The following is a 144,179-nucleotide window of genomic DNA, read 5'->3' as shown; positions in this document are numbered from 1 at the left end:
ACTTGTGCTGCACATATGCTACAACGCATTGCAGAAAAAGTTAGAGAGTTGTATCCTGACATAAATACATTGGTAAATAACTTGAAAAAAGTATTTTTAAAATCACCATCAAGAGTGGATATCTATAAAGAAATATTACCAAGTGCTCCTTTACCTCCTGAACCCATACTTACTAGATGGGGGACATGGATCGATGCAGCATGCTTTAGTGCAGATTACTTTGAAGAACTTAAAGATATTATGCATAAATTAAAAGACAACTCTGTGATTAGCATTCAAAAATGTACAAGAATGCTTAATAAAGAGTCAGTAAAAAATGAACTTACATTTATTAAAACACACTTTTTCATTCTTGTAAATACTATTAAACAATTAAAAAAAGCAAATTTATCTTTATGTGACTCTTTAAATATTGTGCATAAAGTTATTTTAGCAATGGAAAACATACCTGGAAGAATTGGAGCTGAAATCAAAACAAAAGTATCTCAATTGATTACAAAAAATACTGGCTATCAAAAGCTGAAACAGTTGTCTTCGATTCTGAGTGGTGAATCTGAAGGAGAACTCCCATCCAACTTTACACCTACTATGGCAGCTGACATGAAATATGCTCAAATTACATCAGTAGATGTGGAAAGGTCATTCAGTAAATATAAACTTATATTAACTGAAAGAAGAACCAACATGTCTTCAGAACACATGGAGCAGTATATTGTTATAAATTGTTTGAACACCTAATATTATTCTGTTAATCAACTATATGCAATTATTTTTTATTTTTATTATTTAAAACTTGTAATTATTATTTTTTGAGTTCAAAAGGCTGAATTATTTAAGTTAAAATTGATTTAGTAGGTACATAATATTATTCTGTTATTAAACTATTTAATGCAATATTATTTTATTTTTTAAATTCAAAAGACTGAATTATTTAAGTTCCTTTTAAATTGTTTTGATACATAATATTATTCTGTTATTGAACTATTTTATGCAATATTATTTTATTTTTTAAATTCAAAAAACTGAATTATTTAAGTTCCTTTTAAATTGTTTTGATACATAATATTATTTTGTTATTTAACTATATTATGAAATAAATTTTTATTTTTTGAATTCATAAGCCTGAATTATTTTTTTTTTTTGATTTGTTTTAATACATAATATTATTCTGTTATTCAACAATACACAATACATTTATGTTTTTATTATTTAAAACTTGTAATTATTATTGGTTGTAAACTCACACATCTAAAATACAATTAAACATATAGTTACACTAGTATATCATCATATTATAGGTTAAATTATGACTGTTTGAATATTTTTTAACAATTAGGATTAATTTATCTATCTTATACATTTTGTAAACTATTACTGTTATTTATTTTATCAGTAATCAATACATTTTTACGAAAAAGAATATTTTTGCATATTAAAGAATATTTTGATGAAATTATAGAGCATAGAAACATCTTATTTCTATGGTTTTAAGTGCATATAAATCCGGTCTCTAAATTAATAATTGTCCAAGTGGAACTAAGGGAAGCAATCTATAATAATAATGTTAATATTATTTATATGATAGTACTAAGTTATATAACCAACAGTGCAGAGTTAACAGTACAGTGGTTTTACCTGATACCTATTATGTAACAGGGGATTATAATAATCTAATATTTTATAATATACAACTTTAAATGATAATTGAATGGAAATTTTGTCCTCAGACAGAATTAATAATATAATAATAAAATGAACTACGTTATACGTGACAATGAAATGATATGGAAATTTAATTTAATATAATATATATCGTACAGGCCCTTTGGCGAGTTAAAACCACCTACACTACATCTTCATATTTCAGCATTTTAACAGTCGTCATGGTTAATATAATAATGGGAAAATACTAACAAGGAAATATATAAATAATAAATGGGAGCATATAGTTATGTTACATAAAATAAAGAATATTGTTTTAGTTTGTTTTAAAGACTAACCACGGGGAAACATTTGAATAAAACCAGGGAAAGTATACACCTTAGAGTTGAAAGGTCATAATAAATAGTTACTAATAGCAAAACTCATTGCAAAAAAAAATTGATTTTAAAATTGTTGTTGAGAAAGAGAATAATAATTAAATTTTTATTATAACTGTCATTTCTTGATTGAAAATATAATGAAAATTTAACTTGCGATAAAAGTAAATCCTGAACATGTGGATATAATAATTTTAATCATAGTAACTTTTTTTTTTCGACTACAAAGGTATACAAGGTGTTCTGAAGGAACATAATATAATAATATAGCAATCCGTGGATTGAAGATACAATGGAATAAAATACTAATAATGTAATGTGACCATGTAGTCATGAGAAAAAATATAAGTTAAAATATAATAAATTTGACCATGTGGTCTAGAGAAATCATTGGTTATCGCGCTTTAAGTAAAAAAATGAAACTAACAGTGTTATGCAAGGGAGAGAATAGCAGGTCAGGGAAATATATTAAAAAGGGTGGTCACATTGTAACATCTCGCACGTGGCCATACCCATATTTGGCGTGGAGTGTACATTGACTCGTCAACCCACGTTTAGACCCGGTATAGGCCACCAACCCACAGCCGAGATTCGGAAATCGGAGCATGCAGGATTTTGTATAGAAAATAAGTAAACAAATCGGAAAAGGGGAAAAATTAAAACATTGTTATGGGGATTGATCTGCTTTTTTATTTTGAATGTATATTAGAAACTAAAATTTTAATTTATCGCCAAGAAAAGCCATACGGCATAAAAACTTGGCCGCAACTGAAAGGTCACCGAACAAGCAAATACAACTGATAAATATAAAGAATAAAGATATAACATAATAATATGGCATTGGACTATCTGCCAGTTTCAAACACGGTTCAGAATATCGGTTACCAGCATATAAATAAATAAATAATAATAAATGAATATAGTATATGTATACAAACGATCATATCGTATAATATATCAAAAAAAACACCAAAGGTGTCCCTTTAAAAATCTATTTAATTTCTAATAATATTAATTCACCGGCCAAGGTATGTTGTATGCACAACATTAATAAAATTATATTACCATCTTCTTTGTTTCTGGGCCATTGGGCGTCGTCCTGAAGACGCACTCGGCGATTTTATTCTTCTCTACTCTGCCATGATGTTGCCCGTTGAAGCGAAGAGAATACACTACGTTAAGAAATGGCCGTGGCCGGGCGGGTTTTACACCTGACAGCGTTATATAATTGTTGCATAATTTGGTTAAAAATATGTTTGGCCGGTGTACTTAACACTTTTACATTATTATATAGGTCTTCCGTTAATGAGGTGTTAATATTATAAAGTGTAGGCCGGTCATCCGAACCACGGGTACTAGGCATACGCGACAGTGTGTGTGTGCGTGTTGAACTCGGTGTTGCCTATGAGCTTTGGCAGAGGGGACGGTGGGACGGAGAGCGCTATCGCATAATGGTTTATAATAAATGACAATATTAATTACAATTTCGATCGTTACAACATAGAGGAAATAATTATAATAATACCAATAGGGAAGAAATACGGGTGGTTAACAGTGTCCGGTCGTCCAGTCGCCGTAGCTGTCAGCCCATACCGTCACCGTCAGAACGCCACAGCCGCATCCAAACCAACAAACACTGACAGGAGCATTTCTGTAAATAATTACTGGATTATAAATGTACATAGGGGGGAACATAAAAAAATTTAATATAAAAGAAAATTGGTATTTACCTTGGCAGGCATCACATGGTTTATAGAATAATGACAATATATTTTTTTTATACCATTAAAAATAAAGTTATAATTATGATCACCTCAGGATATTATGAATAAATTGATCGGAAAATGAATATAATAGATTTTTTTTTTTGAGAGAGGTAATAATATTATGGATTAATTATTATGGATACATATTATTAGCCATTTAATTGCCATGAGAGAAAAGTGCACGATTCATTGATTTTATAATTTTTATATTTTTGTTTAGCCAGTTTAAAAGGGAAGAGTTATATTTTGTAGATTTTACCGTTTACATTATTGAAAAGAGAAGAGAAAGGGGGAAAAAATAAAAGTATTGTGAGTTACAAATGGGATTTTGGACATCGCGTCCTGTCTAGGTCCACGGATAGACATACGGTCGAAGCCAAACACCGCTAGCCAATCAAAAACGATTATTGATAAATGACGTCACAATAGACCCGATTTTTCAGCCATATACACCGTACCTATAGTATAATAAAACGTCTTTTCAAATTTCGTAATTCATAATAATTCGCCAAAGATTTTTTCAACATAAATATATATTATTAAGACCCAAGACTAATTAGTAAAACTATTATTATATCGTCCAACTAGCTTATAAACTTAACTGTATGATGAATGTTTTGATTTTTTTCAACAGTTACTTACTATATAATTATATCATAACTATTTAGTACCTTTAAATAATAATTATTTTCCTGAAATGCTTCTTAAACCTTAATAAATATTTTTTTGTTCTCTAAACAATTTATGTATAAAATTAATTACATTTAAATTGTTTGTTTAGTGGAGATAATAATTCTATTAAAATAAAATTTTTATTCTGTCTTTAATTATTAGTTTACAAATGTGTGTACAAATTATTTTCTTTTATAAACAAATTGAGTCACAAATCATAAATATACTAATTTTAATATAGTCATTTCTACAAATATAACTGAAAATTACAAACAGAATAAAAGCCAAAATTAATTTTTTCAGGAATAAAAAAATATTTAAAATTAACATTAGAATACAATTAGGTATATACACAAATATATTCAAATTAATCGTTAACATATAATTTAATAAAAAAAATTAACAAATAGTAAATGCTAGTTTTTTTTTTTTATAAATTATTATCTCATAGAATTTAGGTTATAATTTTTTTTATTTTTTTTTTTATAGATTTTCTATCTGATGTTAAAGATCTTTTACGTTTTAACTGCACTGTCATAAGATCATCATTCTATTGTTTAATTCGAATGTATGTTCTTTGGAGGACAAATGCTTTTATTAAATCTTCTGGCATATTACATTTTTTCATTATTAAATTAGATAATCTTTTAACAATATTTGAGTTTGGGTCGACTTTTTCTTTGTGAAACTTTTTAAAAATGTTTTCAAACTGTTTAGCTTGCATAACCCAATTTTCAGTTGGCTCAGTTAAACCTCCAAATGATAAATGATGAACCCAACTAGGCATGTTATATGAATGTTCAGGTTTATTATCTTTAGTATAGTTTCCCAAATTTGGATATTTGTTTTTAAATTTTCTGGCAAGCCAGCCGCATAAATATATAAAGCCATCTTCTTCATTTGTTGCTTGTAAGTTTTTTTGGGCAGATTCATCTTCTGATGACAAACTGCTATCAGATAATTCTCCATTATTTTCTTCATTATTTAAATCAATTTTAACATCTGCAGTTGCCATAACATTGGCAACTAAATATTCTTCTGAATTAGATTGGTCATTTTGTATTTCAATATTCTGTTTGGCCTGCACTACTCCTGGATTCTTACCAAGCATAATTATTCTGATCCTATACATAGCATTTAAAGGTGTTGGATGATCATTTAGTCCTCTGCGACTCCTAATCAAAGAAAAAAAACTTTCAAGACTATCTTGATTTAGTCTGTGAGTCAGTATGTAAGATATATTATATTTTTTATTCAAATGTTTGAAAAGTTCTTGAGTAGATTTAATTGAAATTAAAATTCTTTTTTGAAATGTTTGCAGTACGTTTTTACCTTGGCATTTCATTGAATATATTAAATTGTATACTTTTTCTAAGCAATCATTCTGCTCCTCTAAATTTAAGCCATATGGCTTTTTAGTGCACAACGTTTCAGATGGCGTGTAAGAATTCATTATATCAAACCAATTACTTATAGTTTCAATAAATTGTCCAGTATTTTCTGATAGTATCTTATCTGGACCAGGTTTATAATGGATTAAAGCTGTGGCAGTAAAGTAAAGTAAAGTAACTGTGCTGCTAAGCCAACATTTTGTCTTTCAGACTTTATACAGTCTAAATGTTTTTGTGTTAGTTTGTGACAAACTGAAATTTCAGTCTGAGTAATTTTTAGTAACTCTTTTAACGGTGCTGAATTTATTCTAGAACCGTCAGACAGAATGAATCCGGTATCTAACGGTTCATAATTTAGTCTGTGGACCATCAGCCAATAAATAGATTTTCTCTTTTGTACTAGGATGAAGAAAAAATGTTTTATCTTTAGTTATATCCAACTTTTTCCATAATCCTACATTACTACCACCACAATCTGATACACAAGCTACTACAGTATATGCATTTTCATACAAAATAGATATAGCTTCCTTCAGAATTTCCGGCGTAACTTGTTGGTCAAAGTTCACATATATTGGTTGCTTCCAGTTTTTAAAAATGCCTCTCACCATGATAACTTGCATTTGACTGTGTGGTCCTATGACTTGATCATTGTTTTTTGTCGTATTCGTAAGCTAATAATATTTCAATTTCGACAAATTGTATAACACACAATTTTTCAATATCATTTAAATTTAACGCTGCTATTTTTATAATTCTTATGACATCAGAAAACCTTGACAAAAACTTAATCGAGATGCCCATTTCACTAAAGTTGAAACATGTGGAAGTGGATACTTCAATGTGTTTCTAAGATAAATATAGCATCTTTTACTAAGATATCTTAACGTAAAAGCTCTTGAAATGTCTTCTGTTCCCCATACAACTTTTTTTTTTTAGTTATTAATTGTAACTGAGTGTTGCTAAATACTATGTTTAAAGATTCCTGTAGGCGTTGAGTGTTTGTAAAACACACTCTCCATATTTTTGGGAGAGTGTATTGACATTTTTGTTCAGTGTGATAACACGGTGTTTTTGAACTCTTTTGAATTGTAATAAATGTTTATACTTTGTTTTTAATTTTGAGTGCTCGTTGAGTAATTTTTGGTACTTTTGTTCAATAGATTCTTCAATGATAGCTGGTGACAGCCCATATAATTTGTCTTGATCTTCTTGTGTTAAATCTTCATCACTTCGTGTATGATCATTATCTTCAGTTGGATGTAATAAGTTTTTAACAATAATTTCATTATGACGTTTATTAGCTCGTACTTGTCTGGATGTCAAGTCAGTTGATATATTTGATAAATAATTCTCTTTTAAGTTCTGAGTTGGAACAGCTAAAAAAAGAATACAATTATTAGGTATACCCAGGTTAATAAAGTAGTTAATTAATTAGGTACCTGACGTTTTCAATTTTTTTTTTTTGTTTTGATGTTCATTAATTTACTTCTTAAATCTACTTCAAACTGATCTTCTAAAAAATGAATACTACAAATGGTGCTGGTCTTAGGATTCTATTCATCCTTTCTGCGGCAAGAATTTATTCAAGCATTACATAATTTTGGATCCTTTGGAAATGTATGGTATGAAACATTTAAATTATTTTTCTTGGTTGCTTGTAAACTATTTTTGCATATTGCGACAGCACATCTAGTTCCAGGCATCTACTTAAAAATATTGGTATTTAATAAATTGTTACCATTTTGGTATATTCAGTATTAATGTCTATTTACATTAGTAGAAATGTTCCGAAATGATATTTAGTTTGAACGACATACTACACAACACCACCTAGAGTAGGTCACAGGGTTACACGTTACACAACTTCCCGAATTTGTGGCCTAATGTAAAACACTAAAACTACTAAAACTGTAAACGTACCTTAAAGTGTGTAGTCAAATGGCAGTCGGCAGCACGGATAATAGACATACGGTCGAAAAAAAATGACAGAAAAACGGGAATTACTACGTATAAAATTAATACGTAGGAAGGTGCACGAGTTTTGGTTTCAAAAACAGTTGCCAACACTGAACAAGATTTTAGTAGCTGTTAACGAAGACCCAGACTTGCACACATACAAAAGGTCCACTCTTCATATGCTTATACGCGACTTAAATTTTGTCTACGTCAAACGCGGTCGCAAAGCGCTCTCATAGAAAGAGAAGATATTGTGTTGTGGCGTACAAAATACATTGAAGACATTCGCAAATACCAATCACAGGGAAGGACGATCTACTACCTGGACAAGACCTGGGTCAACGCAGGTGACTGCATCGATAGAATATGGCAGGACAATACACGTCTCACAGAGAAGCTTTTGTATCCGGTCTATCAACTGGCGCACCAAATCCAACAGCAAAAGGTAAACGACTCATTGTTGTGCATATTGGGTCAGAGGAAGGGTTTTTATACGGCGGCTTATTGGTATTTGAATCAAAAAAGGCTCGGCCGATTACCATGAAGAAATTAATGGCGATGTATTTTTGGACTGGTTGAAAGGCGTCATTCCATTACTCAAAGACAATTCTGTCATAGTAATGGACAATGCGCCTTATCACTCAGTAAAATGTGAAAAATGCCCAACATTAGACTGGAAAAAGGCTGAAATTGAAAATTGGATGGAAGAAAAGGGTGAACAATTCGATAGGCCGATGAACAAGATACGGCTCATGGACATCGTGAAACGCATTAAGCCGAGGTTCAATACATACGTTATGACGGTATTACGGACGCTACTGTATCATTGTGAATGCAACCCCATAAAACTTGCGTGGTCTTCAGTCAAAAGGTACGTGAAGACAAACAATACCACTTTCAAACTTCCGGACATAAAAAAACTTTTGATCGAAGGTGTCAAATCTGAAATGTGGAAGAACTTTGTCCATCACGTCATTAAAGTAGAAAACAGGTTCTGGAAAGTGGACTTGACTATCGATGATGTGATGGATGATGACAATCTCCATGTAATGACGATCGGGGACACATTGGATTCAGACGATCTACGAAAGTGAACCCTTAGAGTATAGTATATTGTGGCAAGGGCGGGAAGTGAGCCATTTCAGTCGCGGGCGTCGTGTGCGGCACGAGCCGTAGGCAAGTGCCGCATTTCGTGCAAGACTGAATGGCCTTCCCGCGCGAGCCACACATACTATTTTTTGTCACGCCCCTGCGTTCATGGAAAAGGTTATGCAGGGATCTATGCAACAATTATAGACTATTCTACAAAAACAATTTCATAGAAAACATTTTATTTTATTTCAAAATTACAATTTTCACTTTGTATATTTTATTATTGTAACTGATAAGATTATTATACTAATATACTATATTATTACTAACGCATCGTTCGACGCACTTATCTAGGAACAGTGCAAATTAAATATGTTTAAATGTTTATGCGTCATGCATAATATTATACTATTATACGATGTTATACTATACATTTATGATGTAACCAAAAGTTTATGTTTTGTAAGAACCATGGTAGGTATACATTTTATTTTCTGGTTGTGCAGGGGATACGCGCCCTGCGGCCGTCACTTTTGGGGATTTCTTCTATTCCGCCTGGCACTTTTGGGGATTTCCTCTTTTCCGCCCGGCATTTTTGGGGATTTCCTCTTGTTCGCCCGGCACTTTGGGGATTTACACTTTACCGCCCGCTGGACGGAAAAAGGACACTTTCGAACGCTTCAACCGTGGTCGAAAACCAAACTTTCGGTGCAGGCGTGACAAAAAATATATTTTGTATTATGTATATTGTATATGAAACTAATTGGTAAACAACAAAAAATTAACTAATAAAAAAGAATTTTATGCTAACTTATATTTTACGCTTATTTTATGTATTATAATAACGTATTTTTTACTAAATTTATCTATCCGAAAATTTAGAAAAAATATTGTTACCATTATATAAAAAAAAAGTATTAAATATTGAAGAAATATGAAACGTATTAAACGTGTTATACGAGCGCGAGTAGCCAACAAATTGCTAATTATAGCAACAGGTTGTTGATTTCCGAGATGGACAGATCGGCTGTCTTCGGCACTCCGAGAGGGGGGGAAATTGGGCCTCGGCGCTCACGCGGTCGTCAGTCTACATGCGCAGAAGTGGCGCGTTCTCTCGCTGGACAGACTATAGAACGGTGTACACCAGCCATTTAAAATTGAGTTGACCTTACTATATAGTGCGCTGTAGTGTATATATCATACGGGGACAAGTATAAGACAATACATGTATATTATACGAGTATTCGACGACGATGGTCAATGACCAAAACTGTAACAATAAACGGCACAAGTCTGAATTTTTTTTTTTTTTTTTAATTTTGTAACGTCACAGAATTTTAGGCCTCTATTAATATTATTATTCATTGAACACACCTTTCCCCACAATAATAGTACTATCACATTATCGGTCTGTGACCATTACTTTAATGGTTTTCTCATTAGTACAATAGCTGAATAGCGCGTTGCGATTAATACGAACAATAGTCATGTTATATAAGCACTGTCCCCCAACCCCTCTTCAACGTATTGTCCGGTGACTTAGCTCGGCAGCTGTGGTTACCTGCGCTGTCAGCGATACGGTCGCGTCCGCTGGTACGAGGTGTGGCAATTAAATAACGAGAATTTGTTTCTATCTCCTATAGTGGTAACACTACCAACCTTGAAAATTTGTTGACCTTAAGTTCACGAGGTAATACACAAGTCTGCCAAATTTGATAGTGATCGGTGTTATATTTTGTGCTCTCCGATTTTTTAATGTTAGTAGTGTAGTGTCGTGACGTACAAAAATGTGTGACGTGAAAAACGAGCAACGAATCGTCACCAAGTTTCTGGTAAAATCTGGTGAAAAAACGGCCAAAATTTTTCGTAAATTACAGCGTGTGTTCGGTAATGACTGCTTATCAAAACCACGTGTGTACGAATGGGCATCAAGTCGAGAATCAGCGCAAGACGATGCAAGGTCAAATCAAAACCATGCTGATCTGTTTCTTCGATATTAGGGGTGTTGTGCACAAAGAATTTGTTCCACAAGGTCAAACAGTGACAAGAGTATTTTATATTGAAGTTCTTAAGCGATTGTGTCATAGAATGTCTCGTGTGAGGCCGGAATTAGCCAAAAATGGTTGGGTCCTTCACCATGACAATGCGTCTGCACACTCATCATTAAAAGTTCAACAGTTTTTGACCAGTAGGAACATAACAACGCTCCCCCCACCAACGGTACAGCCCTGATCTGGCTTCACTGGACTTCTGGCTATTTCCAAAGTTAAAGGAACCAATGAAAGGGCATCGCTATGAGGATTTGGAGGACATTCAACGTGCCGTAACAACGGTTTTGAAGAGTTTAATTTCTGGAGACTTCCAGGAGTGCTTCCAGAAATGGGAAGAACGCTGGACCAAGTGTGTTAGACTTGGAGGAGAGTACTGTGAAGGGATGGGTGTATAAATCATTGTAAATATTAAATAAATGTTATAAAATTAAAAATTCTCGTTATTTAATTGCCACACCTCGTACATGCTGACAAGACATCTGAAGCCAGTAATATTGTAAATCCCCGCAAAAAGCGATACTGCACACGTCCCACTCTATTAACATTTCGACAACTGTGACCTGCAAGCCGAGCCGTCTGCCGACGTCTCGAACTCTCGACACTCTTTTCATGACCACTGACTTTTGAGCACGTCCCATTTGTCACGTCCGTCGACTGCCGAGCCGTCCGTCGACGTCAAAAAGCCACGCGGTTGTCATTTGGTGTTCCTGACGTTCCTGTTTTTTTTTCAATGTTCACCGACGCCACGATGGGCTAAGTCTACTATCTGGGGCCGCCCGGCGGCTAACATCCACAACCGTCTTCAACGTAACCGGTGCAGATGGGCCATGTCGATCACGAGTATAAGGTATCGACGGCCCACTTGGACAGCTCATCGCAGCCACCGGTTACCAACATCTCAAGCCACCAGCAGTCGTCAAGTATTATTTTCCCCCCAACTTCCCCTTGTTTTTTCATTTTGGTTATGTATCACCACTGTTTTTTTTACACTCCGGTTCTCCTCAACGGTGTCCCGAGATAATTAAGTATTATTTTTCCCTTTTTTCATTTTGATTATGTATCACTACAACTTATTTCTACTTATCCTCCATTTCTCCTAATAGGTGCCCCGGTAACCGTCATGCGGAGCCGTGGGTCTTTTCCTTTAATACATATAAGAGTATAATGTGTCATACCGACGTATGATTATCATTCCGTGCTGGTAACCGCTTGTCGGAGCCGTAGCATTATTTCTTGTATTTTTCTCAATTACTTTCCTTATAATTTTGCCATGTGCCAAATTATTATATATTTTTTCCCCTATATTTTATGCACTTTGCCATTAGCCAAATATTATATATTTTCTGAATTGCAATTGCCATGTACCTAATGTTATATTATTTTATTCATGTTGTTTAAAACACAACATTTACTTATAACCGTGTAAAATATAACTATATGATTACCTTATATTCTGTCACATTTTTTAAATTAATATTATTTTTTACTTTTTCCCCTTTTTAAATAAATCTTTGGGATTCATTTCCCACTGCGTGTATAAAATCCTGCAAGTTCCACCGACTTGGCCTTCGGGTCAACACGCGGTGCGGGTAAGGGGTCATGTGTTCGAATGCTGTATGTTCGAACGTTAAGTGTACGAAAAATTGTCTGTTCGAAAGATTATATGTTCGAAAAGTCGTATGTTCGAAATTATCGATAAATGAAACACGAATTTTACCAGAATATTTATAATTCGTTAATTCGATTTTCAGCGTAAAAAATTAAATTTAAAAATAGGTATCAAAAAGTCGTAAAATAAATTAGTGGTTAATAAATGTAAATGCTAAATAAAAAAAATACTAAAAACTTAAATTATACGATATTCCTCTTAGAAACTCAATAATACTTATGTCTAAATTTTTTAGTCTTTTTTTTTTTTTTTTTTTTTTTTTTTTTTTTATAAAAGAAATTTACAATCTATACCTTAGGCACAATAAGTAAATGTGAGACAGAATATATACAAGGTATCAAAACAATTAATATTAATATAAAAACAGTTTACAATAAATTATATACTACATGTTACGTTTGATGAGAGCAGCCACCCATTAATGACACTCGCTCGTTTTTTTTTTTTTTTTTTTTAGTGTACTTAATTATTTAGTACTTGATTTATATAAGCAAGTCACGGCACCATTTACGTTTTAACCTTCTTGGAGGGTTTCCGGGGATAGTTGGGGTAGAGAGATTTCTAACGAGGGGATTGGGGTGAGATAATAAGTGGTGGTGGAAACGTTTATAATAAATTTTTGCTTCATCATGCACTAGAGGCATTTTTAAATCTGAATGAATAGTATGATTAGATACATAGGGAGGGGCATTTAATAATTTACGAAGCGCTAGGTTTTGGAAAGTTTGTATTTTGTTTAGATTGGACTTTTTTGCGTTTCCCCATAATTGCAGTCCATATGTCCACATGGGTTTAAGTAAGGATTTATAAATAAGAAGTTTGGTACTAGTATGAGTGTATCTGTTATTATAAATGAGATTTTTTAAAAGACGTAAACGTTGGTTTAAATTTATCCTTTTTGATTTAATATGTTGGGCCCATGTCAGCCTTTTATCGAGGGTTAGGCCAAGATATTTAGTGTTCTGAGCACTTGGAATTTGGGTCCCGTAAATGAAAACATCATTGCAAGGGGTAAGTCTTAGGGTGAACGTCGTATGGATAGATTTCGCTTGATTAATTTTAAACCTCCAATTGGTGTACCAATCTTCCATAAGAGAAAGGTGAGATTGGAGATTTTGAACTGCTATTACAGGGTTAGAGTGAGTTGAGAGTATAGCTTTGTCATCCGCATAATCTGCAACCATTGTGTTAGGGGAGGTTGGTTGATCCGAGGCATATATATTATAAAGGAGGGGAGAGAGAATACCACCTTGGGGGACACCCGCTGAAATATTGGCTATAGAAGAGTAGGCATTACCAACACGAACTTGAAAATTACACTCAGAGAGATATGATTTAATAACAAGAAAGTAGGTAGGATGAAGAAATTTTTTTAATTTATAGAGAAGGCCGTCATGCCATACCCTATCGAACGCCTGAGAGATATCGAGAAATGCACTAGTGCAGAAAAGTTTTTTTTCTAAGGCGTAGGATATGGCATCAACTACTCTATGGACCTGCTGTATAGTTGAGTGGGCAGTACGAAATCCAAATTGAGAATTGGGAATGATATTGTTTACTGCTATACACGGGAGCAAACGTTTGAGTAAAAGTTTTTCCAGAATTTTGGCAAAAAATGGAAGTAGGCTTATGGGACGAAAAGAGGAAATAGAATCAGGTGGTTTATTAGGTTTAGGGACTAAGATAATTGTAGAGAATTTCCATAAAATTGGGAAGTGAGACGTAAGACAGAGTTAAAAATATGGGAAAGATGTACAATTGCTTTTTTAGGTAGGCATCTAGCTACTTCAGCTGTTATTAGGTCGAATCCTGGAGATTTCCTAAGGGAGAACTGACTTATTGCGAATTTAATATCATTTGGTGTGAAATGTTTAACAGGACTAATCGCAGGGGGGAATGGAGAATTAAGATAATCATTAACAGTATTAACAATGGAATGGGAGAAAATATCAAGGTGAGGTTGGAAAATACCAGAAAGATGCACTTTGAAAAGTTCAGCTTTGTCCGGGTCAGAAATTACATAACTGCCATCTGGGTTTTTGATTGGAAGGTTAGCAGATTTATATTTACAGATTTTTTTAGTCTCTCTCCAGAGACTACCATCTTTAGTAGAAAGATTTGAAAGAGAATTAGCAAGGGATTCGGATTTATATTTCACCAAGACTTTTTTAAGGTGGTTGGCCAGTTTATTATATTTTTGTTTATCGGACGGAAGACGCGTTCGTTGATACAAAGCTCTAGCTCTACGTTTATCAACAATGATACTGCGTATATATTCTGGAATTAGGGGGTGATGAGTTGCAGGTTGAAGTTTTCTTGTTGAAGACCAAGCCGCAGACTGTATAAGTTTTGTAAGGTTATTTACAGCAAGATCAATATCCGCAGGTGTTTTAAGTTTTACATTGAGACGGATTTGTTGGTCAACAAGATTATGGAATTTAAACTTGTCGGTATAGAAATTGAATAATTTAGGAGACTCTTGTCTAGTCAGTGGGGAAGCACTTACTGTTAACATCACTGAAGAGTGATCGGAATTAGGTTCGAGGAGGTTTTCTGTTTTACAGTATAGGTTATTTGGAATTTTAGCAACAAAAATGTCTAAGATATCAGGGTTTTTGTGTATGGAGGTCGGCCAGTATGTAGGACCAGGTGGAGCAAGAACTTTGAAATATTTGGATGATATAAAATTTTGAAGCACTAACCCACGCGGATTATTTGTACGACAACCCCATGACAAATGTTTAGCATTATAGTCTCCTCCAACTATAAAATTGTGATTTAATGTGAGAAAGTAGTCAGTAAGGATTTGGTTTGTTATCTTGTGTTTCGGGGGGGAGTATAAGGCTGCAATGGTGATTGGGACGTTATTTAAATTGATATTTATAGCACAGGATTGCAAAAAGGGTTGGCAGAGATTTGGAAGCGATTGGAAAATGATCGATGATTTAATTAGAATGGCAACTCCAGCATGCGCAGTGTTGTCAGGATGATTAGTTTTCAATAAATTGTAACCAGGGATATGGATTGAAGAATATTTGGTAAAATGGGTTTCAGTTATAAGATCTATATCTATTCGTTTATCGTGAAGTACAGTTTCGAGTTCATTAATATGGTTTTTTAAGCCATTAGCATTAAATTGGAGTATTAAAAGAGATTTATTTGTGACGTTACTAGACATTTATATTTTATCAAGTAGTTTCGTGATTACTTTATTGAGTAGGGAGATGAGAGGGTTAATAAGTGATTTGAACTCCTCTAGAAAATTAGTAATTGTGTTACTTAGATCTTGAGTTGGAATCGGAAGTGGATTGTCTGATTGACCAGAGGTGGCTTGAGCATAAGTGGGAGAATGATTTGAGGGTTGGTTTGGATGAGCATTTGTTAAGGGGTGGGTGCCTCTTACATTTGAAGTCTTATTTCTAACATTATCAGATAAAAAATTACTTTTTGTAGTTTGTTTTCTGCCACGCTGAAGATCTCTGTAGACTGAACATCCTTTATAACTTGCTGGGTGATCCCCAGAACAGAGTGCACATTTTGGTGGATCTGAGCGCGAGTTTGGACATGAAGAAGATTGATGGTGATCACCACATCTGACACAACGTGAGTGATAGCCACAGTATGATTTTGTGTGTCCATACTCCTGGCAGTTAACACATTGGCTGATCACTTTAGGTTTATAAGGCCCTTCAACTAATATTTTGGTATGAAGAAGAGAGGATAGCTGGTAAATATCATTTGAATGTGCAGTTGGTTCCAAATCGACAAAGAACAGCGGAAGTGGACATTTGGTGGTCTTGTGGAGAACGTTTGTAACCTGTCTAACCTCAAAGAGACGAGCTTCAAGCTCAGATTTTATTAAATCAGTAGGTGTAGTTTGATGGATATGACGAATGACAACACGTAAGGGTTTATCTTCCCGTAATTGAAAGGTGTGGTATTCAGCCTTGCTATCTTTTAGATAGCGAACAAGCATTCTATAAGATTCCGGGTTTGAGGTTTGTATTTTTAGACGGTCGCCGGCGGATTTGCAAAAGAAATGATCGACACCTATTAGCTCTATAAGAGTTGCGCAGAAGTTTGGATAGTCTAAAACACCTTTCGTGAATATCGGGGGAGGAGGTTTGATGTGGATATCGTTATTTGCATCTTCTGCTTCAGAGGTAGCGTCAACATCGATGTCTGGAGATTCATTTTGACTTGGATTTGGATTTAAAACTTCGAAGCGATTTCGAGTTGTAAAAAGTTTTTTGCTCGGCGGAGGGGGGGTTTTTGGACGAAAAACGTCAGAAGAAGAACTAGAAAGAATCCTTTTACTTTTCTGCGAGGAATTCTGCGAGATCCATTCGCCATCTGTAGAGTTGTTCATATTACGACTCTGAGAGCTGTGTTCAGAATTAATTAAGGGACTTTTGTTAGAATTTGTAGGAATTGTTAAACGAGCAGGCTGTATAGTGCTGTTTCTAGTTTTACTTTTACTTTTATCCGTAATAGTTGATTTGGTTGTTTTTCTTTGTACTCTATTTATATCTGGAGTAGACGGCATTACTTACGTGAGCAAGGTCACGGACCGCTGGACGACGGACGCGAAACCGCGATAACGCGGCGCGTTATCTGCGGTTCACGTAACGACTGTTAGATGTTTCACTAGACACTTATATTATGTAGGTAAAAATAAAAATTACATTTAGTAAGCATTACGAGAACGGTATACTTACATTTCAGATTAAGTTACTAATTTGCACAGAGTTTATCGTTAGCAAATTTTTGCTATAAGTTTGAACCAAATCGGTTGCAATGAACGAGAATAGCAACGAAATTATAACGGAGTTGAAATAAGACGTGTGCATCGAACGCAGTGCGAACCGGGACTGAAATTTTTTAGTCTTAGAACTAAATTTTTAATTCTTTGTTCCCGTTCTTCGTTGCATGTTTTTCTTTTTTTACTTGTTCGGCCTTGAATGATTTGCTCTATAGAATTTTCAGTTTCATTCTGAATTTTGTGGAACGGTCTCATCAATTTGTAAACTCCTGGTTGTTTTGATACTAATCTATAAACATTTTTTAATAGTTTAGTTGTAACAATTATGTTATGGTTATTGATATATTGTTCCTATACCTATTAAGTCGACCGTGCCATGATTCAGCAATATTTGTTGTTCTTGGCAAATTGGCATCAATTCTTGAAGCTACTGACCACATGTCAATTGGAAATAAGGGAGGGTGTCGTTGAGGTTTAATACGTCCTCGTAGTCTCATAGCTGGTTTACCATAAATGTAAGTATTTTCGAAGTATTCTAAAAGTGATTGTTCTCTTTCGTTATCACTAAATAATAATTTCACAATTTCCCAACCTTCGATTACCTAAAAAATATATTAATATATTAAAAAAATTGCCAGTTCCCACGAATAATATTATTAAGATTGCATGACTCTGAAATATTAGATAGTAATAAAATAAATAATTAAATTAAAAAAAGGTAAGTGTTATGTATTTTTTTTTAATACGTACTTTATTTACCGGAATGTAATTTTTGAATATGGCGCCAGATATTTTGACAAAAGTGAAAAAAACAAGCAGAATGGGTTACAAATGGAAATACGTCATTGATCGCGTTGATTGAAGCTTTTGCAAAGTCCGTTATTATTTCAAGTTCCTTATTACTTTCGAAATTAATATTATTTTTAATCGCAAAATTATTAAAATCGTTTAGCACTGTTTTATAGTCATCTTCAGTTTGGTTGGTCATCAGTACGTATACCAATGGTACACAAATGTTGTTATTAATACCTCGTGAAATTGATCCATGTATTGTAAATATCTGTTTAAAAATTCCAGGACAAGCTTTGAATGTTCCATCAGCGAGCCAAAAATTTGATTCCCTCAAGTATATACAATTCTTAACGGTTGTAAAAATCATAAATTTATTATTTCTTTCGATTACATTTTTCAAAAGGAAAGGTTGTCCTGAAATTGTATTTTTAAGTTCCAAGGAAGGTATAAAGTTTAATGAAACTGGTTCTAGTTCTTTTCCTTTTCTTTGTCTTTTTACGATTTGCTTGGATGCGTTTTTAGTTATTTGAGATGAAATTATAACGTTGCAATTGGCAATTTCGTTTTGATATATTTGATTTGGCGAATCTTGTGAATTTTGAGCACATTTTTTAATTTAATTTTTTAGAATTTTGCAATGATGTTTAACTGTATCTGGTGCGTGAGAATGATCATTATTAATAAAACAATTGTCTTGTTTATGTTCACCGTGCTCAAATATTGTCCGAAATGTTGCTCCACATCGTTTTGTACATTTCCAATAATATATATTATTTTGATCACGTATTCGTAGTCTTTTCTTATCAAACATGTATTCATAATTATTTACAAGTAACATTTCCTTGTCATGTATACTTTTAAATGTCTGTATACTAGCCATTTAAAAAAAAAAATCACTTACACAAATTGTATAAAATATTATTTAAAAACAACGTTCAAACGAAATTGTGTTCGATACTTTTGTAATGATGTATAAAACTGTACTGTGATAGATGACAGAAAAAAGAACGTTTAATAATATCTATAATGCTTTCCCCACGTAAAATCAATAAAGATAAGATTGTCTGAAATCCAATATAATGAAAACGCGATATTATAGTGTTATTTTTGTTTAGTTTTATTTATCGACAATTTCGCACATACTACCTTTCGGACATATAATCTTTCGAACATATAATCTTTCGAACAGATAATCTTTCGTACAGACAATCTTTCGTACACTAAACGTTCGAACATTTGGCATTCGAACACATGATTTTCGAACACATGACACGCTACCCGCGGTGCGGCCTGCAGGTCACGATGTAAGTGTTCCCCTTACATTGTGGGTGGTATATAGGGCCTTAAAAACTCTATAATCTCACATCAGTATTATCAACAATTTCGTTTTGGATCCAAACAAACTATTTTACTTATACAAAATTATGTACTTTTTTAGTTTAAAAGTTCAAGACGTTCATATTAAATATTTAAAATTATAACAATAACAAGAGGTAAGACCATAAAACATGTTTTATAATTAAATTATTAGTACTACTTACCAGTTCTGTGCCAGCACGGGGCACATTATGGAGCTGCGGTACACGCTTCGTTTCACAATGAAAATCAATTTTAGTAGATACATTTGGCCGTCTTAAATAGTTTTTGATGGTTGGGCTGGTATACAATGCGCATCAGTACTAATTACTACTCAATAGTAATTAGTATTATTAGTAAATACCGCTCTTGCATGAATTTAATTAAAAGCTCAGATACTCATAACATAGATTTTTCTTATTGCTTATTTTGCTTTTGTTGTTTTATTTGAATATAGCTACCTATGTATATTTTAGTAGAATGGTTATGTGCTGGGCTTATGGTTTCAATCACTATAACGATAGGGATGGCTGTAAATTTTTTAGAATTCCTAAAAATGCCAAACTTAAAAAAGCCGGTTAAAGTTGCTCAGGTTTGTTGTAAAAAAACTGCTATGCTTAGCTCTTTCACGAAATTAAATTATAGTATTTTGATTTTATGATCTATGATTAAATAATAGTATGTTTTTTTTATTATTTAGAAGAACTGATGATCCAAAAACATGTGCTAGGATTTGTAGTTGCCATTTTGAGGATAATAAAAAACAGAATGGACCAACCATCTTGCCTCATCGATCTAAACAATTTGCCTCACATCATTTGACCCCAGAAAAAAAATCTAGGAAAAAAATGTCTAAGAAATAAATTCCGATAGAACCCATACCACAAAAGCCAAATGATTCAAACTCAATGGATTATGAGGTAGTTCGAAATGATAATGTAGTTGTTCATGAAGATGTTCTAGATCTGTCAATAAAATGTAAAACAGTTATTAGGTAAATATTAAAATATTCCAAAATAGATACTGTTTAAATTGACATTATAATATATATTTTGTGTTTAATAGTTCACATACGGTTGATATTCCACACATAACATCAATTATTCAAGAATCTGAGAACCATTACCTCAAAAAAGAAAATGAAGCTATGCAATTAAAGTTAAGCCATTTAAGTGTTTCATTTAATTATGAAAACTCGAGTCAAAACAACGAACTTTTACAATCTTATACTGGCTTACCTACTAATGAAATATTTTTGTGTTTCTATAATTTATTGAAAAATTCAGAAATTTACTACCATTTCCAGTGGAAAGTTGAGAGTATAAATAGACAAGATCAACTACTTTTAACTCTTATGAAACTAAGACACAATTTTCCACATTTTGATTTGGCTACAAGATTCAAGTGTAGTAACGGCACTATTACTAACATGTAATAACTTGGATCAATGTTTTACATAATGTGCTGTTTTTACAGTGCATGAATAAAACTCCATCTAGACATAAAAACCAAACATGTTTACCTAATTGTTTTAAGCCTTTTTTGGACTGCCGAATCATAATAGACTGTACAGAAATATACACATCAGTATCAAGGCAAGAAATTGGTAACAAAGAGCAATTACAAACATAGAAATACTTGGAAAATTCTTTTGGGAATTTCATCAAATGGTGTAGTTACTTTTGTTAGCAGCCTATTTCCTGGTTCTACATCTGATAAAATATTAACATTAAAAAGTGGACTTTTAGATCAATTAGTTCCTGGAGATCTTATTTTAGCTGACAAAGGTTTCTTAATAAGAGATATTTTACCCCCTGAAGTATCTTTAAATCTACCTCCCTTTTTAGATACTCCTCAGTTTACCCTGAACAGAACAAGTGTTACAAACTGAAGCGATAGCTAAAGCAAGGATCCATGTTGGCCTAAAAAACTCTATACTCTCACAATTTATCAAATTTTACATTATATATTATGATAATTTATATGAAAAATTACAGCTTGACTAATTTAACCCAATAAGCAAAGCTTGTGGCGGGTTAAATGAGTTAAAGTATACAATGACTAGTAAATAATAAATTAATTGTACATGTTGACATATATCACTAAAAATAAGTTTACACATAACATATTATAATAGTTTTAATTTATAAAAATTCACTTAATAACCAATTTTTAACAATTGTTTTAATTAATTTAATATTATTACATTCTGAATTACAATGATCAAAAATATTTTTTTTAATATTTAAAGGTAAAGAGTTATACATAACTGGACCTTAGTAATCAATAAATCTTTGACTGAATTGTTTATTTGTGTACTTAATACCAACATCATATGCCCTGAATTCTCTTTTGTTTTCAGATTTATGTATACACTGTTTAGAGATATTAACAATTGCAAAAAACTTATACAGCACTTTAACTGGTAACACTCTTAAAGTTTTGTAATTAAGTGAAGATGAACCTTGTCTCTCTTTTTTATCTAAACATATTCTAACCGCTGAGTTCTGTTGTACTATTAGAGGAGGTCTTATTGCATTATCCGTACATCCTCCCCAGATTATTAAACCATATTGCATAATAGACTTATACAGGGCCTCATATACAGTACGCATGACTTCCATAGGTAGAATTTTGTTCAATTTATAGAATTTGAAAATTACAGATCTCAAGCGCATTACTGTATTTTCAATATGTATATTCCATCTCAAATTAGAATCTATAATAACACCCAAATACTTTGTACGAGTTACCCTTATTATTTCTTGACAATTGCAAGTATTAGAGTTAATATTACCACATGTATGTATAAGAACATTATTTATGGGAATTAAGGTGTTATTGATAGAGAAAGCAATTAAATTGGTTTTATTAAATGTTTAAGGTTAGTTTTTTACTGTTTAGCTCTTAGAATATTCTATTTAAACCTATTTTAGTTTCTCCTTTACTGTTTCCCAAGACTTTCCGGCAGTGGCGTATTTACGGGGGGGGGGGGGGATATGGGGGATAGATCCCCCCCTTGACCTTTTTTTTTTTCCTAGGTAGCTAAGTTGTCTCATTTTCTCTAATATTCTTAATATGATATAATTATAAGTGAAATTACTTTCAAGCATGTATGTTTAATAAATGTTCTAGTCGTGGTAATTGTAGTAATTGTACCGCTCTGATAGTCTGATATACTAATCGCCACTAATCGTTGGCGGCATGTACGACTATCAGGCAACAATAACTATACCTATATTATGGTGTACTGTATTTTGTACGTTTCTGCGAATTATTTTTCATGCAAGAGTGTTTATAATAAACCCGATAAGCAATCGGTAAACAAAACAAAATGACCATGAATACCGTGGATTAACCATAGGCCGGGTTTATTTTTAGAAAATTTGTTACTAGTAGATTTATGGCTAATCGCTAATGTATAGCGATTATAGATATTATTATTACATTATATTTTATCGTATGATATCGTGATTTGTGAAAAGTAGATATTTACGGTCGTTGGACGTTGACGGATAGCGAGTAGCAACGCCATTCCGAGTACTGACTTACTGCCGAATTAACTATTGTTCGACTTTTATTTTTTTCGTCTTGTTAGTTGTAACTGTGAAGTTTTAAGACAATAATACAATATGAGTAATACTCAAAAACAAAAAAACACTTTATTTTCTTATTTTAGTACAAATAAAAAAATTTGTTTGGAAAATGATGAGGTAATTATAAAAATTAATAAAATAATTAATTAAAATTATAAATTGTCATTAATTGTCTTTTTTTATTAATTTGTTTATTTGGCTATTTAGGCTGCATCTGAAGAAGAAGAACATGAGTTATTGCAATCCACATCAAAACCTATTACAAATATAAATGATATTGGTAATATCGTTGATAAATCGTTTTTAAAAGATGCCGATACAAAACTTGTAAGTTTCTTTGTTCCTTACTAATTTTACATCGTTTATGATTTAAATACATTTTTATTCAATATAAATTCAGCAAATTGATTTATAATAAAATTTAAAAAAAGTTCTTCTGTTCTATAGGTGCTTACTAATCTGTGGGTCCCAGATACAAAGTATAACTTTCCTATACTTGAATGCAATAAAAAACGTGGACTGAAATTCCAACATAAGTGGCTTCATGAATTTAAATGGCTTTGTTATTCAGAAATTAAAAGTGGTGCTTTCTGTAAACACTGTGTTTTATTTGCAAAGAGTGGTGGTGTTGGAAGTCAATCTTTGGGAAACTTAGTAACTGAATCCTTTACAAACTGGAAAAAGGCTAAAGAGGTTCTAATTTATTTTGTAATTTGTAATCACGTAATTTTTTAACAAATGATAAAATGCTTTCCAGGTTTTTCGATATCATATGAATTGTAAATATCATTTGTCAGCAGTTCTTGATTCTGAGCATTTTTTGAAGGTTTTAAACAAAGAAGAACCATCTATAATCGAACGAATTGATCGAAATAGGTATTATTATTTTTATACCATAAAATAAATTTAAATACATCAAAATAAGTATATATTTATTTTTTTTTTTATTGGTTTTAAGGCTTCAACAACTGAGGTCATTAGCCTGTAGGTTGGTAGGGTTGTTACAGTAGGTGTTACACGTGGGTGCATTTGGCAGAATTTTTAATGGGGCACCTGTAGGTTTCTGCCATGCCCCGGGGTGGGGGATATATTTTATTTTATTATATTATAATATGTATTATATTTTGTGCCAACTACCTAGAATGACTCAAGTTGAAGAAAACCGCAAAAGACTTAGACCGATTATTGAATGTATATTATTATGTGGCAGAGAAGAATTAGCATTACGTGGTCATAAAGATTTTGGTAGCATTTCAGTTGATGGTGAGTTTATATTTATAATGCATTTCTTGAATTATTTGAGATTATTTTGTTCAATTTTTAATTGTATTGTTATTAGAAGATGCTTTGAGACAAGGAAATTTTCGGGCCATACTTAAATATAGAGCAAAAGGTGATGATTTTTTACGAAGTATTCTTGAGGGTCCAGGGAAAAGAAATAAGTACACCAGTCCAACTATCCAAAATGATATAATAGAGTCCTGTAATACAATACTATTGAAAAAAAGTGAACGAGTCTAAATGTTTCTCGGTACTTGCCGATGAAACCACAGATATTTCAACAAAAGAACAGCTTGCTATTTGTGTAAGATATGTCAGTGATGATAACATGTTGCATGAAGATTTTTTACAATTTTTTGAGATTGAAAGTCTGACTGGTGAAGCTTTGGCAAATTCCATATTAAATGGTAATCATGATTTATACTATAGTATTAAATAATAACTGTTATTCGTACATATTTGTATAAACTACTTAGTTATTATCTTTTTTCCAATATTAAGTGTAAATTACAATTTTGTTTTATAGGTTTAAGCAAATGTGGGATTGATTGTAGTTATTTGCATGGACAGGGCTATGATGGGGCCAGTAATATGTCTGGGCAATTTAGAGGTGTACAAAGTATTGTTAGGTTAAAATATCCAAAAGCAGTTTATGTCCATTGTTCAGCACATTCACTGAACTTAGCTGTATCAACAGCTAGTGGTATTAGACCAATTAGGAATTGTTTAGGAATAATTGAAAAGGCCTATCAGTTTTTCAATACTCCAAAAAGAAATTCTATTCTTCTACATGAGATTGAAAATTCAGACCACGAGCCCAGTGTAAAACAATTAAAACGACTATGTGCTACCCGTTGGGTACAACGGTATGATGCAGTGAACGATTTCTCTGAGCTCTATCCATTCGTTCTTAAAGCATTAGACACAATATGTGATTGGAAAGATCCAGCAGACGCCTCTATGCTTAAACATTCTATGGAAGATACCGAATTCTTAATTTCGTTTTATATAGTTTAGGTATTCATAAATGTTTCAATTTTTTACTATACAATTTATAACCTACTTAGTGTTTTAATTAAATTTTTTTTTCAGTTCCTATTTTCTTTTTGTCTTCCTCTATGTAAGCAGTTACAAAAAGTACAAATAGATTTAAAAAAAACTATAGCTATAGTTGAGAATGTAGTAATCACTCTGAAGGCCATTAGAGACAATTACAAAACCGAATTTAGTCAAATCTATATAAATGTTAAAGTAAATAATTAAAAAAAAATAGTTTCATTGTGTTCAAATTTCAAAATGTTTAATATTTATCTTCTAGATGGCTGCAGACAATGTTGGTATTGAATTAAAAAAAAAGAGAGTCATTTCAAAACAAACTTTGAGAGATAATCCAAATCTTCTGGATTGTTCCATTGAACATTATTATTGTGTTACAGTATTTTTACCGTATGTCGATTACTATTTAATGCAATTGACTGAGCGATTTATTAATCATAAAGCTATATTTGAAGGTAAATATATTATATGTATTATATTTAATATTTATACACTTTTTTTTAGAATTTGCAACTTTATAGGTTTTAATTGCATTTTCCAATCAGAATCACTTATGGTAGAAATGGAAGATATTGTTGCTTTTCAAAAGCTTGTTGAGTTTTATTCATCAACAATTGACCAACACTCTAGCATTGCTGAATTAAAGATGTGGAGAGTTAAGTTGGTGAATGAAAAAATTGTATTCACCTCTGGGTTACATGCGTTGGATGTTTGTGATAAAGAGTTTTATCCAAATATTCATGAACTCTTGAAAATTTTTTGTACATTGCCTGTATCGACTGCTACACCTGAACGATGTTTTTCAAGTTTGGAGAGGATTAAGTCTTACCTAAGAAATAGTATGACAGAAGTAAATATTTTATCAATTTTCTTATTTAATACTGAAATATAATTATAAATTAGTAATTATTTTATACTTTGTTTATAAGAACCGACTTAATGGGTTGGCTTTATTGGCATGTCACCGGTCGATACAAATCATGCCTGATGAGGTTATCGATGAACTGAGCATCCAAAAAAACAGAAAATTGGATTTTGTATTGTAACTATATATTATATATATATATATATATTTTATTATTATTATTATTATTATTTTTTTTTTTTTTATCGTATTAAACACGGGATTGGTGCTAGTATGAAATTATAATAAATGCTATTAGGTACTTATATATTATTTGTGTTAATTTTTATTTTGCCTTGATCCACACTAACCTCAATAGGTAACAAGTTAGGGGATTTTAAAAATGTATATTATGTACGGATTTATGGGTGTTAGGATGTATTATTATATATTTCATCCCCCCCCCCTAGCAAAATTCCTAAATACGCCACTGCTTTCCGGAAAATGAAGGTAAGTGTCATCAGCATAGGTAACCACTAATCCTATATTTAAGTCGCAAATAGTATTAATATATAAGATAAATAAAATTGGTCCTAAAACACTGCCCTGTGGGACACCACAATCAATTTTCTTTTTATTACTTAATTCGTTATTTACTGAAACTAACTGTGTTCTATTCTCCAGATAGCTAGAGAACCAGCTTAGACTTTCCTTATTTATTCCAAAACCTGGCAAAACATTAATTAATTCACCATGGTCTACAGTATCGAAAGCTTTAGCCAAGTCCAAAAATATTGCTATAACGTTTTCACTATTTTCTAATTTTTCATAAATAAATTGTGTTGTTGAATATAAAGCATTTATGGTACTCCTGCCCGGTCGAAGTAAGCCAAACTGAAATTGGGATAAAAGTGTATATTTTTCTAAGTAAGAGATTAGTCTAGACTTTACTATTTTTTCAAAAATCTTAGAGAAATTGCAAGCATAGATATTGGTCTGTAATTAGACATGTTATCTTTACTTCCTGATTTATACAATGGTTTAACTATAGCTGTTTTAAATTTGTTGGGGAAGTAGCCATGCTTTATACATAAATTGAGTATGAACAGTAGTGGCTCTGCAAAATGATTTTCAATTTTTTTTTTTTTTTTTTAACTGATATTTTATCAAAGCCAGATGCTGTTTCATCTTTTAGATTTTTTATTATATTTTTTATCTCGTCTTTATCAATGGGTACTAAAAATTGTTTGTTAAAAGAGAAATCACATGTTACATTATTTCTATCTATTAATTTATTTTTAAACTTAGCTGAGTACTCCTTACCAATATTAACAAAAAAAGTTATCAAAAATATTCACCGCAGTCACAGGATCTTTCTGAACATTAATACACTGACCATTATTATTAATATAATTTATATTCCCTGCATTGTTATTGATATTTTTGGCTCCAGTTAATTCATTAATTAAGTTCCACGTTAATTTTGGACTTCCAGCAACCTTAGAAAATGTATCCTTATACAGTTTAGTTTTAGCTGCCTTTATTAGACATGCCAATTTATTCCTGTATATTTTATAATATAAGAGCAAATTTGTGTTTTCTTGGTGCTTTTTTACTTTTTTTTATAGTTCATGCTTTTTTCGTGTGGATTTGAGTAAACCTACAGTCATCCATTCCTTAATTCTTTTGTTTTTTGAATTAACCTTATCTAGACTACTGGCTTTGTAAATTGAATTTAATATTATTTCATAAAAGAAATTTACACATTCATCTATATTAGAATTATTATACACATCGTCCCATTTCTCATCTTTTAAATTGTCACCCAATACTTCATACTTAATTTTTCTATTAGTAGAATGTTCTTTCTTACAATTATTAGTAAGCATTAAAGTATTATTATTATTATTATTATTATTATTGGCATAGTCATTATTAAAGAAAAGTGATCTGTAATTTGTGTTTGTATAACACCTGCTTCAGTTTTATCTAGAATTTCTTGTGGGGCTTTAATGAAAATATGATCTAAACATGAGCATGCGCCATAAGCTGGAATACGTGTAAAAATTTTTACAAAAGATTTAAAACCATACTGAGCCATAGTGTCTAAATACTCGTTATCTACCTTTCCTCTGATATCGATATTCATATTCATATCACCTATTACTATTGTGCATTCGTTTACGGCTTCCCCGTCATTTAATATATTATAACGTAACCTATCAATAAATAGATTACAGTTACTTGAAGGTGAACGGTACACACAATATATAGCTATCGGATTATTCCTAGTAATCACAGACAGTTTTCAAATATTACTCTCTTCGAAATCATATTCATGCAAATCAACAATTAAAAAACTTTTTTTTATAAAAACAACAATCCCATCATTTTGATTGCGTTTGAGTAAAGAGTAATATGTATTATAACCAGTTATAATATAAGAAAAATCTAAAGTGTTGTGCCAAGTTTCTGTTAAAATCAGAATATCTATTTTTTTGTAGTGTGTATATCATTTTTCAGAAACAAAATTAAATCTTCAAAAATAGCATTTAAACTACGTATATTAGTACAAATAATATTTAATTTAAAAGAGTTTTCTATTGTATAATTTATACTATCAACGAATTCAGAAATAGATTCATAGTACTTTGTGTAATAACTATCAAATTTTTCTATTATATTATATACATCTATTATAATTATTAATAATAAAATTAACTTAAAATTAACATATATGGAAAACAAAAATAAACTTATGGACTATATATTATGATATTATTTAATTTTTGAAATAGATGCTTCATCTTCTATATTTATAGTCATCGAGCCCTCGTTTTTTTTTAACAAATATTTTATTATTTTTGAACCAGATAAATTTGTAACCGACCTCTTTTACTATATTCCTTGTCTTGAAAAATAGGTTCCTAAATGTTGATGTCATCTGCTCGTTTACATAAATTGCCGTGTTATACCAATTCTCGTCAATATGTTTTGCTATCATTTTTTTTTTTTTTATATATATAAGATCCATGACCTTATGCTTTTATGCTTTTCTTCAACGGACTTGAAACAAACTGAGATTTTCCTAGGCTTATCCGTGATCTTAGATGGAATGCGAAGAGCATTTTTAACTTTTATATCTAATCCCAATGTTGATGTAATTTTATCCATAGTATCTATACAAATTTCTTTTTGAATTTCAGGCACACCAATAAGTTCTACATGACACTCCAGCGATTTTTGTTCAATAATATTAATTCGTTGTGATAATTTTAAAATTTCTTTCTTAAGTACTATATTTTCTTCTTTTATTTGTTTATTTTCGTCCTTTAATTCATTTATTGTAGACACTAACGATTACAGTTGTTGGCCAAAACCATCAAGTTGCGTACTCATAAATTTCACAGAGTCAATTACACCATTTAAGGTCTCATTAGTAATTTCATTACCTTTTGAAGTTACTAATTTATTTGTTTTACTTAAAAAATTATTTTTATCTTGCTCCTTACTAACTTTACAGGTGTTGCAAGACCATTTATCTTTCGTTTGGTTGTTCAACTTACGAAATTTTTCCTCCCTGAGACCCGCACAGATAAAGTGGGTAAACTCTTTACAAATAGAGCATTGAATTTCATCTCCTTGATGGATACTATTATTGCAAACTACGCACAGAATTATAAAAACTTGAAAACACTTTATATTAATAATATCTAGCGATAATGAAAACGTGATATGATTATCAAGACAACGACGAACGACCGTATCCGACAAAGGTCAAACTGTAATTGAATAAATGGAGACAATCTGAAATATCAATCAGTATTAGAGCGCGTGGTACTCAATCCCAAAAAATATAATTTTATAAATAATAGCTACATAATTACATCAATGAACACCAGCCGTTTAAAATTGGGTTGAAGTATTTGGGTGCGTGTGGACGAAATATAAAAACAGAACTATACAAAACGATGAACAAAATAACGAAAACGATGAAGTCCTGATATCACAAAAAAATATCAAACAGTATGCACTAAAAAAGTAAAAAATATAAGCTGTGTAAATTGACTGAACAGCATACAGAAAAATAATTACACAGTCACACTGAAATACAGAATATTAGAATAACTGTAGTACACGTGAATACCAAGTCGAAAAACAGTTAACATAAATTCATGATTCACGGTCGCCACTCGCTGTTAAGCATCCCCGGTAGCAGGTCACATCCCCGTCACCGTTTTCCCGTCGCGTGTCGGACATTTCCCCGTCAGTCATATTCCCGTTCAATTCAATTTGATTTAGTTATCATAATGTAGATTATATACAATAAGTAATATTTAGTGATACAAAAATAAAAATAATATTTCACATCAGCTCAATAGTAGTGATCACTCGTAGGTTTTAGTTTTAGCTTTTTAATTTTAATATGTTAAATATAAATAAACGGACATAACTTTTTTAAGTTTTATTAGTTTTAACTTTAAGATAACAACAAAAAAGAAATTGTAAACCGCCAATTCATTACATATTAAGTATGAGTTGCCAGTCCCAAGCCTGGGAATACTGTATGAGGTAGCTTACCTTATAGTAATTATATTATAAATTTGATAGTGAAATTAATTGAGGAAAACGAGGATTTACTTTAAAAAAGTGAATTAGACGGGGAAATGTAATACGCCACTGAGACCATAAACCTGCATCCTCACTACACGCCGCCATTTGCTGGATTTTTGAATCAGTCGATAATGCTCGTCCGGCGTCGCTCGTCCAAAAATAGTCTTTAATAGTTGTACTTGTTAACAACTGGAATTAACCATAGATATACTAATCATGATTAAAGATAATATACTGCTTATATACAATATAGTGGTTACGCAGCGATTAAGCACGATAACGAGATATACACTCTAAACCTAAGCCTGTAGCCCGTGACATGATCATGATAGCAATGGAAAATTTCAAATTTATGTCGGCATGCTCCATTGCAGTTGTACTTTGTATTTTAGTGTTTATAACACTATAATATATAAAATGCTTGTAAATGAACCTAGATTTGTTATCTAAAATACTATGTGTTATGTATTATTAATATAAATAATAACATAAACGTATTATACAGACATTTATTGTTAACAGTATAAATCGTAATGACGTACATTATATTTCTACTGGCTTATAACCGATGGACAATCCCCACCGATCGTAATATGATACTTTGGGGGCCTGTTCTCAAATCAATCGATATTGGTTGTCGAAAATATTTATTCGATTGTCAACTATCGATCGATATAATTGATTCGATCTTAAATTTTTGATAAAATTCTCAAACATTTATCGAATCTTGATGAATCGAAAAAATTTCATTCGACAGTATTTCTGATTATCGAAAAAATTTATTTTTTTTCCATGACATTTAAAATTTTTATCTTATTTCATGATATTAAAGTTTATATAATAAAAATTAAAAACGTTATAGGTAGTCTTAAAGTTTAAACCTACATTATACTTTTAGTTGTATACTAGTATCGGATCATAAGCGATTAAGTGACACGCATTATGGCTGATAAAATGCTATGTACTGACGTTCTGCTAAAACCACTAAATCTGCATATACATGTAGATATACATAAGTGTCCCTGGGGCGTATGATTTCGTCCACCAGTCATATTGTGTAGAACCTCAATAACTGTATCGAAGGCCAAACTCCTAGCCTTTCCAAAATATCGTCATAGTTAGAATTAGTTCTACGGAATATTAAATATGAAATCGTAGTATTGACAGGAATATCTAGATAGATGATTAATGTCATCGGGTTATTGAGATTACGTATCGCGAATAACCAGGAATAACCGACCGGTCGCACGAGCGTGGGAAGCTGCGATATCAGAATAATACACGCGTACGCTTTTGCACGACTCGACCATGGACACATACTTATCTTATCGATAGGAGAGGAAACGCAGGGAGTAGGACTATATAGGAGAGCCCCGATTAGACCCAAATTAGCCGTGAGCCACCATCAGTGCAAGCACCTTCACGCCAGACACCATTCTAAATTAATCATTTGGAATTAGAATATTTTGAGTTAAATCATTTTGTGCAGTAAAAGTGTTTTTTTTACACATTAATTTAATAAATTTATAATAATTAATCACAAGTCAAGTTGTTATACTCATTTCACTCAATCCATCTACCTCAACACCAGTCGCTCGTCCTCTTGTATGCTGGGACGCTACAAAAAAAACAAAAGGGAAGTCTGTGACTTATGCACAGAAGGAAGATCTTGTTGAATTCTTAGAGAACAATGTACAATTAAAAACAGGTAAATTCAACTCACAATTCACCCACAAAAATGCTCAACAACTTTGGGAACAAATAACTTCAAATTTAAACTCCATGATTGGTGCAAAGAAAACGGCAGATAAGTAGAGAAAGGTATTAATTAACAACAAGTATTTCATAGTTACTAATTAGTAATAATTGTTTAACATTTTATTTGCTATACAATTAGTGTTGGACTGGCATGAAATGTAATGCAAAAACAAAGAGCGTTGATCTAAAAAAATTTAATAAAAACTGGGGAGGAAGTGGAAAAACAGATGAATTAGATTGTAGTTTAGATGCATTAGAAGAAAAAATTGCTACTTCAATTGGAGATTTCCCCATTTTTGGCCAGCCTAATACAGTCGAACCTTCAATTACTTTTGAGGGATATGAAATTGTAATGGATTCTACTGATAATATTTTGCTGTAAGCAGTGTTGAGTTGTATCTAGAAAAATTTATCTAGATAATTTATCTAGATGAAAATTAAGTACCTTTATCTTATCTAGATGAATAAATTATATAATATCTAATTGGTATCTAAGATTTAAGTTATGGAAATCTACATAAATATCTAGATCTTTTCTTGTGTACAGCTTTGACGTTCTTAAACTCTCCCAAAAAAGAATTCAGTGTTTTAGAAGATTATCGTATAGTTAAACAACTGTTCTTAAAATACAACACAACTATTCCGTCTTCAGCTCCAGTGGAACGACTTTTCAGTGGAGCAATCCAAGTATTAACACACAGGAGAAATCGTCTAGGAGACAAAACGTTTGAGATGCAACTATGTTTCAAGTCAAAGAACTAAACAAGCATGACTTATCATTATAATTTATTTGTTTAACATTAAAATATTATTAGTATTTATATATTAATTTGCAGTTTGAATGTAATATAAAAAATATAAACTAGTTTTTTAAACCAGAAAATATATATATGTTAATTACAATAATTGGTAATTAACCATGATTTTGGTTATTTGATATTTTGTTATACGTATTTAAATATTTTATATGTATATTTTATTCATTAGGTAATATATTTTTGACACGAAACAAGCCTTCCTGGTTTGCCTCCCTTAATCAATTACTCAACCAAGAATTTAATAACATGGCAAGCATTAATACAAATTAACTGTTGTAAGATATAAATCTAGATGAAAAAATTTTATCTACATATTTATCTAGATAAAAATTGAATATTCTATTTCATATTAAGCTAGATATTGATTTGGCTAGTAATCTAATATTTATCAAGATGTTATTTTTGCTATCTGAACTCAACACTGGCTGTAAGTATAAACTGTATTTTTTTTAAATACAACATAAGTATATCTATTAAGCAACAACTAAAACTGAAAATAATCATTACACTATTATTTTATAATATGCATGTATGATGAATATTTTAATGTATTGTTTTCATTATAAAAACGTAAGCTTAAGAGCTCTTGTTAACGGCCACGGACAACGTTATCCGTAGCACAGTGCTGCATAGATTAGTATATTTGTTTGTTTATGCGCCGGAAAACCATCCGTTTGCTGATAAGAACTGGATCGCCGTACGTTGTCCCCTCGGTACACCAGCCGCCGGCACGTTGCAGCGAACCACGTTAGTCTATACGAGTGTGTTGACTCACACTTCACTTGAAAAAAAAAAACTGGATTGTTTGCAATTTTTCAAGCTCCTACTAACAACGATTATACGGAAAGGGTAACTAACAATATTTTATTAATTCATCATAATAATATGTAATATGACTAATATTAATATATTGTATAGCAATATGTATTATACTATTATGTACACTTAATTTATAATGTTTTTTTTTTTATTATTTACGGAAGTTACTGTAACTCAGCAAATTGAAAAGGAGGTTAATTTATACCTAGGTTTTCCAAAATCAAACTTTGAGCAAGACCCTATTCAGTGGTGGTCTAATAAAGATACTTATCCTTCGCCTACTTATTCGCCAAAAAATATATGACTGTACAAGCACCAAGTGTAGCTTCTGAACGGGTTTTTAGTAGAGGAGGATGTGTGTTGACGGACTTAAGATCCTCTTTAACTAATGACCATACAAGTCAACATAAATTTTTAAGTATGAATACAAATTATGTATTAAAACCAACATTTTAAAATGTATTAATTTATTATCAGTTATTATATTTATTTTTCAAAACAGTTAATAAATTAATTTTTCCTCTTTTAAAAGTAAATTCATTAATTTAATAGGTATTACTGATTACTTATTAGTATAATAATATGAATACTCGTATTTTATGTCGAGCGCCCCTATTCTAGCTTCGAATGTGGAAGTGCCACTGGTTGTTGCAGTGTGACCGTCCGCCATTCGGACTTTGTGGGGCTGTGGGGGGTTATTTTGCTGTATTTACGGGCTATTATCGGGTTTACGTAAGACTTTTGCGCCTGCGAATCTAATAGGGCTGTTACGAAGCCTGACGGAAATTCGAGTTCAACCGCGGGGGTCGGAATTTTGTCCGGGCGTGTTCGTGTACCGCTATTAGTCGTATTACAATCGGCAGTGCGGGACAACTGGTTCTGAACCGCGACCGAGACTGTTTGGTAGTCGGTGTTAACCGCCATTACCACACTGTCCCTATCGGTTGCAACTGTGCCTATCCGATGCTCTACGCGCGCAGACTGACCTAATGCGGGTGTATGCGTGGTGTGTATGTTCGCGTCCCCGTCACCTGTGTAGGTGAACACCCGTGTTTCTGTTGCCTTTGTTCCTACACCTGTGGCTGCCCCATGAGCCGGTTGTTGTTGAACACACGTGTCATCGGTGAGGTGAGTGTGTTCGGTGGTGGGGTGGTGTAGGTTGGGGGCCTGTGAACGGGTGTCGATAGGTGTTGGAATGGAAAAAATGTTCGTTTTAGGTTGTTCTGTGTGTCGAACTTCCGTACTACGTGCTTTTCGATTGTGCTTATTTTTCCCATGTGTACTACCGATAGTGTGTGTTGATGGGTGGTGGGGTGGTGATGAGTCGATGGGGAGGACTAGTTCCCGTTGACTCCCCCGCCGTTTCCCGACCTGGTGGGTCTGTGTGGACACCTACTGTGCCAATGGAGTTCCCCACAGAACTGGCACGGCCCCGGTGGCTGGTCATCAGATGAATTGCCAAAATATTTTTTTTTACTGGGGGTGCTGTTTGTGGAGTGTCCGGCCCCTTTTTGGGCTTAGGCGTCCAGTGTTGTGTGGGCGGATTAGTGCTGTCCGTTGCCGGATCCAAAACGCCTGCGATGCGTCTCAGCTCGCCGAACGTTTGTGGTCGGTGCAACCGGAGGTGCGTACGGAACGTGTCGTGTGCTAACCCGGCGATAATACCTACCAATTCCGATTCGGATAGGCCGGTGGTTACGCGGCGTGCTAGCTGATTCTTATTCAACACGAATTCCGCTAGCGACTGTTTGGGCGTTTGTCGTGTTGACACGATGTCGGCGCGCAATCGTGACTGAATTTCGGCGTTATTGAAATTTTCATAAAATTCGTCCCGAAATTCTGCCCAGGATAGATCGAGTGGCCTGATAGAACTATACCATGTACTCGCCGTTCCTTTTAGTTGCGGTTCAACCGTCCTGCACCACCCCGCGGGGTGTATACGAGCTTGTTCCAAAATCGACTCGGTATTTCCTATAAACCGTACGGGGTCCTCGGCCCTTGTCCCACTGAACTCGGGTAACGAAGCTCTTGCTGTACGCAAGTCCTCGTACGGTATTAATACCGAACGTTCATGTGAGCGTGCTTCGTATGGTGTATATTGCGCGCGAAGAAAGGTCGGTCGTTCGCGGCGGGAATGTGGCTGACGTTTGTTTGAGCGTCGCCGTCATTATCCACATACGGTCTGCCCGACTGGTAACTGTCGTGTGCGCGAGTTGTTACTTGTACGGGTGACGGGTGGTTAGGGAACCGCGGAACTGGATTGTTGAGTGGCTGCTGTGCTGCAGCCTGACGTGTTTCCGTAAAGAAACGTGTCATGCTCGCCTCCAGTGCCATTAAACACGCCTCGAAAGATGTTTCCTCTTTCGATTGCGGCAACGTTTGTTTCAACATATGCAGTTGTTCCGCTGCAGTTTGAAATATGTTGTTTACCGGGTTATGTGCGGACTCGCGCTGTTGTTTGACAGTCTGTGGCTCGCTCTGTCCTTGCTGTCCGTCCATGGTTGTTTGCTGTGCTGTAAGGCCCGGAAAGCCTCCCGCGGACGGACGTCTGTCGAACAGGCTTGCCACTGTCCCTATCTTTGTGGACGCCGTGCACGGGTGTTCTTCCGCACTGTTCGTTGATATTGCGATCAGCGGCTGCGCGGAAGAGAATCGTGCGTTCTCAGGGTCTTGCCCGCACTCCCGAAGGTGTTCTTCAAGCCTAATCACTAGATCTGGCTTCGACCCAGATATGCTGATACCTCGGGTCGCACACTCGCTACGTAGTTCGGCCGACGTCAACTGTTGTATCGTTTTACCAGTCATTTCGTATTAAGTACTACCTTTGATAATTGTATTACAAATGTGGTCGAACTGTTGCGTGGTCAAGTAGTGTGTGAGAAGAAAACAACCACTTCGGCGAAGCTACGCGAATTTCTCGTTGTGTTTACGAAAATGCGTGTTATCTATTCGCGAATGTTGATATGGATCAGCCGGCGGCGGCGGCGCGTTTCCAAATATAGTGTTACTAGATCAACGGCCTTAGCGGCGGCGACTGAAACCTGTTTGTCTGGCGGCGCGCGGCGGCTGCTTAAGTAAAGACGGCGACGCACGGCGGCGGTCGACAACAGCGGTGTGCAGCGGCGGCTTACGACGACACACAGTGGTCTGAAATCCAGTTTTAGGCGGAAAAAAGTCCATTTTTAAATTTGACTGAAATAAATATTGTTTTGTATTAATCCAATATATATATCATATGTAATAAGGAATTATTATCTAAAATGATATTGAGCTCGTTAGACTGCTCAGGCGATAAGAAAAGTAGATAATGTTTTCATGAAACTGTTACTTTAGCATTTATTCGCATTCGAGTTTTGTCGATTATTGTATGAGGTATTAAATTGATTCTTTTGTTCAATTTTACTCATTCTCAAATAAGAAATGGACAACGAACACCTAGGTAAGTGTTTAATATACTAAATATATAATTTTATGATGATAAACAAAAAAAATATTTAGAAAAATCGCATAAAAAAAATTATACTTATATTTCAAAGCGTGTAATTAAAAAATAACCAAAAATAATCGTTAACAAATATATAATAAGTATTGTATATATTCTACTGTATAATATCCCAAAAATTGGTTTGCGTCCATTTGCGTCTGTATTTTTAATATTTTTTTTTGTAGCCTGTTCCAGTAGTAACGTTGATATAGACGATATCGACATTAGCGAAAATTTAAATTGCAATAATTCATATTCTCATTTTTATACTTATGATGATTTATATCAACTATTAAGTAATAGAGGTCCATTAAATCCTCACTCTATAAAATCAAGAAAATACTTACTCGACATTTTGAAGGCTAGATACGAAATTGAAGAATGGAATTCGCATTATACAAAATTAGTTGAGCAATTAATTTTGAAGTTTACTTTGGTTTTACAAAGATTTTGGACGAAAAGCTCACGGAACCATATAAGATTTATTCAAGCTAATAGTGAGTGGCTTAAATGTGAACTTGAACTACCTAAACAAGAACAAAACAAAACTATAGGAAGACCAGTCAAAGATTTTGAAAATAGTTGTGAAAGATCGAAACGGAATAAAATTAAAACAATAATAAATACATTTTCTCCTTCTGAAATGATACAAGCTACACAAACTTCACTTCATTCATCTGGAAATAGAACTGCAGCTAATTTATTAAAAGAGTCAATTAAAACACCTACTAGAGCATTAAAAATTAAAAAAGCGTACGATAATTCATTGAATGTAATCATTCCGTACACAAATGACGAAGCTCTAGCTTTTTTCTTGGACAACAATTTAACCAAACAGCAATATATTAATATTCGACTCTCTGCTAAAAATAAAAATGTTAATATTTATCCTACTTATGAACAAATTTTAGAAGCAAAAAGAAAGTGTTATCCTAAAAACATACAAGTTAAGGAAACAGCTTGTGAAATCAACATACAAGATCTTCTTGATCATACGATTGTTCGAATTTTTACAATCCCATCTCTGCCAAAAATAGAAAACCGAATGCATAATTTTGAAATAATATATAAATGGGGTTGTGACGGTAGCAGTGGGCAAGCTCAATACAAGCAAAGATATTTTTTTGAGAATACAACAAACGATGTATGTGATGGTGACTTATTTTTATTTTCTTTAGTTCCATTACAATTGCAGTGTAATGTTGAAAATAATAAAATAGTTTTATGGAAAAATCCTCGGCCCTCATCGACAAGATTTTGTAGGCCAATTAAATATATGTTAAAAAAAGAAACTGCACAAACTACTTATGAAGAGTTAAAAATTGTTGAAGATCAAATCAAAAGTATAGTTCCTACAACTATAAAGATTGATGACAATAACTTAAATGTAAAACATACGTTGGTTTTTACAATGATAATTGGAAAGGTAATACAATTAATTTAATTATAAATTGTAGTATAGGACTAATTTTAATATAATAAAAAAATTAATTTAAGGTTTGCAATTCAGTATCCAACACTTCAAGCCAAACATGTTATATCTGTGGCTGTAGTCCTAAAAATATGAACAATATCGACTCCATCCAAGTAAAATACATTGAAAATACTAAACACTTTGAGTTTGGACTATCCACTCTCCACGCATGGATTAGGTTTTTGGAATGTATTTTACACATATCTTATAGACTGGAAATTAAAGCTTGGCAGGTAGAAACAATAAAATACATTATTAAATATTAAGTTAACCAATTAGTCACGATATTACTTAGGTTAAGACTCCAGAAAATAAAGTGAATTTTAACAATAGAAAAAAAATGATTCAAAATAAATTCAAATCAGAATTAGGATTACTAGTCGACATAGTATTGCAAGGTAAGAAAATAACTAAACAATTTATTATAACTTGTAACTTTTTTTTATGCTGAATATGAAAAGGAACAACGAATGATAGAAATACAGCTCGTAGATTTTTCAAAAATTGTGAAAAATCCTCTGAAATAACAGGTGTCGACTTAAATTTAATTAAACGCTTTGGAACTATTTTGAAATCGATGGCAAGTGGTTACGAAATTAATATAAATGCATTCCAACAGTACACTATGGATACAGCAAAACTATATGTTAAACTATATCCTTGGTATTATATGCCTGCTAGTGTCCATAAAATTTTAATACATGGAGCTACTGTTATTGAATCTGCGTTACTTCCTATAGGTAAAATATACAAAACAAATAACTCAAAATTTAAAATTATTAATAAAAATATTTGTTTAGGACAACTTTTCGAGGAAGCCCAGGAGGCCAGAAATAAGGACTACAAAAATTATCGTGAACATCATTCACGAAAAATTAGTAGATTAGCTCAAAATGAAGACGTTCTGCATTTTTTATTACTTTCTTCAGATCCATACATTTCCTCAATACGCAACACACCAAAGAAAAAAAGATGTTGTTGGATAGTGAATTAAGAGCGTTATTAAACGTCGAGAATATGGAGGATGAAGAAAATTACGAAATTTAAATCCAAATAATCTAATAATATATTTTTTTAAATGTATAATTCATAAAGTAAATTAATAAAATTTGATGTAAAATATACAAATGTTTGCAACACTTTAATAAAAACACAACCTAGCTTCTTATTTAAAGATCCTATTTCAAAACAGATTCAAGATTTGAATTCAGCAGCCACTTAAACATATAAGTTGATGTAAATTACACACATTTCGGATTACTTCAATAAATTCCCCCCCCTAGCCCCCCTTCCTTTGGGCAAACTTCAAAACTGATACCAAAATTGGATTCAGCATACTCAAAACTTGTAATTTTGATATATTAAACAATCATTTAAACTAAAAATTAAGAGGTATTAATTTTTTCCGCCTAAAACTGGATTTCAGACCACTGTGCGACAGCGATACCGGTTTTTATGCTGTACCCGTACGCTGCGCTGTTATCTGCGGTAGTGTCACGGGACGAAGGGCAAGTGTTCGGAGGGGTTGTGTTATATAACGCTATACTGCTCTAATCTTATAACTACTTCCCACAGCCGGTTCACGGTTATTCGCGGTCGCCACGGAATTCCCCTTACGTACCAGAATAGCTCTTACGTAATTCTAACTCGGGAATCCTAGCTAACTGGAAAACACAGACCTGTGAAATTGTCATTAGTTAATACTGAACCTAGATAATTAAAGTGGGACACTTTATTAAAGCTGTGGTTTCCTACTTCCATTATTTCACCTTGTCGATAATTGACCACTCTTCTATTCACTTATTCATTATATATTCTGTTTTTTCATCATTGATTTGTAAACCAACTTTTCCCGCAGTTTCCATGAGTTTCCGGCATGATGATTGACCTACATTGTTCCCTAGAATGGCAATATCATCAGCGTAGGTTAGAAGGCCAACAGTTGTCTGTCCTAGTGAAAAGCCTCCAGTGACTCGGGAACCGCATGATGTCTTCTAGTTTCTCCGGTTGTTTGTCTATGCCGTCGGAGGTGACTAGGTGTCCGAGAAACGATATTTCGGTAGATCCGAAACTGCATTTTTCGGTGTTGCATGTTAACCCGTGTCTCTGTAGACGCTCCAGAACTTTGTCCAAGTGGCACTGGTGTTCGTCCGTAGTGTTTGAAAACACCACTATATCATCAAGATATACGCGGACGAACTCATCCAGGTACCCCCACAATACTTCGTTCATTAAACGTACAAAGGTCATGGGGCTGTTCTTAAGGCCAAAGGGGAGGACTCGGAACTGATACAGACCCCGACGCGTCCGGAATGCCGTGTATTTTCGAGCGTTTTGGTTAAGTGGTACTTACCAGTATCCTGACTTAAGGTCCAAAATGCTAAATATTTTTGCGCCTCGCATTTGACGTATCAACGTATTGAGGTCCGGCATTGGATAAGCGTTGGACTCAGTGACGTCATTGAGTCGTCTGTAGTCGATGCACAGTCGGGGCGATCCGTCTTTCTTTTTTGCTAAGACGACGGGTACGGCCCATGGTGATGTGCTTTGCTCCACAAGTCCCTGTTGTTCCATATCCTGTACCATGGTATCGATTGTAGTCTGTTTTGCCTACGGGTAGGGATATGGTTTGAGCGCTATCGGTGTTTGGTTCATAAAAAGATAAACTGAATGTTCATGGATATCTTTTCCTTCAAAATCAAAACCGTAAAAATAAATTTTATTGGAGATGCGATCAACGTATTTCTCTATTGGTTGTAAAGGAACAGCACAAACATTTTTTGTAAATGGACAACATCATTTATATGGTCAAAATAATAACCACAATCATGCTCCCGAAGCCAGTAAACCGAAAATTGCAAAAATAATAACAACCTTAAAACAGAAAGCTGAGACCTCAAGAGACAAACCAGCCCAGATAATTCAAAGTATTTATGCTTCTATGGACATAAATAATGCCCAATCCATGCCTTCAAAAGATGCAATGCGTCAACAAATAAAAAGAGTGCGTAGACAAAATGTTATGTCAGAACCTACGTCATTGGATTTGCTGGTTATACCCGAAGAATTAAAGCAAACATTAAATAGTGAACTTTTTCTTATCAATGAATCTGAAATTGGAAATGATAAAATACTTTTATTTACAACTTTAGCGAACCTCCGTAAGCTCGAATTGGCAAAATACTGGATAATGGATGGAACGAAACAGTACCAACAATATTCCACCAGTTATATTCAATTCATGCTCCAGTTGGACATTGTACAAATTCGCGAATTTTACCTCTGGTCTTTGCTCTTTTAAGTAGTAAGTCTAAACAATGTGATATTCGTATGTTTCAAGATTTACAAGACTATGCATCGGAAAATAATATAGTTTTACAGCCTGACTATATTTTAACCGATTTTGAACAAGCGGCTATTAGTGCAGTTAAACAAGAGTTCACAAATAGTCAAAGTTGATTATGTCTCTTTCATTTGGGACAGAGTATGTGGCGAAAAGTTCAGTCTGTTGGTCTTTCTATTAAATATGGCGAAGACGAAGAATTCAGTTTGCTAATCCGTCATTTGCTTGCTCTCGCTTTTTTACCATCCGAAGAAATTCCATCAGCATTTGCTGAAGTTAAAAACAGCTAGAAATAGAACCAGGCACGGAATATCTTTTAATGTGGTTTGAGGAAAATTATGTTCCAGGTCGAGTTCGTAAAACACTAAGAAATGGCAACATTGTTAGAGGATTACCATTATTTTCACCAGAATTGTGGTCTGTTTTTAATCAAAAAACAATCAACAAATCAATTTTGAGTCAATCCTTAGCGGAGTACCTCGTCCACGTCCAAATGAGAAAAATGAACAACGAGAGAACAGAATCCAAAACGTCATACAAAATGACGGAAACGTTCCAGTTTTAGAGTTTTTAAGAGGAATTGCTTACAATATGACATTATAATTTTATTTTATTTCATGTTTATACATTTTATTTATATTTATATCTATACCCTAGAATATTTAATTAATTAAATAATTCATATTTCGTATTTAAATAAATTAAAATAATAATAATAAAATTTAATTTAATTTTTCGATATTGTAATTTGTCGACATATTGACCTGTCAACATTGTTTATTTGTCGATATAATGATCCGTCGACATTTTGTACTTGTCGATGTTTCAACCGTCGGTATTTTGATTGTCGACGTTTTAACTGGCTCCCGCTAAAAAGATATTGATGGTGTACACTGCTTTGCACACACTAAGCAATGTAGTATGAACGCTGGTCTACAAATTGATCATATCAAATTAATTTTGGATACATGTAAAAGTATTGTATCGCACTTCAAACATTCAAATGTTGCATATGATGCTTATCGTAATGTTTAAAATACTTCCGATGCTCCAAAACGAAAATTAATATAATTTGTTAAAACGCGGTAGAATTCTGTTTATCGTATGGTTGATAGATTAATCGAGCAACGTTCTTCAATTACAGCAGTGCTAAATAATCAGACTATTACATCATCGCAAATCGCAAAAGGGTTAGACATAGCCGAAAGAGATTGGCGTTTTTTAGAAGAACTACGTGATTGTTTAAAACCTTTTGTATTGGTGACAACAATTATGTCTTCTGAAAGTTCACCTACGGCATTGATCGTATAACCACTTATTCATTTAATAACAGAACATTTTTTAAAGTTAAATTCTAGTGATTCATATTCTCTTCGTGAGTTTAAATTGATTGTCAAAAATGATTTTTTCTCTCGATTTTCCACTACTGGGAGATATGATCAAAGCTTGATGGGTAATTCTCAACCAACATTATTAGACATGTGCACATTTTTTCGACCCTTGGTACAAAAAGTTTGAACGAGAAATGGGCATATCCAATAGAATAAAAGAACATTTAAAAGATTAATTAACATAGATGTTGACAACGAAGCCCCTACTCAAGACATAGATAGAAGAAAAACGTACAGCTTTTAATTTTTTATTTCCATCAGACAATCGAATAGTAAAAAAAAACATGTGAAGTAACAATTTATGCTGAGGAACCCCAGATTGATAAAAATAATAATCCTGTTTTGTGGTGGCAAAAAAATGAAATGAGGTTCTCAAAATTAGTTAAAATGGCAAAAAAATATTTAAGTGTTCCCGGAACTTCAACTGCTGCTGAGAGAGCTTTCTCTAAAGCTGGAAATATTATAAGAGGTAAACGAAACTGTCTTTCTGGGAAAACTGCAGATATGCTGATATTTTTAGCTCATAATACAAAAGTTCAGTAGGTATCTAGGTAATTATAACATTTGAATTTGAATTTCACATTTTAATTGAAAGTATTTTTGTGATTTGTAATTTCTATTCATATTTTATAAATATTTTCTATTATAATATAATTTTTATAGTTTTAAAGTTTTAATTCAAAAATAGGTACATGAAGGAAAGTGACTAAAATCTGCATTTTAAATAATATGTTTTAAGTTATTATACATTTATTGAAATAAAGGCGTAATATAAAATATATATTTTATAGTTCAGTGACTGAACAGTTCAGTGTCTTTATTGCTACTACCTAAATACCTATTTAATGTTTAAGAAAAAATTAAGTTTTATCTTTTTAATATTAGGTACTTAATTATTTTTAGGTACAGTTATATAAGATAAAATATATGAATTTTAAAATATACAATTTTCATAATATTAAATTTTACAATAATCAGCTGTAATCTGTATTCCGTATTGTGGTATTCGATTTCGAAAACTACCAAATCAGTAAGTAACTATTGGTTTTAAAATTAGGTGGTTAAAAATTTAAAACTTCGGAATGTAATATTCCCCAATCTATACAGTTGTAAGTTTTTACATCATGTACATACTACATACTAAATTTAATATAAATGCTAGTATGAAATTCTTTATAGTGAACCGAAATTTGCCAAAACCAAAATAACCGAAATCGGTTAAATTCGGTCAAAACCGAAATAACCGAAATCGGTTAAATTCAGTCGAAACCGAGTTTAAGGTTCGGATTCTATAACTTCCTCGATAACTACAAATGTTGACGAAACTGAAAAATCATATTATGAACCTAATCGAAAATAGTCTAAAAAAATAAAACATATGATATACCAAAATATTGCCTTCCAACTGGACCAGTAGATGAACTTTTTCATGGTAAAACGGTTACATCGGTTTTTCTTGAACTTTTAGACGGCTTTCTCGATCATCCTGTTTTTGAAACAAATTTATATGGTACTCAAAGAGATAAAATACTGAACGTAAAACGACACGAAATGTTGAATTTTATTGGAATTAATTTTTTCATGGGTTACCTTAAATTACCTAGCTGGAAAACTATTGGTCAACTTGTCCAGATCTTGGTGTTAATTTAATTTCTAATACAATGCCACGAAATAGGTTTGATCTAATATTAACAAATTTACATGTACAGGACACTTTAATTCCTCCGAATAATATAGAAAAACTTTTTAAACTTAATCCATTGATTGATTATTGTACTGAAAAATTTTCAAAATCATATTATGGCACGAGGGAATTATCAATAGACAAGTCTATGATAGTTTTTAAGTGAAGAAATAGTATGAAACAATACAATCCTATGAAGCCGATAAAGCGTGGATATAAAATATGGTGTATGTCTGATCAGAATGGTTATATAAAAAATTTTAAAATATACCAAGGTAAAGACGAACAAGACGTGTCTGACGAATTCAAACATTTAGGGCTTGGAGAAAGAATCGTACTTAAACTGTCTAAAATTGAGTGGAATAAAAATAGGTGCTTCATTTTTGACAATTTTTTTACGTCTATTCCTCTTTTAGAAAAACTTAAACTCGAAGGTTGTTTAGCTTATGGCACTATTCGACCAAATCGTAAAGGTTTACCAAAATTGGCTGATGATACAAAATCTAAAAGGGGAACTTATGACTACCGCATATCTGATTTAGGTATTAGCGTCTTTAAGTGGAAAGACACAAAAAAGGTTCATTTTGCATCAAATTATCATGGATCTGAGGTCACAACAGTTTTACGTAAAAACAAAACTGGGGAAAAAATAATATCACATGTCCACAAGTTGTCAAAGACTATAACCGTTTTATGTGTAGCTTAGATCACGCAGATCGATTGCACATGTCGTATGGAGTAGATCGGAAGTCAAAAAAATGGTGGCACAGATTATTTTGGGGTATTCTAGATATAATGCTTATAAATGCATTCGTAATCTATAAGGAACGGCATGGAAAAATACAATTTTCGGTATTTCGGCGTCAAGTTGTACGAAGCCTTTTATCTGAAAATATTTAACGATATTCGTACTCCGTTCTATGATATCGTTTTCTTCCATTTTCGATAGTTCTGCCTCAATTATAGGTAACTGCGCATGCGGTAGCCTATATGGTTTCCGATGAACTGGGGCTTGGTCCAAGATCTATAAAGAAGAGGTTAGCCAGTGTAAGGTGAGGAACTGATAACAACGGTGCGGGGTGGACTAGTGCGTGACGTAGGCAATAGACCTCAAATCACAATCAAATGGTCGTTGCGTTTTGTGTTTTGCGTTGTGCCTTGTGCGTTACTTCGTTTTGAGTGTTCCGTCTTCCGTTCAGACCGTTCGATAATCTTTATTTCTTTTCGTCAAATTGTTGTTTTATTTCACGAATTTACGAATAATCAACAATATATCCGTAAGTTTAATAAAAGTACCAATACACTATCAATATTATTATAGTATTATTATATGCCTGTCTATTTTACAGTATTCGCTGTACCACTCAAAGACAAGATATATATTTTTATATACTTATTAATTGAATACCTAGTTAATTTATTATTGAATCTTTTAATACGCCAACAAATATTTTTAGTTGTTTCAATATGCCTGGAACAATGTGTGCAGTTGCATGTTGCAAAAATAATTTAAAAGTCACAAAAGCTTTATCAAGAGATGTTTCATTCCATACATTCCCAAAAGATAACGAACCTCAACGCTTGAAGACTTGGATTTCAAAAACAAAACGAGCAGATAGTTTTAATCCAAAAACAGCTCATATTTGTTCAGAACATTTTCTTCCAGATGACTTTGAACGAAATTTGCAAGCTGAACTGTTGAATATTAAAGTAAAAAGACAACTTAAAAAATCTGGTAAATTTAAAAAGCCAAAATATTTTATTTTATTTTTATTAAATACACGGGATAAACCCTTTGAACATATAGGTATACACATTATACATCTCTATTAAAATATATTGTTTTTTTTTTTTTTTTTTTTATTAAAAGAAACTTTGTAAACAATTAGCTTCGACAATTATGATTATAAATATTACATATGAAAGCAAGATTAACAACAAAAATAATATTACAGATAAATTAAATTTTTAAACCAGTCTGGTTGAAGAAGGATAAAAGTGAGGTAATAATTGGTACATTTGGTGAAGAGAGAATGGATTGAGTGTCGAGTTTGATATTAAAGGAGTGAATTAGGGTGAAGAGGGTATTGCGTTGGGGAACCAGAGAGGGACAGTGAAAAAGTATGTGTGAGATATCACAAATCATGGGATCGTGAACGTGGAACATACATAAAGGAGAGTCATTGAGAGAAAGTTTATAAGAGTGAGAAGGTAGTAAGGTGTGTCCAAATCTTAGACGTGAAAAAGAGGTAATTATTTTACGATTTAATTTGAGGTTGTGAAACCAAGGATGAGAGGGGATAGATGGTGAGATATTTTTGTACCAATAGGCATAATTGTTGTAATTTAAAAATATTATTCATGGATAGGTATATGAAACTTTTAGAGTAAATTGTTATATTTTATACACACAATGAAATTTTCAAATGTAATTTTTTTGATCAATATATATTGTACTTATAATTATATTTTCATTATTATTATTCAGGTCATGAAGTGCAAAAAAATGGGCAAATTTACGGACTTGTTTTCGTAGAGAATTAAACGCCCAAAAAAACACAAAATCAGGACAAACTGCAACCAAGAGGCGTAAATATGTGTATTTTGAAAAATTATTATTTTTACTTCCTTGTATGGAAAATCGGCGAACAGAAGGTAACCTGGAACCAAATGATTCCCCTACCACTTTGATACCTATTCCTAATCGAAACCAGACGAGTTGGACGAATCATTAATAAAAGTATTAAATCAGCCGGTTGATGAAGATACAAATTTTGCTTTATCTCTTGTCCCATCACTCCAGAAATTAAACGCAGAAGAAAAACTCGATGCTAAAATTGGTATTCTTAACATTTTTAAACAAATAACACTAGCAAAGCGTTTTGAGACAAGTTCTCAATCAACAAGTAGCTACAATGTCTTACAGCGACCGTTGTCTTATCCTGTATATCATCCAGGGAGTAACATCATGCCACCACCACAACTATCTCAGAATTAAAATTATACGTCCAGTTTTACCACACCACACAGTTTGCCTACGTTACAAGATATTCAAAATACTCCATCGCCAGAAAATTCTAATGATACAGTTCGTTCTCATTTTTCTAATTTTTCAGATGATACGGAAATATATGACTTATGAACATTGTAATAATATTATATATATATTATTATATTTTTTTCAATATACTTAGTTTTGCGGTTTTAACTTTAATAAAATAATAAAAGAGAATTAATAATTTTTGTGGTTTATCTTACCGTATCTTAACACTCAATCTTTCTTCCACAGGTATAGAGTCTTAACTGTGTATTCTCCTTCGCTATTGCTGGTCCAATTAATTTGACGAGTTCATTGAAGCTTGTTATGCTCATACGATAGTAAATCACTTCTAGTAAATTGGTAGATCAACCACTACACAAATGCCTTTTATAGTGATTCAGAATAATAGTAATATAAAATGAGGTGATTTAAGTCATGATATATTGAAATAGGTAAGTTGTTTGCCTACATATTACCCTATTGTTTTTAACAATATTCATAATTTATTATATTGTTAAAATAATCTTAAAATAAAATATTATATAAATTTAAATTTAAATTTGAAATATTTAGCTATTCATTGTCTTTCACTTTTAAATAATTTAAGTGGTTTGTAATCAGGCACCTAACATAACCTAACCTAACTCGAAATATATAATATTATCATGTATAATATTATTTGGTGCATACCACCAATACCACCCTTGCCTAATCTTGGTATATACCAAAGAATAAGTAATGAGCAAATTTTGGGGAAAACCTAAACTATCATGAGAACCCACCATTTAAGATAGAACAATCTTATTATCTTAAATCGTGCATAGATCATAGTCACCAGAGAAACGGATGTGAAATAGGCAATAGTACATTTGCAACTTACTTGAGTTACACTAATTATTCTAAATTGTAATTCATATTAAAATAGTAAAATGTAAAATGTAATATTTTATTTTTATTTAACTAAAATACACCATTAATGTTAATTTTTAATATGCTTCTTCGTTATCGGAAATATCAAACAAATCGGTCTTAGAATCCTTGGATGTCTCTGGTGGCTGACCTCCCACACTGTTTGATGTTGACATAGGAGTCCCTCCGAAAGGCTTACTGGCCACCTTTGTCAGTTTTTGGCTAAAAAACTCAGAAAAACACTTCGGAGGAACTGAACTGGGTGCCTATCGACACCAGTTTTGCGGTCCAGGACACAACATCTGATCTAATAAACAGTTGAAAATTCTGCATAATAATATGCAAAGGAGATAAAGGACACTTAGTTCAAGACATAGGTATCTACGTTTTTTTTTTAAATTTATTAGCTAGGTAATTATTTTAATTATTTTAATTTTAATTGAGTTGACAGAAATGTTATGATTTATATCTTACCTTTGATTCAGTGACCCAATACTTCTGCCGTATAACTGCCAGTTGCAACGCCTGCTTCTCCTCCAAAGTAGCTGGAACTAAAAAAGGCAAATCTTGCTTCAAGCTGCTGTGTTTAGGACACCACCTTCAACTGCACGTCTAAAACATAAATTTAATTATGGGAACACATAACGCTTTGTCACACGTTGCACTGATGAATATGAAAGATCCATATTTTCTAAAATAATTATGTTAAATTTTTAACTTTTAGTTCCTAGAAAATTGTATCTTTTATTTTGTTAAATTTTAAAGTTTTTAGTTAAATTTTTGAATTAACAATAATTGTTTGCAATATACAATATTTTTAGAACAATTTGTACGATTTGTAATATTTTAGAATACATTTGTAAGTTGGGTTATTACTTATGAGTAAAAGTTCTACCTAACTTTAGGTATAATGTTATTTTACGCGTAAAATTTTAAAATTCTTTAATATGTATATTATTAAGTAAAACCATTATAATATAATTTTGAATATATGTATTTCAAATGTGTTGTTTTTATTTATTAATTTTAAATTTTCTATTTTTCAAGTAAACAGAGCAGCTGTTTATACGAATTATAGGTAATTTTATAAAGTATAAAATTACAAAATTGTAAATAATTTAAAGAAGTAACTCTCAAAAATAAATTTATTACCAAATATTGATCTCTATGAAGTATAAGGATTCTCATAAAATGAAGCCAATATCAAAAAAGAATTATTTTCGTCTGTGACTGTGTTAGCTCGTTTACGAGGTTTACTAACAAATGTACCATATATTTCAATCTTTTTAAAAAGTTTTCCGAAATAAGTAAAATGAGGCTGTTGGCGATCTTCATAGAGAGTGTTGTACATCCTAAAGAATTAAAATAATTTTTCTGTCAGTTCCGTTGTCATTTGACAATATTTTAAAAAGATAGCTTTGTTTACCTTGCTGCAGCCCTAGCATCTTTTCCCGATTCAATATAACCTCAACATATCAATTTTTTCCTTATTAGTATAAGATATCTTTAAACAAGGTGTAATAATGAAAATAATACACTAGGGTTAAATTATGTATACTAATGTATAAAAATGAATATGACAATTAAGTGTAAGTATGAATATTATAATTTACAAAATAATGTTGTAGAAATAGACAAAGTATACATATAACCTTTCACAGCCTTTGGTATCATATTTATGTCAACAACTAATTAGGTACCTAATAAAGAAAAAATATAAAATTACCTACAAATATTATTAGATTTACTATAGATTTATTTAAAATATAATGATGGTTTACGTAATTCATATTTTTGTTTTGATTATTTAAATTGCAATTAAATATTTATATACCAAATATGTGCCCAAATACATCATAGGTAGTATAGTAATCTAACCTACCTATTTAACACATAATTAAAGATTATATTAAAATAATAAGAATGTGTAAAATTATTTATCCCCAAGAAAATAATTATAGATATTTTATTACATAACAACCTCTTATATCTCTACTGATGAAACCTTTAAAATCGTTAACTGGATAATTACTGTTATTTCTAACCAAAAAAATGTTGAGTAGTACAGTACAGTCAGTTAGTTCATACTGAACTTTGAATAATTTCAAATAAACTTATTAATTTAATAAAATCTGTGATAATGCATCGGTGTTCACGGTCAGAAATTGGGTCAGTATCCGAAAACGACAATAAAGATATAGTGTTTAAAAAGTACCAGAAATATAAACAGATGAGCAAGGATTTGATTACAGAAAATGAAGAACTGAAACAAGTAATTATATTAAAAATATAATAATAATATATTAAAATTTTTATTTTAGTTACATTTAATTACTAGTTATTAGTTAATAATACTAACAAATTTAAAAGCTACAACATGCAATATTAAAAACGTATAATTTTTAATTAATTTCTAGGAAAATACAACTCTAGACCGCTAATTAAAATTGGAGATTCTCAAAGTTAAAGACTTGGAGATAGATAATAATGAGTTGGCAGAGAAGGTTCAAAATCTCGAGCACATAATAGTAACTTAAAAAATTAACTTTAACCCACTATAATTGTTTAATGTACATACCTTAAATACTTTATTAATTTAAAATCATATATAGGAAAACCAGGAAAAAGAATTTAAAACCCAGTTAACGGGTTCACAACAAATGTCAATAACATTAGAAGGAGAAGTTGTGATGTTAAAAGATCGTATAAAAAAGTTAAATGAGGAATTGGTAACTATTTTATAATCTAAATAATATAAAGTTATACTATATTAGTGAACAATTTGTTAAATATATGTTTTTATGTTGAAGATTATAAAACAGCAAGATGCTTTCAAGATACATTGAATAATTTGAATTACAATTATCCAAATAACAACTGGAAGATCATAATTGAGTTTTAATTGTAAAATATACGGTAGGTTACATTAATCCATGTTTATTCTGGACTTCTTGTTAGAAGTTTTGAAATTCTGAAAATTTTAATATTATACAATTAAATATTGTGAAATCAGAATCTAATGAATAAATATAAAATTAAAGAAAGATATATTATATGATAATATGTGTACAACCAAGTGGTTTTCAAATAAGAAACACCCGTCATATATTTATTTATACATAAAATAATATATGTATATTATTTAGGCATTGTATTACTCATATATAATTAATCACGGTAAATAAAAATTCATAAAAGTTAAAATAAATTAATATTCTGTAGTTAAAAATAATGAATTATAAATATTTTCAATAACATGACTAATAAGTGTAAAATAATAAAAATGATGAATAATATATGCTTGGATCTGTAATCTTTTACAAACTGTTAAATAAAATTTTCAGGCTTTTGATAGATATTTCAAAAATTATAACAAATTATTTAATTTCACACATTGTATACTATTGTACTAACCTACTACTTAGGAGCTATCCTCCAAAAGCAATCCTTTGCTATCTACATCCGGGTATAATGGAACAATCATATGTTATATTGATGGTAATGAACCATCTACTAGTATTTACATAGTCACGTTATATAGTCAATAGTCGGTGATCTATGATCTATGATAATTTAATTTTAATTCTTATCATCATTACATTTTCCACTCGGCCACTATAGGTAGGGCTCTAGATAGACAGGTATGCTCGTCCGCCATTTTCTATCCATTGTTGTTGTTGAGCAGTGGCGGTTACGGCTCTAGATAGTAGATAGTAGATATACTTGTGCTAGTTAATACTTGTGTATTACATTTATGGTTTGATGTTTTATAATTTATAGTGCCTAATTAAATATTTATATTAATTTAATATAAAATACATACGAATACTGGGAAATGGGTGGTTGCTCTGCCATAAATTGCAGTCATCACTCATCAAAAGGACATCGTATGTATGTATTTCTTGCCGATAAGACGCGGCGAAAACTATGACTCATTAATTGCAGAAGAGCAAATTGGGTTCCTGGGAGAGGTGCTGCTTTATGTGAGGTAAATTTTATCAAGTTTATTTTGAGAATTTAATAGATATTATTAAAAACTGAAATTTGAACGGTCCCCACAGGCACATTTTGAAGAAAGCGAGTTTGAGCTACACAGAGCAGATGGTCGAGTAAAACTTAAACCAAATGCAGTACCAACTCTGTTTAATGTCCCGCGACCTCCTAAAAAACACAACCCATCACCAAGAAAATCATTATATAAGGTAAATTAATCATTAAGGTATTTTCTTAAGTTTTGTGTAGGAATTAGTTATGTGTAGTACCTAATATGTAATATGTTTCTTTTGTAAATGTTTATTCTCTTTACAATTTTCTGTAGCGCCTTCCAGGGAAGGAAAAAATGAAGAGTGTTTCTTCAGAAACTATTCCTGATAAAAATCTTCAACATGAAGATGCAGCTAATCAGTCTTATGAAAACCAATTTAATCCCGCAGTAAGTACTATTACAGCACCTATGTACAATATACCTACCTTTTTTTAAAGTTCCATAATGTATGATTCAGAGATTATTGACATTCTAATTGAAATGTATTCTACTAATGATTTCTTCTCACTGTATGCTTTTAGTTAAATTGTGTTTTTACTGATACTGGTCTAACTTACTTTTCACAATAAAAGTGCATTTGATCTGATTTCAATTATTAACATATTTTTTGAAATCATTTTCATTTAATTGTAGGTTTCCAGTTTTTTTAAGTTATATACCTTATATATATATTTATATATTTTATTAATTAAATTATTCATACACTTATTTCCTACTGTTGATTTTTTTTAGGAAGCGGAAATGGAAAACATTCATAAATTAATTAACACCATGAAAGAAGAAAATACAAAATTTACAGAAGAACTCAAAACTAAAACAGGTATGCTATTGAGAATTCTAGAAGAAAAAAAACTACTGAAGAACAAGTGAACAAGCTGAAGAATTTCCTAAATGAAGACCAAATAGCAGCATTAAACAATATAAGAACACGAGAATGGTCTCCAGAGGCAATAATAAAAGGATAGAATTTTCTATTGCCATTAATGTTATTTTGATGAGACCATCCAATACATGTAATAATGTAGGCCTATTCAAAATTTGATTACTTAATGTATTGTTGTTTGTATTTGCAGCATTGAAGTTTCGCTTTGCATTAGGGGTTCCTGGATATGAGTTTTTACGAAATACCAATTATCCTTTGCCTGGGTACAGTACACTTACGCGTAGATTACGTGAACTGGAATTCAATTTTGGAATTTTCAAAGAATTGAAAATCCCACTTGTATCCAAAGTAGACAAATTGGATAAATTTTGTATCCTCAGTATTGATGAGATGTATATCAATGACAGCGGAGGTATCAATAAAAATAAAATGAAGTTTAGTGGAGGTGTAACTTTGGGTCCTTCCACAGATAAAGCTGGGGAAAACAATATGAATGACACAAAAGGTAACCAATTGTTAGTAGCATTAATTCGAGGAGCTATGGAACCATGGAAACAAGTAATAGGTTGCCACATAACAAGCAATAAAACCAGTGGAACTGATTTGAAAAAATTTATTTACGAATGCATAGATTTTGCTACAGAACTTGGGCTTACAGTGGTGGCAATCACTTCAGACATGGGAGGTAAAAATCACAACTTATGGAATGAATTAAAAATATCCGTGAACAAAAATGGAGTTCGCTTGAACAAATTTGAGTACAAAGAAAAAGCGATCTATGTTATTGCAGATCAATGTCATTTGTTAAAGAATTTGAAATCAACTTTACTTAATGGTTATATAACAATTCCTGAATACTTTAAACTTGAAGAAAATATACCAACTCAAACGGTATCGGGTTGTTATATTAAGCAATTATGGGATAGAGAAGTAACAGAAAAAAGAGAATTGAGATTACTGCATCATCTTAAGCAAGAAGACATTTTTCCTGACAATTTTCAAAAATAATATGTTTACTATTTTAGATTCTGAGTATAATGAAGAAACCTTCATTCAGAATCATTTTTAGATACTGTGGTGTGATGTTTATCTGGCTTTCTAATTTCCTTTTTGGTAGAGATTTTAGAGATTTTTTCACTTTGAAAACAGTTTAATAAGGCATCTACTTGTGCAAGGCGTATTTTTAAATCAATGTTCTCTTGGAGTACCTTCTGTAGTTCTTCTAATTCTTTGGACAATGTGAAGGACATATTTCTTATTTTTGTTCGTGAGTGCTATAAAAATACATTTTGATTATCAGTCTATATTGTAAAGTTACAATTAATAAATAAGAACATTTTAGAACCAACGTAATATACTACCAATCTAAAGTAAATAGGAATAGGGGTTGATATTGTAGTACAAAATAACTCATGCAGCCATACATCAAATAAATTGTATTATATATCTACAACCTAGGTCATGGACATCAATGCACGTAATATAAATTATATTTTATCGCAAGAACTAAAAAAGAGAACTTCTTCACTTACCTTTAAGTTCAAATAAATAATTTTTTTTTAAATAAATGTGCATGGGCATTTAAAATCCAACGTATTAATATATATTTAAAAAAAAAGATCATTGTAATATATTAATATCTAAATATACCTACACAAATTCGGTCACAATAATTTAATAATTATTACTATATATTTTGTTTGTTACATTCGATACCAGTGGTGCTATAAGAATAACAATTTTATAAATAATTAAAAATATAATAGAATAATAAGTACATTATTTAAAACTAAATTTATTTTCTTTCTAAATTAGTTTAGGACTTTATATAATATTAAAATAATTCATAACGAACCACATATTTTTGTTTGTCAAATTCCCTTCAAAATTTATCAAAATTAAAGATTGGATTTTTTTATGGTTGGGGGGGGGGGGGGTCTAGACACCGTGGACAACCCCCCAAAATATGCCACTGAGTATATTTATATGTTTATGACACTTATTTAATAAATAATATTAACAATTATTTAATTGAATAATCATGATTTTACATCCTGATTTTTACTTATAACTATAATAAAAAACGTATATTATATAATAAATTTATTATTAGGTATAATTCAACATAATGTCTAATCGAGATCGCGATAGATTCAGATCATATAAATCTGGGTGTAAAAAAGAGAAAAGAAACAAATAAAACAAGATTTTTTAAAATCACAACAAGGATCATTTCTTAAATTTTTAAGTAAAGAAAATGATAAATTAGATAGTCAGAGCGATGTAATATTAGCTACTAAAATCTCAACTATTTCCCAAGTTAACTCTGAGGCAGAAAATCTAGAATTAGAATTAGAAAGAGAAAAATCACCTGAATTATCATCCATTTGTTTAAAGTCTCCAAAAGCGTTAAATAAAGATTCTGCGTTACTACAAACTTTAATAAGTCATTTTACAGAATCGAATTTCAAAAAATATCCTGTAAATTAACTACAAATGAATCAAAAATAATATTTACAAACACTGCTATGAATGATTTCAATATGTATGATGACCCTGCCAATTGGCCAATTTCAATTAGCCAAGATTTAAAACAAATTTAGTAAAATTAGGTCCAAAGAGAATAATTAATTTTAATTTCCCTTCTCGTGTAACTATTTCATCTTCGAGTGAAAGAGAAGTTAACAGACGATTTTCAACCAATTTTTACTAGAGAAAGTTGCCCAATGGTGAAATAGTTGATAAAAATTGGCTGGTATATTCAATATCTAAAGATCACGTATTTTGTTTTTGTTGTAAGTTATTTGGTCTTTCTGTATATGGTAGCTTAAGTAGAAATGGCACAAATGATTGGAGTAATTTAGGAACCAAACTTATAGAACATGAACGATCCTTAACACATTTTAAATGCACAGAAAAGTGGTTTGATTTAACAGGTTAACCGCTATGTGTATCATTTTTGGTACATGGTTGATTTGCCATTCTTGCTAATCCAAAAAGTAGCGAACATGCCTTATTTGCCACGGACCTAAAACTTTATGAAAAAGTTTGATATTTTTATTTTAGTTTATTATGTGATTAAATAATGTGTTTTTATATCGAAATTAATTATTTTCAATCGTGTACCAAATATGGTACACGTAGCCCCCTGGGAAAGTCAGAACTAAATATAATTCGATAATTAATCTGTTATTTAATCATTTTTCTGTTCCTTGATAGTTGTTAGTTATCGTATACGCGCGTACGTGATCGTTAGTGTTTTATAATATTGCGTGTGTAATAAAAACAAAATGAAATCGTAATGAAATTTCTAGTTTATTAGATTTATCTTCAGAAAGTTCGTTTGATGATACTGACGAAGATCCCAACTGGAATGATGAAGATGTGTACAGTAGTTCGGAGGATGAGTCTTCTGCTTCTCCTGTGATGCGTGGAGATGGTAATGATTGGAATATTAATGTTATAGACGAACAACCAAATTCTAATGTAATTTATAATCCAAATAATGAATGTGTTGGGATAAATGAGGATATTGTTGAAACAATGATTGACTGTAGCCCTTATGATTTTTTTGCATTATTTTTTGATGACGAAGTTTTAAAACTTATAACCAACAGTTAATAATAGCGGACTAAGATTAGCATTAGTAGCCTTCCGAAGCAGCTAAACACTCAGCATCTAAAACATAGGCGGCGTGTCCTCTCCTACACTGAGAAGAATAGAGGTATCCATTAAAAACATCACTAGACTAGCGAGTCGCAACGGAGTCAAATACAATAACATACACAACGAAATTGTTAAGCTAACGAATCAAAACGTATTCTCCTCAATCAGAATCATACTTCGTGAATTTAACTCAGCTCCCCCTTGGGAAATGAACTATCAAATTAAAACTGAGTTAAACGCCTTATCCAAACAGCTCCTGAGATATTCAAAAGACACGTGCACGGAATTTTCGACGATTTCAAGAACTTTCAATAAATATATACTGATGCCTATAACAGGGTTAGAATCGCAATCATACTTGAAAATCAAAACTTAACATTCAAACTGCCAAATGATTGTTCAATATTTTGTATTGAAGCTCTAGTAATTTTAAAAGCTTTCATTTTAAAAACATTTTACTCGAAATTTTATTCCGTCAAATTAATTTTCTTTATATACAACTATAAAAAGGTCACACTAAAAAAATATTAGGTATTATTAGGTAATATTGATATTAGGTGCCAAATTAAATACAGTCATTACACCGCTTTAAAATTGAACTTATGTATAAAGATACGTAAAATATTTAAATATATAAAATACTAGAAATAGTTATTAATATTCTACTTACGTCGAAAGTAGGTATAAAATAGTATAGTTGTCGAAGTTGTCTATTACAGCTAAAGCCTGATTGTGGAATTAGATTAGAATGACACAGCAACGGTTCTAGGCATAACACATTAATAGTTTTGCCGCCAACGAATCTGTATCCTAGCGGCGAACGTACACACTAAACTTTGACAATTTCCCGCATTCGGGATAATATGTATAAAGTATTTATTGTTGTTTAATTTATATTTATAGCTATGTGTCAATAATTTCCGGCCGTCGATTATCGATCGATATATTATAATATCACATTTTATTATATTATTAGATTGATCCATTCTAGCAATACTCGGTCCCGACGGCCAACGATCTATTATTATTATTATTTAAATAGAATCCGGTTTAATTACATATATTGGTACTCGCCTGTTATATCGACCACCACAATTTAGCTATACAGTTACCACATTCAAGTTATAATTAAAATTCAACTTATTATTGTACAAAATTACATTGTGAAACATTTACAATGATGTCGAACCTGAGCGGTCGATTTTTATACCGTCTTATAGTAAATTTCCCTGGCTTTACGAATATCTATGTTAAGTCCTTCGACTCCCCCGAGAACATTGCCAAAAAAAATAAAAACCACGCGCCGGTACCCATTATGCGATCGTACGAAAAACAGTCACCTGGGTATTGTATTATGAATTTGTATAAAAATTATTACATATAATATAAATATATAATATAAAAACGTATAAAAATGAAAATTTTGGTTGTATAGTAATTTAAAAATGTTATATGTGAGTACTTTAAATTTCTAGAGTATACTTTATATTATAATTGTAACAGTGTAATTGTAATAATAGCCCGGTTTTTCTAACCCATATATCTCTGTTTCTTCTTAAGATAAAGTTTTGAAATTTAAAACACAGATTACCCTCTAGTAGCTTAGGACGTTGTAAGAAAATGCGCCCTTAATATTGTGTAATTTCAAAATGGCACGATTTCAAAATGTGCAATATTGGTACTGACTCAGTGACTGACTGATCATCAATATCATGAGACACTTCCCGTATAGGTAGAAACGTGAAATTTGGCACAAAGGTAGGGTTTACAGTGTAACTAAAGGAAAAAATCTATAAATTGAATTTTTTTCAGAGAGTGTATTTCTAAACGTATGAAGTGGCGGCAGTGTTGCCAGATGTACGAACATTTTAACACTTTCCAATTAATGTACGAACATTTAAAAAAACGAACATTTTAAATATTTTACCATTAAATTCATAAAAATTAAATTTTTTTTTTTTATAAACATGGAAATTATTTATAAATGATTGTATGGCAGGGCTATAATTTTCAATAGTCAAGTCCATAGACAAGTATACTAATAGATAGGCATCTGCCGTGTTATTTTTCCGAACATTGACCGACGCGCTCCCGGTGACCGATGCAAGGCACTACGGTGGCGGTGGCGTCCTGGTTCCAAAAAATATTCCCGCGACTTTTTAAATAATTATTTATTGAGATCATGTTTTTACCCATTTTTTTTTTATGTTATTTTAAAATAATATGATTTACACATGAAAACACATTTTATTAATTAAATGGAAAAAAACAACAATTAATAATGTAAATACAGGTTTTTGTTTTATTTTTATTATAAAGCATACTTTTACAATATATATATATATTGAACATAATATAAACACTTCATTTTTTCGGTAAAACATATTTTACATTTTAAAACAATAAAAACATAATTATTAGACTAAGAACAGATATAAATACAGTTTACAATGAATACAATTGACAAATACAAAAATAAGACGTAACATTAAATAATACAGTAGACATTTGAAATGAAGGAATATATTTTGTTTCATCTTCAGTCATTTTATTTTTATAATTACATATTTTAAGTAGAATAATATAATATATATGTATACAAAAACGACTTTTTAAATATTTTTTTATTTTAGAAAATGTTTTATACCTTAAATAAGCATTGATTTTGATTTGGTCATTTTCATTTTTTGATGGGTGTATAGTCCCAGCAATCAAACGGTTTATTTGGGTACACCAATTGTGTACCGTAAGTTTAACAATGAAATTTGTTAATTTTTTTCCAAAAAGTAATTGGTGATCTGGACACTTGATTACATTTACATTAAAATTTTGATTTATAGCGTTTATTATGTATGCTTTCAAAGTTAAATGATGGCATATCGATGGCAGTATTTTAGCAATTAAATCAATGATCCCCTGAATTAATTTACAGAACATTGCATTGGGATATTTTAAATTATATTTACCACCAAGACAGTAGTCTCTACTTAATGTAAGTTGATGATCATCAGTATGTATTGATTCAGTACAGATTTGGGGCAAACAAAGATGACAATTTTTAAGAAATGTAGTATTGAGCTTTTTTATGATGTAACCAGCGATATAACTTTTAATTTGGTTTTCTAATTGAATTGTTTCGATATTCGAATTATATTTTACCTTCAACGGTCCATCAGACACTCGTTTTTCAATATTGCACTCTTCATCGTCTTGATCAGTTAATCGGTTGTCAGTAAATGTTTTGAACAATGTCTGATACTGGGCTAAAGAACTAGTTCCCAAATCTTCTTCACAGTTGCTTCTTGGTGAATGACTTGACATTAAGTAATTTAATAATAACGTCTTGTATGCTGAAGCAAACATCATACAGTTAGGGTTATTATTCCTATAACCTAAAACACGCAATGCTCCAAATATATTTTCTAACGAATCCTGGTTGAAGTTACGTAATAGCAGAGACCGAATATCATTAATCTGCATAGTGAAACAAATTGTCTGAAATCCTGTTGAATTCAAATAGATTAGTGTCAAATTGAAATAGGTCTAGGAATCGGATTTACAAAATATCTGTATTTTGATACTTTTAAAATTTATCATTGAAGACTGAATAGATTAAAGACCAATAATAATATTATAATATAATACATTTTTACCTTTAATGGTTTTTATCCAGTTCTTAAGAGTGGGTGGTTGGGGTTTTGAACAATCTTTGGTCACAGGATTTACAAAATACATGGTATCAAGTACTTTTAAAGATTCTCTCCAAATCTGATGATGAGGAGAATTCGGTTTGACAGCTGTACGATATGTTTACCATCCACCACCTTATCATAGCTACCATTAACCGAATCAAACAGTTTATCAAAAAATAAACATAATGTAGCAGTATCTTCAGCTTGTAGATTCATTATATTCTTTGCTGAAATAAAAATTAATGAATAAATTAATATAGGATCACAAAAATTAATTTAGTAATAACATTTATATTATATTATTATCAATTGCATGATAAAAATGACAAAATTGATGACACTCGCTGACTAAAAACATGAGAGGCGTTCTTGACTTTCATTTTTTTTATTTCACCAGGAATGACATGTTCCCTTGTAAGACGTGGTAATATTTTGACATCTTGAGCAACACTATCCAGTTCGTACAAATCAATGATGTCCTTCCAACATGCTTCTTTATGATGGCCATTAACAGTGAACTTAAGATTTTTGTTTAAAAGGTTGTTACGAATACCTTTTAAAAGATGTGGAGAATCGTACAAGTTAACGACCTTAATTCGTTCTGTACCGCAATCAATTTAATAAAAAGTGTCATTGTAATCTTTATTTTGCCGCAAATAGAATGCTTTTGTGTCATTAATAAGAATATTAATAGCAGCTGTGTTTGTAGTACCTTGGCCACATATAGTAGCAACAACTTTAAGGCCACTCAAATGTACTGCTTTGAGTGCATTTTTGATTTGATTCGCCAAGTCGTATCGCTTTGTGCTGCTTTCGCAGTAAGTATATGAAATAGGTTGCTTGTATTTCTTTGTTATTCCTTTTATCATGAATACTAAGCTATGATCAGCGAAACGTTGAGTGCGGTGTAACCCATTGTCCTCAAATCCAACAATGCAGCCAACGTTGTCATCATAGTGTAACTGTGGTTCTGGCTCACTTCATCAAACAGCACTACACAATATTTTTCCTTTTCCTTTAAATTTTTCACATTCTCTTTTAAAACTTTTAAAAGAGTTTTATCTAATCCAGTGTTTATAGGAATTTGGGATAGCAAAGTTGATAATGTTTTACGTGCCGGTAATATGAAAAGTTTAGAAAGCAACCGGTAGGACTTTGTACTTTGCTTATAGAGTGACAAACAAAGTAGCTTCTCTTGAAGAGTGAATCTACGACCTTTGGGAGTGTTCTTTGTTTCACGAAGTTGGAGCTTGGTAAATATAGCTGCTGCGGGTGTCATGGCGTGTGTGATTTTGGAATCCAAATACTGATCAGAAAATTTGTCAGCTGCTCTGAGACGGTCCTTAAATGATTAACATTTTTTTTGTTCAGTCCGAAGTAGTTTTTGCAACATTACACCATTGCCGTAAAGAGATTTACATTTTGGTGTTAACATTTTGGAATGACGAATACCAATTTTATTCAACATACTGTGAGATTTCATGATTTTCTAAGTCACAAAAACCACCCACGAGGAAAGGGGAACACTTTCCTTGTGACCTGTGAGCCGCACCGCGTGAGACCCGAGGGTCAAGTCAGTGGAACTCACAGGCTTTGATACACGCAGTGGCGAATGAACGCCAAAGATTTATTTAAAAGGGGGAAAACAAACAAAAAAATTTATATTAATAAAATAATAAGCGTTAAGTCTTAGGATAACTATGGGTATATATTTTACATGGTTGTAATAAATAATATTATATTAGTTAAGTATGATAATAATAGTGGCTCTCGCTCACAGCAGCACAAGGTAGTAGTATATTATACAATTTGGCAGACACGGTTTTGAGAACAGGGTGTGTTTTAAACAACATGAATAAAAAATATATAATATTTGGCACATGGCAAAGTGTCTAAAATACAGGGGGAAATATATAATATAATGCACATGGCAAAGTGCCTAAAATACAGGGAAAAATATATAATATAATGCACATGGCAAAATGCACAAAATACAGGGAAAGATATATAATATAATGCTACGGCTCCGACAAGCGGTTACCGGCACGGAATAATCATCATACGTCGGTATGACACATTATACTATTACATGTGTTAAAGGAAAATACCGACGGCTCCGCATAACGGTTACCGGGGCACCTATGAGGAAAAATGGAGCATAAATAGAAATACGTTGTAGTGATACATAATCAAAATGAAAAAAGGAAAGAAAAAGTTGTGATACATAATCAAAATGAAAAGGAGGGAATGTTGGGGGAAATAGTTTTGTACGTTACACAAATGATGATGATGATGATGACTTGAGTTGTGGCTGGATGACGAAAGTGTGGATGACCGACGGCTGTGATAGGCTGGCCAGTTGGCCGTCGACCCCCAAGACACGTGGTCGACATGGCCCATCGGCGCTGATCACTGGAAAAAAACGGAGGCTTCGCCCGACATCGGGCCCGACGTCGTCGCTTAGCCCATCATCTCGTACATTACGAGTATGGATGACAATACAAAAAACTATAAATCGACTATTGACCACGAGGTTGATCGGACCGCAGACTGAGTGGGCCGGTGGTGTTCGTTACGTCTTGTCGGGAATACGTTGGTTTAAAAAGTGAAGATGGCTGGCGAACGGTGTCCGGTCGCTGGCCGTTGTTGTCGCAATTGATGTCGTAGTAGGGAAGGTCAGGGTAGGCGTATTGCGGGATTTTACAATAATATGGGTAATTAAGATAATTGCACTGCGGCGATCGCACCGACGGACGCGACAGAGGCGCCGACGGCAGCCGATGACGACATGTTACGGTGACATTGGTGAACACTGCTGCAGGCGGGGAGGTCGGGGATCAGTTATTGCATAACATGGTGGTAATCGCGGGCGCGCTATTATATTAATGGGACGGTCACTGACTGACAGGTATGCTGATATTCTAGGTATTAGGTATACACAGTGGTTTAATAATAATGATAAGGCCTGAAATTCTGTGACGTTACAATACCTGAATTCAATAATGTAAAATTAACTAAGCAATGTAAACAGTATTTTAAATAAAATAGTAAAACGATAAATTGAAGTTGAATGAATGAATAAAAAGTGTAAAGGAACAAAAATTACCAAAAAAAACCAGGAACACCTGTACACTATAAATTCATACCACATTTAAGTACCTAAAAAATGAGATTTAGCAAATGCTTTGAATAAATTATACAATTTTAAATTGAAGGCACATCATGCAGGACTGCTAGAATTAAAATAATTAGCTTTAGAACCAAAAAGTCTATGATAGACTGGTACTCATGCATGATAAACTTTTTATTCATCTTATACATTATCTGCAAGCATTAAATGCAGCAAAAGAAGCTCAGAATATACAATTAACCATCAATGTATTATATAATATAAAATACATATAATAATATAATTTATTACTATATATATTATTATTAAAATCAAAAACAATTGGTGATTAAGTGTACATCAGTTCTATAAATTAAAAGCAAATAATAACCATTATTTTGAGACTTTTTCTTTAAATTTGATTTTCTAACTACATCATCATTCTCATGCATAATACTTGTAGCAGCTATAATTAAAAGACAAACACAATTTAAGCTTAAATATGTTATAACATAATGTCATATAATACAGAGAAAAAGCATTTTTAATTGTTAATACATTACATACGTAATATGACATTTTTCTCAACACTTTCCAGTAATTTAAAACCACTTAATCCAAAAAATGTTTGATGATCATTAGTAGTATGAAGATGTGATTCACTACTTGTAGATGTACAAGGTGTATTGTTCAAAACTAAATTAGTATTTAAAGTAAATAAAATAAATTTTCGATGACTTTTTATGAATTATTGCTACCAATTAATTTTTTTTTATTTACCAATAGAATTAACAGGGTGAATAGTTTCATCAATATCTTTAATACTTGGATTTTCGTTAGTAACAGTAGGATAAATGTCATCAATGTCATCAATAACCACTAGAGAAACAAAAATAATATCATAACATCTATTGATTTATTATTATTAATGTGAAAATCTCCGTTAAGAGGTTCCCGAAAATAAGGTCAGAGGCCTGGATAGCTCAGTGGTAGAGCAATCGCCCGGCAACCGAGAGATCTGGGTTTGATTCCCGGTCCGGGCGCCTGATTTTTACATTATTTTCAAGAAGTTAACATTAAATAATAATAGTTACTTAGGTTTAATGAAGGAACCACATTAGATTTAAGATTTTTGTTCCAGGACTATAACAATCACCACTAAAATGGATTGAACATATTCTTTTTTTATAATGAATTTCATTTAATGACAATTGATTAAATTGATCAGATCCAATAAGTTGAATCCACTTTTTCAGTTGATCTGAATGTGTTCTTGGATTAGAGAACCTGTATGAAATACCACCTTATACCCAATACCACTGTTAATATCTTTTTCAGATTTTGAATAGCTTGCAATAACAACAATTAATAACAAAACATACCTTTATTGGTGCATCCATTCACACAAACATGTGTATGCAGCTCTTCCCATAATAAAAAATTGAAAAAGATTTGCGATTGTTTAAGTCAAACAAGCTGTTTGGCTTAGCTAGTTGGTAGTTACCACTTTACCAGTTAGAAGTTAGACATTAAAACAATACTCAAACAGTGAAACTCAATTTTCATTAATCATTGAGACATAGATAAGACGTTTGTATTTTGTATGATATGCGAGATGCGACACCAACGCTCACCGTGACCGATGTGTGTAAACTCAGTGGCCTAACCACGCACATCCAAGTGAACACCCCCTGGTCAAGTCATAGAATAACGCCAAGTCGCCAAGTACGTGATAAACTGATAACTGATAAGACTGATAAAAATTTAAAAAAAAATATTTCTTGTTCCCAATGTGTCTGGTGTTGGTTGTATATAGTATTGTTATATTCTGTGGTTGTACACGGCGTACCTATATTAAATTTTTTACAAATTATTATATGTCTGCGCTGGCGTTTCCATGATAAAATAGTTAATAATATTATCATGATATGACATGACACCTTCCTTGTTCTGCAATCCGAGTTCAGTTGATAGTTCCGTTGTCGATTTTCCAATTTCCATGTAAATCTTGTTTACAGTTTACGTTTACTGTGATTGAGTGTGATTATGTATTTACTATTTATTTGTTTGCTTATATATTATTTTACATACAGTTTTAAAATATGGATCGGTTTTTTATTAAAAAAGATAAGACCAACGAAATGGTGAGTATTTTAATTGTTTTAATTACTTTACCTACTTAGTTAATGTAAATGCATGACAATATTAAAATCCTGTATTTAATGTTTGTAAAGTATAAACAATACTCAAAATATTCATATCGTATATAATATTCTAGAGTTCTGAACCAGTAAATAAAGATATAAGTCAACCTCAACCTAGTACTAGTTCAAAGGGTACAGATTCTGAACAAAAAGTAAGGTTTCCATTTAATTTTGACTCTTTTTCTAATTATTAAAAGAAAATTATTTTATTTTGTGTATACAGAATATATTTAATGCAAGTCAACATACTGGTGTTGAGAGTGATGATTCATCTGATGATGAAGTATTAAAGTTAATGAATGAAAATGTAAGTATATGTATTATCATATTATGCAATATTTATTTTAAAATCTAGACAAATCTTTTTAAGCATATATAATACATATAGTATAATATATTAATATATGTACAATGTGGTAAAATGGTAAATATATTCTCTCATAACCTAGTAAATAGGTAAATTAATACAAATTTTTTGACAATATTAAAATCGAATCTCTAAATACAGAAAAATGTTACTACAGTTACTACTTACAGTTGGTTACTCAATTACATTCATTTTAATAACAATCAAGTACAGCCAAAGAGAGGACAGTCAAATTATGACAAACTTTATGAAATTCGACCAATTCTAAACTATATTGGTGAACACTTTAATAAATTATATAAGCCCCATAGGGAAGTAGCTATTGACGAGGCAATGGTGAAATTTAAAGGCAGAAGTTCATGAAAGACAAACCAATTAAAAGGGGCTATAAAATATGGATGGTATGTGACAAATCTGGATATAACCTAAAATTTCAAGTGTATACAGGGAAATTCTGTTGAATTGGGTCTTGGTGCTAGAGTCGTCCTGATTTGTATGAAGGTCTTGAATATAAAAATCCTGTCGTTTATATGGATTATTTCTTTTTGAGTAACATCCTTTAAGGGGATTCGATACCGACCGTTTTTAAGGAGCTAAGTATAGGCAATTTTAATGCCATTTCCATAGTGCGTGCGTGCGTGGCGTGTATTTGTGTTTGTAGTAAACCATCATTAGTGTTAGTGCCCCCGCCCGCCCACATGACTACTACAGCCCGCAACATTATGATATTTCTTATCTTCGATTATGACGGCGTCCCGTAATTACACTACCTGTCCTGTATAAAAATATAATAAATATACATAGTACATGTACATCAATAATAATTATTATTATAGATACTAGATAGTATATCATTCGCTGCCTGACGTAATTTTAAATTTTTATTTTTTACCCAACGAATATTGATCGCAGGCATTTTCGTAATTAAATATAAAGATAGGTAAAATAAATATATAACTATTGTAACTTGTAAGTTATTAATAATACAATAATAACAAGCGTTTATTTCAAATAATAAAGTAATTTTTATGATTATTTTATTCGCCTTTTAGACTTAATTTTTTTCGTTTATATTTTTATGTAATTACCTATTACCTACCTGTATACTACCTAAATTGTATTTATTTGAGAGTCAAAAAAATACTCATCATTGCAAAAACTTTTTTATTTTATTCAATTTATTGTACTATTATACATTATTATAATAGGTATCTAATTATAATATTATAAGCCTGCAGTTCTAAGTGGAAGTCCTCGGTCAAGTCGCGAATCAATTATTTCCGGAAGTAAACATTCCATGTAAAACTTCTTCAACTTTGGTTCTATATCCATCCAGAACTTGTCATCCCTTTCAATTTTCTCTACTGTAAGTCCTATTAATTGGTATGAGTGTTATTATTATAATTTTATATAACAAATGGCTAATTGTATACATTTTCTTTTAACTTATAAATTTAAGCTTCATTTATAATAATTTTTACCTTTAGGTGTCCATATACAAAAATAACAAAACTTCCTATTAGTTATATGTAGTTGTCCCTGAATTTGATAGAAGTATGCATGTGATGTTTTCAGCTGTAAATTTCCATCATTATACGTCATACATTTTTTTTTCATAAAAGGCCTCTTCCGGCGTATAATCTTTTATGGATGATGGACATTTAATTTCAACAATAGAATCATAACTTATCAAATCATCTGGACTAGCAGCCAAAAAAGGCAAATCATTATCAACAAAGAGCCCACAGGGTAATATTACTGACCCAAGCTTTAACTCCAAATTTTTTTTTGCCAAAGGTTCATTCTGAATTCCATATCTAAAAACATTATTATTATGACTGAGAAAATAGTATAAGTAACCCATATAATAAATATTTTATACATAATATAAAGAATAAAGAAAAAAATGGGTGAGTGTAATGCATAATTGGCCTACTTTGTTGCAGCATTACCACGAAATAAGTCGTATAAAATAAATTTGACTGTATTTTCGCAAGAAGTGGTTGATCTCAATCTGGCAACTTTTCCAAAGTTTGAAGCTGTGAGTCTCATTTTTCTTTGCCTTCGCCATTCATCGCTTTGTGATTGATTAATAGTACTTCTTTCCAATAATTTTATTTCTTCATTTGTGAGTTTTAATTTTTTTAGAAACTCGGTTTTTTTAATTTCATACTCTTCAATTGGCATATCAACTATTTCAGAAGGCTGTTCTACTGCTCCATAGTCTTCGTCAGGTCCGTGTGGAAATATATTCTTTTTAACTTTATATCTTGAAAAAAAATATTAAACAAATATAAAAATTTATAAAAATTACAATAGACAATATTAATTATAGTTATAGTTATATAAACACAAAATGTAATAGATATGCACCCAGGTTGATTTAATTTTCTTCGTTTAATATAATTTTTCTTTTTTTGTATCCTCTTAATATATTTTTTCGTGAACAATCCTGGACTATGAAAAGTAGCTTTTTTATGGAAATGGCTAATATACGAAGGGCCGAGGTTGAACGCATTGACAGCCGTATCGCAACGGGCTTGGTAAGAGCCTATATTTAATATAGTAATAACTAATAATATTAAGTATACATTTACGTTTATATTTTTTTAAACCCATCATTATTTTTAACACTTGCCTCTAAAAGAATAATTAACACGTTTACCACCTACGTATTTAGCAACAACGCTATTATAACTTTCCACGCAGTTGTTGTCAGTGTTGAGACTTATCTAGATAAATTTATCTAGATATTTCATCTAGATAATATTTATTTATATTTTATCTTATCTAGATGAAAATGTGGATAGGTATCTAAGGATTATTTTAAGATAAAAAAATCGTTATCTTTTTAGTAATTATCTAGATAATATAAGTAAATCGAAAAATCCCAACATTTGTATATGTACATGTATATATTATTATTATTATTTTTTTTTTTATTTTAAAGTTGAAAAGTAATAACTGATTATGTATAAAATATAATATTACACTTATTAATTATTTAAAAATATTCATTATTATTATGCATTATGTAAAATTTTAATTTGGAATTTTTATGTTATTAATAAAAAGAGATTTTTGTTTGGAAGAATTATGTTTTGAATTATAATGCTTAAAATTTAAAATGTTTCTTATGCATACATTTTATTTTGTATTGTCATTAAATACAATATAAATGTTTTAAAAATGGTTTATGGAAGTAGTTATTTATTAACAATTTAAACTTCAAAATTGATTAATTTTTATGGTACTATAAGATAGAGTACTTAATTTAATAAGTCTCATTGTTCAACTTTTAATTCATTTTAAAACACAAACTATACTTATATTAATCTTTGAAATTATGTAAGTAAGAATGACAAATGGCCAATGGGTAAACATATATAAAGAAAATTGTGGAATATTGATGGTCATTATTTATGTTATGTTTAAATATCTGTATTCTTAATCTTAAGATTTCAATTATTAGTAGATATATTAATTTTCCACGATAAAATATAAATTTAATTGTTGGTTAAATTAAACTATTTTAAACATTTAAATGTTCATCTTTTTTTTTATCTAGATAAATTTTGTTTGTATTTTATCTTATCTGAGATAATTTAAATATATGCTATCTTATCTTAATCTAGATAATATTAGAGCAATAATCTTTTATCTATATCTAGATAATTTTTACTTATCTGGTCTCAACACTGGTTGTTGTTTACAAAATGAATGAGACTATCAGAATGATGTGCAACTAAATTTCTTGCTCCCAAAATATCTTGCCAAAGTCCACAATTTTCCATTTCGGAGATTATATTTCTTTCCCCGGGTTTAGGTCCATCACTAAAATAACTAAAAAAAATCATTAATTATTATAATAAAGTTTGTCTATAACCTTTTTTTATGTTTAAATAAGCACATTACGAAAAACCCACTTAGCACACTTGTCATGAGAACCAAAAACATGATAAGGCCCATTTTCTATATCTTCCCTTAATAAAATGATCTTGTAATTTAAAGGGACGTCTAATTTCGATCTATATTTAATTGCGTATGTAATTCCGGACCTGTAGTATAATTTGTATTGTGAATATAAAATAAAGACAAGACTAGTAAATAAATACAAGACTGGGAAAAGCAGCATATTATTCTATTTTTTTTTCAATGATTAAAAAAAATTACCTCAGTTTTAAACGTCGTTCCTTTAACATTTTTCGTAGCTCACCAGGGACGACAACGCCGCTTGAACTTTTTCTCCTAGATGCTATATCCACTATGCGATTTAAATAATTTCTTAAAATATGGTTAGTACACTCAATTTTTTGTACTTCCGTATCAAATCCATACGGTTTTGACAACATATTTTTTTTTAGTACACTAGAGTCTCCATCTCCTATGAGTTTATGATAAATTATATTATGTGTAGGAATGCTTTGTCGAAAACCTTCTACAATTATATCTGACTCCATAGAAGTGCTAGTGTTGTTCCAGTTTTTATAGCAAATATGATTTGGAGGATCTTTGTTTATTGCCTTAGCTTTCATACATACCGAACAGTATTTGTTCCGTACTCCAATAAATAATACTTTTTTTGTTCTATAACCGACAATGCAAGCCTAAAAATTAGTAAATATTAAAATATTAAAATTATAGTCTTGCCCGCCTTTTTTAATATTTTATAAAATTATTAAAATAAAAACGTACAACTCCAGATAATGCATTGTAGTTCTGTTTATAGGATCTTTTTGACCACGCGCCATCAGCAACGACAGTTATCAAGGGTATACCATTACTATTTACTTCACCATTTTCAATAGCTAATCGTGCTTCTTCTTTGCCAGCCTCTTCGATCGATTCCCATGTAGTTAATTGTGTTTTATTTGCCACGAATTCATGTTCTTTCTGATATGTTTTATTAGACATACAAGGCATATCTAAAATGGCTGAAAATTGATCCAATTGGGAATGCCCTTGCCCTGTATTTAACATGGCAGTGACAGCTGCAGTGTTTACCGTTAATTTCTCATTTAAAATTGGGGGTTCAGAATAAATAATTTCTTTTTACGACACATAGAACAATCAAAATGAAATTCAGCAAAAAATCCTTTACGAATTTCATGAGAAAAAATTATATTTTTAAATGAACAATCAAATGGTGTATGACATACTGATGAAATTGATTTAAAAATATAACTAATGTCAACTATTCTTCGGCCATTTAATACATCATGTTCAACTCTAAAAACAATTTTAAATTCAAAATACTTATTAATAATACAAATACAGGCTAACGTTTTTATATGTATAGGTATACTAAATAATGTTTAGCTGTTCAAGACGATGTCAGAGCACTATTTATTTTTTCTCTCCGACCCACGCGCAACATATCAAATTTTACGTTCATAATAATGATTATAAATTATAATTTAAATAATCATAACAACTTCCAAAGTTAGACTGAAATTACCTCTTAAAAAATTTGAAGATAAGATTATTATCTAGCTAGGGCATAGCATAGCTTTTTATTATATTTTGATTTTATAAAATACTCATAACTCGCTTTAAAATTAAAATATAATAAAAAGCCTATGAGATGCCCTAGATAATAATATCTTATATTCTTATCTTTAAATTGTATAAGAGGACATTTCACTCTAATTTAAAAAATTCTTATGATTATAATCTATTGTGAACGTAAACTTTGCCATGTTGCGCGTGGGTCAGAGAGAGATAAAACAAAAAAAAAGCGTATTGCATAGTATAATAAATTTCTTACCTTGAGGTCGAATCGTTTTCTGAGATCACGGTACTTAGGCTAAATGTTGGTTCGAATATATTTGTTGAAGTTTCTGGTGACAATGGATAAAAGTCTTGTACCATACTATCATCATTAACCCTTAAATAACCATAACGGCGTTATAAGGGATCAAAATTACTAATAAAATAAATGTTAGAAAAATACAGAAAAAAATCTGTTTTTTCTAAATTATACAATGTTCAATACAATATGAACTGCAATAATGCTTTTAAAACAAAAAAAAATGTGTCTATGTGTCTTTCATATTTTTTTATTGGCATAGGAGTATAGGACAACGATGATTTGGTTAGGTTTGCAATCCGTTGCAAGCAAACAATTTAAATACTTATCAGTTATTGTATTTTTAATAATAAATAAGTAATAAAACCAATTATAAATTCTGAGCGGAGCGAGGGATGTATTGATTTTACAACTATATTATTGACTTGTGTTTTCTTGGTGGGGCTTTGTAAAGGTTATCTTTGGTTGTACTCACTAGCAAATATCAAAATTCACGAATTTTTCACGAACTTCATCAAAATCAAGACAAATTTTGACGAAACTGTAACTTTTAAACGAAAAATAATAGTTTTTTAATTTTTATATTCTGAGCGGAGATTTGAAAATAAGATTTAATAAGATTTCTCATAAGTTGATCTACCTTTATCAAAAAAAAAAAAAAATGTCTACTGGAAAGTCAAATTAAATTTTTATGAGCGTCTGAAGTTCAAATTTTTACAACAGTGAATATTCACTTGATTTCTCATACACCGATTTTCTTATTTTGTTAAAAACTTTTAACCTTGTAGGTACTTGAAATTTTGATGAAATATTCATTTTATCATTTCCTATATATGATAAAATTTCCAAAATGTTTCGTTTCTTTTTAAATTATTTATAGACATTTGGAATTTTTTTATTTTATAAATGTCAATAAAATTGTCTTCGTTAAGTCAAAAAGCTCGAAAAATGTATTCAAGGTTCCTCATAGGTTGATGTTGATATAATAGCAGTTGAAAAATATTAAGAATACATACACACCTTTTTTTTATGACCGTTTAAAGTTCAAATTTTGAACAAATTTATTAAATTGAAAATTTACAAATTATTTAGTTGTTAAAAATGTATAGAATGTTTAACTTTTATAGCTAAGGATTGAAAATTTCAAACAATAATGGTTTCACATAAGTAGTTCATTCTGTAATAAAAACATCTAAAAAATATACAAACATAATATAAAATGTCTTATACTGAAATACCGTCCCCGCTCAGAATCGTTTTTCGAATACAATGATATTATATTGTTGAATTAAAATTTAATACTATCCATGACCCACTTGTTACCTTCTGTACAGCAGAGCGACATCCACTTTCCCGCTTTTTTTGTAATTCAAATGTATTAATCTATACTAGAAACTCATCGCTGTATACTATTATTAAATATACACATTTGAGTTATAAAGAAAACCGGGAAAGTCTTTATGCTGTATATAGTAGGTGTCGAGTACTCGATTGGATCTCGATCATACTATATACAAGCAGTATTAGCAATAACGTAGTTTTTTACAGATTACAAAATGTTGTATAGATGATTTTTTTTATTATTATTCTGTAGGTAGGTACCTATTAATTTATTATATTTATTCCATTTGAGCCCCCTCAATATTCTACAGGAGGTCTGCCTATACAGGTGATGTATTTTAAATACTATAAATCATATAATGTCTAGAAAACAATAATTATAATAAATTGGAGACTGATGTACATTTGGGCATTATCCGGTTCTGTTATAATATCATCGATAGTATTAGGATGGTTCTCCGATGCCGACAAATTATTTATTTCTTCCTATATTATAATAATACGTACAAAATTAAAATCACATGCACATAATAAAATTGTATACATTTATATATGGTGTAAATTATTTTGACTTACCGTGTCACTATCAGTTTTAAGATTTTCTCTCCATTTTTTTAGTTTATCTACATTTCCTTTATGTTTTTTGGATAAATATTTCCTTCTTCGTTTTTTAATTCGTAAAACATTTTCCATCATAAGAAGAATAAGGTAAAACGTTTACGAATTACAATTTATTAAAAGCCAATATAGTAGGCAACTGGCAATAATTACCGTAGCAGATATTATACGTAGCCGCTAGACGATAATAAATAATATTATGTGCAGTGTGCAGGAAATAGAGATACTCCGATAATATCAATTGCATAATATAATATGTTATTTATAAGTTTATGGATATTTTCATTTGTATAGCAGGCGAGACGTCATCGTGCCGGAACTATTATTATATTTGGTTTACTCGGGCGGGCGACGCCGTACAGGTTCATGGAAAAGGACACTTTCGCACGCGCAGTCACATGTCAAATACGCACCGTCGCGCGCTCGACGAACAATATATACTATTTTTTTTTTTCTAAAAGTATCAATCTTTTGCCAATTGTACAGATTTTTCTAGTGATCGGAAACAAATTCTGAAAACATATTTGAATTCGTCATGAAGTTTACTTGAAAACGACTTTCTTAGATTTTTAAATAGATTTTTTTAGCTCAATATTACTATTATTTTAAAATTTTGGATTAAAATTTGATGGGTTTAACCGATTAATTTCAAAAAAGTTGAAAAGTCGTTTTCAAGTAAACTTCATGACGAATTCAAATACGTTTTCGGAATTTGTTTCCGATAATTAGAACAATCAGTACAGTTGGCAAAATATAGGTATATTTTGGTAGAAATCACAGCCGGGTGGAATCCCCTTAAGAACAACTTCTAGAAAAAAAACTATTTATGCTTGTGGAACGGTCAGATTCAACCGAAAATATCTTCCAACTTTAGCAAATGATAATAAGTTACAGCGAAGAGATTTTGTCTGGGCAACTAGTAATAGAGGGTTGACCATGTTCAAATGGAAGGATCGTAAATCAGTACATCTCCTTTCATCTAACCTAACCTCATTCACCTAACCTGATACAATAAGTGTAAACAGAAAAGAAAAAAGTGAAATTTTATTATATTACCTATTTATTTGCACACGATTTAGAAGCATGACAATTGGAATTGCATAATCTATCTGATTTTCTACACTTACATTTATTTGTTTGGCAACCCTGTGTACAAGTACACCGATCATACCCCTGTCCTCCTAAATTAGAAAAGGAGCGGGCTGCTTCTTGCAATGAAATTAAATTTGCCAGTACGTCTTCGATTTGTAAAAAATTTTCTTTACAAATCGTAAATTGGTTTCTGCTGTACAGTTGTTGCAGTTTTCCTTCAGTCGTACCGATTTCGTAAAAGTTATCTTTCACTGAAATATAGGAATTTTATTATTATTTATTTATTACTATCAATAGTAAGATAATATATAGTTTAATATTATTATTACTTGACATAATCACTCCGTTAGCGATTTCAAATATCTGGGAGCTACATTAAGTACAAAGAATGATTGGTCAAAGGAAATAAGTATTCGGATAAACAAAGCTCAGAGAACGTTCTACGCACTGACAAAATTTTTCACGTCCAAAATGTTATCAAGGAAGACGAAAGCAAGATTATACGTAGCCATTATAAGACCGACGCTAACATATGGTTGCGAAGCTTGGACGACAACCAAACAAACGGAGAGAAAACTAAGGACTTTTGAACATAGAATATGGAGGAAAATATGTGGACCTGTCTTTGATGAAACAACGGGGAATTGGCGGAGGAGGTACAACAGAGAGTTGTACGATATGTTGGAACTAACAACAGTAACAAGCTTCATTAAAAGCCAAAGGATACAATGGCTAGGACACATAATGAGAAGGCGAGAGAATGAAATAGTTAGAGTGACATTGGAATGGAAGCCAATAGGTAAAAGACCAAGAGGTAGACCGAGAAAAAGATGGATAGACGTGGTAGAAGATGATTTAAAAATTCTTGGAGTCAAGAATTGGAAGGAGACAGTTCAAGATAGAGACAGGTGGCGAAGTGTAGTAATGGCGGCAAAAACTCTTAGAGAGTAGAAATGCCTTTAGAAGAAGAAGAAGAATCACTCCAATAACACATCTAAGATCACTCCGTGCTCTATCTACATCAAGAATTTTAACTCAAACTGACTCTCCAATACTGCCTTGGCAAAATCGTTTTTTAGAATTTTCGGTAATTTTTTTGGATTGAATTTTCAGATTATTTAATGACTCTTTCATGTTTTGTCTAATTGATGTTTGTATGTTTTTGTTTGTTTTTCAATTTTTTGATCTTCATAATTTTCTTCTATTTCACAAGTCACTTCTTTATTTTCGTTGTCGTTAGAAAGAATCTGTATTGACTCGAAGGCAACCTGAAGTTCTTTTTCGGTTTTTAATTTTGCAATCATGTTTGCAGAAGTAATGTCGACGATAAACCAATTTTAGGCGGTGTACCAAACATCGCTTCATATGGTGAATGTTTTGTACCATGGTGGTAAGCACGATTTTTCATTAACTGTACAAATTAAGCCATTACTCCATTTGTTTGTTTTATTATCTTGGAGCCATGTTGCAAGCATATTTTCGATTATTATCTTGGTTTGTTCTTTCGACTGAACCTTGTCTTTGAGAGAGTCTTGGCTTCCCGTGAACTATTTTTAAATCCTTCCACATAGTGCAAAGTTCAGATATTATTTTATTTACGAATTGACGTCCGTTGTCGCTTTGTAATATAGCAGGTGCTCCAAAAAGGGTAAATATATCCAACAAAACATTAGCAACAGCTTCGGCACTTGTATGTCTTAGAGACCTAAGTATGATAAATTTTGTTGAATGATCATGGTAAACACATATAAATGTATAATCTTCGTCTGGTTGCGCTTGCATATCAATAAGCTCTATTTGACACCTTAAATTCGTTTCCGAGAAAATAATTGGTTTAAACACCAATCATTTTTCGCTGTATTTCCTTTTCTCTCACATGTTTCGTAAAAAATTAAGTTTGACGTTATTGTTTCCCTAATAATATTTTTAATTTTTTTATTTATTTCGTATTCCATGCGATTTCTACCACCACGCCCAATAGATAAATGTACTTTATGTACAATTTTAAATAACTCTTCATTAAAAGCATATAATTTTACACAATTACCTTCTACAGTTATTGGTATAATTAATTTTTCTCCTACTGTACTGTCATTACGTCATATTTCTTCATTAATTTTTAATTTGTTTTCTTTTCTAGCTTCAGTGGTTTTAAATAATTTGTTATTTCATAATATTTAGATTTATTAATAAAAGTATTTGTTAGTTTTTTTCGTTTCGATAACTTTGTTCAAATGTTCATAAAATTTAGATCCCATTTTTAAAACACGTACAAAATAATAAAAATAATAAAGTATAGTGTCGCGTACAGTTCAAAAACTCGACTGGTTAGTCGAAAATATAAATTATTGCTCATAATACGTATATATCGTTGACTGACTTTATCAAGACACCTATTAATTTTATCATTCCGATATGGCCATATCCGTATAGAAGATTTATGATTCTTAAATAGGTTAAATTATTTAACAATTATTATTATTATTATTATTATTGTTTTAAAATATTCATTATATGATAAGATTTAATAAAATTAATAATAGTATTAAACTTTTAAATACTATAAACTATTACAAAAAAAAAAAAACATCGTGGTTTATTCAGTCAATATTATTAGTTTGTAAAAAAATACATCGTGCTTCAATTGCCCGGGCAGGACCACATTGCCCGGTATTCCACATAGCCCGTAACATATATCCCAACAAAAACACTTCGTCGAACTCCGTGTAAAAAATTGCCAAGTAAAAAAAACTAGTCATCTATAACGCCGTGTCCAACGTGAATCCGGCGAGTGCGGCAAACGCATTGCGGTGCGTGCGATGCGGCAACCTAAATAAACAAACCTGTGGTGACATGTCCACGTTTCCAATGTACCGCCGCAGTCGCCGCACATGCCTGCGATCGAATTCGTTCGTACGCACCGGACAATTTGAAAAACAAATCATTTTGTTTTTGTCGCCACACAAAGTTGCGTTCAGTGCGTTCGACGATTGTACTATTTACTTTTTTAACATGGAAAGTTGTGAACTTTTGATATCTGAAGTGCAAAAGCTAAGTGCATTATGGAACAAACGCAACAAAAAGTACAGAGATAGACTATTTTGTGATAAGGAGTGGAGTATAGTGGCTAAAAAAACGAATTTGGATAGTGAGTGTAAAATAAATAAATACATTTTAAGAATGAATATTTAAAATATGAATTATATTCGTATATATATATATATATACATAAATTAGTTTTTATCCGTCTGTCCTTGCATTCCTAAACGGCTGGACCGATTGCAATGAAATGTGGTACAGAGATTATTAATTATAATATATAATTATCATATATTATATACGTAATTATTTAATAAATAGGATTAGGAAGGGTAACTACGTTATTGCAATGTATCTGACAACGGATGCATATATTGTGGCAGAAGTTACTTACAAATGGTATGAAATATTACTCCGAACATGTTTTTATATATGGCAAAACTGTGGTATAAATACTTGATGATGTAGGTTTGATTAAAGAAATTTCGTTTTCGATATCAACTTTTGTGATGTGACATAGTAAACTAAAATGTTCAGTTAGGTATCAAATTTATAGTTTAAACGGGAAATTTCAATTAAGTATTAACTGAAAATAAATTTACTATATGTTTTTGATGCCATTTTGATTGAATACTTTAATTAAATAGTTTGATGACGCACTTAACCCGTACAAAAACCTATACCGGGGTTAGTGTATTACTGAATATCGGGGCAAGTGCGTCAGTACATAGGTACATATGTAAGTACATTCAAAAACATAATGGTTACCTAGATGATAATTATTATGTTGTAATTTATACAATCATAAAATTTAAATAATAACTTTTTGCAGGTGAAAATATTTTTTAATTTTTGTTTTGTTTATTGAATTTGTATTTGTTCGATAAAGTTACATACATTTTTTTTATGTTTATTGTTTATTTTGAGATATAATAAACATTTTATTTCTAAAAAAAACCAAAAAAATTCAGAATTTTTTATATTTTGACGCACATGCCCCATTGTTTTTCATATACATCTACTTATTGTAATATATCCCGATGATGCGTCAATTGAAATTTAAAAAACTAATTTTAAATCAAATGCTTATCTGATACAAAATATGAATATTTTTTCCTATAATTTATGCTTGTAAAAATAAAACAAGTTGAACTTTTTTTTTCGTTAGCTACTTACCGTAAAACCGGGTGAATAGAAACACTTTTTGGTAATAACTTTTAATAATTGGTATTTTGATATGATTTTTATTTATGTGGATTTTTCTTCCATGAAATAATTGGTAATGTTGTTAACAAACGGTACACAGTATTTACTTTTACCTCCAAACCAAAATTATTATCTTTAAAATATTTATTTTGATAAGAATATTTTGGCTCCAAAAATGAAGCGCAAATTCGTTATCACTGAATAGTATCAAAACAATTTTTAAATCCACTCAATCTATTTTACACGGACAAACATACTTGTGTAAATTAATGTAACGTAAGTATAAACTCGTTATAACTATTATACAATTTATAATAAATTGTTGAACTTAGATTTTTTAATTTTAGGGTGAATAGAAACATGCCCAATCAATACAATCCAGAACCTCGGAGCAACCGTTATAAAGTTCCAAATAAATGTGATCTAGCAAATGCTGTTATGTGTATTAAGCAAAAAAAAATGTCGTACCGAGAGGCTGCAAAAGTATATGGTATTCACCATTCTGTTATATACAGACATGTAAAGAATCCACATATGAAAAAACAAGGCGGACAAACTTCACTCACAAAACAGGAAGAGGATTTAATAATTGCAGGTATTTTACTGTGTTCTGAATGGGGATATCCATTTGATAAATTTGATGTTAGACTATTAGTTAAAGGGTATCTAGATCGTAGGGGCAAAAAAATTAATAAGTTTAAAAATGGAAATATGCCAGGACGAGATTGGGTCAATAGTTTTTTGAAAAGGAACAAAGACATTTTAGCTGTAAGAATGTGCCAAAACATAAAACGATCTCGTGCAGGTATATCAAGAATCACAATATCTGACTATTTTGATAAACTTGCAATTTCTTTAGATGGGGTACCTCCTAGTAATATTTTAAACTATGATGAGACAAACCTAACCGACGATCCTGGGCGCAAAAAAATTATTACAAAACGAGGTACTAAATATCCAGAACGTATAATGAACCATAGTAAGACTTCAAATTCAATTATGTTTGCTGGATCAGCTGATGGAACCCTTTTACCACCTTATACAGTTTACAAAGCTAAAACAATATCCAATAGTTGGAGAATGAACGGTCCAAAAGGTTCTAGGTATGCATCTAGTAAGTCAGGATGGTTTGATAGCTATGCGTTTGATGATTGGATAAGAAGTATTGCCATTCCTTATTTGAGAAAATTGCCTGGTAGAAAAATTTTAATAGGAGACAATTTATCAAGCCATATATCCACAGATGCAATTAAATTGTGTCAAGAATATAATATTTCATTTGTGTTTTTACCAGCTAATTCTACACATCTTACGCAACCTCTAGATGTGGCATTCTTTAGACCTTTAAAATGTCACTGGAGGAAGATTCTTGAAACTTGGAAAAAAGGAGAAGGAAGGGATGAATGTAGTGTACCAAAAGACCGCTTTCCTAGGCTTCTTAATATATTAATGAAAACCATTAACGAGAAATCTACTGACAATTTAAAAGCTGGGTTTGAAAAATGTGGCATTTATCCGTTAAATCGAGATAAAGTTTTAAATATGTTGCCTAGTGAGGACAATTATGAAAATACAACTGAAGATGTGAATAGTTCAATTAGAGATTTTCTTAAAACTATGAGGAGTAGCGAAACAAAAGTGATTCGCCAAAAAAGGAAAAAATTGAACGTTCTGCCAGGTCAAAGTGTTGAAGCCACGAATGATTCTGATGAAAACAATGATGATTCAAATTCTGAATCATTAACTATGGACCAATCAGATGAACCTAATGATGAAGTTAATGATGTTACACATGCTGTTGTTTCTGATACAGATGAAGATGATAATGATTCTGAATGTTCTTTAAATTATCAACAATTGGTTAAACATAATAAACAATTTGACCATGTTTTTCCAATAAATGGACCAAATGAAATCAAAAAGGATGATTGGTTACTAGTAAGTTTTGAAACTACGACAAGTAAAGCCTCAAACAGCAATATTGTGTATAAATATTATATTGGTAGAGTTATAAATTGTAACATAAAACAGAAGAACTTTGATGGAACTTTTTTGAGACATATTAATTCTAGAGACCACTATGGATTTATTTATGGTTTTCCAAATGTCAGAGATGAATGTAATTTCCATTTTGACCAAATAATTGGTAAATTGACTAATCCTGAAGTTTATAAGAGAGGTTTGTATAAATTTAAGTTGAATTACAAGTCATTATGATTAAATTATTCCTAATATTTAAAAATTTTAATTGTATGCAACATAAAGACTGTTGATTATTATTTAAAATATTCAGACTAAATTTATTTTTTTTGTTACTTATAAATGTAATTTTATAATTTTTGTTAATTTTATGTAAGTATGAACTAAAAGACTAGTTATTATAAATTTGTATAAGGCAACGAAAAGACTGCTTGGCTTATTATTTGAATATTTATCAGAGAAAAATATAATTTGTTATAATATTTAAAAAGTAAATAATTATTTTGTTTTGTTATGTTATGTAAAAAAAAAAAAAAAATATAATTTGTATTGTAAAAACATTGTTTTTTTTTTTTTAAAACTTCAAAAACTGTTTCTATTCACAATCAAACAGGGTGAATAACAAATCATATTACATTTATATATTTGTTTCTATTCACCCATACATGAGTATGAATAGAAACAGCATACTTAAAAATATATATATAATCGATTTTGAAATTTAGTTCTTTTAATTTTTAATGATTGTATTGTGTGTTTAAAGACCCAAATTTTAAGGTATTAATATGCTGTTTTGTTATTTCCATTCCAAAGTTATTAGCTTTTGAAGTTGAAAAGTGTTTCTATTCACCCGGTTTTACGGTACCCTTCCTAACTATTATATTATGTATATATTATTATTTAATTTTCCTATTATTGTGACAATTAATTACCTATTATTGAACAATTTAAATATAGATCCTTAAATACACACCAAATACACATCAGTTATTTTTTAATTTATTCATTTAAATATACTAAATACAATTTTAAATAAATAGTAGGTGGTATCGGTTGTTACTTATTAGTTATTACCAGCATTATTAATTATAATCAGCTCATAATACAATTACATTTTGCTAAATACTATATTCATAAATTGCTTTTTAAATTGTATTTTCCATAAAAAAATTTACAAAGTTGTTTCTTATTGATATAGCAGTACGTGTAGCACGATTATTAGATCTGCCACCTCTATTTAGTTCCATCATCTGGTTTCCATATGGCGTAATATCAATGTCGTTTGAATTATTATGTTGTGTTGAAGTTATATTTTCTTTTTTTAAATCGATAATTATACTATGTAAAATACAAATTGCCTTGACTATGTGGTCTGCGTTTTCCACTTTGGTTTCAATTGATTTCAAAAGAATTCTAAATTTTGATGAAATAATACCAAATGCACACTCAACTGTCATTCTAGCTCTACTAAGTCTGTAATTACAGTATGCTTTTGCGTTATCTTGAGCCTGTTTGCGTGGAAATGGTCTCATCAAATAATTTCGAAGGGGAAAAGCTTCATCCCCAATGAAAACAAATGGTGCTAAGACATTTGAATTTGGCAATTTGCTTTCTTTTGGTAGTTTCAGAGAACCATTCTCAATATGTTGATAAAATGTTGAATTGGACAGAACACCACCATCACTGTCCTTGCCATACGCTCCAACATCTATCATTACAAATTTGTAGTTCGCATCAACAACTGCCATTAGAACAATCGAAACAAACTGTTTATAATTGTAGTACATGCTTCATGGGTTTGCAACTTTCATTAGGGTCAAAAATCCAATAACGCAACTGGGAAATTTTCTAAAGCAGAGATTGATTGAAAACACTGCTAAGCGTTTTGAAAGCATTGAAAAGCAATGCTTAACACCGCATTTTTCTAGAACCACATTGTTGGACCCAAGGTGCAAAAAAGTTGCATTTAGGGTGAAACAGAACGCTAATGAAACAGTCATGTTTGATTGCTGAAACAGCTGCTTTAATTAGAAATATATCAAACACTGGTAAATAATAAATTTAAATTATTTGTAATAAAATCCATAAGATAAAATTAGATAGAATTATCTAACTCACATTATTTTAGTTACATATTATGAAAAAATAAATAGCTTATAAAATGAAAATATATACCAAATGTGTTTCATCATTAATAACTTTCAATAAAAATATTATAAGTCTAAAATGTGATTAAATCTTTTTATAGAAAAATTGCAATTTAAAAATAGACACTCATATAAAATAATCATATTATACTTATTTACAGTACAAACTGAACAACACGAAGTGGATCAAACTGAAGAAGTCGATAATGTGTGGAATTTTTTGCAATTAAGAGTGACTAATGTTCAGTCACAAACAACAACAACAAGTAGTGCTCATCCTTAATGAGGCAGTACATAAGTATGCCTCATCAAGGTTTGAAGAGCAATGTGGCTATGTTTTGGAATGAACACAAGGTCGTATTAGCGCCACTGAGTGACATTGCGCTTAAGTATTCAATTGTTCCAGCAACCTCAGTGCCAGCAGAACGCATTTTTTCCAAAGTAGGGCAAATTCTAAGCGCTCGGCGCAATAGATTATTGCCTAAAAATGTAGACTAGTTAATTTTTTTAAACAAAAACATGACGTAGGTTTTATCTTTAATTTGTTAAAATTTGTTAACTAAAGGAAGTGATTAGGTATTTAAAAAGGTATAAAAAGAATATAATTTATAATTAAAATTAAAAGAAATATATAATTTTGTTATAGTTTAAAGTTGAAATATATTTATTTTTCTATTTCGCAGAAACAATATTCAACTGGTTTGAAGATTCAACACATTTTACCTCTGGAAGGTCATATAAGGTTAGATCCTTGGTTATAATATTTATGTATAAAAATGTCTGGAACAAGATTTTAAGTATTTATCCAGGCCCATACATTTGCAGTTTTTAACTATTTTATACATATTTATAGCTAAGATAAGGTAAGTATAAAATATGGGGTGGACAATAACAGCCTGCTTGCTGCACCCATTGCATACAAGTATTTCAACATGTACCAACTAAACCTAGTCCTGGTCTCTGAACGGATATTTTTAATTGCTGTAGCATATTGGAACCCTTTGAAATTTTGATTGCATGTCAATAAGAATTTTAAAAAATAAGATAAAGTTTAAAAAAAATAAATATTTAGTTTCTTTTCTTTAATTAAAGCTCTAGCCAACTGATTTGGATTAAATGTGTACTTTTTAGTGATGTAAAAACGATAAAGTTAAAATGTTATATTTTTTAGCATATAAACATTCCAATTACTATACAGTACACAGCAAGCGACAGTGCAGTATTTACACTATTCAATCCTAACTCCTAAGATTTTCCCAATCACTTAGTTACCTAAAATATTATATATAACTACCCTCATTGTAATTCTCTTCTCATAAGTCATAATACGATTCTATACATATTGTATTAGGCGTAACTAGGTGATACTTTGTGGGCTCAGCCCCCCCCCCACCCCCAAGAAAAAATATGTTACCTTGGTAGACGTGGGGCTATAGACAATAATAGCCCCCCCCCCCCTAAGATGTAATGCTATATGCGCTTCTAATACAATACAATAATCGTAAACTATCGATGAATATTAATATCTATTCACTTGAAAAATCACTCGGTAGTTTTTCGATGGTCCATCGATAGTCCAAACTAGTCAGTTGTGCCCATCACTCTTATTATACACCGAAGAAGGTTATATTTTATTTTCATTCTATTTTATACAAAAGAATAATTTTTCATTTGCATATTATACTAATGTATCAAATATTACATTTTTTTTTCTAATTAAGCTTACCAATAAACAAGTAAATAAATTACCTCATTACAACAAGCTATCTTTCTTCTACTGAAATAGGTTCTTGAAAATTTGTTGTTTGAAGATCAAATTGAGGTGTAATTATTTCTAAAATATAATCAAACGTTTTTGATGTCATTCTTGTATATGCTCGAAACAAACCATTGTCACTTCGTAATTGAGGGTACAAATGGTAGAATTCACCAAACGTAAGTCGATCATTGTAAATAAATGTGTTTGCCATTGATCTTTTATTTTTTTTATACTTTTTGTACAATAAGTATTTAAGTACAGTACTTTCACTTTGTACTACTTTTTGTTGTATACTTAAATTCATAGTAGTTATCAATGCAAATATTAATTGTAAAATTATATTAAATGATAGTTTTTAAAACTATCCACGCTTATTTTACTCAAGTATGTATCGCCGTGCACTGTGATGTCGGACTACTCGGACTCACATTTGCCACGAGTGCGGCGTTCGAAAAACGTCCGATGCGTGCGATGCGAATTCGTTCGCATCGGACGCACTCGCCGCACTCGCCGGATTCACGTAGGACACGGCGTAAGACTTCAGCATTATAAAGATGTGATATCATGAATAAATTAATTGATTCTATCTCAATCATTTATTTACTTTGCTAGAATTTTTTTTCTTTATAAATTAATAATGAAGACATTTGTCATTGAAATGTGTTAAATAGTCCAGTTATGAACAGACATGTTTCATTTGTCGAAATAAATAAATTCTAGCAAAGTAAATAAATGATTGAATATAATTGCTCCCGGGGTGTAACTCCCAAAATATAAATGCAATCTATGTAGCAAGATATATAAAACACCAAACGGAGGAGTGGGTAATTTAAGGGTGCATTATGCTACTCATACTCGAATTAATGATGTTAGCGGAAAAAGAAAAAGACAAAAGCTGCGGCCCCACTAGGAGCGATTTGCGTTTTTGCGTTTCGAGCGTTTCTGCGATTTTACACGCGCGATGTCCACTAGCGATTTTGATGGGGACACTTTAGCGATTTTACATGCGTTTCTACATTTCTATCTGGCTCGTGTTCGTTTTATTTTTTATTTGCTCATTCGATCGTCGACCAAGATGACGTCCCGAAAAATGTTGCTGGCTGAAAGTGCTGCTTTAATTGATGTTAAAGTAAATTTAGTTAAGGACCGTTTATGGGTCCATGAAATAAATAAACATAGGCTTTCTGAAGGAGAATTTCATACGCTATTTAGTAAATTAAAAAATCATCCAATCAAGTTTTTTGAGTACTGTCGCATGAGTGAACCGACTTTTTATATTATTTTGGAAGCTATAAGAAGCGAAATCGAAAAACAAGACACTAACTTCCGAAAAGCAATACCTGTAGGAGAAAGGTTATTTCTTACATTGAGGTAAGTTGCTTAAATAAATATAATTAAATGAATAGTATTATACTGAGTGTGGAGTGTCTCACATAAATTTGAAAACTTTTGTTCAATTCATTGTTTTTCACTAAAAAAAAAAAATGAATAAATACTATAATAAAGTCTAAATAATTTGTTTTTTTGACTAGAACTCTAATTTATTGTTATTTTTAAAATGTATAATGTTAAATCGCAGTATTATAGTACTTATTTCTTTATTTAAAAAAATAATTATAAGTTAATTTGGCTTAAAATATATTTCCAAAATATATTTTAAACACCTATTAACCCATGGTATACCTATAGTAAATGAGTACCTAAATTTTACTCTAAAGTCGTATTCATATCTGGCTAATTGCTACATCATACTTACTTATTTAATTAGTATCAAAATAAAATTAACAATATAAGCGTTCAAAGAACATATTTATTGACATAATATAATTAAAAAAAAATTTTAAATTGGTTTCCTCACCATAAGAATATTACTAAGTACTATAACTGGTTATTTTTGATTTGAGTCGTATACATTATCACCTTCTTGATATTTCTCTCATTGTGAGTTTTCGTACTGCTTCATCTAGTTCTGGAGGATGCCATGGTTGCCAATGAGTGTTTTCTTCAGCGGAAATTGATGATTGCGTTGATGCTTCAGGTGTAGTAAATGTATGAGTAGAAACTGTAGGTTCAACTGCCGTAATTGCGTTGTATAAAACTTCTTGCAATTTAATTTTTGTTCTTATTTTTTGTGCTCTTGGTAGAGATTTTAAATCCGGTAGTAGGCTTTTTAAGAACATTAAGTCTTCATCGCATTTATCTTCATTTTCCAATAATTTAATTTTTTTTGCCTCTAAGTCTAACAATTCTTGTCTAAAATTTTTCATCGCTGCTTTACGGGTTTTTTGCGTATTGTTATTGATTGGATTTGTTATGATGTTATTATCTGGTCGAATACTTGCACCAACACCTGAAACTGTTTCTCCACCACTATTTTCATCGACGTCAAATTGAGAAAAATTGTCAGTGGCATCAATTGATTCTACTTCGACAGAATCATTTTCGTAAGTCGTACTCAGTGCTGGATTAAATGTTAAATTTGTAGCTCTAGGGCGAGTTTGCATCGTGTCTTTCAAATAGCTTAAACATGTGAATAGTGTCAAGAGGAAGACGTAACGTCATCAGCACCGTCACCCGAACGTCCGGGAGGATTCTTCTTAAGTTCTACTCGATAATAATCCCTCATATTTTTTAATAAATCAACTGAAATGTATTCATATAAATAGCATAAATTCCAGAATATCATATTTTATTGTAAGAATTATTTCTACTAATATACTACAATAAAATTACTAGATATTACATATTACCTAAATTGTACCTTAGTAAATTTCAGTCAGTATAAATATTTTTTGAACATAAGTTGCAATCGGTTATGTTCTATTAAACTAAATTATTTAATAAGATTTCGACCAACTATGAACTAATTTTTATTTTAAATAATTATGTATAAAATTATTATATGACTATATATAAATTATGTATACAGCAGTATACGGCAATATGCGAAAATAGCTATTGTACAGTCTACAGGATGATTCTTTTATCAAACAACACTTATATGGTGTTTGTGTGTAAATACCACCTACATACACCTATAACACACAAACACCACCCAAAACCACCCAACTTTGGGAGGCTATATCTTGTAAACGAATTGACGAAAAATGAAAATTTAAACGTGAAAATTCATTGAAAAAATAGCCTTTTTAAATTAACAAATTTTAAGTATAGGTTGTCATTTGAAAATCAAAAGTTGATAATGGTTAACCTGATAAATATAAGGGTGAAAATATTTAAAAAATATATAGTTCTGGAACAAGATGGTTCCAAAATTTTGAAAAAAAAAATTTGAAAAAATTCAATAGTTTTTGAAATAATGAGTGTTGTTTGATAAAAGAATCACCCTGTATAAGTATAGGACCGATCAAATCATATCGTTTGTCTGGTGTCACCACAGAATAGATTAAATTGAATAGATATTTAATTTTCTTTTATATATTTTGTTGGACTTATTAGTAGATAACTACTATTTTAATTAACTTACTTTCAACATTTAAATCTTTTGAGATATTGGACCAACATCTTTGGATAATAGTCCTATTTCCGTGGCCTTTGTGTTTCGGATTCCAGATAGGTTCCTGGAGAAACACAGCGGATGCAATTTGTTCTGCTAGAACCGTCACTGATGACATCTTGATCGCGATTAATATTTAAATGATAGTGTATGGTTGTGTTGACTTGGGAACAAGCGTTGATAAAAATAACCAAGATAATTTTGAAGAAGCTACAAGTGCCTTAGTATTTCTTGCAGTATGCTTAAATGGTCACTGGAAAGTTCCTTTAGGATATTTCTTGATCCATAGTCTTTCTGGTTCTGAAAGAGGAAATTTGTTTAAAAAAAAATGTTTAGAGTTATTTAATGACACAGGGGCAAAATGTCACTCTATAACTTTAGATGGAGCATCTTGTAATATGACAATGTGTACCTCATTAGGTGCTAATTTTGATTATTACTCTCCAAATTTTAAACCCTGGATAAAAAATCCAGGTATTCCCAAATGTTCTGAGATTGACCAACCGATATATATATATATTTTGGGATGCTGCACATATGATCAAGCTAGTAAGGAATACTTTAGGTGACAAAAAAATCATTGTTGATCAAGAAAATAAAAAAATTAAATGGAGCCATATAGTAGATTTATTAGAAATCTAAAAAAGTAAAGGCCTACATTCTGCTAATAAATTTTAAAAAAACCCGTCCAATACCATGAAAATAAAATGAATGTTCACCTTGCAGCTCAAACATTAAGCTCAAGTTTGAAATTCTGTGAACACCTTAATTTACTAAAGGAAACCAATCCAACAGCTATATTTTGTAAAGTTTTCAATGATGCATTTGATATCACAAATTGCCGTAATAAATTAGCAAAAGGAAATTATTACCTCCAATTAACAATAAGACATTGCCTCACATAAAACAATTTTTGGATAAATAAAAATCATATGTGGAAAATCTTCGTTATGAAGGAAGTACAAGTCAGCCTGAAGGTGAACTTTTATTAAAAAGTCAACGAAAAACAGGATTTTTAGGATTGATTTATGCATCACTAATTTGATACATTTGTTTGAGGTGGTTAAGCGTTATGAGATGATTTACATACGTGGGTGTAAACTAAGCCAAGACCATTTGGAAGTTTTTTTTTAGTGCAATGCGAAGTCGCGGAGGATACAACAATAATCCAAATTCAGTTCAATTTAAAACAGCATACAAACGTCTTCTAGTAAGACATGAAATAAAATCATCAGAATATGGAAATTGTTCAGTACTCGATACCTGTAGTATTTTTTTTTGTAGGCACTGCAATGAGAAAGGACGCAGATGCAATTTGTGATGTAAATACAGACACCAATGAAAATGTAGCCTTATATTTTGATGAAGTTGATCATGATTATTATAAGCACCTACCAGTACTGGAAGAATATGTGGTTGATATTGTTAAATACACTTCTGGTTTTATTGTTTCTAAAATTAAAAAAAAAAGGAAAATCTTTGCAAAATATGTGACTTACATTTATCACAAGAAATAGATTTAGATACATCATTATTATTAAAAATAAAATCAAAGGGTAAATTAATAAATTCATCGTTAGATGTAAATAAAATATGTTTAACTGCCGAATGCATATTGAGACTTAATACAAGCATTTTATTATCAGATAAAAATATAAAGCATAAATTAAGTGTACAATCATTAAATGAACTTAGTACAGACTCTTCAATATTTAACACACAAACAATGATGGATCATATTCTTACTCAAGACATTTTTGACAACCATAGGATAAAATTAATTAAACTTATACTTGAATATTATATAGAATTAAGGATGCACCACTATGTAAAATTACACACTCAACAAATTACAGGGAAAAACATAAGGAGAAATTATACAAAACTAATATTATTTAACCCTTTCAGACCCCATGTCCTCTTTAAGAGACATGGCAAAATATTATTTATTACAATTACTATGACGATGCATTTTAGTCAATTGTATAATGAGTTTGTAGGAAAAATACCATAGAATCCGAAAATAATTTCATAAATGACGTGTTATACGTATTTCTATAAATATTCACATTATTATCTGGTATTATTCTGTCGTAACCGATTCTATGTAATCGGTATATATAAATATTACTAGATTAATAACCGATAATGATAATGACTTGTTTTATTTTTTTTTCTATTTATAACAACCGTTGAATTGTTTTGGTACAATCCCCACTTTGTTCCGTTTATTAAAACCCGGTCTATCGTATGCTTTTAACGTGTCTCTTAAAATGGACATTGGGTCACAACGTTCGTATTTCATAATCGTCACTTGACACTTCGTTATCTTGTCGTACTACCGTACGCCCGTATAACAATATTATTGTTATTACGCCTCGTATTTAGTATTATTAGTATTTTATTATTTATTTTATTCAAAATGGCTAGAGGGTTACGTGAACATGAAATTTTTGATTTATTGGGTGATGGTAATATATCAGAATTAGAGTTTTCGGACGAAGAAATGGAAGATCATTTCGATAAAGAAGAACTGCAACAATTATTAAATGATTTTGAACAATGGGATGACCAAGACGAGCTGAATGAAACAGAAAGTGAGATAATTTCTAACCAGACTAGTATTAATTTTAATGTAACTGAAAAAAAAAAATATAAAATGGGATAGAGTTCCTTTTTGTCCACCTGAATTAAAATTGAAAGATTTAGAAGAAAGAAATTATCCACCAGAAATGCCTTCTATAACTGATTATTTTTATGAATATTTGAATGATGATATATTTGAAAAAATTGTGTACTATACAAATTTATATGCCATACAAAATTCGCAAACTAGATATAAACCCACCAATTGTAATGAAATAAAAAAGTTCATTGGGATTCATTTGATAATGGGTTGTCTAAAGTATCCGCGTGTTCGTTTATATTGGGAGAATGCTACTGCTGTGAATATTATTATTGAAAATATGTCCAGAGATCGATTTTTCACATTACGTAGAAATTTTCATTTAATCGATAATACAGAAATTCCAAAAAATAATATAGATAAATTTATAAAAGTTCGTCCTTTATACGACGCAATTAATAAAAAATGTAATAGTTTGCCGGTTGAAAGAAGGTTAAGTGTCGATGAACAAATGGTTCCCTATAAAGGACATTTGCAAATGAAGCAATATGTAAAAGGTAAACCCTGCCCGTGGGGTATAAAAGCATTTTTGTTATGTGGTGAAAGTGGTATGGTTTACAATATACTGCTTTATCAAGGGGCTACCACTGAAATAGATACAAGTACACAAAAACAATTTGGTCTAGGCGCTAGTGTAGTATTACATTTAACAAAACACCTTGAAAAAAATAGGCATTTCCTTTTTTTTGATAATTTTTTTTCAACGTTTAATTTATTTGAACAGTTGCAAGCCAACCAAATATACTCTGTTGGTACTATTCGTACTAATAGATTTGCAAATCCACCCTTATTAACCGATAAACAATTAGCCAAAATGGGGAGAGGTACAGCCTTTGAAATTTCAACTGATATGGAGAATTGCAATTTATGTATGGTGAAATGGTATGATACAAGGTCTGTTACCTTAGTTTCCAATTATATAGGGTCCGGGCAGTTGGACACTGTAAGACGTTGGGATAAAAAATTAAAAATGTACGTCAATATTGAAAGGCCGGAAATAATAACAGCATACAACACATCAATGGGTGGTGTCGATAAAGTAGACCAACTCATCAGTTATTATCGAACATTTATACGTTCAAAAAAATGGACTCTACGAATGATTGTACATGCTTTCGATCTAATAGTTGTTAACTGTTGGATACAATATAAAAAAGACGCTGACTATTATAACATAAATAAAAATAAAATAAAAGATCTGCTACATTTCCGAATGGCACTTGCGGAAAATCTCATAAAAGTAGGCCAAAATGTACCAATAAAACGTAGGGGAAGACCTCGTGCAGATACAGGAGATAATAATGAAGTTTTAACGATACCCAAAGTACGAAAAGTCGATTCTAGTCAGCCAACAGATGATGTGCGAAAGGATAAATTTGATCATTTTCCCGAGTTTGATACAAAAGGCCACACTTCAAGATGCAAAAACCCTGGATGTAAAAGAAAAACGCACATATTTTGCATAAAATGTAATATCCACTTATATCTTGATGGTACAAGTAATTGTTTTTATAATTTTCATCAGTAAAATGTTAACGAAAGTTTTTTTTATTATTTTTATATATGGGTAATATATAGAATATTATTATTTTTTTTTATCACAGGTAATACACACAAAGATTTGTTTTTATTTTGTTTTTAATTAAAGTTGTTTTTATAAGTATAAATGTATTTATTTTTATTATATTATATTACGCATTATACTTATTAATAATTGTTTAGATTTTAATATTTTTTGTTACCATAGTGAACCAATGTCACTTATAGAGGACATACTCCTAAGTCCGTCAACAATTAAATTTTTTTTTTTTTTTTAACATTTTATTTTTATTAGAGTCCATAGTAAAAGGAATATGCAAAAAAAAATTTTTTATTGTGGTAGAAGTTAAGTTGGGTCTGAAAGGGTTAAAAATCAATAGCTGATAATAATGTATCTAATTTTTAAAATATATTTATAATATAATTCATAAAAATATTATTTTTATTATTTTATAGTATGAATATGTGGTTTTACTTTTACATTTATTATTATTAATTAGGTATTCATTTATTTTAACTAATTTAAAAAGATTGTCAATTTATTTTAAATACTTTTTAATAGTTTAACTATTATACTACTAATTATTAATTAATAATAAACATTTTAATTAATTAATTAAATTGAATTTATTGAATTGGTAATAAGTTGATATCTATATAATGTAATATGACATATAATAGATTATTGTCTTTTGATAAGAAATACGAATAAATGGTTTGAGCTAAATATGCGACTAGTAGCTAGCGGCGCATGCGCAATAGAGGTCATATTATTGGCAACTCGTCGCGAACATGTACATCATCGCCAATGAATCTAGGACAAAATATCCACGGACAAAATATCCAAATGTATCCGTTTTTATGTAAATTAGTAGATTACACTTTACTTACTAATGAAATTAGCTCAAATTACTAATTACTAATAGTAATTACTAATATTACTAAAATTACATTAATAGTAATAATATCACAAATTATACTGCACATTCATTTGACAAACCCCTGAGTTGAGTTATTAATTGTTGTTGATATATTTATATAGTATATATTAACTACAATATATATAATATTAACAAAGCTCGCCAAGCTCAGCTCATGGATCCGACGCGCCTACGTCCTACGATAAAGGTAAAAATGTAATAATATAATTCAACCTGGAAATTTCACGAGATGCCATTGTATAATATTATGTAGGTATCTTATCGTTTAAATTATTTAAAAAGTGTCATGCCGGAAGAACCTACAGATTTGGTCGGGTATTTTGAACGCACATAATTATGTAGGGTCGTATAAAAGAGTTGAGAACGGGCAATCGGAGACACGTATAAAATTGCGAAAAACATCTCCTCATTTTCCACCATCTGTTTGGAATGTAAGAGACGCGACATTAAACAACGGAGATCGGACTAACAATGTATGTGAGGGATGGAATTATCGGTTTTCAAACTTAGTAAGTACTTATTTATTATTTCAATTTATTTATTCAATTAAAATATTCAATATAATTTGTTTAATATTAATTAAGGTGAATCACAAACATCCAACAATTTGGACATTGATTACTAAGATGCGGCATGAAAATGCAGCAGACGAAACCAAAGTCGCACAGCGTCAACTGGGTACTATTGGACCACCATTGAAAAAAAAAAAGAAAATATATGTTAATAAATCTTTGCGAAGAGTACAATGATGGAAGTAGGGACATTCCAAATTTTTTAAATGCTATTGCTAATTATATTAGAAATTAAAATAAAATGTTCCATTTTTAAAAACGTTTTTCTAAATTTTTAGAAAATAGTGTAGGTATTATTTTATTGTGTGTTCATAAAAACAAATTATTTTACATTTTACATTTTTACATTTTACTATTAGTGATGCAGTGTAGATATATAGGTTTAACTAATTTTACGAGCTAATTTTTTTTAAAAATTTTAAATTCTTAGCGGAGCGATGAATGTATTGATTTTATAATGATGTATGAGTTTTTTTTTCTAAATTTTTAGAAAATAGTGTAGGTAGTCATTTTTTTAGCAAATTATTTAATATTTTATTATGTGTATACTGTATTCACAAAAACAAATTGTTTTACATTTTATTTTATATTATTTGACTATTTGACTAATGTGTGTGCAGTATATTTTGTGATATTATTACTACTAACCTAATTTATATATTATATAATATATTTATATTTCTATAATGTGTAATTTACTAATTTACGTAAAAACGGATACATTTGGATATTTTGACCGATTACCATCGCCAATATGTGTAATCTATAGGTCATGGCTCCATCCATTGTATATGATCTAAAGATGGGCGCAAATGGTTTGCACCGTATGAACTTAAAGCCTATGACACGCCTATGAAGTCTGACCACCAAATTTAGACTTCCCCATTATTTTGAGCATGCTTAACTACATAGGTAGGTTCGTTAAAACAAAACAATTTAAAAACACACGTAAACGGTTAACTAGATTTTTTCCTAATAAAGTTTTATAGTTTTATGTAAATTTTAAGTACATAAAATTATTATTATATTTATAGTGTCCATATGTGAGCACACCACTGGTCGTGGTAGTTGTATTCATAACATTTTATATGTGGATCAATGAGCATTATAATAATTTATATTATAGTAGTAGTATTATACTACTAGTATAATATCGGACTAGTTGTATCCGTAACATTTTATAATATTCGGAGTAGTACGTTCATTGTTCGGACGTACGGAGCATATTATGTTATTGTGGTATTATAATATCGGACTAGTTGTATACGTAACATTTTATACTCGGAGTAATAATAATATGTTCGGAGCAATATGTTATCGTGGTAGTACATTATCGTAGCAGTAGTAGCAACCCGTTGGCACCGACGTTACGCCGTTGTGGACCGTTCGTCTATTACGAAAATCTTGCGCGTAACCAATCAGTTATCAATGTTATCATCGCCCAAACAATATCATCTATTTTATTAGCTTATGTTTTTTATCATAAACCTTGCACCCCAGTTCGTTAGTAATTAATAATAATAACAACTCGGTGATAATAATAATAATAATAATAATATCGTTTATCGAGCACTTAGTTGCTGCTTTCTCTTGTCGCTACTGCTGAGTTCAAACAGTTCACGGTTCGTCGTTTGCTTTTCGCTCTGCGGGGACCTGGAGAATAACATCTAGTCGCGGTCCGCATCCGACATCCCGTCACCCACCGACTTACGCGCCGTTTGATCTCCATAACGGCCAGTCCTAGTACAACTACAATGTTGATGGTCGCTCACACAAACGCAGTAAGTGCGCCATGTAATCGTTTGGTACCATGAATGCATTCCAAACAATTTCAACGATCGGCTTATATACGTCCGTAGGTTACACACATCCACAACTGTCATCTAGGTGTCCCAGCTTGGTGACTGTTTGGTTTTTTGATGACCCTACTCGTATGTCATAGTTTATACTAGGATGACAATGTTATTCGGTTAATCTATACAAATTCTCTACAATTCATATAGAGTACTTCGATTCTTATATTATCTGTAACATTGGCCAGTATGAGAAATTTGATGAGTTTCATTCAAGTGATTGTGTTTATTCTGCCATTTGCATTATCTGCAAGTCCAAATTGGATGTAAGTCATTTTATTAGCTAGTCTCCATTGGAAAGTGATTGTAGTCATTATTGTGTTTGCTAAATATTGTGTTATGTAGTTTGAGTGTTTTTCATTTTTACTATTGTGGCGTTTAGCATTTTTTAAATTATTTATTTTTATAACTACCTATTGAATGCTTTTAATATTTTTGAATAAATTGATTATTTTCACTGAATTGTATTTTATGTTTGAATATTCTAGTACATTTTATTAAAACATGTGTAATTAATTAATACACAAACAGTTGTTTTAGCCTCTAAAGGTACAGTGAACTAGGTTTCCTTTCATAAGTAACTCGCAACAGCTTATATTATCATCATTAAATTTTTATTTGTAGTGTATTTTTTGTAAATTTATATATTTTTCAGGTAATGGCTTGTAGTTATACATAATGTGTATGTATAAAAATACCTCGAAATCGGTATCTACTTCCATATAAATACATACACAAATTAACCCTTAGAGTTAATAATTAGTCCCTTTTTGTAGAAATTATTTATTTATATTACTTTTATAAAATATCTTAACTATGTACTAATTTTTAAATTATAGGTATTTAGGTATAATAGGAATACCTCCGCCTCTTCAACAACAACAAGCATCACCAGGCTCAGAGATTGAGGATCCAGAAATAGTTCAAGCCAGAGCTGTTTGTAGTGCTTTACCTGGTTTAGCATTAAAACAAGTTGATGTGTGCATGAAACATCCAAATGCTATATACTCAGTTTCTGATGGAGCTAAAAAAGCCATTGAACAGTGTCAGCTTCAATTTCGCCATGAACGATGGAATTGTTCAGTTATGGAAAACGAACAAAGTGTATTTGGACCTACACTAGACAAAGGTTTGTAATTAATAATTTTATAATGTTTGATTAATTATTATAACTATAATAAAATTAGCATCAAACCCATACAATTAAAACTCATTTTGTGTATTGATTTGTTTTTTCCGGATAAATTAAATACTAACATATTAATCAAATCACTTTTCCTTTTATTTTTATTTTATATTAAATATCTTAAAATACAACTTTTTTTAACAATAATTATCAATAAATAATTGCCATATTAATATACTTTGTTACTAATATATTAAAATTGCAAGCAATTAAATATTATAAACTTTTAATGACTTTAATAATTATTAATCTAATACAATTAAAATTATATAATATAGGTAAAATTATCTTTAAGATTTTAAATGAAACAATGAATGTATTGATTTTACCCCTGATTTTACAATGTTGTTTTTTATTTTTTATTTTTGTGTGTGTGTCTAAAGATACTTTAATAATATTAATACACTGATCATAAACTTTATGGGAGATTTCTAGTTGAAAGTTGGATTTAGTTAATACATACTTTCAAAGTCAAAGAAAAACTTTCTAAATATTTTTTTTAAATAATCGAAAAATACAGCAATATTTGAACAATTGTTAAAATATTAATACCATTTAACATATTCTTTGGTAGCCTATATGCTTACACAGAAGCTTCAGAGTGAAAACAAAACCATCATCTAAATAGAGGAATAGATGTAACAATAATTCATTTAACATCATAGGTTAGCATTAATTTCTTATTACTTAGACAATGTCCCTATTTGTTTATTAATACTTCAACATACATTTTTATTGTAAATCAATAACTACTGTCAATAAGAATAAAATTAATATTAATAATGTCCCATTACTAAACACAGTAAACAGTTTATGAACTATACTGACTAAATAATTGAGGGGGCAATTCACGGTTTTTAATTTTGAAAGTGACTCACTATAAATGTATCAGTTTTTCTGTGGAGCTGAGCATCACAAGCTGATGTGAATAAAATTAGTGAGGTGTTGCACACAAATGTGCTTAATTTTATTCCACTATCACAACAACAGTAAATTACCATGATATCCACGACTATATTATAATGTTATATGCTTATGTAAACACAAATTTTACCACGCCTCACTCCGTAAGAGCACACCCATGGAATATCAGTTGTCTACAAAACAAATTGTCACATTAGATGATAGATATAATAATAAAAACAAATGTATTAACATTATAAGACTTATACAAAATGAATGTATTTTAAGACAGAAAATTTCATAATTAGTAATTATTATTATTTACTTGTGTAGGTAGTAAAGAGACTGCTTTCATATATGCCATCACCAGTGCAGGTGTAGTGTATTCAATTACAAATGCATGCAGTTCTGGTAAATTAACTGAATGCAGTTGTGACTCTATGCAACATGGCCAAACGACACCAGAAGGATGGAAATGGGGAGGTTGCAGGTAAATATTATTAGATTAATGTAATAATTTTATGGTTAAATAAATGTATGTACAGTGATCATTTTCTCAGGTAACATTAAAACATGTTACATTGTATTAGGACATCTTTAATTAGTATTGGTATAAAAATGTACATTTATAGAAATATTTTTAAATGTTTTAAATCTAGATGTATATTCTTCTATACCTAACTTTACAAATAACAATATCTATTATTCATACAATATTTTTTTTTAAGTTTTTTTACTGAACAACTATGACTCTTTAATAATTATTAAAGTCGGGTCCACACGATGATAGTTACTCTCGCAAGAGTCGCTATCGTGATAGTAGCTCTCAACTATCATGCATGTATGATAGTGTGAGAGCTGCTCTCACGATGGTTCGACAGTTACTATTGCTATGTTCACACGGCGATAGTATTCGATAGTACTATCACGATAGCAACTATCGCGAGAGTAACTATCATCGTGTGGACCCGGCTTAAATGCGAGCCACTTAAGATTTGACCTTGAATTTTGAAAACGTCAATTTCCAACATATTTCAGCAGGGAAATTTAATATTACCTGAAAATCTGATCACACTGTATAATGCTTATTATATATATATATTTAAATTTCAGTGATAATTTACGTTTTGGATTGCAATTCTCTCGAAAATTTGTTGATGGGTCTGAACCCAATCGCCCAGATAATTTTAAAACTACAAAACAAAAGAGAATCTGGTCTAATCGACTCAAAATGAACTTGCACAACAATGAAGTAGGCAGACAGGTAATACAGGCAGTTGATTTTTTTTTTTTTTAAATGATTCAGCATATAATATCCTTGGTAGCATTAAACAGAACTTATTTATAAAAATCACAATAGTTAATAATAACAAATTATTTTTATCTGTATTATAATAAGTAATGGGTGATATCAAGTTTTGAGGGTTAGGTTAAAAACTAGGCACTGATTAGTTAGTAAGATTTCATTACAAAATGTCCTTAGTGGTTGGTCTCTTTTTTATAAGTCAGAAAAACTACAATTTGTTTTGTACTATTAATCTACAATTAAAAGTTAATCAGTTATACAATTTTCAGATTGTTATGTCATTAATGAAAATGCATTGTCGTTGTCATGGTGTGTCAGGATCGTGTGAACTAAAAACCTGTTGGAAATTTATGCCATCATTCAATGAAATTGGGAATGAACTAAAACAGAAATATGGAAAGGCTATACTTGTATGTTTTATAATGTGATATTTAAAAAAAAAATAATTCTTATGTTTGTTGATAACTTCCATTATTTGTGATAGATAAATCATATAGTGAATGATTCACAAAAGAAAAACAGTACAATGCATAAGAAGAGAGAGCCTAGAGCTTTAAAGAGACTAAATAGACGAATGTTAATCGAATCAAAGGAATTGGTGCATATACAAAAGTCTCCAAACTATTGTAAGCAAGACTTTGAAAACGGAGTACTTGGTACAGAAGGGCGTAGATGCAATATTACATCAACTGGACCGGATTCTTGTAATAAACTGTGTTGTGGTCGTGGTTATATCACTAAGGTAATAAATATGACTAATAATTATGAATGTGGAATAAAAATGTGTTAATATTTTTCAGGTTGTAAAGGAAGAAGAACACTGCAATTGCAAATTTGTATGGTGCTGTTATGTTAAATGCGATAAATGCTACAAAAACATTGAACAAAAATCTTGTAAATAAATACATAGGATTTAACGTGTAATTGGGATTAAATTTTTTATGATTGCTTCAAAAGAAATCTTTAGTTTGTTCTTATGTATAAATTGCCAGATTGAATTCAATTAATAGAAACAATATATACAGTAAAATTTCCTTATAACAAAAGAACCTTCAGAAATCTCCTTTGAACAATTCAGTATCCCGTATATATTATAATCTCTTTTTAACGGAAAAATCATTTAGTACTGAGCGCTTTTGTTATATGGGTATTTTACTTTGTAGCAAATAATTTTCATATACATATCAAAAATAACAATAAAATCAAGCATATTCTACAACATTCAAATTATTTATATTATATTTATATGTTTCTGATCTCCTCAAAGAAACTATTCACACACGTCTTCCACAATTGATCAACTGTCGCTTGCACTCACATACTCTGTAGTATTCGAGATCATATTGTGTAGCGTTTAGGGCATTATATATTTATATTTAGTATTAAAATGTAACGATATATAAGAATGTCATATTATTCCTTAACATATTAAATTATTATTCAACTATAAGTTTGGTTTTATTTTATTTTATTTTATGACTCATTAATTTATATACTGAAAAACAAATTAAAAATGTATTCAACTACTAATTTATAATTTTATAACTGTATAAATATGAATTTAAGTATAAAACAAATTAAGAAAACGAGGATGTTGAATCATACATAAAACATTTCACGAGTAATTAAAGTATTCAAAGTCTGACGTTAACAGGGCTGCTACTAAGTCATTTTTATCACTTTATTGATAAGATGTCACTTTTTGCATTTTCATAAAAATAGTCACTTATCATCCCTATTTTGTGTAACATTAGGAGATATTTTTTGCTCCTATCTAGATATTCATATTACAAAACTGAATACAAAACAATCATAACAATTTTATTAAAATCTTACTAATTTCACCCATTTTACACCAATTGCATAATATGTACGTAGTACGTAATATTTTAGTGTAAAATCGGTGTCCAATCTTTTACTTTATAGGTCTATGAAATATCATATCATATATTGTTAACATGCCTAAATTTTGTTTGTATGTTGGTTACACTGGAAATAAGATTGTGTATGAACCATAGATGGTACAACAAAACTAATAATAGAATATTAAATTAATATGCTATATTACTATATGCTAGTAACATATTAATATAATAGTCTTATTCGTTATTATCTATTATCATTATTTTTGTAAATAAATGTTTTTTCACTTCTTTCTTTAAACTAAAAAGATAACCTCCAGTGAAGTGGGATAGTGTACTGTGAATAAAGTGTGGTTTTAGAAAACTGAAAGTATTGGTTACAAGATATCAGAATGGGCTAAGCAAGTTGACAAAACACAAATATTTTGTATTGCTCAAACAATATTCAATGTGACAAAAAAAAATATCAAGCTCTGTTTCAGCACTCCATAACTGACAAACACAAATTGTAAAAGTAAGTTGAATTTAAAACGGTTACACCTTAGTCTAGTGTCAAAATCATCAAGCTCTACAACGACAGAGTTTAATGAGTCAACAAATGTTATTCCTTCTGGTAATCCAGAACTTGGAGTATACTGCAAGCAAGATGATGCTTCTAAAGCTGAACTTATGTGGACCATGAAGAGTGTATTGTGCAATATGACAGGCAGTTCATGTGATGAACTAAATGAATTATTTAAAGCTATGTTTCCAAAAGCAGTTCCTAATAAATTTAGTCTAAGTCGCTCAAAGATGTCTTACCTAATTACAGATGCTTTAAGTCTTCATTTTAGACAGATTGTTTTAGATGGAATTCAAAACCATTCAACATATTATACGCGTATGTATGATGAAACCACCAACTCTGGAAGTAAGAAAGAGTTACAAGTCGATGTGCGTTATTGGTGTAACACAAAGAAAGAGATTGTTGTAAGCCATTTAGAAACTTTTTTTATTGCTTCTGCCACAGTGGTAAAGATTAAAGGATATTTGTTGTTGGCATTAGACAATGCAGACCTTCCCAAAGAAAAATTACTAATGTTAGGCTCAGATGAACCAAATGTTAATAAAAAAGGGTTTCAACTTGTAAATGAAGGAATAAAATCTATTAGAGGTCATGGACTAATTGATATTGGTTCATGCAATATCCATATAGTACACAGTGTTTTTCTTAAAAGTCTTGACAGTTATGGATCTGATGTATCAGAATTTGTTATACTTGTTTATTATTTTTTTATAGGGTGGCCCAAGCAATGGGAAGATTATTCAGTCATTCAAATTGAAAAAAGAATTCCAGGGCACCAATTTATAAAACACTGTTCTTTGTGGTGGCTCACAATAGGTGCAGCAGATGAAAGAATATTAGAACATTGGGAAGCATTAATGCATTACTTTAAAATATATGTACCCAAAACATAGAAATGAAATATGGAACATGGAACAATGATTCACTATTTATAAATGAAAATCTAAAACCAATAAGCTCAATTAAATTGCCTGATAATGTTTCAGAAATATTAGCAACATTTGATGAAAAAAATAAAATAATGTTTTTGAAGAATGCGCAGACTCGTTACAAAGCAGCTGGTTGTCACATTTTAGAAAAAAGTTCTTTCAATCATGCAACTAAAATAAAATATTTTTGTTGTTTACAACCAAATGAACTAAAGGTGAATAGAAGAGATACATAGTCAAAATTTCTGAATTTAAATTTGACTAGTTTATTAATTGATGAATGGAGATTGTTGAGATTAGAAAAAACAACTATGCCACTTAATAATCGAAATGATTACTACAGGAATAATATATTTGAGATAAAATATAATTTTGGTGACCAAAAATATCCTTTTATTACAAAAGTTATAAAGGCAGCATTAACATTATCTCATAGCAGTGCTGATATAGAACAGCAATTTTCTGTGTCTGGTAATGTTTAAACTGAAGATAAAAGAGCTATGTCCTGTCGCATGTTAAATGCTCGACTCAATATAAAACAAGGCATAAAAAATTTTCACAATCGACGTGATTTAGAGCATATTGACAAGAAGTTTTTAATTGCTGCACAGTTAGCTAAGCAAAAGTATATGACAATGCTAGATAGCCAAAAAAAAAAGAACTTGAAGACTCTAACAGGCAAAAATTAAAAAAGAAGAAAATAGATGGAAAAAAAATCTTGAAGAGATAAATAATTGTGAAAAAAATATCATTAAATTGTAAGACCAGCTTAAGTCTGCACAAAAACATCAGGATCATCATAAAAAAGCAGCTGATAATTGCTATATGATGCTAATATAAGATTAAAAAAAGCGATTGTAAAAAATTATGAAGTTGAAATGAAAATTGCTCAGAGTATGATCGAAACTGCTACTTAATTAAGGAATGAAGAATGTGAAAAAGAAACTGAGACAGTGTATTCAAAAAAAAAATTGAAAAAAGAAAGAATAATAAAATAACAAAATTGAACAAAAAATCCAAGATAGATTTATTAATAACTGACTAATTAATAATTGTTATTAATTTAATTTAAAAATTGTAACTTTATAATTATGTTTGTAAACAATATCATTTTTTTCTGTTAAAATATAAATAATGTTTCTTTTATTATTAATTGTAAGTCAAATAAATAACTAAGTTGTAAGGTCGAGGAAAACTGATTTAATTATATAATATTAATTAATGACAATATAATGATTCATTACAAGATGAGACTTAGGCACCTAGTTTTTTCTAAACAGAAACTTGTTTTATTCATACAAAGTAATAATATAGTGAAGTTGAACATATCATTCAATTTTAAATCTGGTTAGTATCCAATTAAAAGTGATAATATGATATTTCATGAAAAAATCAAGTAACTTTTATACCAAAAAATGTCACTTTTTTAAATTTTAGTAATGATAGCAGCCCTGCATTTATCTTTTCTCATGGCCCCATAAATATCATCATTGAAGAATTAATGAAAAGCTAAAAATCAAAAATCACATTCAGAAATAAATAAAACTCGATTATTATTATTTTAAAAGATTAATTATCATGAAATGTTACAAAAATCAATACATTTTATAACATAAAAAATAAGTTCTATAATAACAATTTTAACATAATTATTAATCAATTTTCCATTTACCAGTTATAACTAAACCCCGACAGTATGCACATACATAAACAATGACAAGAGGTGTACATTGACTTCCAATCATTAGGCTAATATTACATTATTAAAAATATTAAGTACTTAATTCTATGAACACAGTTATATAAGTCCAATTTTAAATGATTTTGGTGTCTGCATTTATTGCGATTTTATTAGATTTCAATGCTATTTGAATATCACAAATAGGTAAATTTAAAAATTAATTAGTCACAATAAATTAAATGTGTAGTTTAAGACCATATACAGATTTAGTAAATTAACATTATGTACATTATTTACTTATTATAAATTTCCAAATCCCCCCCCCCCCCCCACAAAAAAAAATTATAATCATATCTTACATATTATAACATATTTATTTGTATAAAAAGATATTTTTAAATTAGATAATATTATCATAGAATAAGCTACAGTAGTAAACAGTCATGTAAATTTTGGAACTTAACAATATATTAATTATAAAAATGTTTAAACAGCCTATTATAATTTTTTTTTCTTATAACTTAACTTAACACATACTTGTTAAAGTCAAATTCACATTTAGGCAGGAAAGGTTACAGGCTATTTTATTGACCAATATTGCTGTCATAAATATTGTCTTGCATATTCAAAATAAACAAAAATAAATTCATCATGCAATGGTGATAAAAACAATGTATGATTAAATTACATTATTTCTTCACATACCTAATATTTAAAAATTAATTATTATTAATTATAATTTTGGAGTAATTTACAAAAAATAAAAACATCCAATGGACATTTTTTGACCAAATTGCATTATTTTATCTGAACTCGTGTTAGTTAATATTATATGAACGTAATTTAACTATGTTTAAATTGCAATTTGTTGGGAAACAATAGTTTTAACAATTTCTAACCTAATCAAAAGCATTGTTTAATCATTTCGAATAATATAAAATGCATTTTTTTTTCATTTTCTTTAATCTATTATTACAAATAGCAAATAGGTCATATCTTTTTTTTTTAAATAGTCTACAAAATGGCATGATTTCATATTTCAGTTTACTGACATAAACATTTATTTAAGTAACTTAAATTAAATACAATTAATTTAAGTCAAATTTAACTTATTTGTAATGGCTGAGATAATAAAATAAGTATTTAATGTTACAATAGATTGAAAATACCAGTATTTTTTTAGTGCACTCAACAACATATATTTAAGAGGACGCTACACCCACATATGTTGTCTCCGTCTTACAAGTGCAAGTATTTTAAAATTTAAAATTGTTTGTATATCTTAAAATACACATAACTCACTTTAAAATTAAAATATAATAAAAAGCCTACGTCATGCCCTCGATAATAATGTTACCTTTAATTTTTGTAAGAGGTCAATTTACTCTAAATTTTAAACTAACGGAGCTAAACGTGATCTGCTGAGCATAAAATTTGCTATGTTACGCACTTGTAAGACGGAGACAACGTATGCGGGTGTAGCGTCCTCTTAAGAAAAAATATAAAAATATTATTGATATTGATTGTTGAATGTGTGGTCTATCATGTTTATCAGACTACAAAGCCTTATTGCATAAATACAAATAACAAAATAAAAACCCTAAACTAAATTGATTTGTTTAATAATTGATTTTGCTTTAAGAGGATATCATACATCCGTTTTATTTTTAAAGGAAGTTTAAATGATTATTTCAAGAAAAATTAAAAATTATTTTTGTGCACTTATGAAATAGTGTACAACTGTTTGATGTAACCTCATTAAAAAGTTATGCATGAGAAATAATTTGCATGAACTGATAGATTTTAATAAATATATGTACTCGGAATTTTGCTTAATAATAAATAGAAGAAACATCATTGATATCAAACAAAATACTTACAATAAGTAAATTAACTATTTAATCTGTACATGGTATTAAAAAAAATTAATAGAAATAAATACCTCTACATCACATAAAAATTACCTTCCATTAATGGTTGGGTAAGTAGTTAATCTTTGTAAAACATGAAAATTGGTTTACACACATTTAAATTTAAAACATGAAGTATAGAAATATATCAATTAAGAAAACTTGATTATTAATATAGCCTAATGTTATTATAGCATATTACAATAATAGAATACAAAATATACATACACACACACACATATATATATTAATCAAACTCTATATCCATAAATCACAAATGACAAAGTTATTTCAATGGTTTTTAATCATAAGTTAGTTATTAACTTATTTGTGTGCGCATTTACTTAAATTATGAATTAACCATAACATAAAATAAACACAAGTATACCATTATTAAAATATGTATTCTATTTCAGACTATTTCATTAATTAAAAGTAATATCTTTAACATTAGCTCTAAAAACTACAATAATTTAAAATGTAAAGAAATGTGGTAACATTATTAGTAGATATATATTTTTCATAAATAATTAACATATTGAACATCAAAATTATGTTTCATATTTTCTGTACAACAAACTTATATGGCGTAAACATAATACAGATTTTTCATATACCATATAGTATTATTTAATTCCAATGTCTTTTAAAATCATAGCAACAAGCTATAAATTATCATTTATTGTAGTATTATTTCACAAAACTTGAGTGAAAATAATTTTATTGATATCATAATTAATTTTTAACTGTGACAATATTTAAAATTCAATGTAAATGTAGTTGGTCAATAAGCATTATATGAAGTCCTAAATACATCACAAAATGGCGAGACTTTAAATAGACCAATTTTAATTCTGTAAAAATATAAAAATCAAGAGATGTTTAATTTTAATTTTATGTTTCAACTATTAATATAATTTTTTTTAAACATATTTAATTTTAATTTATCCAACTAAAATCCTTCAGCTTTGTTACACCTCATATGATTTTAAGACAAAGTTAAGATGAATGTGTCAAAAACTTGCTTTACTGGAATGACACAACTTGATTCCATCACTACATTTAAGAAATAAAGCATTTCAGAAGCTAACAAAGTGCCCTTGACTATATAAACAAATAAGTCATCAAAAATGTGATATTCGGGATTATTGTGTCATATTTTCCAAACATGTAAAGAACAATATCAATTGGAAAATGTATATTATCATTATACTATTAAAAATAATAATTAGCAATTACTCCGAAGTCAGAAGAATGTTTCATTTGCAAGGTCATCTAGCTGATATGCCTGCTTATTTATAATCTTGTGCTCACCCCCCTGAAATTATCACAATAGACTAATCACATTGAACGCCAAATTGTTGTTTTATACATTTATTAGATGGGTACAATACACGTGGTGAAAAACTACAGCCCTCACAAGAGAAAGAACTCGTTTAGTGTATGCAACAGACGTTGAACGTCTTGTGACACAATACCCCTCACACTTGAATATTCTCAGTGAAATTGTATTATAAACGATCAGAATGGACAGTGGCACGTTATAGCGAAGTGTGGTATTATCTGGTAAGGCTGCGCGAACACAGACAAGTATTGATCAAAGGACACATTCTTTCTCTAATGAACCAAAAAATAGTCTCCTGTGGAATAAATCGACTTGAGGCATCTCTAATTGAAAATTGATCTAAATAGATATTTCTTAAATACAACATTGAACGATCCAAGAACAGGTAATAATGGTTTAGAGCTAGAAATTGGTCAAGGCTATTCGGAAAAAGAGTTTGTATCTATAAATATTCAACCATTTTATGAGTATAATTATAATAAATTCATTATATTCTGTATTACATGATAGATCCTAAGTATAAAAAATTACTAAGTTTAATCTATATTATTTATTTGGTTAATATTCAATTGATCTTTAAGGTATATTTTTAACTAGCTATACTATATTTTCTAATATTTGATAAGACTCCATGATAATTGGTACAACAATTAATGCTTTTAGAGCTAACACTTTTATGCAGAGTTGCATACATCTAAACATTATACTATATCCTTAATTAAGAACATATGTCTTAAAATTAAACAAATACAGAAAATTATTTCCCATGTATTAAAAGAGAGTAAAACTAATTTTAATCACAGCTATTTGAAGAATAAATAAATTACTATGGTTAATTTATATAAATAAAATTGTATACCAAAGATTGAACAAGAGCCTGTTAAAGATATGAAACTAATTTGTCTATATTAATATTACTTTAAACATAATGGAACATCGGTTTTACTCGATACATTATTAATCAAATAGATTACAAAACTAAGTTTTTAAAAGGTACCAAGTAATAATCAGTTTTGAATGAATATATACAAAAAAGAAATGATGCTAAGGGTTCTCACATCACAGGAGCTTAAATTATGTTCATGTTAGAATTGTTTTCACTATTTGGGCTATAATCAAATTATAATTGTTATGATGAATTTAAAACAAATTTTAAGCAATATATTAAGTCTCCATCCACCTGATAGTTAAATGTAAGTAAAATGTAAGCCTAGTGTACCATAATCACAGATTAAATTTAAGTTTCCAAACTCACAACACTAGAAAATATGAAACACAATCTTGATATTGCAAATGTTAAACCAAGTACTGATTTTAAAACCACATATCTTTTAGTTTAAGTATATTAAATTTTAATATACTGCTTTATTTACCTTACAAGTTATTGCAATGTAAATACAATTTTATGGTTATACATAAAATAAAGATACATAAAAAAATATGCACCTAAAATAAATTAAGATTAATTATGTTTGAAAATAGTATGACACATTTTCCCTGTATTGTCAAATATTTACATAAAACAAAGATTAAAATGTTTTTCTTTACATTGAATTATTTATTGGGCAGGTCAGTCACGAGAAGTAAAATAACAATTATTTCAATTAAACAAATACATGCATATTATACAGTGTTTAATTTTAATTTATTGGGAATGTTAATATAGAAATAATAGAAAGAACTGATCTATCCATATGAAGAATTTACTGAGATTGAGTAATGCATTTTGAGCTCTAGGTGGATTAAGATAGAGTAATTTTTTGTTTTTTTTTTCCCCCAATGCACCTAATATTATAATACAAATTAATTTGGGATAAAAGCATTAAATGAGTTTTCTCAGATAAACTGAAAAAAGTATTATTGATGTAGAATATTATTCATGTTATACAAAAAGCTATTTGACCTTTTTCACAATATATCTTACTAATAGTTCTGTTGAATTTTAAATTTAATTTAAATATACATATGATCTGCTATCAAAACAATAATTTGCTAAGAATACCTTCTGGGCCGTCTGTTTTGTAGCCATATGTACTGTAACATTTATGGAATAATTCTCTGACAGCAGATAATCTGTTTTCTCGTCTACAACATTTAAATCAAATAAATATGAAATTTCAAATAGTTTATAGTTTAAAACAATACTTACGATGAAATAGGTCGAAATCTATTTTCAGACATATCATTACCATTCAAGCTACCAGTTTGAGTTACCATTGACCACCTGATAACATAACAAATATAAGTAAAAAACAATATTTTAAATTTATTATTATGCATACTCACTCATCAGTCTCACTTGAATTTGAATAGGTTCTTATATGTTTATGTGAAGTAGGCATATCAACCGGCATAGTTCTATCTAAATTGGATGGGATTTCACAATCATCAAAATCAAAATCTAATTCTGGAGACCTAACTGAACGATGCCGCCTGCGAGGTGATGAGCATTTATACCGTTTCGTTTCTACTTCATCAGACATAATAAAATCATCATCATCAATGTCCTCGATGTCTTCCATTTCATATATTGTTTCTTTTATAAAAAACTTCTCTGCCGGTTTTTTTATTGATTTTAGTTTATTTGTTGCTGATTGTTCAAAATCAAATTGCGAATTATTATCATCCAATGTATCATAGGACTTACCATTTGTTAAATCTTCATTACTATAAAATAAATATAAAATTATTATGGTGAAAAAAAAATTCAAATATGAGTACATACCTTCCATTACTATTATTGCGTGAACGAATATCTAATTGATCCAAATCAGTTAAATCAAATTCACTCATGTGTGAGGAATATTTTGGACTACTTGGTGCCGTAACTGCAGAACTAATATTATACAGAATAAAAAACATTAGTTTTTCACTAATACTAATTAATCACTATAAATTGTTAAGCTTACGGCTTAGAAGGTGTCTTGAAATCATCACTAAATATGTACTTAAGGAAATGAAAACAAAAATGCATTATATCTTCTCCTTTTTCAAGACGATTTTCAAGGTTATGTCCGAATAAATACCAGTCATAACCAAGTGTTAAATAAAGAATCTGGCTAGGAGATAATGATTTATGGATAACACCATCAGCCCATAACGACATTCTTAATAGTGAAATAAACATAGGTGTACGATCCCAGCCACTGATGCAATGGATTAATATTCCTTTTGATGAACACCAAACATATTTTAACATCAAACTTAAGTAGTTTTCAGTCAGTTGCCGTAAATCCCACTCCTATAACATCAAATTTGATCATATTTCATATAATATTCTTTGGTACAATCATACTACATTATACAAACATTTTAATAATTTAAATGTCATCAACAATTTAGAAAACCATAACATAAATATTCTCCACAGATTTTATTAGAGTCATACACAAAATTAATTCTTTTTACAATTTGTTCAATTTATTTTGAACTTCACATCTATATATTAAAAACAATTTGGTTTCTACGGTAATGTAGTTATATTAGTCATCGGTACCTCACACAACCATACAGGGATCCATACTGCATGCTGATACACCAGCACATGTATATATGTCTTGCAGCTATTGAACTGGTCTCATGGTAACATTCTCAGCGTTACACACATATTTCAGGAATGACCTCCAGCCATAAGGCATATATACATGTCAAAAGTTCATTTGTAAGGTAATCAAAATATGATAGTAATTAAAATTATGTATTTATTCATTTATTTTTTAATTAATCATAATTAAAAATTATGGATAATATTCTAATTTACATATCATTATTGTAAAGGTACCCATGTCCAAATACTTTTTTCTAAAAAAAAAATAATTCAATAACACAAGAATATCTGCTCTATTTAAAAAGCAAAAAATATAATTTTAACAACACTATGATAAGTAATATAATATTGAAAAACTTATAAACACCTATAAATCAAAGAGTTTTATTACCTAATATAAATTTACCAAACTATATCACAAATGACATACACAGATTTATCTGATCTAATTATGGTCTCTAATTAAATTCTTTATTTTATTCAATTAGAAAGATTTTTATTTTTTAGTGAAAATTTAATATTTTAGTATACTTACTTAACTTATTTTTATTAAATTATTAACTATTTTTCAATAAATAAAAAATAAAAATCGATTTTTTGTGAAAGTAAATAGATTTAAAGTTTATATTGCCAGACATAATTCTTTAATTATGAGAAACAAATATAATCTATAAAGACATTGGTGTATATTATATGAAGCTCTATATCAACTTTGCAGGGAAATAGCAAGTTTTTGAGAGAAACAGATTTGATACATTAGGCATGATTGGGAACTTTTGGTACCATCAGATAGGCATTATGGGTAAGTATGTTGTGCATAAAATATGATATTGTGACAACCAACTTAAATAATAAAAATAGTTAAATGAAAAACATTATTAATATTGATCTAAAATATAAAAATATTTAATAAAATGTAACCTTGTATTTACTCCATTGAATATCCAACTGATCAACAGCAGGATTAGGTTTCACATTAAGTGTTGAATCAATAGATGGATCAGACCAATCAAACATTAATCCTTCAGAGTTATAATTGTTTTTCTTAAAATCATGGAAAAATTCACATCCAGGGTATGGTGTAGGTATAATACGGAACACGGCATATTTTTGAGTATCATCTACTTTTTCGGAAGATGTTACACTTAACATATGAATTTTAAAAAAATGATGATTAAACATTTTATATTAATTATATATAATAATAATGATAAATATATTTGGGGGGATTTAATACCAACCACTTTTAAGGAATTTGATATATGTAAAGTAAGTATATGAATGTAGCGTAAAAAAGAGAGTAGAACTCCCACTCATTCATGTGCATGCACATGTCAATAAATGTGTTAAAAGAATACTAAATATTTTATTAGAAAACAAAGCTGGGATCAAATTCCCTTTAAATAACATACCAAAAATATTGTTAAATGAACACTTACGCAAATAAATATTTCTGCTTTTCATTTTCAACCATTAAATCAATTATAGTTCCTACTTTCCAAGCATTAAGTAATTCTACATCACATTTTCTTTTTTTGTCCAATTGCCGAAATTCCTCAAAAGATAGACCTTTCGCTGTTGCAGTTCCCAGACCTATTTCAGTCATTCTTGCTATTGTTGAAGACCTTACAAATTACATTAAATCAATAAACTAATATACTAATAACAACATTAAGAGTTTAAAAAAAAAAACTATTTAACCTGCAAATATATTTTCCTTGGTATAATATAACCGGCACAACAAATCGGTTGCGACATCGTGCAAATTTGGCTTCATTAATCAATGTATCAATTAATACAACATCAGTACCAACTACTTCACTAGTTTTTTGGGGGCTATTAAGTCTTGGTGATTGAGATCGCACAAATGGTTCAGGAGATGAATGATTACTAGGTGAAGGAGCACCTAAACTGTTTCTTTTTCGAGTGGAATTTCCTTTTGGTGAAACGTCATCAACAGAACTAGATGAAGTTCTTGGACCTCTTGGAAACCTTTCATGTTGTAAAATTGGTATTTTATGTGGATATTGCTCATTAATACGACCTTTACTGTTATCAATAATCTAAAAAACAGTTCAGACGAATAAACAAATATAATACATTATTAAAACAAGTGTCATATTTATTTTGTTTTAGTTAGTAATGATATATTTATTTAAGTTAAACAATAAATAGGATGTTAATAAATTTATCAAATTGTGTTCAATATTTTTATTCAAATCTATAATTTTATATGAAATCAATAAAGATGGGCAAGTTTATGATTTTTGCTAACTCAGTTAAATTAATATGTATCTATAAGAATAAGTTAGTTAATATACAATTTTTTCTAACTTCATGTTTTATAAACGACTTTAGCCTATTTTTATCAAATCCATATATGTAGGTATTTAAAGAGTATTTCTAATTTTACTGGGGTTTATATTCACAGAAATAAATAACAACTGTTATCGATTTTATAGCAGTTTTATACCTATATAATATTATAATGTATCATACAATTTTGACCATCTTTTAATTTCAGATGGCAGTTTTAAATATTTTGTTTCTTTGAAAATGAACACAACATAAGTATATGAGGTAGATGCAAAAATAATTTTATCATTAGCAATCAGTAAGTAAGTATAGTAATTCATTATTTATAAACTGTTATACTATTATATATACAAAGAAATCTTTTTCAACGGACAGACAATTATCTTAAATTTTAATTATGACTAAATAAAAATGAAAATAAATATAAAATACAATATTTAGTATCACATCCAGGAGTAAACAACGGTGGGGGAGAAGATTCAAACTAATTATGGATGCTTTTATAGTATTTATTATTAAACAATAAGACACAATAAAATCAATGGGAAGAGAGGGATACAGTATACAAAATACTATCACTGTTAATATTATGATTAAATGTATTACTAGCTAAATAACTTGGCTTCGCTTGTATCTTAAATAATATTATTTAAATATTTTTATTTTATAGGATATCAAATATCAAGTAAAATCTTTTTGTATTATTAATTCTATCTTTTGACTAACAACAGAAAAATTAATAATACTATGTAGATTGTAGGTATATGTTTATCGCACTTTTTAGTAGAGAAAAAATTATATTTTTTTAAATTAAAATGTGGTTATCAGGCAACCAGACCATTCATTTTCAACAAATCGAGTTTGTGAACCTAGTATATAATGTTCTGCAAATTAAAAACAGATCATCGATTGATATATACATTGGTTTTTCGTTATTATTACACTGTTTGAAGCCTAGCTAGCTATGTAATAATATGTGATACAGTTTTCATAATTTAAATTAATTAGTAATCTTTACAAATGATTCTAATTATCTCTCTCCTCTCCCTATCAGACAAAAAAATGAAAAATCGTATGACATTACGATACTCAGGAAAGTATTTGGAACTACACTGTGAAAAAATTCAATAGTATCATCAGAAGATTGGAACATAAAAAAGGAATGTTCTTTTATAAATATAAGGATAATCAGAGTTTAGGTCTAAAAGTATTTGCATATCCATCATAAGTAACACATGGCTAAGTGATATAGAAATAAATTTCAAAGCAGAAAATTTAAATACAAAATTTTATTTTGCATATTTGTACTTATTTAAGAATTTTCAGCAACAATCACCATAATTTACAAATTGTGATCAAGAATTCATAGATAATAATTGATAATGTTATGTAGGTTATAAAAATATTGCACAATTACAAGATCAGTGATCAATAAATGAAAACAAATAGTTACAAGAATTGTTATTTTAAAGATGTCACACATACATATCTCGCAACAGATACATTCTTTATTTTTTGGATCTATATATTCTTTTTTTTTATATTCATGACTTCATGTGCTATAAATTATAATATTTTACCAGTTTGATCTTAATTTAAATTATTATTATTATTATTACGGGTACATTAAATGTACTAATGTTTTGTTTTTTTGTTTTTTGGGGGGGGGGATAAGTGCTTTTAAATTTTTTTAAGGCTTTAAGTTATAAACCATATTTATAATAAGTAGTTATAAACCTTACACTTAGGTATCCCTATAACCATTTTTAGCTGCAGTTAAACAACTATTGATGAAACTAACAGGTGTATGAGCACAATTTTATGAAAATATAATATAATAGTAATCTAATAAACATGTACTATGTAATGCAGTTACATCAAACTAGCACATATACATAGTTTCTTCTTCAAAGTAATTATGCAAACAATAAAACTTTATATTATCTTGAATTTAAAATACTATTCGACCAATAAAATCGATTAAGTCCAAGTGACCAAAAATAAACAAAACTCAAAATCATCAAAGTACCAAATTATAACTAAAACAACATAGGTATTCTCAAAACCAAAGACGACGCCACAAAGTAGTGTCACCTTGAGAGCAATTACCAATGTCTGTATGACGTTTCCACTAAGTACAAAGTACATACAATTATGCCATATAATATATGCCTATACATGCTGTAGTAACTACAGTTTTAGTGCATTATTTTACAATTTTAGAACACCAATAGGTAACATATTAATATGTAACAATATTAAAAATATTGAAAATATTGTTTAATAGAGTATTTTACATCTTACCATAAATTTGTAGTCCAGACGCAACAGATTTAGACATTTTTCCATAACATCAAAACCCTAGAAACCAATTAAATAGATATTTAAAACTAATAAAATAATAATTTTAAAAATTAATTAAAAGGATATAAATCAAGATGCATAAATCTTTATCACAGTTCATATTATTGAAATAGATAAGAAATTTTCTTGAAATTATTAGATTTAGGTATATAACTTTTACTGATATACCGGCTCTCTTCGCGTATTGAATGTGTCAATAAAGGTTGCATGAGTTATTCTGATACGATACAAAACATATACGTGACACGTCATTTGATCCGAATAAATAATATCCGGTAGATAATAACCCCCCGACAAAATAAGCGGCATCAAAAATATCCCTGGACAATGATAACCGGTGATAATCAGTTTTTTTGGTTTTCGTGTTGTATAGAGCACATAAAAACTTGTAAGGTTTTATAAAACGTTTATTGACTCAAGTTTTACTTTTAATAAAATTAAATATGCCACTCACATTTGTTAAGAGTCAAAAAGGCAAAAAACTTTTATTATTACCTACATTATTTACATAATATACATCAAAAATACGATGAAAAAATTGTGTGGCGTTGCAAGGACTATGAAAAATTTTCTTGTGAAGGCCGATGTCATACTACAACAGACAGTGAATCAGGTATTAAATATATGGAATGTAAGTATATGAAAATGTTTTAATGAAACGACCAAGAACAAATAATGTAGTAGAGGGGTGGCATAATGCATTTAATTCTTCCATAGGGGTTCATCATACAACAATATGGAAATTTATTCATTTTATTAAAACTGAACAAAACATGGTAGAAGCTAAAATAGAAAAAATTAACTTAAGAGAAAGCCATGCATCAAAAAGAAAATAATATAAAGATTTGGACCAGCAAATAGAAAATGTTGTATTAAATTACCAAAGAGGTGATATATTAAATTACTTAAAAGGTATTGCTCATAATTTAAATTTTTAATCATAAATTATACATATTTATCATATTAACCTAACAATTATTATACTTACATTTATATTTTTTATTATAATATTATTTTTATTTGACTGTCAATAATTTTGATTTCATAGAATTTATTTGTCATAGAAAAACAATTACATTTATATTTTTATTATAATTATTTTTTGACTCAATAGATTTGATTTTATATTATTTATTTATCATTGCAAAAATGAAAAACAGTTATATTTTTACAGTCAATAATTTTAATTTATTATTGAATAATCACAATTATTTAAAAATACCGGACATTTTTAATGCGGTTAATTTGTGTACAGGATATTTTTGCACCGGATCTAATGACGCGGATGTCGTGGAACCAAACATATACTTTATATTTATACTAAATAAGCTGCATCACTGTGGCATGTCAGAGGTGACTATCAATACATTTGGTGTAGAAAGGGCCAGTCTATGCCTATACCCAACAATTTCAAGATAATTAAGCATATAGTAAATAATACAGTAAGTATCGTAGATCATGTACTATGGATGTACCTGTTACGGCTGTAGATTTAATTTGATGCTGAAATGACTGAAAAGCTAGAGCCATGGTTATTACTGCGCATGTATGAATGACTGATAATTCAATCACAATAACCAATCTGAATTCAATGTATGTGCACAAATAGTATGGGGTTTTAGGTTTTCATAAATCATGTATTCATTATGGCATCAAGAATTAGCTTGATGGCTATATCCATAGTACATGATCTTTTGACCAAAAATGGATACACAATAGAATGGTAAATTTGAATATTCGTATACTTTAAATCAAGACTTATATTTAAATTAATAAATTAAAAATTAGTAGGTACCTAACTATGTTATATTATTATTCCCATAATTAGGTATGTTATAGGTTTTTATTTTTTTTTTTCTCGCATATTAAATCATAATGAATTAAATTGCAAATAAAATATGTTATTTAGGTATGGTAATTAAATATTGCTTATCAAATATATGCAATCAAGTTATTAAATATAAAATTACCTATACAAGCTATGATAAAAATATATATTAGTGTTGGCTAATGTTTGATATCAGGTCATATTAAAGGTCATATTGAAGTATACTGGTAAGAAAAATTATTTTAAGTGTTCCGAGATAAAACATTGTGGTCAGATCGTGTAACAACATAAATCAAACGAAACATTTCATACTTTGAATACCTAGCAATTTCTTAGACATACTAATGCTAACCAAAACAAAGCAATAGATATAATGAAATGATAAAGACAATGAACAAAAAGGGTAATTGTAAGATTAAAACATTTTTCTTCAATATGATATGGCACACTTCCAAAAACCAATAATTTAATACTATGAAGATGTTATAAATCTGATGTACTTTTGTCTTTAAATTGTCAAATCACTATCATATACAAAATCAATGACGACTATAGGCTGTGTAACAATATTATTAGACTTAAGTGTTATTACACTATTAGTGTAGGTAATGTTTGTGTGCTTACAAACGAATCACTGTTGGTGCATTTGAATGTCTCCTTTGCAAAATGTCCAATCAATGAGCTGATGTCATCCTCGACCACGACGTTTTTGTCCATTGTCAGCGTACTTCAAGTGACTGGGACACGTGGAAAATTCATAGCTTCGAAATTGATACTGGTTACAATAAAATCGGTAGCAATATTATATTGTTACCACTAGACAAGTAAGCGTAGACAAAACAGGTATATTCCGCACAAATAGCACGTAAATTCGGCTATTGTTTGATTGGCGGCATCGATTTCACGAGATCAACTGCTGCTGAGTGATGATGCTGTACTACTACTACACGAATAATAGTAATAATAATAATAATGACGACGACACGATGGCGGTAAATAATATTATTATTGACGACGCGAGCGCGTTTCAGACGGTAGCGGAAAATGTAGGCAAAATGATAATCAAGAGCATTATAAGTGCGACTGACAGATAACTGTCGAGTGAAGATTAACAATACAACAAGAGGAACCAGTAGTCCATTTAGGAACTACAGGAGAGAACAAAATATCAAGAAATGCGAAATCAGAAAAAAAAACAAATCAACGTGCTTGTCATGAGGTCATGCTGCCGACTTTTGTGAATAAAATACAATATGTGTAGTTTATTATATACATACACATATAATCTATTCCCCGACTAACAACTACGCACACATTCGTTGATAAGAATTAATGCGCTTTATCATACGCATGACGACAGACGAACAAAACGACAATGACGCGCAATAATATTGTATGGGTATTGTATTGTGGTTATGGTAAAAGCGGTACAAACAACGATGGTGATGGAGGTACAAATAGAAAACGATAATATTATTTGTGTAGGATTCGATATGATATTTTTTTAAGGTATAATTTTATATTATATTATCTCGAAGGATATAAAATAATAATACTATAACTATAGTCAATATAATGTAGTTACCTATTTTAAAAAGGTAATCAAGATTTTCAAGAAGAAGAATTCGATGCGTATCGATAGTGCCGTAGCTAGAACTAGATAGGCCCCAGTGCAAATGTATTAAATTTAATCTGTGGGCCCTTTACATAACCACACAATGGATGTGATTGTAGAGGGTGCTGGAATAATTGATGGTACACAGATCCATAGGGGCTCATAGTCAACACCCCTCTAATAATATAATAAACTGCATTAAAGTATAATTTTAAATTTTTATTTATTAATATTCTTATTTTTTAACTATAATACAAATATAATTAATTAAAACTTTAAATACCTAGTTACACTTCTATACTTGTATAGACAAATTAATAACTAGTAGATAATAATAAAGTTATAATTATATAAATGTTAATATAATCGCTACCCTTTATTTATTTAAAATATTAAGCAATTATACTGTACATAATGTAATATGTATTCAAAATATTTAAAAATAATTATATTATATTATTATAATATGCTAATAAATGGGAACTGGGAGTGCTAATTTGAAACCTGAAAGTGCTATTGTGCTAATAACATCCTAGAACCCCTCCCCCTCCTATGAGTGCTCATGGCCCATTATTTTTCATTAATATTTAATTTAAACAATTAGGTATAAAAAGCAATACAAATCAGTTCCAGTATATAATTTTTTATTGATTTCAACACAAAACATTTTTTTCTTGTCTTCTATAATACATTCAAAAATATTTAAATTTAATTAATACATATTGATACAATTAAATTCAAATTAATATTAAATATAACAATATGTTCCTACCTGGTGATATGATTGTGATTATTAATATAATACTATGGTACCTACCTAATCAATAGGTAATGAGTTTAAACTTAAAATAAGTGTGATGTACCTATTAAGTATTAAGTATTTTTTAAATATTTTGTACCTATTAACTAGTTTGACTATTGAGTAACCTATTACATAACATTGTACCTATCATTGCTAAATTTAGCCATGGTACCTGACACCTGTGTAATAATACAGTAATCCAACATTTCAAGATAAATATCCATTTCTCACTAGTTAAAAATAATAATAAAGACACCCACTTATTAATCTTAATAGCCTATCTAAGATCTAACTTATTAACTTATTATCAACTCATCTAGCTGTCTCTATATAACTTAACAGTATACCTACTTACCTTTTTTAAAATTAACCGAAAAAGTTTTTTTTTTATTAAGAAAGACAATTTACAATCTGTACACAATAATTACAATAAGCATCAACCGAAAAAGTTAAACAAAAAAAAGTTATTTATTATTGGTAATTTCAATATTTTTTCTTGATTTTCTTTTTGTTTTTTTCGTTTTTCATTACTGCTAAGATGATTTTTATTAACGGATGACATGATTAAATGATTAAAATAAATATTATAAGTAAAATGTAAAAATTAAGCATTCTAAGCATTCGGACTATTTGTTACACCATAGGCGGCGATAATTTTCATAGCAATAATAATAATTAATAATACTTATAAATCATTATCCTGACAAAAACATTGTAGTGAGCAGGGATCGAGTACTTCCCTGGGTATGATTTTGGCAGGAAGTGTGAAGCAAATATCTCACTTTTATTTAACTGATGCTATGTAATGGTTATTCAGTGGAGAGATTATTGGGGGTTTTAAGTTGTCCTGGTAATTCACATCACGCTCAATAATTACTATATTAGCCGTACGTCACTGGCCTTCTCTATAAATTACGTAACATTACACCTAAACGCTCCAGTGTGTATCCGCCTTTATATTATTTTATTTAAGTATAGGCCCCATATTAAAATTTGAAATGCGGGGCCCCGGTGCATTGAACCGCTCGTACCACGGTTTCTACTGCACCCCCTCCCCCCTCCCACGAGATATTTTACAACTAATAAATTTAATTTCTAATATTGTTATTGTATACATTTACTTTAAAATAAATATAATGCATTATCATAGAAAAATATGATTTTTTTTTTAAATAAGTGTTTTTTTAATTACTTAAAATGAAAATATCATTTGATTTAACCCTCCCCCACCCCGAAAATTTGTTCCAGCTACGGCCCTGTAGTTAAGTACCAACTCGTATCGAAATCTAAGGCCGGTACGTATCGTTTGTATATTGTACGTATATTAATTTATATTAACTTATAAACGTATATATTAGCAGCCCATACACGAAAGGTTTTCCCGTCAGTTTTGGAATGGCATTCCAAAACTGCCGATCAGGTCGTCAGTTCTAGTCCGTCGCGGTACAGAACTTTTGATACCCATTTACCGTCATTCCAAATCTGCCGAATTATACCGCCCCTTTGGAATGTAACGACTAGATATGTATGTGTATGTTCAAAACTGTCAATTTCCCTGCGGTTATGTTGTGTCACTAGATCTTTTGTCGTGTTAGAAATATTTTTTGCTACGGAACAGTACCTAGTATATCCCATATATGTACATATCAACTTGAGCGATTTGGTCGGCCAAGGGACAAATCCGACAGATAATCCTTTCGTGTATGGCGTACATTCAATTGTCTTATGGGGGGGGGGATTAAATAATATTATTTATACATGTTTATCAGAGTGCTCCATCCAATGCAATATATTTTATCAAAGACAAAGACCATTGTTGTTAAAAGAGTTCACACTTATTTTTGTAATAATACTTTTATTAAAAAATGTAAAACAACTTAAAAAATAGACATATTAAATATTATACTACAACAAAAATTCCAAACGTCGTTCTTGTTTGATAATTCAATAAGAACTTCATCTGCAGTTATTTGGTAATGACGATTTATGGATAGCATAGCTAAGCCGTTAAGCCTTCCCTGTTTTAAAAAAGTAAGTTTTATTAAATTTGAATTAAGTACTAATATAAATTGTATATTTCAACAGTTATTAATGTCTAATACTTTTATCATATGAAGATATATATACCTCAGATGTGGAGTTCCTCTAATAAGTTTTAATTCGCTTGAGGGTAGAAAATATTATTTTTCATTTGAAGCAGACGACACCGGAAGAGTTGCTAATATTTTAAAAGTATTTGCATACCTACGGCATAGATTCCAGATCAATACTCAGATACTAAAACACTTTTACAGTTTTACGTAGGTATAAGTATTTAGAACACTGTTAATACGTTTACGGTTTACCTACGTATTTGTATATTCTTGGTTACATTGGGTCGTCTAATTCACCAATAAAAAAATTAAATCATAAAATTTACTCACCTAAACTTTTTAGATAATTATTGCAGTATTGCTGATACGAGTCACGACTGTACACTAAACACTGTCATAGTGTCATGAGTACACTGAACAATTAGATTACGACACTGAACATCGGACGTTTGGACAATCGTGTATATTATTATAATAATATATATATTAATAAACAAAAGATAAGGGATAAAGTTATAAATTAAAATAATATTTCGATGAGGCCGTATGCGCCATGCGGGTATGCCATTACAAAAATAGACACACACACGGGCGCAGCACAGAGACAATTTACTATAATATAATGATAAACAATATTTAATATCTACACAAAAATAGTTTTTATGTAAATAATAAACATTTATTTGTATCTCTACCTCCTCGGACGAAAAATTAATATTTTTGTGATTCCATTAAAACTTACAAAATCCTTAATTTTATATACATGAGATGACATTCTCAAGACATTTATGGAATTTTTTTTTTGACCCTGGGGGGGATTTATCCCCCCCCCCCATTTTTACGCCACTGCTTTTTGAACACTTAAAATAAAATCAATACGCGTATCTATACTCTATACACTCCAATTTCTTGAATACCTATCTTAAATGTTTTTTTTACATTTCAGTTTCTGCCCTGTCCCTTCGATAGATTAAATATCTTTGAGACACATTATACGCCCCATTTTCAGAAAGTGAGCTAAAAATAACGAAAATTATTTGTTTTTTGATAAATGTAATTTAATATATTCTACTGGGGAAACAATTTTTTTTCTTTTTCATACTTAGTAATGAGACAATGATATTAGTAGAAATGGTAGAATAATTAAATATAATATTTAATATTGTGAACCAATCTTGCAGGATTTAAAATAATTAGTCCCCTGACAATTTGTCCACACAAGAAACCTGACAATTTGGCTTCCATCGTAATCTTATACACTCGAGCGTGGACAATATTGGACATGGCTTAAAAATTAAATACAAAATATGTTTTTAGCATAAAAGTTCTTATATTATAATATAATTTATTCAAATACTAATAATACAAATTACATTAAATGTTTTTTATAATATTAGCACTAATATTATACTTAATACTATCCCCGTGACACGTGACACTGAACAAAGTAAGAATGGTTAAAAAGTTAAATACAAAATATTTTTTAGCACAAAACGTTCTTTTTCTATTTTAAATAATATAATACTTCTATAATAATAGATATAAATAAATAAAAAAAATAAAAATGAATAGGTAAATAATTATGTGTGGTTGTTTTTACGATGCGTAAGAATAACAATGCGAAATACGAAAGTTTTAAAAGTGTTGACTAGGTATAAAAATGATTCAAAAGTTCATCTTTTGGAAAGTTAATATTAAAACTGTTATTGACAAATTCAATATTATTTTCTTTATTGATTATAGCTTATATAAGTCTCATAAGATTATTAAAAACAAAAGAAAACATTTTCTATGTTCTTTGTCAGAGATATTGTTGTAAAATTCATTAATTGTCGGTGTTGTCGCTCATAATTGCTGTGAGATCACATACAATTTTCACCGAATGTTTATATAAGTATATTCTATTCACCATGCAATTTTCAAAAATTTTCGACTTAAGTTGAACTAATCATAGGCATTTGAAATTTTCGATCATTATTAGTTTTTTTAAAATTAATATCGATAAAAATTTATTTTTTGGGTAGAAGATCTTGAAAATTTAATACAAGGCTCATAATATATTTTTACAATAGAAGTTGAAAAATAAATTAAATATATAGCCACAATTTTTTTTTACATGCATTCAAAGTTTGAATTTTTGACGACATAGGTAAAAATCACGAAAATTTGCAAATTATTTTAAACTAGAAATTCATAAAAAATTTACTTTTTAAATCTAAGATTTGATAATTTTTAATAATCTATAATATATTCTAGACAGATAAAGCCGTCTTCGCTCAGAATCGTTTTTCGTATACAATGATATAAATATCATTGGATTCAAATTTAATTCCATCACTTACAGTAACCCACCTGTAACCTACTGTACAGCAGAGCGACATCCACGACTTACCCGCCTTTTAGAACGAAATGATGAATGTATTGATTTAACAATGGTGTGTGTTTTTTTTTTTGTGTCTGTTTACAGCATAACTAGTCGAAATAATGCTTCGATTTCAAACTTTGGGGTGGTTTCCGATGTAAAAGTGAAGATCCTTGGTGCATTATAGAGGTCAAAACTAAATATTTTCCAACAGTTTACAAAAAAATCGAGAAAAACAAAAAACAAAAATGACAGAAAAACGGGAATTTTTACGCAAAATCAGTTTTCGACTAAATGGATTTTTTTATATGGTTGTAATTAAAAAACTAATCACTATGAATACTTGAAATTATCACCAAATGTTTTTGTTAGTGATATCTATATACAGTTTAATTTTCAAAAATTTTCGACTTTTTTTGAGTTACTTATAGACCACTGAAATTTTCAATTTTTTTGAGAATTTTTTTTGAAGTGTCGGTAAAAAAATGTTGGACGACCAAAAAAACTTGAAAATTTAATACACGGTTCCTCATGAGTTTTTCATATTGTAGCTAAAAAAAATTAAAAATCGTAAGACACCATTTTTTTTAATAAGCGTTTATAGTTCAAAATTTTACGAAATCTGTCGAAAACGCGAAAATTTGCAAGTAATTTTGAAGTTGAAAAATCATAAATATTGTTGTGTTTATAACTAAGGATTAAAAATACAACACTAAGTTTTCCATAAGTTTTCCTTTTAGTAGCTATAGAGAAAACTCGAAGCATCATTATAGGAAAAATTTTAAGTGCGCTTGAATTTAAAATTTTTACGAAATAGCATAACGATAACGATTTATCCTGAAACGATTTTAAATATGTTTAATATTATTCAAAAAGTATAAGTCGTATTAGATACTTGAAAATTTCACAAGTTATTTAGATTGGCATTTTCTTTACATGATTTAATTTTCAAAATATTTTGACTTTTTTTGAGATATTTATAGACAACTGAAATTTTCATTGAAATTTTTTGAAGCGTCGATAAAATTTTTTTGGCCCTATCAAAATACTTGAAAATTTAATACAAAGTTTCTCATAAGTAATTCTTATAGTAATTAAAAAATTATAAGAATACATAGGCACAATTTTTTTTTATTAGCATTTGAAGTTCAAATATTGACTTAATACGTAAAAATTACGGCAATTTTCAAACTGTCTTAGATAGAAATTCATAAAGTATTTTCCTTAGATATCTAAGACTTGAAAATTTAATACAAGGCTCCTAACATATTTTTACAATAGCAGTTGAAAAATAAAATAAATATATAGTCACAACATTTTTTTATAAGCATTTACAGTTCAAATTTCGACTAAATACATAAAAATTACGTCAATGTTCAAATTATCTTAGATAGAAATTCATAAAAGTTTTTCTTTTTAATTCTAAGATTTGAGAATTTAATACAAGGCTCATAATATATTTTTACAATAGCAGTTGAAAAATAAAAGAAATGCATAGTCACATTTTATTTTTACAAGCATTTAAATTTAAATTTTGACAACATACGTAAAAATCAAGAAAATTTGCAAATTATTTTAAGCTAGAAATCCATAAAAAATTTTCTTTTTAAATCTAAGATTTGAAAATTTTTAACTATCTATAACAGATAATCCGTCTCCGTTCAGAATCGTTTTTCGTATACAGTAATACCTATCATTGCATTCAAATTTAACCTACCTTAGTCAGAGGTCCACCCCACCCCCCAATGTACAGCAGAACGATACCCACTTATCTGCTTTTTTTAATTTTAATTTTGAATTTCATATTATTTCGTGTTATTGTATGTTAATATTTAATGTTAAAATGTATCACTCAAATTTGATGCATTATATAAACTCCATGAATGTGGTGAGAAAATTGGTGGTTGGCGTCTCAAATAGTACGTAGTTCAAATTCTGTAAATGTTGCTTTGTGAATTCCATTGACGTATACGTTGCATCAAATTAAGTTAGTATATTGTCTTCGTGACTACATTGTCATTGTAATATAATATTATAATGTATCATACAATATACATAGATATACTTAGAACAAATAGTACTAATAATTTTATATAGGTAATAGTTGTATATATTATTAAATAATACCAGTTCAATCATAGGTTAGGTTAGATTAGGTTTTTAACCTTTTTTAATTGTATTCACGGGCAAAACTGTCAAAGCGTTTATTTATTTCACAGCTTGTTTGAATTTTAGATTCTGAGCGGAGCGATGAATGTGTTGATTTTACCATGATGTGTGTTTTTTTCTTTTGTGTCTGTCATCACGTTTTGGGGCAGTAAAAGTGCTTCGATTTTTTACTTCAGTACCTCGTTCGATCAGAAAGTGAATCTAGTTGGTACTTGGGGGGGGGGGTCAAAAGTGAAAATTTTTTATACTTTTCTAAATAATCGAGAAAAACAAACTAAAAATTAAGGGAAAAATGGGAAATTTTACGCACACTCATTTTTCGACAAAATCGATTTTGGTTTTTGATGTAATTTTAAAACAAATGACCATATAGGTACATGAAATTTTCACCGAATGTTTATATAAGTATATTCTATCTACCATGCAATTTTCAAAAATTTTCGACTTAAGTTAAACTAATCATAGGCCTTTGAAATTTTCGATCATTATTAGTTTTTTTTAAATTAATATTGATAAAAATTTATTTGTTGGTTAAAAATGCTTGAAAATTTAATACAAGGCTCTCAATATATTTTAACAATAGCAGTTACAATGAACTAGTAGGCACTATGAATATAAACTTTCAGTGTTTTTTTTTTTTTTTAGTTTGGAATTAGGTTTCGTATAAGCAATACCTACGATAGCATTTGGCTATTAAACATATTAAACTGATGTGTATGGTGCGTGCAATCAGTGGCGGCCTGAGAACAGATTACTTGGTCGGCTAATTAAAAAAGGGGCTCTCTATTTAGGTACAACTAGGAAGATGACGTGAACATACTTTTTCAATACATTTGGGGGCCCAATCTGCGATCTAGGTACTTCTCACCTCCCTTGAATCTTTTGCATGCGTGTTTATTACTTGCAATCGTTAGGTACACAATAAATAATAAAAAAAACATAATAATTTATATTATACAAATTACATTTTTGTTATGTACTTCATCTTTGAAAAAATCAATTGTTACCTATACGGAGTTTTTGGTATTTGGTGACAACTTAAATGGTTTTGAGTTATTGACAAATAGGTTTTACCATTGAGTATAGATGTATATAGTATATTATAGTATCAATGGTTTTACTCATGTATCTCATAGAGTAATAGTACCCTTCTGCCAAACAACCAACGATTACCTATAAATTATAATATTATGATCTCCACTCACCGACATTATTGGCCTCCACAACGGAGGTCGGAGGTGTTATGAGTTTCTGATAAATGATAATAATCGTTGGAAAATTTTAATCATGATAAAATATTATCACTTCATAGGCTAAAACTTAATAGATAGTTACTAGTTACTACTTAGCTGTTATCGAGTACATCATTTCCAATTTGTTCCATTAAATGGTTGATTTAAACAAATCATTGATTTGTAAAACCTTAAAGTTTGTATTGTGATTCGATTCTTATAGCGTTAAATTGACTGAGCTCTGTTTTGGAATGTCTATCAACAAGGTGAAAGCAGTAGGTTATCCGTTGGCTGCAGTGTTTGATGCAAATGGTAAATTATAGTACCTATCTTTGTTAATACTTAATAATTGTGTTAATTATTTTTATTCTGATAATACATTAGTTATTATTAAGGTTAGGATGTTTATGACCTCAAAAACATTAAAAAATGTGTACAAGTATGGCCTTAGAAAAATTAAATGTCATTTTAAAATTGTATTACTAATTAAAAATGTATTCTTAATTATTAATATACAACTTTTTTTATAAATTTAAATTTAAATACATAAAATATAAGATTGACAAAAAAACGAATCATTAAAAATATGAAGGTTCTTACAATAAATTAATATAGAATTATTTTTGTACTAACAGGTTAGGCTATAATAAGTTAGATACAAACACTAATGTCTATCCAGTAGTGGCATACTACACATTAAATATTTTATAATGTAAGTCATTATGTCCTATCGGAAACACCACTATTGCGATTATGAGGCGTAAACATGAATAATACACCAAGAGTTGTAGAATTATTATAAAGATAAGATGTAAGAAATAAACACAAGTTATTAGTATAAACTACAATTTCATATTCTAATTTACGTTAATTAATACATTATATTTAAGTTATTTTTTTCTTCAAAATATGCATTCATTCATAAAAATCTATATATTATGCAAAATAAAATTGAATGTATCTGATTCTGTCATAAAAAATTTATTTATTTCTGGGTCTGCAATGTATACGACTAAAAGAAGAAATGTGCAAAAGTCATTAACATCCTAACTCTAGTTATTATTTTCATTAAATTTGTTATTTGATGTGAAACAAAGATTTTGTGTTGAATTGCAAGAAGTTTTTATTAATCGTTAGATATATTGTATAGTCATTTATTTTATACTTGACAAAACTAAATACTAAATTATTGTGCTTAAATTTGAAAGGCTATTTGTATGTAATATGGATACAACACATGCAGATGAGATATCCTCTTAACTGAAACTTTTTAACACGTTGACTGCCATGCGGCCGACTGCATCTGTTTAATAATAATTAGGTATTGATAATTTTTAGACCGCCGACTGCCGCACCATATCATTCGTAGGAGGCCATACGGCCGCGGGCTGCCGTAAATTAATTTGGATTTCTATTATTAACTTTTCCGTGGCGCTACAATAATGATCTTGAAAATATGCTGTGGTGTAGTGGGAATAATTGCAATTTTTTTGATGTAATAAACATAATTTTAACTTTATTTTTTATTTTTAATTTTGGTACTTTCCTGTTATGTGAGACTACCTTATTTTTTGACAACATCACAATCCTGTTATCTAAGACTACCAAAATGGTACTTTCCTGTTATAGGAGACTATGGCTATTTTCGCAACTACCACCCAAGACTACCTCTGTTATTGCGACTATCACAATTAGCTGAATGATATCCACAGGCTGCGTTTTAACGTCACAAATACATTATATAAATATAAAATAATGAGTTTTTTTTTAATGAAATTTATTAATTTAATAATTCGATTTATTAATTTGTATGTGTGTCCATCATTCTTCACTATTTTATTTGTGGATTTATTATTTTTACATTTAATATTTAATATTATATAATATCATTTTACCATTTTTGATCGTGTTTGGTGACAACATTAATATTATTTCTTTTTTTTTTATTTATATTACATAATTTGAATATATGGCCATAATTTTTAATTATTTTATTTTTGTATTTATAATTTTTACATTTACGCCAAGTCTGACTAGTCTGGCTATAGCACCTCTGGTGTGCGCCGTGAAAAATATATTACAAATGATTTCGATATTTTCTTTTTCTTTATATATATAGATACAATTCGAATGTGGCCATCTCCGCAATACCTACAGATTTAAAAAAAATTAATTAAGATCGCCCCCGCATGTAGAACATTCTTTTAATAAAAATAAAAATAAGGTAGTCTTAGATAACAGGATTATGATGTTTCGAAAAAAAACAGCGGTAGTCGCGATAACGGAGGTAGTCTTGGGTGGTAGTTGCGATAATAGCCGTCTGGTAACAGGAAAGTACCTTAATTTTTTTTCAAATTCAATAGTATATATAATATACAAATACAAATTTAAAATTACACTGAAAAATGTCTTTGGCGTACCCATGATAAATATTCTTGAGACCGCCGGCGGGTGCATGGCAGTCAATGTGTTAAGTGAACATGACCTAAATTTTTATTGAGAAGACGTGATATCCGCTTGTGTTGTCTCTGTCTTACAAGTGTATAGCGTAGAAAAATTTTACGCTCAACAGATCACGCTTAGCTCCGTTAGTTTAAAAGTTAGTGAATAAAACCTCTTATAAAATTTAAAGGTAAGAATGTAGACTATGTAATGGGTTTCTTACTATATTTTAATTTTAAATCAAGTTATAAGTATCTTAAGATGAACAAAAAATTTACAATTTTAAAATACTTATAACTTGCTTGAAAATTTAAATATAGTAATAAGCCCATCAAGCCGTCTAAATAATACTCTTACCTTTAAATTTTATAAGAGGTGAATTCTCTCTAATTTTTAAACTAACAGAGCTAAACGTGATCTACTGACTGTACAATGTACTATGTTATACACTTGTAAGACTGAAACAACACAAGCGGATATCACGTCCTCTCAGTGGCGTACGCAGGATTTTACATTGGGGGGGGGGGGCTTTAAAATGGATTTACCTAGTGATATCCTTGAATTAGAAACACCCTTTTAGATATGTAAATATTTTTATTTTTTACCTCTGATTTATTAGATCATATATATGTTGTGAAACATAAATATGGTATACAGAACAACTCTAATACCTCCTTAAAAATTAATAATGAAGATTTACAAAAATATAAGTATAAATAAGTATTCTTATAATTATTAATTCGGTAATACATCTAATATTAGAAATTATTAGTCTCCGGTATAAGGTTATGATTTAATAAAAACTACAATGACTGTAAATAGTGTAAATATATTTTAAACTTATTAGACTGGACTAAATGTATTTTTTTGCCCATTTTGTTGTTTAAACATTTTTATTTAGTCCAATCTAATAATTGTAATCACTTAGGTGACGTTTTTGAAAATTGTTGTAGAACTTCCAAAATTACATAGATAACTGATAAGTATAATAACAAAAGTCAAAAAATTATCGGAAATCGGAATGTTGGCTATTTTTATAGATTGACGTTGTTCAGATTGTTGGTAACATAGTATGTTCAGTTGTAATCATAGATTATAGATATCTACATATCTATGGATTGTGGTCGTCATCACAATTAAAGATATTAATTATAGTAATAATATACAATATACTAATATATGGTATCTTAGTACGGACTATTACTGGTTGTAATAAATGGGGAAATACACATTTAGATATGTCCTATATTAAATCGTCGGTAGATTTAAAAATAAAAATAATACAATAATACGGGCAATGGGGGGGGGACTTCAGCCCTTTAGCCCCCCCCCCCCCCTTGCGTACGCCACTGGGTTCTCTTAATGCATATTTCTATGTACTAACAGTTACAGTAGCCAAAGGGAGAATGTAGCATATTTTAAGATTTTTTAAAATTTAGTGCTGTTTTTTGACTATTTGAAATATTCTTGCACTTTGACGCATTTTTTAATCAAAATTGTTCATATTTTATGTAATAACATTTTAATAAATGTGTTATAAGTTGTTGATTGAGGAACTTCCATGGACAAAATATCTTCAAAACGTTGTGAAAAATCTTTATCCAAATACTGAAGATGTTGACAGTAAATTTGTGTGTCATCAATCTAGATTTCACTGTTCTTGTGTAGATTCAACAGGACTGGAAATTAGCTAAACTCATTGCGACCAAAATATTCTGCTTCCATAAAGATTGTGTTTTTTAGAAGGCAGAAATAATATATATTAATTGATATGAGATTAAGCTTGTTGCCTTGAAGTTGCAAATTGATGTCATTGGATTTTGTGAATAAATTGGTCATATAAGCCATATTGCCTCCTCAGAATCCAAAATGAGCTCTCTGCCCCTCAGTACTCTTTCACTGCCCATGAGAAGCAATACCACCACCATTAAGAAGTACCACCCGACTAGTGTTACTCATACTTACTAAACTAGTTGTTTTTTTCAATTGAACGTGTCGTAGTTATTCTTTGTCGTACTTAATTTTCTTGTGAAGTTTCTATTTTTGTATATATATATAATTTTTTAGTGCATATTTTTAGCACATAGGTTTAGAATTAGCTTCATTTTCCTAACCCCGACTATTACTTATGTCTTATTACATCTCTATCACCATTAAACATTTTTGACTCACCAATGAGTATTTAATATCTTTAAATCTTTTAAAATTGTATTGTTTTCAGATTTTTTATTTAATTATAATATACGATTTAGTAATTCTATACAATAGCTAGGGACAACCACAGATGTCTATATTATACCAGAATCTGAACTGGGCGATTTTTATATTACGAAAAGTGAAGTACACTGATAAAACGGCTGCCATGTTTTTGGTTGGCAAAACACTATTTACTAGCCACAGACTTCTATACTACACTATATACAGATCTGTATTACTATTCAAAAATTATTAACATTTTAATGAATTACCAACTTGGTATGGTTTATTAAAGATACATCCAGTGTCAGACTGGCACACCAAAGGCCCATGGATCAGTTTTATTAAGGGGCCCCATAATAAAAATAACAACATTTACTTGACTAATTTTTACTTGGTAAAAAAGCTCACCACCATTTAAAATATCTGCTAAATAATTAAAAGTAAAAATAGAGTATTCAGTATTCCTATTATAAAAATAGTATTGTATTGTAACAACATTGTTCTTAAATGTCATAAAAATCTCAAGTATTTAAAAATCTTCAAGCGTATTTAAAATCTCGAAAAATTGATTATAATATGTATTATTGAAGTAAAAAAATAGGGTGAGTATGCATAAAAAATCACAAGTATCACAAATTATATTTATATTGGTTAAAATTAATAAATAATCAACTAACTGTACAATAGTTTTTTTCATATTACCAATACCATTTTTATAGAGTGGTTTTTTGAATCCTTTACCAAATGGATTATGGGTGTTCAAAAAATCAAATGTCCTGTCAATAGTTCTGATAAATGTTACTGTTTCTGCACCTAAAAATATAATCTAGTAAAAAATTTTGTTTGAAAATATTTAGTTATAATACCTTGCGTTCAATCGTTTATTTTATAATCAGAAAATATTGGCATTATAAATCAATTAGATTATAGATTAAAAATTATAATTCATAAATAAAAGGAAAGTGTGAATGCAAAAATTGATTTCAAGTAAGCAAGTCAGGCATAAACATTAGTTAAGATTAAGACTAGTATACAAAAAGATAATCTATTATTCAATTTTTTTATAGTAACAAAAAAAATGCCCCACAAGGAATTACTAATTAAAAGCAGAAGTTTTCAAGAATTATAATTGTTAAAAGCAATATCATTAGAACTTCGAAAAAAATCAAGTGCATCAGCAACAGATGAGCTTAAAGTTTGAGCAGCTAACTTGACTTTCATGATATTTTTTTTCCATTTCATTAGCTGTCAATTTATTAGCTAAATTTAAACCAATATTTTCTTGAGCTAAAGAAGCAAGCAAAGCAATTTGGGAAAATAAATTAAAATAGTGAAGTATAAAGATACAATGTGTGTGCAAATACATTTTCTAATATAAAAGTTATAATTATACAATTGCAAAACAATGAAAAAACCATTTTATAACTTTTATATGTATTCCCGATTTATTAGACCATCATCACTTTTAAGTATTTTATAAGTAGCTAAAGTATTTTGAACCAGTTTAAAGCTATGGCATGCGTCCGGTACATAGCATATTTAAATAATAAATATGAATAATGTAATGTTTTATACTTTTATTATCACATACAATAAAAGTAAAATACCGGCATGATGATTTAATTCTCTGCTTTAACTTAACTTCTGTAGTATAAGTATTTGATGTTTGTACTTCTACATCAGTAAATGTAGGTGTATTATCAACATTAAGATATGTGTTATCGACATTCGACTCATCTAAAATAAAACAAATTGAATTAGATTCACATATAATTGTTATATAAGATAGTCGAAGACAGTCTATGAATTGCATTAAGTTGTAGGCATAGTATAAGCCTTCTACTATGGTTGCAGATATTCAATTCATAACTAATGAAAAAAAATTAATAAAATAGGTACCTGCTGGAATAGGGACTTCATTAGTTCGAAGAGTAAGTGGCTTTCTTGGTTTTTTATTTTTATTTTGATAATATTTTGGAAATGAAGGAAAAACGGAAGGTAGAGCATTGATTTTCAATAATGGTCGCTCAGCATCTGGCCTAATTATAAAATCATTCTCTGTGAAATGCATACTACAAATACAACTCTACTGAGTTGGTTTGAAATTTTTCGTCCTAATAGCATTTACCCACAACTGAGTTAATTCCTCATTTTTAATAGGAAATCTATAGAAAATATATTCATAATTAGTTGCTTATAAATAATAAACCAAACTATATAAATTAATATGAATACTATATAATATGAATATATCACCGAAAAAAATTTATTGATTTCCCTGTTTCAAATCTGTTTGAACATCCAATGGCAACACAAGATACTGGCATTATAATTATAATATAGTTATTATTATGAACCTTGTTGGCTGTAGCGAAATTCGTAACAAATTCATTAGAAAAAACATTTTTATCGTTACAAAATAGCAAATAAGCAATATTTAACATACAAATTTATTATACAATATTTTGCCAACCGAAAACATGGCGGATTACAGATAAGAATATTAACTTGGGCTCCACAAGATGAGTGGAGTTCGTTATCTAGTATAATATAGACATGATTCTGTGGGGACAACATACAACTATCCTATGTTCCATGCGATAACACACAATACAAAATTATTGATATGTGAAATTTATTTTGAACGTTATTGTTGGTCGTTGTGAGACACGTGGAAGTTTAGTCTATTAACAAAATTAATTCTTACATGTGTGAAATCTGCAAGTTCTTTTATGAAACAAAGTGTATACATAATACTGGTAAAATATACACTATTTGTTTAATATTCATATTTACAGATATCCAGACTAATATTGCTTTAGAAACAGCAAAGCAGATAATTGTAGGATAATGACAAATATTGAATCTGAAAATTATTAGGAGTTACTAATTCTATTTGTATTTAATTTATTCAATTCAGATCAAAAAAGTTTTCGGATGTTAGTTTTGTGGCTTGAGGAAAATATATTACATAACTATGATCCAGAGAAACGAACAGTGTTACAGAATATCGATTCTCCTTCTTGGGACACAGCATTCAAAGACTACTGTGTGTCATGTTCTAGTCCAATTAAAACTACCGAAGCTATCGATCAGTTGGAATGGTTATTAGGCGTAGCCATTCGACTAATGTACAATAAACAAAGTGAATAAAAACTTAATATTTGTAATCATTTATAATTTGTCTTAAATTCTAGTAAAAAGTTAACTATTTTGGTTTTTAATTATTTTAGAAAACAAATTTGATTCTGAAACAAAAAAAACACTTGAAATGTCTACTGATGTTCCAATGATTGTTCCATCTGATAACCCAATTGATAATCTTGATGGTAACCATTTGAGTACTATTTTAAATTTTTAACATCTTTCATAAATTTCAATTTTTTTTTTTAGTAAACAGTAGTGATTTCAAGGAAGGTGTTGAGAAACTTGCTGACTTACTGAATATTTCCAAGCATCCAGATCACAAAATTACATTAGAAGCTATTCATAAATTTATCATTAAAAGGCTTAATGAAGAAGCCATCAAAAATCCATCATTGATATTACCTAAGGTACCTAAAATATATTATAATATGTATTATATAGGTACTTTATACATATTTATTCATATAGGGTGAAGCTTTTCCTTTAGAAAAAGTAAAAGGTCACACAATTGAAACCAAAGATCCAGCTGTTCTTCACGCAATGAAGGTTTTGAGGTTGGCACAGTTGCATAGATTACGCGATCTTCAAACGTGTATTAATGAATGTATAGTTGCGATGCAAGAAGTTACTTCTGATCCAAAAACAGATACAAAATTAGGAAAAGTGGGATATTGAATATCAAATTCTTGCAATTGCTTATATTATTTAACTGTAAGATATATATGAATTGTAAAAATGTCTTGTGTACAATTAAAAATAAGCTTTTTAAATCTTTTGTTCTTTAATTTCTGTGTGTATAAATTATGCCTTAGCATCTTTATAAAGAATATTTTTAAAATAGAATCTTTTTTCTAAATGGCATCTGAATATATTGGATTTTTTTAAATTTTAGTTGATAACATCAATTCTGGAGAATTATGATTAATTACTATTTTAGAGTTTTCTTTTTCATCACTAATTAATAACAGTTAAACTTATCAAAGAGTTCAGATTTACTAAAAATTTCTATTTAAAAAATGAATAATTAAATATATTATAATAATTTATTTCAACACAATTAATCATGTAAATAATTAGGTATAATTCAGTTGTTCAGAAAAGCAGTGACATACAGATACTTTAGGGCAGCTTAAAATAAATAAATTGAAAAACTAGATATGGTTAGCAAATTATGACGACAATAAATTCAATTAAAACAAATTTATATTTTTTTTATTGTATAATAATAGTTTTATACTATAATTATTTATTTTTTATAAAATTAATTAAAATAATTACAAAACCATAACACTTTCACAATTTTATCATTTTAAAACATTTTAACATTGAATTTTCACCTAATTCTTAAGAGGACACCATACCCACATGTCTTTTTCCGTCACACAAGTATGTAGCATACCAAATTTTACGCTCAGCAGACCACGTTTAATCTCCGTTATTTTAAAATTTAGAGTGAATGATAAAAATTAAAGGCAAGATATTATCTGTGGCATTTTGATTATATTTTAATTTTAAGCGAGTTATGAATATTTTATAATTGTAAATTGTTAGTATATCTAAAAATACTCATAACTTGCTTTAAAATTAAAATATAATGCCCATGAGATGCCATAGATAATAATCTTGACTTTAATTTTTATAATAGGTCAATTCACTCTAAATTTAAAAATAATGGAGATAAATGTGATCTGCTGAGCGTAAAATTTGCTATGCTACACACTTGTATGACGGAGACAAGTCATGTGGGTATGGTGTCCTCTTCAACAATTCCCCACATATTATCAACACTTGACTGCCAATCTACTACACAACGACAACATCAAACTATTGCTGACCAGAGGACAATGGTCAACATCCTGGCCGTTACCTTGGTTACTTCTTTTTGAAATACTGACTACATCAAATCAAGCTCCATCAGCCCGCCAATGTGTAACCCGTGCTGCCATTAGTTGGCATCAGTTTTTAATTTTTATTATATTAAACTGCACAAACCATTACAGCAAACTAGAAAGATAGGGTAGCTCAACATTTTCAATAATGCTAATGTTACAATAACTGTGTAGCAGTGTATTTCTTTCCCATTTTTTTATTTCTTCAACTAATATTAATATATAAGTATATAGCCTTTCTTAAAAAAAAAAAAACTATTACATATTTATATAAATAAAAAACTAGGGGGAGGGCTTTGGTGGCTGAGCCCCCCAAAACTACTCGTAGTCATACCAAAAAAAAAAATTTCACCTTTGGTTTAGAAATTTTGAGGTGGGGCTATAAACAAGAATAGCCCCCCCCCCCTAAGATTTAGTGCTAGTTGCGCTACTGAGTTAGTCATTAATTTATATTTATATTGAGCTGTTTAGAGTAAGCTTTATAGGTATCCATATTTTAATCATATATCATACAATATTTATATTTATATCAATAGTCATACATATTATATTAAACAGTTTAGATAGATTATGAATAAATATTATATATTATAATATTAGACATACAAACATGTTATGAGTACACAACAAAAGCCTTATAAAACTAAGAATTATAGTTCATTATCTAATAAATAAGAATTAATAAATATTAATTTAAAAATTAAGTGTTTCTGACAATTTAGAACTTTTTGTGGACACTTTATCAATTATACTTCCATTGTCCAAAGACATCAAAATATCTTTCTCTACAGACATAATTAATAATGTTTCTAGTTTTGATTGAGTCAAACAATTTCTAAGTCGATTTAATACATATTTTAATTTGGAAAATGTAGTTTCACACTGTACTTGTGTATATGATAACGCTAATACAAATGTATACATTAGATATACAGAGCTATATGCAGATGAATGTAAATTGTATTTGTATAATATTTTATAGCAACAGGCTATGTAATTTTGGCAAGCTTTTTTACCAATGCATTTACTATATGCATCTTGATCAGTATTTACAACTTTGGCTTCGTCATCAATATTATAGTTATTAACTTCGATTGACACATCAATAAGTTTAAGTTGGGCCATTTCCTAATAAAATCTTGCATCTCAGAATGCAATTTACCTGCAGTGATTTCCGAATTGAAATTTGCTAATTTTTAACTCATCCAGCTGAAGCTTGTCACGGGCAAGTTCTCCTTAAAAGAACGTGGATCCAAAAGTGAAATTTCTTAATACAAGTCGCCATGGCTTTCAAACCGATTATTTAAACTTGATACTACCTGATCATACACCACATTAAATACTTGAGTTTTAAAACGAGTGATGGAATTTACTAGCATTTCATCATGTGTTTTTTCACCAGACATTGATTTTTAGATTCTGAACGAAGTGATGAATGTATTGATTTTACAATGATGTGTGTTTTTTTTTTTTTTGTGTGTACAGCATAACTAGTCGAAACAAATGCTTCGATTTCAAACTTTGGGGGTGGTTTCCAATGTAAAAGTGAAGATCCTTGGTGCATATACAGTGCCGCAACTAGGATTCTTGGGGCCCCGGACACAGTCAATGTATGGGGCCCTGAGGCTTATGTATATATTTTTTTATAGGTTACCAATACAAAATAAATAATGATGGTATTTTTGTTTTAAAAACCTAAAAATAAAATGCGAAGGCCCACCACCACCCAGTGACTGGTGTCTTGTTATTAAAATATAACAACACTTTTAGTGTTTGTTTTTTTTATTATAAATATAAATTGTATTATAATATTGATTCTGTCATTAAATTACCAATACTTTCACTAACAGTTTTATCAGAATATTCAGAATCATCATAAATAGAATTAGCTAAAATAATAAAATGTATGAAATAATTGTTAAAACGTTCATCGGCGGTGACCGTGAGGGGGGGGGCTTACGGGGGCTTAGCTCCCTCAAAATAAATAATTTGAAGTTAAAGCCCCCCTAAAAATATTAAACAAACAATACCATACTTTTGTACAATTTGCAAAATTGTTATCAATATTTTATATTCTAATATCCACAATTATATAAGTGTATTTAGTACATACATATTATTTACCAATTTATTCTGTCACTAAATTACCAATACTTTCACTAACAGTTTTATATATAAATATAGATGTTATTATGGATCAATAGGGGCCCCCCGCTCTTCGACAACACATTAAATAGCATTATAAATCATAAAAATAAATATTTTCAATAATATTTTTACTTAATATATTTTATTTTATTTAAACATTAAACTATAATACATTTTTTTTAAATAGACGCACTGCACGTCGGGGCCCCTTGAGCCAACGATTAGCGGCCCTCTGCAGGGGCATTGCCCCGGCTGCCCCTGTGGTTGTTGCGGCACTGTGCATATAGGTCAAAAGTAAACATTTTCCAACAGTTTTCAAAAAAGTCGAGAAAAACACAAAAAAAAATGACGGAAAAACAGGAATTTTTACGCAAAATCAGTTTTCGACCAAATCGATTTTTTTATATGGTTGTAATTCAAAAACTAATCACTGTAAATACTTGAACTTTTTACCAAATGTTTATGTCAGTGTTGTATATATAAAGTTTAATTTTCACAAATTTTCGACTTTTTTGAGTTATTTATAGACCACTGAAATTTTCGATTTTTTTTTTGAAGCGCCAATAAAAAAATGTTGGACGACCAAAAAAACTTGAAAATTTAATACAAGGTTCCTTATGAGTTGTTCTCATTGTAGCTATTTTACGAAATCTGTCGAAAACGCGAAAATTTGCAAGTAATTTTGAAGTTGAAAAATCATAAAAATTGTTGTGTTTATAACTAAGGATTAAAAATACAACACTAAGTTTTCCATAAGTTTTCCTTCAAATAGCTATAGAGAAACTCGAAACTTCGTTATAGGAAAAATTTTAAGTGCGTTTGAATTTTAAATTTTTACGAAATAGCGTAGTAACAATAACGATTTATCCTGAAACGATTTTCAATATTTGTAATTATTCAAAAAGTATATGTCGTAGATACTTGAAAATTTTACCAGTTATTTAGATTGGCATTTTCTTAACATGATTTAATTTTCAAAATATTTTGACTTTTTTCGAGATATTTATAGACAACTGAAATTTTCAATTTTTCTGAAAATTTTTTTTTGAAGTGTCGATAAAAATTTTTTGGCCCTATCAAAGTACTTGAAAATTTAAAAAGTTCCTCATAAGTTATTCTTATAGTAATTAAAAAATTATAAAAATACATAGTCACGATTTTTTTTATTAGCATTTGAAGTTCAAATATTGACGTAATACGTAAAAATTACGGCAATTTTCAAATTATCTTAGATAGAAATTCATAAAAGTTTTTCTTTTTAGATCTAAGATTTGAAAATTTAATACAATGCTCCTAACCTATCAGACCTATCATATTTGTATAATAGCAGTTGAATAATAAAAGAAATATATATTATGCATAATTTTTTTTTTAAAGCATTCAAAGTTTGAATTTTAACAAAATACGTAAAAATCACGAAAATTCGCAAATTATTTTAAGCTAGAAATTCATAAAAAATTTTCTTTTTAAATCTAAGATTTTATATATCCTAGACAGATAAACCGTCTCCGTTCAGAATCGTTTTTCGTATACAATGATACCTATCATTGCATTCAAATTTAACCTAACCTAGTCAGAGGTCCACCCCACCCCCAATGTACAGCAGAGCGATACCCACTTACACGCTTTTTTTATATACCTCTTTTCTGGAAGACAATTTTCCACCATATAGTCTAAATTATTTTTAATAAATTTGTCATCAGCCCAGTCAATAAATGAATTTGTATTATCTACTACATTATCAAAATTTCTGGATTCTTCACTTAGAACACTGATAGAATGTATTACCATTGTATATGCTTGAATCACATTCATTTCTCTGCTTTGTAAATAAAGTTATACAGGTGAAGTAGTAATAAATATTTGTAAAAAAATATGAGCAGTTAGTATTGACTATTGTTTCATATTTTAGAAGTGCATCAATAAATGCTTTAGCTTTAAATCTTGCATCTTAATTAAACTTAATTGATTATATATATATATATATATATATATATATATCTTTTATTATATATTTCATGAAGTGTGTGCACTATATTAACAAACAAACTTTCTTGTGGGTGTCAATATGATCCAAAAACTTTATTGAGGCAGCGATATTTTGACCACCATCGTTTATCACCGACGAGAAAGATACATTTAGCCTTACTATTATTTGTCTATACGTTCATTCTTAAATATGATTCTCTAAAATAAACAGCTATTGAATTAGTTAAACCAAATAATGTTGTACTTTGACAACACACTTGTGTGGTGTCAATCATGACTAAATTTAGAATGTGCTCATAACACCATACATGGGTTTGATCTAGATTTTGTTTATTTAAACAAGCTGAAAATCCATTGTACTGGCCTCTCATGTTACTAGCACCATCCGTCGAACTTCCGATGCAGTTCTTGACATCTAAATTTAATTCATTAAAGCCGCTTGAGCCGCTCAAGTAACATTAGTCCATATTATCATCCTAATTCCTATACTTAGATGTATATAAAACATAAATATTTTTGCCATCTTTCCATATAAAATAATGTTAACTAAGTTCACCAACATCATAGTCTATATTGTTAATTTATTAATTTATAATGTTAATATTATATAAGCTGTATTGTGATA

General features: G+C 29.9%; 9 protein-coding genes, 2 long non-coding RNA genes, 1 other non-coding gene and 5 pseudogenes across 17 annotated transcripts in view; 10 read left to right on the top strand and 7 right to left on the bottom strand.

Annotated features, from left to right (window-relative positions):
• LOC149061109 (uncharacterized) overlaps positions 1-816 on the top strand; it is a 1,557-nt gene extending 741 nt beyond the window's left edge. Inside the window, exon 1 of the mRNA XM_089230767.1 lies at positions 1-816. This exon is cut by the window's left edge and continues 741 nt beyond it. Within this exon, the coding sequence (XP_089086893.1) occupies positions 1-738 (738 nt within the window). The 3' untranslated portion in view covers positions 739-816.
• A 7,377-nt stretch (positions 817-8,193) lies between these two features.
• Positions 8,194-8,921, top strand: LOC107172419 (uncharacterized). Its single transcript, XM_015522709.2, has 2 exons — positions 8,194-8,272; positions 8,353-8,921. The coding sequence occupies exons 1-2, from the start codon at positions 8,194-8,196 to the stop codon at positions 8,919-8,921; spliced, it is 648 nt and encodes a 215-aa protein (XP_015378195.1).
• A 14,996-nt stretch (positions 8,922-23,917) lies between these two features.
• Positions 23,918-26,528, top strand: LOC149061108 (52 kDa repressor of the inhibitor of the protein kinase-like). Its single transcript, XM_089216478.1, has 8 exons — positions 23,918-24,021; positions 24,287-24,408; positions 24,485-24,833; positions 24,953-25,443; positions 25,519-25,677; positions 25,745-25,937; positions 26,004-26,332; positions 26,412-26,528. Exons 6-8 carry the CDS (start codon positions 25,745-25,747, stop codon positions 26,526-26,528), a joined length of 639 nt encoding a protein of 212 aa, XP_089072604.1. The 5' UTR covers positions 23,918-24,021; positions 24,287-24,408; positions 24,485-24,833; positions 24,953-25,443; positions 25,519-25,677.
• A 13,342-nt stretch (positions 26,529-39,870) lies between these two features.
• On the top strand, positions 39,871-40,287 carry LOC149061107 (uncharacterized). The gene is made up of 2 exons (XM_089230837.1): positions 39,871-40,033; positions 40,094-40,287. The coding sequence occupies exons 1-2, from the start codon at positions 39,871-39,873 to the stop codon at positions 40,285-40,287; spliced, it is 357 nt and encodes a 118-aa protein (XP_089086963.1).
• Positions 40,288-57,888: 17,601 nt separating this feature from the next.
• On the top strand, positions 57,889-58,209 carry LOC149061106 (uncharacterized; the record flags this gene model as incomplete). The annotated part of the gene is made up of 1 exon (XM_089230836.1): positions 57,889-58,209. A coding segment is annotated over one exon (321 nt), but the record flags the coding sequence as incomplete, so codon positions are not given.
• A 4,333-nt stretch (positions 58,210-62,542) lies between these two features.
• Positions 62,543-65,017, bottom strand: LOC149061105 (uncharacterized; annotated as a pseudogene).
• A 481-nt stretch (positions 65,018-65,498) lies between these two features.
• LOC149061103 (uncharacterized) lies at positions 65,499-67,198 on the bottom strand. The gene is made up of 3 exons (XR_016189887.1): positions 66,150-67,198; positions 65,836-65,934; positions 65,499-65,751 (listed from the first exon to the last, which is right to left on the bottom strand). It is a non-coding gene; the product is annotated as an uncharacterized LOC149061103 (long non-coding RNA).
• On the top strand, positions 66,028-66,098 carry TRNAA-GGC (transfer RNA alanine (anticodon GGC)). Its single transcript has one exon. It is a non-coding gene; the product is annotated as a tRNA-Ala (tRNA).
• A 1,634-nt stretch (positions 67,199-68,832) lies between the features above and the next one.
• Positions 68,833-72,643, bottom strand: LOC149061102 (uncharacterized; annotated as a pseudogene). The gene is made up of 9 exons (XR_016189509.1): positions 72,322-72,643; positions 71,800-72,233; positions 71,553-71,684; positions 71,326-71,469; positions 70,265-70,353; positions 70,000-70,177; positions 69,563-69,895; positions 69,108-69,443; positions 68,833-68,999 (listed from the first exon to the last, which is right to left on the bottom strand). The product of XR_016189509.1 is annotated as an uncharacterized LOC149061102 (transcript).
• A 5,292-nt stretch (positions 72,644-77,935) lies between these two features.
• LOC149061101 (KRAB domain-containing protein 2 pseudogene) lies at positions 77,936-79,379 on the bottom strand (annotated as a pseudogene).
• A 1,505-nt stretch (positions 79,380-80,884) lies between these two features.
• LOC149061100 (uncharacterized) lies at positions 80,885-82,948 on the top strand. Its single transcript, XM_089216854.1, has 2 exons — positions 80,885-81,007; positions 81,079-82,948. Exon 2 carries the CDS (start codon positions 81,092-81,094, stop codon positions 82,946-82,948), a length of 1,857 nt encoding a protein of 618 aa, XP_089072980.1. The 5' UTR covers positions 80,885-81,007; positions 81,079-81,091.
• A 1,548-nt stretch (positions 82,949-84,496) lies between these two features.
• LOC149061099 (uncharacterized) lies at positions 84,497-85,386 on the top strand (annotated as a pseudogene).
• A 3,021-nt stretch (positions 85,387-88,407) lies between these two features.
• Positions 88,408-90,270, bottom strand: LOC149061098 (uncharacterized; annotated as a pseudogene). Its single transcript, XR_016189938.1, has 2 exons — positions 90,105-90,270; positions 88,408-89,260 (listed from the first exon to the last, which is right to left on the bottom strand). The product of XR_016189938.1 is annotated as an uncharacterized LOC149061098 (transcript).
• A 99-nt stretch (positions 90,271-90,369) lies between these two features.
• EDTP (Egg-derived tyrosine phosphatase) lies at positions 90,370-120,733 on the bottom strand. Of its 4 annotated transcripts, none has more exons than XR_016189936.1 (12): positions 120,092-120,732; positions 117,580-117,636; positions 114,661-115,022; positions 114,399-114,584; positions 113,881-114,103; positions 112,322-112,653; positions 112,138-112,248; positions 111,699-112,079; positions 111,562-111,636; positions 111,415-111,497; positions 105,899-105,985; positions 98,493-98,839 (listed from the first exon to the last, which is right to left on the bottom strand). XR_016189936.1 is itself a non-coding variant. In XM_089218063.1 (11 exons), the coding sequence occupies exons 1-11, from the start codon at positions 120,182-120,184 to the stop codon at positions 90,385-90,387; spliced, it is 1,953 nt and encodes a 650-aa protein (XP_089074189.1). In that variant the 5' UTR covers positions 120,185-120,733; the 3' UTR covers positions 90,370-90,384. The 4 variants fall into 4 exon arrangements, 2 of the variants coding, with proteins under 2 accessions (XP_089074189.1, XP_015374061.1); XR_016189937.1 differs by lacking the exon at positions 105,899-105,985 and adding an exon at positions 99,790-100,008; XM_089218063.1 differs by lacking the exons at positions 98,493-98,839; positions 105,899-105,985 and adding an exon at positions 90,370-90,434 and having other exon boundaries at positions 120,092-120,733.
• On the top strand, positions 97,777-102,570 carry LOC107169001 (protein Wnt-16-like). Its single transcript, XM_015518579.2, has 8 exons — positions 97,777-97,803; positions 97,876-97,991; positions 98,565-98,854; positions 100,148-100,304; positions 100,928-101,078; positions 101,390-101,530; positions 101,605-101,862; positions 101,921-102,570. Exons 1-8 carry the CDS (start codon positions 97,792-97,794, stop codon positions 102,020-102,022), a joined length of 1,227 nt encoding a protein of 408 aa, XP_015374065.2. The 5' UTR covers positions 97,777-97,791; the 3' UTR covers positions 102,023-102,570.
• Positions 120,734-123,719: 2,986 nt separating the features above from the next.
• Positions 123,720-124,291, bottom strand: LOC149061097 (uncharacterized). Its single transcript, XR_016189464.1, has 2 exons — positions 124,012-124,291; positions 123,720-123,902 (listed from the first exon to the last, which is right to left on the bottom strand). It is a non-coding gene; the product is annotated as an uncharacterized LOC149061097 (long non-coding RNA).
• A 5,541-nt stretch (positions 124,292-129,832) lies between these two features.
• LOC107168999 (tRNA-splicing ligase complex subunit RTRAF) lies at positions 129,833-138,298 on the top strand. Its single transcript, XM_015518573.2, has 5 exons — positions 129,833-130,052; positions 137,302-137,526; positions 137,615-137,710; positions 137,775-137,935; positions 137,997-138,298. Exons 1-5 carry the CDS (start codon positions 129,992-129,994, stop codon positions 138,201-138,203), a joined length of 750 nt encoding a protein of 249 aa, XP_015374059.1. The 5' UTR covers positions 129,833-129,991; the 3' UTR covers positions 138,204-138,298.
• The last annotated feature ends 5,881 nt before the right edge of the window (positions 138,299-144,179 follow it).

The sequence above is a fragment of the Diuraphis noxia genome, unplaced genomic scaffold (assembly GCF_037042655.1).
Source record: "Diuraphis noxia isolate RWA-SAM2 unplaced genomic scaffold, SU_Dnox_SAM2 contig0001, whole genome shotgun sequence".
Lineage (NCBI taxonomy): Eukaryota > Metazoa > Arthropoda > Insecta > Hemiptera > Aphididae > Diuraphis > Diuraphis noxia.
Note: the sequence above shows the minus strand (reverse complement) of the source record. Positions and strands in the feature narration are given on the sequence as shown.

Excerpts from the sequence above, each read along its gene's own strand:
- LOC107172419 (XM_015522709.2), top strand. The coding sequence starts at position 8,194 with ATGGCAGGACAATACACGTCTCACAGAGAAGCTTTTGTATCCGGTCTA. Across the intron at positions 8,273-8,352 it reads ACCAAATCCAACAGCAAAAG|GCTCGGCCGATTACCATGAA; the intron begins GTAAACGACTCA and ends GAATCAAAAAAG.
- LOC149061108 (XM_089216478.1), top strand. The coding sequence starts at position 25,745 with ATGGCTGCAGACAATGTTGGTATTGAATTAAAAAAAAAGAGAGTCATT. Across the intron at positions 25,938-26,003 it reads TCATAAAGCTATATTTGAAG|GTTTTAATTGCATTTTCCAA; the intron begins GTAAATATATTA and ends GCAACTTTATAG. Across the intron at positions 26,333-26,411 it reads TAAGAAATAGTATGACAGAA|AACCGACTTAATGGGTTGGC; the intron begins GTAAATATTTTA and ends TTTGTTTATAAG.
- LOC149061107 (XM_089230837.1), top strand. The coding sequence starts at position 39,871 with ATGGCAAGTGGTTACGAAATTAATATAAATGCATTCCAACAGTACACT. Across the intron at positions 40,034-40,093 it reads ATCTGCGTTACTTCCTATAG|GACAACTTTTCGAGGAAGCC; the intron begins GTAAAATATACA and ends ATATTTGTTTAG.
- LOC149061100 (XM_089216854.1), top strand. The coding sequence starts at position 81,092 with ATGCCCAATCAATACAATCCAGAACCTCGGAGCAACCGTTATAAAGTT.
- LOC107169001 (XM_015518579.2), top strand. Across the intron at positions 97,992-98,564 it reads TCTGCAAGTCCAAATTGGAT|GTATTTAGGTATAATAGGAA; the intron begins GTAAGTCATTTT and ends TTTAAATTATAG. Across the intron at positions 101,079-101,389 it reads ACAATGAAGTAGGCAGACAG|ATTGTTATGTCATTAATGAA; the intron begins GTAATACAGGCA and ends TACAATTTTCAG.
- EDTP (XM_089218063.1), bottom strand. The coding sequence starts at position 120,184 with ATGGACAAAAACGTCGTGGTCGAGGATGACATCAGCTCATTGATTGGA. Across the intron at positions 115,023-117,579 it reads GTCTGGACTACAAATTTATG|ATTATTGATAACAGTAAAGG; the intron begins GTAAGATGTAAA and ends ACTGTTTTTTAG. Across the intron at positions 111,637-111,698 it reads AATTCAAGTGAGACTGATGA|GTGGTCAATGGTAACTCAAA; the intron begins GTGAGTATGCAT and ends TTATGTTATCAG.
- LOC107168999 (XM_015518573.2), top strand. The coding sequence starts at position 129,992 with ATGTCTATCAACAAGGTGAAAGCAGTAGGTTATCCGTTGGCTGCAGTG. Across the intron at positions 130,053-137,301 it reads TGCAGTGTTTGATGCAAATG|ATCAAAAAAGTTTTCGGATG; the intron begins GTAAATTATAGT and ends TATTCAATTCAG. Across the intron at positions 137,527-137,614 it reads ACTAATGTACAATAAACAAA|AAAACAAATTTGATTCTGAA; the intron begins GTGAATAAAAAC and ends TAATTATTTTAG.